The sequence below is a fragment of the Oenanthe melanoleuca genome, chromosome 20, assembly GCF_029582105.1.
Source record: "Oenanthe melanoleuca isolate GR-GAL-2019-014 chromosome 20, OMel1.0, whole genome shotgun sequence".
Classification (NCBI taxonomy): domain Eukaryota; kingdom Metazoa; phylum Chordata; class Aves; order Passeriformes; family Muscicapidae; genus Oenanthe; species Oenanthe melanoleuca.
Genome location: NC_079353.1, coordinates 1900395 through 2011371, shown reverse-complemented (window position 1 = coordinate 2011371; position 110977 = coordinate 1900395). Strand labels below are relative to the sequence as shown.

Below are 110977 nucleotides of genomic sequence, written 5' to 3'. Positions count from 1 at the left end.
CTCCCGGAACATCCCGCACCGCTCCTGGAACATCCCGCACCGCCCCTCGGAACATCCCGCACCGCTCCTGGAACAACCCGTACCGCTCCTGGAACATCCCGCACCGCCCCTCGGAACATCCCGCACCGCCCCTCGGAACAACCCGTACCGCTCCTGGAACAACCAGCACCGCCCCGGAACATCCCGCACCGCCCCTCGGAACATCCCGCATCTCCCGCACCGCTCCTGGAACAACCCGCATCTCCCGCACCGCTCCTGGAACAACCCGCACCGCTCCTGGAACATCCCGCACCGCCCCTCGGAACAACCCGCATCTCCCGCACCGCTCCTGGAACAACCCGCACCGCCCCTGGAACATCCCGCACCGCCCCTGGAACAACCCGCACCGCTCCTGGAACAACCCGCACCGCTCCTGGAACATCCCGCACCGCTCCTGGAACAACCCGCACCGCTCCTGGAACATCCCGCACCGCCCCGGAACAACCCGCACCGCCCCTGGAACATCCCGCACCGCTCCTGGAACAACCCGCACCGCTCCGGAACATCCCGCACCGCCCCTCGGAACAACCCGCACCGCCCCCTGGAACATCCCGCACCGCCCCTCGGAACATCCCGCACCGCCCCTCGGAACAACCCGTACCGGTCCTGGAACAACCAGCACCGCCCCGGAACATCCCGCACCGCCCCTGGAACAACCCGCATCTCCCGCACCGCCCCTGGAACAACCCGTACCGGTCCTGGAACAACCAGCACCGCCCCTGAACATCCCGCACAGCCCCTGGAACATCCCGCACCGCTCCTGGAACATCCCGCACCGCCCCTGGAACAACCCGCACCGCCCCGGAACATCCCGCACCGCCCCTCGGAACAACCCGCATCTCTCCGCACCGCTCCTGGAACAACCCTTATCTCCCCTCAGAGCCCCTCTGAGCGTCCTGCGCCGCTCTGGGAGTGACCCACACCGCCCCTCTGAGCACCGTGCATCGCCCCGCATCGCCCCGGGAGTGACCGCATCTCCCGCAGCGCCCCTCGGACCGATCCGCACCTCCCCGCACCGCGCCCCGAGCGCCCCGGGCCGCGCTGAGCTGTCACAGCCCCGTCCCCACCCCCTGTGCGACCCCCGCCCGCTCCATCCCCGCATCGAACCCTCCAGCCGAGAGCAAGGCGGCTTTCCCAGAAAGCTTCGGATGCCTGAAATTCAGGCAGCATTCCCAGGAATCTCCTGCGAAGGACGAGGTTCGGGTAACCCGAGCTGACCTGGCCGTGCCTCTGGCCGGGAAATGTCACAGGAGCCCGCCGTGGGATTTTTAGGGCAAGGACAGACCTTGCCTGGCACCGGGCCCTGCGGGTGCCTCCTGTGGCTCCAGGCTCTCCAGGAATGTGCAAACACTGCCAAGTACTCAGAGGCAGCTCTGGTGGCTCCACACGGGTTACCTGCAGTGCTGTGATATAAATACCGTGTCCTGGAAAAGGGGCTGCTCATCTCTGCTTTTAATAGAGTCACCAGTGCAGGCAGCCCAGGGAGGTCAGCCAGACACGGGACTTCGACTTTGGGAATTGTCCTGGCATGGAGATTGCAAATGGGAGTGATGGCTCAAGTTGGAGCTTTCATATTTCCCATTTTCTGTCCTGCATTAGGATGTAACTCTCAATTTCACATAAAGTGTTCCAAGCTCTCCCAGCTCAGTCACACAGAACAATCCTTGTCCAGCCCAGAGCCAAGGACACGCTGCAGCTCCAGCCCCAAAAAGTGCAAATGAGAGAATCTGGGAGGGTGGGGCTGCAGAGCCTGGAGCTGGGGCTGGACAATGAACCCAAGGTGGGAATGGAGCCAAACTGATCCAAGGGTGAAACTCCTGACCCATTGTCCATCCTGGGCCATCCTGGGTGTAACCTCAGCCAGGCTCCTGCACTGCCCGGGGTGAATCCTCTGAAGGGTTTTTAATAAATCCCTGCTTTGTTCTGGAACTGCCCAGCCCTGCTCCAGGAACCAGGACAGTGAAAATGGCAGAGCAGGAATCAGCTCTGAGCACAGCAGGGAGAGCAGCTCAGCTCAGCTCAGGGCTCTGGGGAAGAGATGCTCATATTTATTTAGATCACAGAATCAAAGAATCATTTCTGTTGGAAAAGATTATGGAGGTTAAATCCACCTCTGATGAAAGTGGCCCCAGCCAGGTTGGGATGAGTGGCTCCTGGAGTGATGTGGGGGCAGCGTGGTGCTTGCAGCTCCTGCTTGAAGAGGTGATCATGCTTTGGGAAATATTAATTGATGGAGTGGATTGTGGAGGGCTCTCCAGCTGAAGGGCTGGTTCACTGAGGATAGAGGAGGAAAATCTGCAGTCCTCACTTTGGGGTTTTACACTCCCTGCTCCTTTTCACAGAGCTTTTTTACAGAATGCATAAAATAAAACAGGAACAGCAGAACCTTCCATCCCCTGCACCAAAGCACACCAGAAATTAGAGAAATATTCTGAAATAAATCTGGAGTATGACCTTGAGGCCAGCAGGTTATCAGAGGGATGGAGCATCTCTCCTCTAAGGAAATGCTGAGAGAACTGGGATTGTTCACCTGGAGAGGAGAAGATTTGGGGTGAGCTCAGTGTGACCTCCCAGCGCCTGGAGGAGCTGCAGGAAACATGGAGAGAGAGGATTCACAAAGGATGGAGTGACAGGACACAGGGGATGGCTTCAAACTGGCAGGGAGGAGGTTTGGGTGGGATATTGGGCAGGAATTCCTCCCTGGCAATGTCCCAGAGCAGGCTGGAGCAGCCTGGGGCATGGAAGGTGACCCTGCCACGGCAGGGATGGAGCAGGATCAGCTTTAGGATCCCCCCAGCCCAAACCATTCCATGAAATCCACACACAGCAGCTGCATGTGGCAAAGCCCAGGCTGCAGAATTACCAAGAAATGCACTTTTGTTCACCACAAGCGAGTTCAGGATTAAAAAAAAAAATAACAAAACCACAAAATAATAATAAACAAACCCAGAGAGGCTTGGTTGGGTTTCAAAGACATTTGGAAGAAATGCCAGAGCCACTTTAGGTGGCTTTTCAGCAAGTTTAGACATTTTTTTTCTAATCCCTGGCAGATCCCTGCAGGTAAACACATTCCTGAGAGCTTGGCTAAGTCAAGGTGGATTTAAGCCTGTGCTCATTCTTTGATGAATTAGAATATTAGAGGCCACTTACATCTCCCTTTGAAGGGCAGAAATCCCTTGCACACGCCAGGGTTCAAAGAGAAAACGCTCTTTAATTCCCATGTGGGCAATACATCCCGAGAATGTGCCAGAAAATCTCATTGTTCAGGCTTTCCACTCGGTGCTACCTCCAGGAAAAAACTGGTTTCCAACTTTTTAATATGGAAATGTGGGTTTGGAATCCTTTCCTTTCCCTGGGGTCTGCTGACCATTAGCCCTCACCACGAGGAAATGCAGCACTTATTTATCTTTAGCACATTCCAAACTGTCAAAAACCTCTTTCAAAAGCTGCCACTGAAATTCTTTTCCTTTTAATGCCGATTTTATTGCTATTATTTCTCAGGAAGATAAGAGCCAAGGGTCACTTTGGAGCACCAGCCTGTTGTTAATAATTTAAGTGGATTATTGTTATATTTTAATCTCATCAAAACTCTCATTGTGCTGCCCTACAATGAACTTGCTGCTTTTAGCCCCCTGCAAACACAAATCACAAATTGTAACTCAGTTTTCCCCAAAATGCCATCCTGAAATTTGGAAAGTTTCTTATTTATCTGCAGCACAAGACCCTTGGCTCTTCCTAAGAAATAACAATAATACTGGTATTAAAAGGAAAAGAATTAAAGAATTTCTGGATGTTATTTCATCACAGCTGAAATCTGCCAAACATCTCTGGGACTTCCCAAATTAAAGGATAAAAAATTGCTTATTTTCAGGAAGCTGTATTTACCATGGAAGTTATTTCCTGGGACTAGTCAAGCATTTCCTGATTAAAAAAAAAAAAAAAAAAAAAAAAAAAAAAAAATTTAAAAAAAAGTTTCTCATTTGATCACCCTGAAATGATTTTCTGGAATTCTATAACAAATGTCTATATTTTTTAATTAAATGCTTCTCTATCATTTTTCCTGCATAAGGTCAAGATGCCAACCTTTTTTCTGCTTTTATTTGGATTTTCCAGAGGAGTTTGGATGTGATCACATCACCAGGAGCTGTGCTGATTTTTCAAGTGCTGGAGTTACTGGAATGCAACATTTCAACTGCAGGATCTCCATGCAAAGCTCTTGGGCATTCCAGTGTCTAATTTTGCTGTGGTGTGAGGTACAATTTTGGACATTTCCTCCTGATTTTTGCAGTGGGAATTGTGAATTTGGACGAGTTCTAGCCGTGAGGAAATAGAACAGATAATGAGTAAAATAAGAAACTCCAATTCTTTATAAAAATTGATGTTTTTTTCTCATGTTACTGCAGCCTAGAAATCCCTTATTCTCCTTTTGCAAAGTGCTGCCTTGGATCATTTAATTTTGGAGGAAGATTTAAAAAAAAAAAAAGAGTTTATCCTGAATTTCTTTCTTTCAGAGCACAGATTTGGTTAATTTTGCTCATAACTGTGGCTTGTTCTCCTCTGGTGCAAATGCTGCATCCAGAGCATCAAACTGCTCAGAAATTCCTTCCCCAGTTTTTTGGTGCTAATTAATTGGGAGTGAATGAGTTCTGCTGAAATGAAGATTCCTCAGGGACTTTTCCCTCCTGCTCCATCTCCCCCTGCACAAATTTCTTTCACACCATCCACAATCTGGTTCTGAGGCAATGTCCAGGGTCAGGCTCCAGGCTGAGGAGTTGTGTGGTCACTGAATTTAGGAAACATCCATAAAATTGGGCAGAAATTCGAGCATTCCCCAGTGAAGTGAGGGCAGAGGGAGGGAAGGGGGTGGGGTTTAGGGCAGGAAAGCCCCTTCCTTTTACAAAGCTTTATATTCTATTTCTATCTATTTCTATTTCTATTTCTATTTCTATTTCTATTTCTATTTCTATTTCTATTTCTATTTCTATTTATATTTATATTTATATTTATATTTATATTTATATTTATATTTATATTTATATTTATATTATTTCTATTTCTATTTCTATTTTTTCTATTTCTATTATTTCTGTTATTTTTATTATTTCTATTATTTCTATTTCTATTTCTATTTCTATTTCTATTTCTATTTCTATTTCTATTTCTATTTCTATTTCTATTATTTCTATTTCTATTTCTATTTCTATTTCTATTTCTATTTCTATTTCTATTATTTCTGTTATTTTTATTATTTCTATTTCTATTTCTATTATTTCTATTATTTCTATTATTTCTATTATTTCTATTATTTCTATTTATATTATATTTATATTATTATTTATATTTCTATTATTATTTCTATTATTATTTCTATTATTATTTCTATTTTTTTTTTTATTTATAGGAAATATCAGAATGCACTGTGTTAAACTTAGCAATACAGAGAAACTTAGTTCATTAGTCAGCAAGGGCTATTGTATATAAATATATATATTGTGCACATATCAAATATACATATTGTGTGTTTATATTTGATATATATATTGTGCACATATCAAATATACATATTGTGTGTTTATATTTGACATGTATATTATGTACATATTAAATATACATATTGTGTGTTTATATATTTGATATATATATTGTGCACATATCAAACATACATGTGTGTGTTTATATTTGACATGTATATATCAATTTTTCTCTCTTTAAATATGTTTATATATTTTTTCACTGATTCTCATGGGACAGATTCCTTGTTTATGCAGGTGCAAACTTTTTCAATATATTTTATTTCTATGTATATAATTCTATATATTCTGTATATTTTTTTTCTGTATTATTCTGTTGGTTTTACTTTGCTGACTCTTTTTTTGGAGTTAATGCTGCAGCTGAGCAGGAGCATGGGCTCAGCCAAAAGGAAGATTTTCCTTTCACCCCACAGGTGGCAGAGGATGAGCAATGGTGCCAGCAGAGGTGCACAAGGATCATGTCACAGTGGATAATGTGAAACCACGAGGTGCTGCCACCTCCTTTGGATGGATTTGCTGATGGATATTTATCAGGAACCCAGAATCCGCCTTTTGGGCCGGAGCTGATCCTGCTGTGGCTGTCACAGAGCAGGATGTGGCTGAGATCTGGTCCAGCAGCTCCGGGGCGCTGCAGAGAGCAGAGAACAGAACCCTGCAACCCCCCGGGGCAGTGGGAGAGCTGAAAACCACCGGGGAAACAGAGGAGGGGCAGAGGGACTCGTTCTGTGCTCAGATAATGAATTGGCTTCGAAGAATGGAGTGGAGCTGTTGTCTTAGTAACCCAGTCCGGGAGACAAAATCTTGTGGGAAGTTGGGAGCAGCTGGAACATCTGCACAGCCAGGCTGGCAGGTCCAGGTTCTCTGGCAATACCTGGCAGGGATTGTGTTGGAATTCAGCAAATGCTGAATTGAACAGAACAAGTGAAGTTTTTTTTTTATGCCTCTATGGCACTCATTTCCCATCCCCACAAAAAAAAAAAAAAAAAAAAAAAAAAGAAAAAGAAAAGAAAAAATAAAACTGGCAGGTCAGCTCAGGACACGCCTCACTGGGATGTTTTTGGGGTTTTAAATAAATGTAAGACCCTCCTCATGCCCCAAAGTGCCACTCAGTCAATAAAACTCACTGGTGACCAGAGTTGTGCAGGGGAGAGCATTTCTTGTAATCCTGTTTGAAAGGATTTTCAGTGTTGTGCATTTGGAGCTACAAAAAAGGAGAGTTATCAAAATAGGAGCTGAAATCAGAAAGTGTGTTCAGGCACTGAACTGTGCATGAGCTCCCTGCCATGGAAACTCGTGCTGCAATCTCAATTTGTTAAAAATACATCATTGCCTCGGGCTGAGCCATCTGCAGGGATTGAAGTCACCTTTGTGGACTAGCCAGGATGCTATTGGTTAAAAAAAATTTGTATTAAATTTGTATTAAATTTGTATTAAATTTGTATTAAAAACGGTGTGGGCAGCAGGAGCAGGGCAGGGATTGTCCCTGGGCACTGGGGAGGTGACAGTGTCCAGTTCTCACTGCAGGAGGGGGCTGGAGAGTGTCCAGGGCAGGGAATGGAGCTGGGAAGGGGCTGGAGAATCCCTGAGGAGTTGGGAAAGGGATGGAGAATTCCTGAGGAGCTGGGAAGGGGCTGGAGAATTCCTGAGGAGTTGGGAAAGGGGCTGGAGAATTCCTGAGGGAGCTGGGAAAGGGGCTGGAGAATTCCTGAGGAGCTGGGAAAGGGGCTGGAGAATTCCTGAGGAGCTGGGAAAGGGCTGGAGAATCCCTGAGGAGCTGGGAAAGGGCTGGAGAATCCCTGAGGAGCTGGGAAGGGGCTGGAGAATTACTGAGGAGTTGGGAAGGGGCTCAGCTTGGAGAAAAGGGGGATCAGGGGGAATTTCTGGCTCTGCACAGCTCCCTGCCAGGAGGGGACACTGGGGGGATTTGGGACCTGGGAACAGGAACAGGGACAGGAGCAGAGGGAACAGCCCCAGGGGTGGAATCAGCAGGAATTTCCCATGGAAAGGGGCTCAGGGGTTGGAACTGCCCAGGGAGGGTTGGATCCCCATCCCTGGAGGTGTCCCAGGAATTCTGGAGGTGGCACTCAGAGCTCTGGGCTGGGGACAGGGCGGGCATCAGGCAAAAGTCACAAGATTCTGTGATTTAAAAAAACCCTCCAATCCAAAACTCAATCTTCAGAAACCAAGCTCTCCTTTTCCAACCCCCACTGTTATTGTAAAAGAACAATTACTGTGGCAAATAGAAAGATTTAACTGAGTGCCTGAAATGATCTCTGCTGGACAATATTTCATAAACACATCCAGATTTCACAGGTTTGCTCTGCAAACAGCAGAGAACTCTGCAAGTCACACAACAAGCAATCTTTTGATTTTTGAGTGATCTGAAGTGAGGGTCTAAGAGCCAATAAAGCATTTCAGGTCATCTGGGATCCCTTGCTGGAATTTTAAATGTGTTCCCCAAAGGAGAGAGTGGTGCTCCTGAGCCTGGAGTTCAATTGGCTTCAGTGGTTTAAATGCAAAATAAAGTTAATTAGTCATAAAAAAAAAAAATGCTCCACGATAAACATGGCAGCCCAATTTGTATTCAAATATAACTTTTCTGGTCTAAACTAGAAAGCAAAGCAATTAGCCTGCAAAGGCATTAACTGCTGGGTTATTCAGTGGGTAATGAGCAAATGCAGCCACCTCCCTCTGCAATGCTGTTTTTCACTGCCTGTAATGCATTCCCAGCATTAGGGCTTGGTTACCATCGTGGTGATTAACAGCAGGAGCACACCCTGCTCTCAGCTGCCTTACAAGACCAGAAAATTTATTGCAGGAGCAGCACTTGGCCCACTGCTCTGCCTGGATTCCATCACAGCTCCGATCTGAGAGCTGAAGAGCCTCTTCAAAGGGTGCAGAAAGTGCTGAGAGTTTGACTTGGTGCCTTTTAAAATGTAAATAAGAAATTATCAGAGATCTTCAGCTCAGGGGATGCATGGAAATCACAATGTTTTCACCGAGGGAAATGCAGCAGTGATGGGATGGCCCAGGGCAGAGCTGGGGAGTGCAGGGCAGGACAAGGACACCTCAAATAACCCCTGGACCTCCCAAACAGGCAGAGATCCACTGGAAATGGACACCCCACGTGCAGAGTGACACCTTCAGCAGGCACCTGAGAGATTCAGAGTGAGGAATCCCAAAGCTGAACTCGAGTGATTTCACCTGATTTGAATTGCATCACTTTTCTTCTCCCTCTCGGAATATTAATTGGGATTTTTGTCAGATCAGTTTGCTGTCAGTGAGATGAGAGATAAGCCTGTCAGCCAATGTTTACCAGGCAGTCTTCAAGCTGAGAGAGAAAATTAAAACCATTACCATGCCAAACTTCATATCACACCAAATCTTTTGCAATTAAGCTGAATTAGAAGAAATGAAGGGGAGAATCCTTCACCTTGGCTGGAATTGGATCCCAGGGAGGAATAGTTTATTTGGATCCCAGTGAGGAATGGTTTATGTGGATCCCAGTAAGGAATGGTTTATTTGGATCCCAGTGAGGAATAGTTTGGTTTATTTGGATCCCAGTGAGGAATGGTTTATGTGGATCCCAGTGAGGAATGGTTTGGTTTATGTGGATCCCAGTGAGGAATGGTTTATGTGGATCCCAGTGAGGAATGGTTTATGTGGATCCCAGTGAGGAATGGTTTGGTTTATGTGGATCCCAGTAAGGAATGGTTTATGTGGAGCCCAGTGAGGAATAGTTTGGTTTATGTGGATCCCAGTGAGGAATAGTTTGGTTTATGTGGATCCCAGTGAGGAATAGTTTGGTTTATGTGGGTCCCAGTAAGGAATGGTTTATGTGGATCCCAGTAAGGAATGGTTTGGTTTATGTGGATCCCAGTGAGGAATGGTTTGGTTTATGTGGATCCCAGTGAGGAATAGTTTGGTTTATGTGGATCCCAGTAAGGAATGGTTTATGTGGATCCCAGTGAGGAATGGTTTGGTTTATTTGGATCCCAGTGAGGAATGGTTTGGTTTATTTGGATCCCAGTGAGGAATGGTTTATGTGGATCCCAGTGAGGAATGATTTGGTTTATGTGGATCCCAGTGAGGAATGGTTTGGTTTATGTGGATCCCAGTGAGGAATGGTTTATTCCTGGTGCTGGGGAATCACTGGGTGACACAGGAGAAGCCCCAGGCACTTCCCCAGGCCCATCTGAAGCACTGAGGCAAAATAAAAGGGATTTTCAGCCCTGGTTGATCTTTCCAGCAGTGCACATCAGCTCTGGATTTGTCAGCAGTGAGTCAGTGCTCCCTGCCAGGAACAAAGGTCGATGTTTTCCCCTCCTTGAGCAGAGGAAACTGAGGCTGCTGACTCAAAATCAGATTTCCAATCACTGGCTTGGCTGATTAATCCTCAGTTTTGTCCCAGCTTTAGCATGAAAACCTGGAGCTGTTGGGAAGAGTGAATTTTGGGTTTCAAATGCTCCCCAAAATGAGTATTTGGTGTCTATTTAAAAGCATTCAGAGTAAATGGGAAGGGCAGCACTGAAGGAAGGAGGAGGAGGAAGAGAAATCTGGTGGAGATTTAGCTTAGAAAAAAATCCTGGAATCACAGAAAGTTTGGGTTGGAAGGGACCTTAAAGACCATCCAGTTCCAACCCCTGCCATGGGGACACCTTCCACCAGAATATTTTGTGTTTGGTTGCTGGCTGGAATCACATTTAACCAGCTCCTGTTCCTCCTTCTCCCACACAGAACAGCCTTGCTAACATTTCCTGGGCTCTGTTGCCATAGATCTCAGCAGATTCACATTTTGATTGCCACAAAACTTCCCAAACTTAAAAACAAAGATAAAATGCCAGCCTTGGTTTGTTTGGATGAGCTTCCCAAAAAGCACTGCTCTGCTTCTGGGCAGCCCAGGGGTGGCAATGAACCTTATTTTGAAATGAAAGAGCAATCCTGCCCAAAGAATAAACAAAGAGAGGTGTCAGAAAGGAATTTCTGAGCAATTTCCTGACAACTGCAGAGTGAGAGGGGAGACCTTGGAGTTTGCTGGGTGGGGAGAATTTGAGGCTGTTGTGTTCTCACCTCCTCCTGTTCATTTCCTGCTGGTTTGAATCCCAACAAATTCATTTCCTGCTGGTTTGAATCCCAACAAGTTGCTGAGTGTCCCAGCTCTGTGTCCACAGCAATATCCCAAATATCCTGCTTGTCCCAAAAAAAGCAACACCTGGAGATGTGCAAGTGCTCAAGACAAAAATCTTTCCATTTGTTCTGCAGGCCCAGAATTTCCCTGATGTTCTATAAGTCCTGGTACAGCTTCTGTCAGAACTGGGATCCTCCAGAGCTGTTTTATTGCATCCAGAGGTTAAAAAAATTCCAACCAAAAATTCCCACCAAAATCCTTAGGGCTGGATCATCCAGCAGTGAAATAAGGAGCTCAGTTCTCAGGGCCAACTGAAAGGCCACATAATTAGATAGAAACAAATTATGATTCTATTGAATTATTTTAATGAAACATTCATTCCAGCAGCAGAGAGGGTGCATGAAGGTGTCAGAAATGTAAATGGCTAAAAAGCACAATGGGACATGTGGGAAAAAGCACATTATCCTGGTGTCACATTATCCTTCAGAAGTGCAACCAGCTCCAAGGGGAGAACAGATCCCTTCACCAAATTTACATTGGAACTGTCAGAATTAAGATCTCTGAAGGATAGTGTATTTTATCACCACTTTCTCAGTCAATATTTGACTAAAAGGCTGTTTCCCCCACAGTTTCTCCATGAAGTCAGACTCCTTCTCCTGGTCTGTTGTTTCCCAGTGCAGAGGAGGCCTGTGCACACCAGGAGAGGGGAATTTGATAAAGGGATGATAAATCCCAACCCTGCCCTGCCTTTTCTGGGGATTCACCTGGTGCAATATTGCAGCCAGCTTTGATTATTGCCAGAAAACCAGAGCAGGGCAAAGCCCACCCCACCCCACCTCACACAATAAATCTCTTTCCTCTCTGTTTTTGATCCCTCCACTTGGGCTTCACTGAAGAAATAAATGTTCTCCTCCAGCACTTGCAGGGCTGGGGATTCTTAGCAATGAGCAAAGTCTGACAGGAGCCCCATGAGCAATCCTGGGGCCCAGGCAGCCTGGCCTGCTGAAATTTAAAAAGTTGTTTCTTTCTCCCAAGGATCTCAAGCAGTGAGAAAAAGCCTGAAAGAAGAATTTAGCTGACAATTCAGCTGCATGAGCCTTTTTTCTGCCCCCAACAGCTCCACTTTGGGTCCCAGCTGTGTTTACTGCCGTGGCAGAAAGCATTCTTTGACTTGTAAGCTGATTAAATTTGACCCAGAAGTTAGAGAAAAAAAAATGAATGTAGCGTTCTGTTAATCCAATTTTTTTTTTGCTAACCATCCAGCATCTCACACACAGCAAGCTGAACAAGTGAGAAGGGTTTAAGGACATATTGCAGCTTGCATTTAATTCTGTCAGGACTGCTCCTCCAAGGGGACAATGGCATCAAACCCACAGCACGTGGCAGAACTGGAATTGCAGGGATTGCAGGAATTGCAGGGATTGCAGGGATTGCAGAAGCACCAAAGGGAAAGAGGCAGAGGTGAGGGATGAGCTGGTTGGGGTGTCTGTGCTGGTTTATCCCCCCCAGCCCCACAAACATCTCATTTCATTTCCATTTCATTTCCCTCGTTCATTTTTTGGGATTTTGGAGTGGGAAATGCCGCCCTGGGGATGGGGCAGTGTTTAACCCTCTCTTTTCCAGCAGGGCCATCCTAAACAGCATTTCTGGGGCTGCAAAGGAGTTTTTCAAACTGAGGGGGCCACTCAATGGAAATTGCATTTTTGGCAGCAAGACCTTTAGTGACCCCTCTGGATCTGGAGGGATGAAAGAGGCCAGGTGTCCTGTATTAATTAATGAGCTGTTTAATTAACAGGCACCTGCATTAATTAATAAGCAGTTTAATTAACAACTGAGTTTTCAGTGCACAAGGAAATGGAAGAAGGGAGTCTTGGCACAAAGGCTCCAGGGGGTTTATTTTGGAAATAAAGCTGAGCCTTAAGTTCTTGCTGCTAAACCAAGTTCCCAACACCTAAACTCCATCTCTTCATTGCTTCCTTCACCTCATTTTGAAGACCCAACTTTGTAAAATGCCATCCCACGAGGCTTCCAGCCTGGAGAAGCTGGAAGAAGAGAAATCCCCTCCTTGAGGCTGGAATTCCTGCATGAACCCAGGGGAATATTCAACCCCCAGCTCTGATTTTGCATTTCTTGATCAGCAGCTGGCTCAGAGAATTAACCCAGCTGTTCTTGGGGAAATGAGGGCTGCTGAAAAGTTGTTTAGCCTTGGCAGTAAATTCATCCAGACTGCAACTTGTCCTTCCTTTGCTGCTTCTCCTCATCAGATCACAACTGGAATATTCCAGGTGTCAAGAGCCTCCCTAATGGCTTTTAAAAGTGAGGGATTGCTCAGATCCAAAGTGTTAACCAGCTGAGTAATTCCTGTGCCCTGTTTTTCAAGTGTCTGAAAGTGATTTCCCTGTCAGACAAGCAATAGGCAGAGAGGTTCACTGGTTTAATTGTGGTTTTTGAAGATAAATGCAGGAAAATGGGAAATAGAAGAACATGGAATAAAGCAATCCTGAACATTAACCTCAATCCCTTCAGGAATTACTCAGTGCTGTAAATCCATGTCATTGTCCTGTGTAAGTCTCTATTTCTTGACCTTTCAGAGTTGTGACCTGCAGAATTTTACCTGCTCTTGATTTTAAACACTTCAATTGCACTCATGATTTCCCAGACCCAGCAGAGATATAAAGCTGAAAATCTCTTACAGGACCTGCTTCACTGCCTATTTATTTCCTTTGGTTGAAATATCTGAAATACTGTCAGGATCATTTAAAAATATCCCATTGCTCCCCATATAAAAATGCTTCAGATGATGATTAACTGTTAGAAATGAGATTGATACCACTTGATTGCTGTGCAACTTCAGATATTTAAAATTCCCCAGATTTGTGCATGCAAATGCTCAGCCCTGCAGCTTTATTAGGAGCAAACAGGATTTGTTATGTGAGCTGTCAGCTCCTGTGATCTGTGCATTCACTCAAATGCTCTTTGCATTTCAGGCAAGTGCAATTACACGTGTAAAGTGCAGAGGAAAATGGATTAAACAGGTTTGGAACCTCTCAGGAAAAATTACCCCATGTACATTCTAAGCCACACTTTTCAGAGCAGCTAAAATAAATTCTGTTTTATTTTAGAAGTACATTACAGTTGCCAAAAATCCACTCCAAAATTATCAGGGGTAGGGATTATGTTATATTGGTGATTTTGGGAACTGAGGCATCTCAACACAACCAGGATCAGCCTCTAGAAACTCTGTCAGCAACTCCTTACGAAAAATTAAATTTTTGTTGCTTAATTTATTTATTTTTTGCAAGGCCCTACAAAGATTTCCTGTCCACCTGCAGCAAAGTTTATTGAAAGTCGGGCTGGAAAACTATAATTAAACCCAAAATGAAGGGAGATAGTCGGAGTGTGGCAGTGAGTTGAGGTGTTCATGGGGAGGATCTCAGCATTTTTCCCAACCCAAACAAAGCCCAAATCCATCAGTGCCACCAGGGCATGGGGATCAGCTCGTGCACAGGTAGTTCTGCAGCTAATGACCTGGAGATGGGTAATTAAAGCTTCACTTTGCACAGCTCTGATCCACTCCCCTGTGCTCTGTTCATTAAACCTGCACCCCTCATTAACTCATTAGCAGCTGCAGGATGCAAAGGGGGGACCAGAGGCAAGTTAATGGCTCGTGGTTGTGTTCAGAGCTGGGCTGATCATTTTTTACAATTAGCAGAGTGGTTCTGTCAATGAATAAAAAAATATTAAAAAGAAAAGAAAGCCAACAGGAATTAATATTCCCCTGTTAAATAGCCAGCAAATTGCTGTTCTGACAGGTACAGCTCACAGTGCTGCTGGCTCTAATTCCCTGAACCAAACCTGCCCTTTTCTCATACAGGAAAAACCCCAGTGTCTCCTCCCCAGGGTTGTACCACCCTGAACATGGACAGAAAAACCTGTGGAAAACCTGGAATGGTTTATGGATTGATGCCCAGTTATGAGCTGCACACAGTGCTGAGTGTCAGAGGGATTTGTCCCCAGCTCTGCATCCTGCTTGGGCCAGAGGAGAAGTTAAAGAGGAATCCTGATGGTATCAATCTCATTTCTAACAGTTAATAATCATCAGCATTTTTATATGGGGAGCAATGGGATATTTTTAAATGATCCTGACAGTATTTCAGATATTTCAACCAAGGAAATAAATAGCACTGAAGCAGGTCCTGTAAGAGATTTTCAGCTTTATATCTCTGCTGGCTCTGGGAAATCATGAGTGCAATTGGAGTGAAGTGTTTAAAATCAGGAGCAGGTAAAATTCTGCAGGTAAAACTTCCACATTCTCCAGATCAGAGCAGTGCCCTTTCCCGGGCACTTCAGCTACCTTTAAAAAATGACTCCACTTTTAGAAGTACCAGAGCAAAGGAGTTAATTAACAGGGCACTTAGTCACATTTCCTGGCACCAATACATCAGCTACAGGTGTCATTTCCATTAACATCCTCCAATATTTATATTTTCCAGGACTCTGTAGAAGTGCTGTTAATGGAGCTGAGAAGAAGAGATCATTTTCTTGCTGCAGCCAGTCTGTGATTAAGCACTCAGGCTCTGGTAACAAATGAATGCAACAACCTTTAAATCCTTTCCATGCAGACAAATTAATGCATTTTTCATAATAATATTCCAGGCAGGCCAGTGCATCTTTGTGACTTTCCCTGCATGAGTCACCGCTGCACTGGGGGGAAAAAATAAGAGAAAGGCTGGGATGACAAGTTGATAAACAAGTTAAAATAATATAAAAATATATAAAATATATAAATATATATTTTAATTGTATATATTATATATAAATATATAATATAATATATATATAAAATAATATAATTTGCACTGTGCCGTTGGTATGTTGTTAGCACACACAAAATTCCAGGAATTACTGAGGATAAATCCATTCCAGGGGGTCCTGATGCTTCCTCCCTGTGGGGAATTTTTAGGGCAGAGCCACCCAGCCCTGCCCTGCAAGATGAAAGTCACTGTCCTGCTCCAGCACTGCTGCCACTGAAATTGGATGTCAGTGTTAGTCTCATCCTAATTTCCAAATCCATTCTGCTAATAGTGCTTAAGCCTTAATTGCACATTGAATCATCAGAATTACTGAGTGGCTCAAAGAAGCTGGATGGGAAAAATGCAAAGGGACCAGAGGAAATCAAACAGCAGAGGGAGAGGAGAGGAGTCATTTTCTGGTTTGCAGAAAATGTTAAACATGTTTTTCAGCCCAATGGTGAAATGAGATCCTGGAAATATCAGCTTGGTGCTGCTGAATGCTCTGTGCTTACTGGAACTAATTATCTACAAATTTATCTGTTTACCTACAGTCTTAAGGACATGCTGCCATCAACTAAAGCACTAAAAACAAAAAATTGAGCTCTGGACTTGGATTTTTCTGTATCTGGCTGAGTCTTTTAGAGCTCTGCATACCAAATACCCACCCCACACAAAAGTGTTCTGTGTTTGAAGGAAAAGATTTTTAACTTGATAATTAAAATACTTGACTGCAAACAGAAAATCCATCCTCCTTACAGGTTCTCTGAACCCTGTCTCAATGAACTTGCTAAATCACTTCAGTCACCAAGGTGACACAATTGGTGAAATAATGAACTGAAACTGGGAGCTGGGATGTTGATGCTGAGATGTCAGAACTGCAATTCCCATCTCAGTACCTGATCTCCTGCAGCACAATTATTTTGAGAAAAGTCAAAATCAGATTTTAAAACAGTCCACAGACAATAGAACAATTCTTACTCCAGGTAACCATTTGTTACTGACACTTCTTCCTCCAGTAGAAGTCTTTTGGTGGCTGGGTAATGTCTGAAAAATGAAACTCTGACTTCATAACTGAGCTGCCAGCTCCAATCACTTTGTTAGAACTGGGCAAAAATACATCTCCCCTCTTCAGAAAAAGTTCTCCTTTTCTCACTGGAAAGTAATTTGTTCAGCAAAACTTTAAAAGCTTTTTCTAAATAATCCAAAGGTATGAAGCTGTCCGGAGGCTGCCCAGAAAAGAGGATGAAGGACACAATCCAGCCCTGTGTCTGACAGTGGGAATGGCTTTGCTTTTGTATCCAGCTGAATTCTGCACTCTACACCCAGAAAATCAATTCCTCCTCTGGTCTAACTGCCACCAACCCCAGACTGATACTGCAGGGGAAAACCTGGGTGATGGATGAGGATGGGTTTGGCCTTTTGGCTGCAATCTGTGCTATGGCAGGGATGAGCAGCTCTGCATCACCCCAGTCCAGCTGGGAATGGCATTCCTGCTTTCCCTGGACCCCAGGGACTCCTGGGACTCTGTCCTGGGGATTTTCAGAGCTCTGCTGTGTACCAGCCAGGAGCTGCTGCTCATCCCAACCCCAGCAGAAATTCCTGTTGGGAATTCCCAGCTCTGTTACCATCACCTGCCTGAGGTTGTGCTGCTCCTTTTCCTTGAGGATTTTCCTGCCCCTGCCCTGCTGACATTTCCCCTCTTCCAGTTCACCAAACACCACCAGGTTTGGGAATCTAAACTTGCACTGCACATACAGCAACCCAGGGAAGCTCTGGAACCATCCTCGTGGTTTCAGCTCCCTGGAATCCTGATGTGCTTTAAAATGATTTAAAGGAAAGTTTCTTCCTCTTGAATGCACTGGGTGTTGAGCAGATGAAATCTCTCCTGAGCCCTATGAATTACCAGTAGCAAATCTGTGCCTTCTTGTACAGAAAATCAGGTAAAGTATCCACTTTGCAACCTTTAATTTCATCTACAGACTGATACCATATTGCTCCAAGCCTTCTGTCTCAAAAAGAAGCCATGGGAGATGGACAGGCTGTGCTAATGGTATCTGACAGCTCTTTGTCCAAGAGAACAGCCTGCAATGATGTATTTCCAAACAGCAGAGATTTCCCTGGCTGACATTTGCTGTGAGTTCAAATGACTAATGACAGGCTGGGGTACAAAATGACAGGGATAAAAGCCTCTGATCCCAGGTTTAGCATGAGCACAAAGCCTCTCAAATCGAGCTCATAAGCAGCTTCATGAATTTTTTTTTTTTTTTGGTGTGTGTATGTTCTTGTTTTGGTGGGGCACTGATCAGCAAACCAGTGGAAAAACTGGCAGAGAGAAGGTTTGGACGGGATATTGTGAATAATTTCCTCCCTCTGAGGGTGAGGAGGCTGCCCAGAGGAGCCTGTGGTGGTTTTTCATAATTTATAAATATTTTGTAGCTTTAACTGTTGCTTGGCTTGGCTTAGGCACAGACCAGGTTTGATTTGGGAGTTAAAGCAGCTGAGAGCTGCATGCAGAGCCCTGACCCCAGCCCAGCCTTTCCCTATTGACTCTTCCTCAGTCTGGGCTCAGCTGGGCCCTCAGGAGCTGCAGGTAGATCAGGCAGCCAGGGCTCAGTGTGAATTCTTGTTGGGACATAAAAACCCTGATAAAACACAGCCCAAGCTCCCCAGGCAGTGAGGATCCCACACTCTGCACCTTGGGGTTTGCAGTCACTACATGGAAATGCAAAATTGCATTTATATATTTAGAAATGTATCTTCAACTGTAGAGCTGTCAAATTAAATAAATTTAGGAGTGAAAGAAATTCTGCAGTTGATTTTTCTACCACTTGTCTAAAATCAAATATTGTGCCTGCAATGTGTCATTAGGACCCAAATTATTCTACAGTATCTATCCCTTTAGATCAAAGTAGTGAATTTTAATATTTCTATTTTTAAATTGTAATTTTTAATATTTCTATTTGTCTGCACACATGTGCAGCAGCATTTTCTGCCAAGTCAAAGTCAACTCCTATAAATGCCATTCTGAACATCTCCAGCTCACCCATGACTCTTCAAGAGCTGAAATGATCACTGAAATTATTTGTTTTAGGTAGCACACACATAAAAACAGCTGAACACATCTCCAACCCCTACAAACAGGGAAAAGATTTAGTTTTAAAACCTTTCCCAGAGGCTGTTTGATCCCTGGTAAGTTCAACATTGGTGCTGGGAAACATTTTCAGAAACAATTATTTTCCCCTCAAGTGTTAATAAAAAGCAGTGTTGGTATTACCAGCAGTCCCTGGCCATGGGTGTTGGGATTAATAATTTTTCTCTGAGTTGATGGTACCCAAAGGCACCAGGTTTTATCTTGTAAATAAATAAATATTTGTGTGCTGTAGGCTGTTGGTCAAAGGCCAGGCCTTACCCAGGAGCTTGGTTAAACTCAGACTTATCCCAGAGAGACAACAGAGATTTAAACTCTAAATAGAATTTTTAAAAACCCCAAAGCTGTGCATTTTAAGTCTGGTGTGCACAGCCCTGTTTGCTACAGAAAAGGCAGGAAAAGAACCCAAATGTGGTGACTTGATGGAATTCTGGATTGTGCTTGAAGGGCAAATTTGGCAGATTCAAAAACTCCACTGAAGGTTTTTCCTCACTTTGCTGGGCTGTGCTGAGAAATCCAACAGGAATTTTTCCTTAAGGAATGGCTGGGAGCAGCCTGAGCCCAACACTGAGCACATCCTGGTGTTCTCCTCACATTTATAACTTTTGATTCCATTTTTATTCCATCTTTTATCAGCTGGATGAAATTCCCCCTAATGCAAACCTGTTCCATCTCCTGCTGGAGGAATCCTGTGTTTGGTGTTCTGTGCAGCCCCAGTTTAATTACAAAATAATTTGGTTTTCTGTGTGACTCATGCAATCTAAATAAAGACAAAGTTGGTTGTAAATAATTTCTGTCAGGCCTTATTATATATATTAATATTTTTTTCTCTCTAGTGAATCAGACTATTAGAATAACATTAGATAAATTATCTGAACCACTGACTCATGCAAACCAAACTGCTCAGTTCTGTTGTTCCTGCAGAAAATGTGGCTTCAGGATTCAGAATTCAGTCTCTTTTTGCCCTTGGATGGGATTTCATTATCACAAAATTATCAGTGCTTCAGCTACACACAATTTCCTGCAATTACTGAATAATTATGCACCACATTTGTCTTGTGGAGTGGAAAGGGATCCCAGATCTGCTCTACAAACTGGGGATTAACAAAGGTTCCACTGGAGATCATCCTGTGAGGAACATTTGTGTGTCAGAGATACAGAATCACAAACAAGGCCTGGAAATACCTTGAGTACAGGAATTGAGTCCCACTGTGTCTGACAGAGGTTTTACCAAGATTTGAAAAATCTCCTTGACAGCAGGCACTAAAATGAGCTGAATTTTACCTGTATTTTACTGCTGTAATTGCTGCAGCCCAGTGAAAAACCAGCCATGGGTGACTCTGTGACTTGCAGAATAAAACCTGTACAGAAATTGTATTTTAAGGCAAAAATGAAGCTGAATAAATGATTCCATCAGTAAGGGATCCTTGGCCCAGCACTCTAAAAGCTCTGGGATTAAAGAGCAGCACTTGGGGACACATTTCATCCTCCAGGTGCCTTACAAATGTCATCCCTTACCAATACAGAGAATGACAATAAACTCCTGGCATTGTGACCAGGATGTTTAAACATTCCTATTGCCAAGTGCACCTAAAATAATTCAGGAGGTGTTCAGGGTTTGATTCATGGGCTTCTAAGACAGTTCTCTTGTTCAGGTAAAAAAACATTATTAGAGATAACATATTCCAATCCACCAAAAATAAAAAGTCCTTAGAACATGAGGTGCTGAACAGAGGAAGTGCCAACTCAAAAACAATTGCAAATCTTCATGACAGAAAGGTTATGAAAAGGCAAAACCAGGATGCTGTCAAATACTTCCAAGCAGCTGATGCACCATCTGCAAAGTCACTTCTACAGTGACAACTCCAGAATGAAAAAAAAAAAAAATGTTCCCTGCACGTTCTGCTTTACACATCTAAAAATACCAAATGATGGCTTGGCACAGGAGCTCTGCAAATGACAAAAATTTAGAGGCTGAGCTGAAAAATTCTGAGGTGGAATGATCTGCAAACACAATTGTCCAGAGCATACAGGTGCAAAATGCCCTCACATTTTTGTAGGAAGGACTAAGCCAACAGGAAAAAATAATCACACATATAAAACTCTGAAGGGAGAGAAAAGAAGAGGAAAATCAGATTTGTGGCTCTGAACACTCCTCCCTGAACACCAGCACTGTATTTATGGCCAAGCCCAATTTTAGGGAAGCTCTCCACACCCTGCTGTGGCAGGAGGGGTGGAAATAAATCATCTTTAAGGTCTCCTCCAACCCAAAGCCCTTTTTATCTCCCCACAATGACACCCTGTGGCCTAGCTGGAAGTGGCAATCATTTGAGATCCCTGCAGAGCTGTGAAATGCTCAGCACAGCAGTGACTTTGTTGTCACCACCCAGTCCAAGCCCCAGGATCTCTGCAGCCAAAGCTGCTCCTCCAGCAGTGGCACTGCCAGCCTGCTGTGGGCTTGTCCAAAATTGGCATTCCCAGATTTCTGATGCCACCTGCTGGCTGCTCCTCGTTAGGGATCAAACTCCAGCAGTTTGCACCTGGAAAAAAACACCCCTCTTGTATTTTCTTTGGTTATTAAGACAATTAAGACACTTAAAAATGACATTCAGCTCCTCCTAGTGATGGAGGCACAGATTAGGGTTGATGCTGACACTGTAACAAAACCTATGAACAACTGTGACATCAATTTCCTAAATAAACATGGGTTTAGGAACTGCTCAGGAAAATTAGAAATTAAGATTCACCACTGTGACTTGCAGCATTTTTTGGGATTCCCAAATACAAAGCAGTAAATGAGTGAATATGGGGGCTCCAAAAGCTTTTCCTCACTGCCAAAGTGAGCTTTAAAGGGCTCTTGTCTGTCCTCTGGCAAAATTCCTGACAGCTGAGGTAAAGCACAGAGAAATTTTAAAAAAACCTGAACAGCATCACTCCCTCATCATGTCCTGTATCACACAGCTTTTATCCAAAATTTTATTCCAAAATTCCCTCTTTCCATCTGTTTGAAACCTTTTCATGAGCAGAAAACAAGACCTAGGACACTCCAATACATGCCTGGCTTTATTGCCTTAATAAACAATGTAAATATTCCAATTTTGATATTTTACCAACAATGTGAAATCAGTGTTTTCCTGAATAAATAAATAACTGCAATAACCAAAATATGAAAGTTCTTATTAAATATATAGAACTTTACAGGAAAGTAAAAAATAAAAAAAAAAAATCTAACCAAGAAAAAGAAAGGAATGGATTTTCTTTTCTCAAATGTAATTGCAGCACTGTTATCAAAACATTTAATAACCGAAGAAAAGCTGGGTGTTGTGTTTAGAAAAGCTTTAACTGTCCTCAGCCTCCAGATTTATGTTATTCCCAAACTTTGCATAGAGCTGAACTTTGAGGTCAGACAGCACCCTCTGGATCGACTCCACTCGGGATTCCAACCCTTCAATTTCCTCTTGTAAACTCCTCTGAAAAAGACAAAATAAATAAAAATCAACCAATTCTGTACAACAAACCCTGCCAGGTTTGTCAGCAACACAGAACCAAGAGAGGTGCCTCTTTTCCAGCTCATTCCCAGGTCTGGCTGCAGGATTTATTGCTGGAGTGCCTTTGGAGAGACTCACATCCCAAATCCAACAGCAATTTTAGCCTGTGGAGGCTCCAAGGATGCCCAGATCATCCCCTGGCAGTGCCAACACAGAGCAGTCCAGCAGCTCCAGACAAACCTTTGCCTCCTCCAGCATCTCCTGTGTCTCCTCCAGGGAATGGCTGATGAAGACATCCCCAATCTGGTAGGGGATCAGCTGGGAATCAGCATCATCCAGCAGCATGATGTCCTCACAGGCATCCTCCAGGTTCTGCAGCTGCTTCTGTTCGCCAGGACACAGAAAAGAATTTTTCAAAAATTCCAAATCCTTTGTAAAGCATTTCAGTGGGCACACAGCTGGATAAGGAACTCAGGATGGATTTTGGGAACAAATCCCACCCACCCCCAGGATATCTCATGGAGCAGCTCCAGAGCTGGAATTTTGCAGCAGTGTTAAGTTCAAGGTAACTTCACCACTAGAAATTCCTGGTTAATAATCACTATATCTCATTAACACAATAATTAACTGCTTAAGCAGTGAAATACAGCTCACTAATATCTGATATACTTTTACCATTCCCTATTTCCAAAGTACCAGAACCCAAAAATTTCCTCAACTCACAGTAACTCACTGCTGCTAATTTTCTATATTCCAGCTGAAAATTAATTCAGGCCAACCAACAGTTAATGAGACCTGAAGCAAATATACCTTTTTCTCTTCTATTTCTTCTTTCAGCTCTGTGATCCTGCTGGTATTTCTTGCAAACTTGTTAATTTTCTGTTGATCTTCAAAGGTGACATTGACATCTTCTGCAGCCTGCAAGGAGCAGAGGTGAAAATTATTTCAGTTCTTACATCAACTTGAGTCTCACTGCATGGATATTCCTATGAAGGGTCTGGAAAATAATCTGACAGCCACCACATCCTGCTTATGCACCTGACTGCTCCAAGTGCCTCTTCAAGGACACCAGAAATATCAATTTTTAGCTGGGTAACATCCAATTAAAACCCTGGGCAGCCACAGCATCCTAAAGCCAAAGGTTTCCTTGACACTGAGAGGAATTGGACACTTTTCTCTGGAGAGAGAATGTTAACAGTTAGTTAATGTGGGATAGATGTGGATATAGAGCAGGCTGCAATGGTGAAATTGTGAGGTTGCTTTGGACTAATATGAGCTATTTGGGAAGAATGGGGGTAGAAATGAAAGAAAATCTGCCCCCTTTCCCTCAGATTGCAAAAGAATTTAAAAAATTCTCATCAGAGGATTTGCCATATCAATAATTAGGAGCTGTCTCATTAAGATCTTTGTTGGAAAAGATTCTTTTTCTTCAGCCTCCATCCCCTCTGCAATGCTGGTGCAAGAAGGGCAGACACAAGGACCTGCATTCCACAATAAATCACCAAATATTGGGGATGTCACAGCACTGCCACCTCCTTCACCACAGCAAGCAGGAAACATTCCTGTGGCTTTTGCTCAGTGTGATCCAGGCTGAACCTGGAAAAGAGTTAGAGCAGTGACAGAATGGCTTCAAACCGGTGACAGAATGGCTTCAAACTGGTGACAGAATGGTTTCAAACCAGTAACAGAATGGTTTCAAGGTGCCCGAGCGGAGGCTTGGCTGGGATATCGGGCAGGAACTCCGGCTGAGGGAGGTGAGAATCCCCAGAGGAGCTGCGGTCGCCCTGCATCCCTGCAGGGCCCGAGGGGACAGTGCAAGGTGTCCCTGCCCAGGGACGGAACCAGGTGAATTTTAAGCTCGTTCCCAAGCCACGTCACGATGATGATGCCATAATTCCATAGTTAACCACCCTCTCAGAGAGTATTTTCTCCTCACATGCAGCCTGGTGTTGTTTGCCGGGAGCCGAAGCGGCAGAGCCCGCGCGGGCCCGAGCCCGGAGCGATCCCAACGCCCTCAGCCCCACGGCCGGAGCCGGGCCGGCCTCAGCTCCCTGCCCGCGAGAGCAGCCCAGGAGCTGAAACCCCCTCGGGAGGGACCGAACTCCGCCGATAAAGCACCAAATCCTATAAAAAAGAACCGAAAATCCCCGGGCCCGTCCCGCACTCACCGCCTTCTTCATGGTGGCGGCCATGTTGCCGCCGAACCATCCGCTCTCCGGGCAGAGGGGGAGCGGCGAGCACGGGAAAAAGAAAAAAAAAATAGGGAAAACTGCAAGAAACGGCCACATCTCTGTGAAAATCGGGGATTGTCTCTCCTCTCAGCGCTGTCAGCGCGGCGGGATGGCCCGAGAGGCCTCCGGGCACGGAGTGAAAGTGGAGGCGCCCCCGTGTAATTTGGTACGGTCCGGGAGAGGCGGGTCGGGGCGATGGTCCGCCAGGGGGCGCTGTGTGCCGGGAATGGGATGGGATAAAGGGATAATGGGATAATGGGATAAAGGGATGGATGGGATGGGATGGGATGGGATGGGATAAAGGGATGGGATGGGATGGGATGGGATAAAGGGATGGGATGGGATGGGATGGGATGGGATGGGATGGGATGGGATGGGATGGGATGGGATGGGATAGGATAGGATAGGATAGGATAGGATAGGATAGGATAGGATAGGATAGGATAGGATAGGATAGGATAGGATAGGATAGGATAGGATAGGATAGGATAGGATAGGATAGGATAGGATAGGATAGGATAGGATAGGATAGGATAGGATAGGATAGGATAGGATAGGATAGGATAGGATAGGATAGGATAAAGGGATGGGATAAAGGGATGGGATCCATGGGATGGGATAAATGGGATGGGATGGGATGGGATGGGATGATGGATGGGATGGGATGGGATGGGATGGGATGGGATGGGATAATGGGATGGGATGGGATGGGATGGGATGGGATAATGGGATGGGATAATGGGATGGGATAAAGGGATGGGATGGGATGGGATCAATGGGATAATGGGATGGGATAATGGGATGGGATAATGGGATGGGATCAATGGGATAATGGGATGGGATAATGGGATGGGATGGGATGGGATTGGATGGGATGGGATGGGATAATGGGATGGGATCAATGGGATGGGATGGGATAACAGGATGGGATAACAGGATACTTAATTCTATGACATTGCCCAAAATATAATTATTTAAGTTTAGTTTTTTTTCTTTTTTTTTTTTTTTTTTTTTAGTTTTTTTTTTTTCTGTTCTGAATGACTGCTCAGATCAAAACCCCTTTCCAAAAGGAAAGACAGAATAATAAAAGATATTTTTGTGGCCCTCAGGCTGATGTTACATTTTATTTTGCTGCATCATCCCACTGAGGGGAAAAGTTAATCACCAAATTCCTCCCTGGAGAACAAACATAATCCCAGCTCTAAACCTCTGTTTTCCTCAGAAAACCAGCTCTCATCTCTGTGGCCTGGGGATCCTGCTAGGAAAGGACACAGCCTGAGCCTGGCTGGATTAACAGAGCAATTTCCCTCAAGAGAAAAGGAGTGGATTTCACAAGAACCCCATGACTTTGAAATCCTTCTCCCACATGCTGGGGCAAGCTGTGTGGGGTGAGCACTGCCAAGAGCAGCTGCCTGCAGACCTCTCTCATGTAAATAAAAGTGAAAACAGCGCAGGAGTGCAGAGTGGAGAAAGAGAAACCCGCTGAACCCAGCGCCCTCCTCTCCCCAGTTGCATAAAGGACTTGCTGCTTCTTGCTCTGCTGCTGCTGGGATCCTTTCCATGCCTCCAGCTCACATCTCTGGGCTCTTTCACACCTTTCCTGCTCTTTCACACCTTTCCTGCTCTTTCACACCTTTCCTGCTTTTTCTTTCACACCTTTCCTGCTCTTTCACACCTTTCCTGCTTTTTCTTTCACACCTTTCCTGCTTTTTCTTTCACACCTTTCCTGCTCTTTCACACCTTTCCTGCTCTTTCTTTCACACCTTTCCTGCTTTTTCTTTCACACCTTTCCTGCTCTTCCCCCCTTTTCCCTGAAGTCCCTCGGCGGCCTCGGAACCCCCGCACATCAATGTTTTATAAATTCAATTTGGGCAGGATGCAGTGGTTGGTTTTCCAGGTTCAGCCTGGATCACACTGAGCAAAAGCCACAGGAATGTTTCCTGCTTGCTGTGGTGAAGGAGGTGGCAGTGCTGTGACATTCCCAATATTTGGTGATTTACTGTGGAATGCAGGTCCTTGTGTCTGCCCTTCTTGCACCAGCACTGCAGGGGGGATGGAGACTGAAGAAAAAGAATCTTTTCTAAGGGTGTTCATCTTTTCCAAAAAAGATCTGAGTGAGACAGCTCCTAATTATTGATATGGCAAATCCTCTGATGAGAATTTTTAAATTCTTTTGCAATCTGAGGGAAGTTGGGCAGATTTTCTCACCTTCCTACCCCCATTCTTTCAAAATGCCTCATATTAGTCCAAAGCAACCTCACCATTCCACCCTCCTCTATATCCACATCTACCCTCATTAATTATTAAATTTCATCAGGTTCTTTCTGCAAAGCATCCCAATAAATTTTATCCCTGGTGAGGGGAAGTTGTCCCTGCCCTGCCCAGGTTCTGCTGCCCCAGATGGAGCTGGAGATTCCCCTCTGCTGGGAAATCCCTGGGGCTGAGCACATCCAAGGGCCTTTAACCCCAGCAGCAGAATAAACACAGAGTTTTATAATCCCTCTGCTGGTTTTATTCCAAACAAAAGGGAAACTCTGCCTCTGCCACCCTGCCCTTCCTCAGCAGCACTTGGCTTTTTTATCAACAGGGAATATTCCAGACTCTCAAATATTAAAATTTGCATTTTCCTTACTCCACAATATTGTTCAATAAATATTTCTAGGGGTGGAACATTTCCATTTTCCAGAAACTTTTTGTGGCCTGTACTGGAAATCTCTCTATGAGGCCTGAAGCTGCAGCATCATTTTTGCCTTTTTTTAACTTTTGTGCCTCACCTTCAATGAAAACTGCTCCCAAACTGTCACAGCCATGCAGGTAAAAATTATTTCCTTCCTAAGAGCAGCACTGGCAGTGCTGCAGATTGAAAAATCAGTTTGTATTCCTTGAAAAATTCACATGAGGAGAAGCAGTGTCCCCTGAACAACCATCACCCTGCTGGGTTTCCTCACCTTAGAGCACAACAGATTTTTTTTTTTTTACTATTGAATCTGAAGGTTCTGAACTCTCAGAGGTCTCTCATTAATATGTCCTGTCTGTGCTGTTACTCAGCATTTTTTAACATGTAGAAATCTGCATTTTTCCTCTTTTAACTTTTTTTTTTTTTTCCTTTGGATGGGGAAGGTGTTGGCTGACCCACAAGAGTGTGGAAGAAGACTTTTCCTCAGGGACACACCAGAGGAGTTCTTTTGCTGCTTCATCAACCAGAGCAACAAACACAAAAAAAAAAAAAACTGAAAAAAACAAACCAAACAAAGAAACAAAAAAAAAAAAAAAAACCATTTTCCCAAGGGCAGAGCTGCACTCAGAGACCTGAAGCCAAACCCTTTTCAGGTGAGAGCTGAGCTGAAATCAGGGCAGATTTTATCTGCTGAAGCAGCTCCCATCCCTCCAGAAGCAGGAGCAGCAGGAACCAGGCCCAGAGGGGATTGGGTTCAGCCCAGCCCTGACTCATGGCAAGGCAGAGCCTGGAGATTCATGGTGTTTTTATATATCTATTAAAGATTTCAGCAGAAAATATCCCAAAGCTACAGGCAGAGCTGTTCCACCCTCCCTGTGCCCTGGCATCCAACAGAAGTGCTCCTTAATAGTAAAAAATGTGAAGAATGTCCAGCTGATTTGCTGGTTTTGGGAAATTAGAGAGCAGGTATTAATATTCAATAATGTTAATATTAATTATTATATATTAATATATTAATATAATATATTATTATAATATACTGTTATATTAATTATTATTAATATTAGTTATTCATTAATAATAACAATTCAGAATGAAAATCCACTCCTAACATAAAAAACTAATTCAGAATGAAAATCCACTCCAACATAAAAACCCAATTCAGAATGAAAATCCACTCCAACATAAAAACTCAATTCAAAATGAAAATCACTCCAACATAAAAACCCAACTCAGAATGAAAATCCACTCCAACATGAAGCTGTTCCCACTGAGGAGTTACTTTGGTGATATTTGATGTATTTGAAGTGATCTTCACAAAATCACTCAGATCACTTTTCATGAGGTCCAAGGTTTGATCTGGAAGTTCAGATGTTTTTAATGAGCTTCCCAAGCACACCTTAAATCCAGGGGAGGAGCTCTGAGTTTTATAGGATTTCCAAGCTTTGTTCAGATATGTTACTTTTTTTTTTTTTTTTTTTTTTTTTTTTTTTTTTTTTTTTTTTTTTTTCCCAAAAGATAGGACTAGAAATTGAATCTGCTCAGAAAGCACCTTTAAAACTTGGATTAATTAAATATTTAGTGTGAAAAATTCAGCTGTGTGTACCTGTACAGATCTTCCACAGAAGCATCCCACTGGTTTTTCAAGGAATATTCTCCCCTGCAATCAAACCAAGAGCAGCATAGAAAAATCAGCTCTTTAGCTTTGATCTTCAGCTGTTTCCTGGTCCTTCACCTCAAAATCCTCCTTGCTATAGAGGAGAAGTGAAAAGGGTTTTTCATTTTCCACTCCCAGCTGGCATTTGCTGTTATACTGGAAAATATTGGGAATTCTTGTGGAGGGAACAGTGGTGACACCTTCACAGGTCCAGGTGCCTCAGTGGAGAGTACACCCAAAACTCAGCTCAAGAGCACTGAACTGGTTTTGCTTTTCTCTTGAGAGTGCTCTAAAGTGTGCTCTAAAGGTCACAAATGAAAATTCAAGCTCGGGTTTGAGATCTCTTGAAAAGGAAGGAAGAAGAGGAGGCTGCAAACAGCCCTGGACCTGCCCTTGAGCAGGAATTGAGGAATTATTGGCTGTCCCAGCTCCAGGCTCCCAGCACATCAAATTCCCTGCCAGGGACTTACACCACAGGAGTTAAACACAACCTTTTCCATTCTGTCATTTAAAAACAGCTCCAGAGAGAGAAGATTTCATATTAACAGAGTGGTTTCCTCCCTGGAGCTGTGAAGAACATGGAAAAACTGACCTGTGCCCAGTTTAGTCTTGACTTGCCTGCTCCAGACCCTTCACAGCCATGGTTTCACAGGCACGGAGCTGTGACCCTTCAAATGAGTTCATTTCCATCCCTTAAATAGGCAGAGTGCACAAATTGTCTCTTCTTGCCTGGTTTCTCAGAACTTATCAATGAATGGAGCCTGAACTGCCTGCAAGGACAGTGGGATGAGTTCCAGTAGCACGGCTTCAAAGCAAACAAATCACAGAATGTCAGCTTGGGGTGTCCCCTCCTCAAAAAAAAATATAAACCTTTGAACCAACTTGAACTTTAAAGCCTGTATGGGAAGTGCTCTGACCTTGTGGCCCACAGAGGATGATCCCATTGCAGAAAATCACTTGGGAAGGACATATAAAACTCCCAGGAAAATTCTGCAGTGCACATTTTCTTTTCTTTTGTACATTTTCTCTCTGCTGATCACTGCTGCCTTGGTCTCCTTCTTGTTGCTAATTTGACTTTGAGACTTGTGCCTTTGTGTGTCAAATCCATTTTCTGATCATGTGCTCTGTCCAGCACACTCACTGTCTGCACACTCAGCTTCTGACAAGAAGCAAAAGGGGATTAGAGCTGAGTCACAAAAGGCACTTGGGAAAGAAAAGTAGCGTGGGGTGATCTGACAGGTTGAAAGCCAAACTGTCTTTCCTGGAAATCCTCTGGATTATAGGTAGCTCTGCCTTGCAGCAGGATCAAACTTTCCCTTCCCTTCCCTTCCCTTCCCTTCCCTTCCCTTCCCTTCCCTTCCCTTCCCTTCCCTTCCCTTCCCTTCCCTTCCCTTCCCTTCCCTTCCCTTCCCTTCCCTTCCCTTCCCTTCCCTTCCCTTCCCTTCCCTTCCCTTCCCTTCCCTTCCCTTCCCTTCCCTTCCCTTCCCTTCCCTTCCCTTCCCTTCCCTTCCCTTCCCTTCCCTTCCCTTCCCTTCCCTTCCCTTCCCTTCCCTTCCCTTCCCTTCCCTTCCCTTCCCTTCCCTTCCCTTCCCTTCCCTTCCCTTCCCTTCCCTTCCCTTCCCTTCCCTTCCCTTCCCTTCCCTTCCCTTCCCTTCCCTTCCCTTCCCTTCCCTTCCCTTCCCTTCCCTTCCCTTCCCTTCCCTCCTTTACCTCTTCCTGCTCCTCTCCCTCTCTCAGCCTCAGACTTTGACCATTTCTGAGCAGTTTCTGATGAAAAGACGGTGATTCACCCGTTATTGTCGGGATTTAGTGGCTAACAACACTCACAGTGTTAGGGAAGGGAATTCTGCCTCTCCGATGATGCCCACATGACCTTTTCTGGTTACTCAACCAGAGATTAAGGACAATTCACACCCCACAGCTCGTTATTCCGCAGCTCCTCGCATTTTTTTTTTTATTCCGTCTTTTTAAAGTGCAAATGCTTCGGGAAAACTGAGCGGCTCTGCCACCTGCGCTCTGCGGGATGGACACCACAGCCCCTCCACGCCGGTGCTCGGACTCCAAAAATACCAATTAAGGGAAAAAAAAAAGAGAGAGAGAGAGAGAGAGGGGGAGAGAGAGAGAGAGAGAGAGAAAGAGCTACGAGACCTCTCGCACGAACTCCAGGCAAGGAGCGGAGCCGCTGCCACCGCTGCGTCCCTTCCTCCTGGGGACCGGAGCCGGAGCATCCCTGGATCCCAGCGTGTCCCATCCCGGATCCCAGTGGGTCCCATCCCCGCATCCCCGCGTGTCCCATCCCCGATGCCATCATGTCCCATCCCCGCATCCCCGCGTGTCCCATCCCCGATCCCAGCGTGTCCCATCCGCTCACCCCAGCGTGTCCCATCCCCGGATACTAGCCTGTCCCATCCCCGCATCCCCAGATCCCAGCGTTTCCCATCCCGGATCCCAGCGGGTCCCATCCCCGCATCCCCGCGTGTCCCATCCCCGATGCCATCATGTCCCATCCCCGCATCCCCGCGTGTCCATCCCGGATCCCAGCGTGTCCCATCCCCGATCCCAACGTGTCCCATCCCCAATCCCAGCGTGTCCCATCCCCGGATCCCAGCGTGTCCCATCCGCTCATCCCCGATCCCAGCGTTTCCCATCCCCGATCCCAGGGTGTCCCATCCCCGCATCCCTCTATCCCAGCGTGTCCCATCCGCTCATCCCGAATCCCCGCGTGTCCCATCCCCGATCTCAGCGTATCCCCTCCCCGCATCCCCGCGTGTCCCATCCCCGGATCCCCGCGTGTCCCATCCGCTCATCCCGAATCCTCGCGTGTCCCATCCCCGATCCCAGCGTGTCCCATCCCGCATCCCAGCGTGTCCCATCCCGCATCCCCGCGTGTCCCATCCCCGATCTCAGCGTATCCCCTCCCCGCATCCCCGCGTGTCCCCTCCCCGCATCCCCGCGTGTCCCATCCCGCATCCCCGCGTGTCCCATCCCCGATCTCAGCGTATCCCCTCCCCGCATCCCCGCGTGTCCCATCCAGGATCCCCGCGTGTCCCATCCCGCATCCCCGCGTGTCCCATCCCCGATCTCAGCGTATCCCCTCCCCGCATCCCCGCGTGTCCCATCCAGGATCCCCGCGTGTCCCATCCCGCATCCCCGCGTGTCCCATCCCCGATCTCAGCGTATCCCCTCCCCGCATCCCCGCGTGTCCCATCCTGGATCCCCGCGTGTCCCATCCCCGCATCCCCGCGTGTCCCATCCCCGATCCCCGCGTGTCCCCTCCCGCATCTCCGCGTGTCCCATCCCCGATCCCCGCGTGTCCCCTCCCGCATCCCTGCGTGTCCCATCCCGGATCCCCGCGTGTCCCATCCCCGATCCCCGCGTGTCCCATCCCGGATCCCCGCGTGTCCCATCCCCGATCCCCGCGTGTCCCATCCCGGTTCCCAGCTGGCGCGGTGCCTCCCCCGCCTCTCCCGAACCCTCCCATGACCCGCCCGCCCCGCGGGCTCCGCGGGCAGGGCCGGGGCAGCCGCCCCACCTCACCCCACCCAGGGCTGCCATTGGCGCGGATGAAAGTCCAGCACCTCGGGCTGCTATAAATGCTGCTCGGCTGGCCCGGGGCCGGCACCGCGGCCATGGGCGGCTGCAGCATCCTCGCCGTCCTGCCCCGCCGGCTCCCCGGGCGCACCTGCGGCCGCGCCGCCTCCTCGCTGAGCGCCCTGCGCCCGGCGGAGGCGCTGCCCGGGCCGCCCAGCTGGCCGCTCATGGGCAGCCTGCCCGACGTGCTCTGGAAAGGGGGGCTCAAGAGGCAGCACGAGACGCTGGTGAGGCGGCGGGGATGGGGAGGGAGTCGGGAATGGCGTGGGGATGGAGTGGGATGAGGATGGGGTGGGGTGGGATGAGGATGCTGCGCCGGGGAGCGCCCCGCACTCACCTCGTTGGTTTGTTTTTTTTTTTTTTTTTTTTTTTTTTTTTTTTTTAATTTTTTTTGTTTGTTTTTTTGTTTGTTTGTTTGTTTGTTTTCCCTGCTCCCCAGGCTCAGTACCACCGGAGGTTCGGGAAGATTTTCCGCATGAAGCTGGGCGCGTTCGACTCGGTGCACATCGCGGCTCCGTGCCTGCTGGAGGCTCTGTACCGCCGCGAGAGCGCCTGCCCGCAGCGCCTCGAGATCAAGCCCTGGAAAGCCTATCGCGACTATCGCGACGAGGGATACGGGCTGCTCATCCTGTGAGTGGTACCCGCAGCATCCCGGCTGCCGGCAGCGGGTGCGGGGGGTTCCGGAGCCCGCGGGATGCGGCAGCGCCCAGCCCGGTCCAGGGGGCCCGGGGAACCCCAGGTTGAGCCCCCGAGAGTGTTGGGGGCTTATCCCCCTCCCCGAGGATTCCCCTGAGGGTATTTGGGGCTCATCCCCCTCCCCGAGGATTCCCCTGAGGGTATTTGGGGCTCATCCCGCTCCCCCGAGAGTCCTCCGAAGGTTTTCGAGGCTCATCCCCCTCCCCGAAGATCCCGCCCCGAGGGTTTTTGGGGCTCATCCCCCTCTCCCGAGCATCCCCTTGAGGGTTTTTGGGGCTCATCCCCCTCTCCCGAGGATCCCCCCGAAGGTTTTTGGGGCTCATCCCCCTGCCCCGATGATCCCTCCGAGGGTTTTTGGGGCTCATCCCGCTCCCCTGAGGGTCCCCCGCGGGTGTTTAGGGTTCATCCCCATCCCCGAGGATCTCCCCGAGGGTTTTTGGGGCTCATCCCGCTCCCCCGAGGATCCTCCCCGAGGGTTTTTGGGGCTGATCCCCGTCGGTGCGATGGAGCACCAGCAGCGCGCACGCTGCGTTTTGGGTTTTTTTTGGTTTGGGTTTTTTCTCTTTTCGTTCCCCTTTGAGCTTTTCTCTCCCCGACCTCGCTGTTGCTGTTTCAACGCAGGGAGGGCAAGGACTGGCAGAGGGTGAGAAGCGCCTTTCAGAAGAAATTAATGAAGCCCAAGGAGGTTGTGAAACTGGATACGGCGATCAATGAGGTACCGTGCCCGGAGCGATCCCCTCTCCCCAGGGGAATTAAAGCCGGTCCGCTTTATCTGCATGGCTTTATTTACTCCACAGCGATAAAATCACGACTCCAGACCCAGATCATTCAGGGAATAACTAATACAAACTGATTGCCAGGGTCTGAGACAGCACAGAAAGCTGGAGCTGAGACTCCACAGAAAAACAGGATTATCCCACAAGGCTCCTGCTAACAGCTTTTCCCTGCTTTTCCTGCACTCAGTGTTTTGTTTTTTTTTTGCCTTTACCCCTTCATTCTTGTGCTGTCCCCTCAGGGAACAGCTCTGTCCTTAACCTCTGAGCTGCTGAGGGAGTTCGAGGAGCTCCTGTGATAAACACCTTAATCCTCAGTTGTGAAACCCTGAAGGATTGCATCCCTGGGGGGGAAGCACAGAGTTCATCGAAGCACAGAGTCGTGTCAAATCCAAACCTTTGTTCACACAGGGGGAAGTTGAATCTTGTTCAAAGAACAGGGAACAAAAGGATTCCTCTCGTGCAAGATTGTTATCAGTTTAGGAGGCAGCTGAAATGCTGAATTACACCAGGTTATCAGCTGATGTCATTTTATTCCCTTCTTTTCTCTCTCTTCTCTCCACTATTTAGGTCCTGGAGGACTTTATGCACAGAATAGATGAAATTTGTGACCACAATGGACAGATGGAAGATGTCTATTCAGAATTCAACAAATGGTCTTTTGAAAGTGAGTTGGATTTTGCCTGAGTGTGCTGCACCTGCCAGGGCATTGCAGCTAAAATATGATCAGGGATGAATGTGTTGGCTGATTATTTCCAAACTCTCAGCTGTGATATCATGGAAAAAGAGTTGCAGAACAGCCAGGGACTGTCAGTGCAAAATTCATCAGCACAAATATAAATTTCTGCATGGCTTGTAAAAATTCAAATATTCCACTGATTTATAAATAAAAAAATTGGGGGGATTGTGGTTCATTTATCTAGAGTGGGATCAGATTACACACAGCCTTTTTTGTCCATCTGATATTTAATTATCAGCAGTGCAGGATCAATGAAATATTCCAATAACAGAGTGCTGGCTGTGGGCAAAGATTGGAAAATCCCATTTCCAGTGTTTACATTGGGATTGGGAAAGATTTACCAAGACAGAGCCTCATCCTCAGAAACCTTTCAGAGCACACTGAGGAATCTGCCAGGAGTGACACACAAAGTGGCTCAGTGATTCCCAAAAATAAAAAGGATGAAGCAGCTCTGCCAGACCTCTCTTGGCTGGCTCCTCTCAGTGGATGAACTCCTCAAAGTGATTTTTTTTTTCCACTTTCAGTGGTGATGGCTGCTTTTAGAAAGGGAGAAATAGGAAGTGACAGCTTGAAAAGAAAGAGGGGAAACAAGACAAGAGGTGGAGCGTGGGATGCTGCCAGTGTTTGTGAGTGCTCTGTGCTGTGGAAAGCTCTTCAAGCCCATTTCTCCTGCCACTCAATTTTCTTCAGTAAAATCACCAAATATGCAGCTCTGCTGCTCGTGAGGGGAGCAGTGGCAATGCTGATTTGTGCAGAAATTTTGCTGTCAGGGCCCCTGAGCTGTCAACCCTGCTGGGGCCAGGGCAGAGCTGCTCTGTATCAAGAACATTTTCAGAAAGCTCATCCAAGCCTTGCCAATTAATAATGCATCCCACACACCCTTTGGTGTATAAATTTAATTACAATATTGCCTAACAACAGGTATCTGCCTGGTGCTGTATGGAAAGAGGTTTGGCCTCCTGCAGCAGGACGTGGAGGAGGAAAGTCTGAACTTCATCAAGGCTGTAAAAACGGTATGGGAGGGTCTCTCCTGGGGCTCTGGGGATTTTTTTTTAATCTCTGTTGTTAATAAGAGGCAGAATTTAAAGGGAAAAAGCAGCTCAGGCTTCTGTGCTGCCAAAAACCACCTTGTGCCACTCCCAGCAGCTGCCTAAAACAAACAGGATGCATTCCCTACTGAGGAAGCTCCTAAAATCCCTAATTTTCACCTCACCTGTCCAGGATGGGAAATCCAGCAGAATTTTGCCTTCCTGAGAATCTCCCCCTGCTTTCCAGGCTGGTGTTGCTCAGGGGTTGGATGGATGAAGGGATTACCCAGAGGTTTCCCCTCCTCTTTCCCCCACAGATGATGGCCACTTTTGGGATGATGATGGTGACCCCCGTGGAGCTGCACAAGGGGCTCAACACCAAAGTCTGGCAAGCTCACACCAAGGCATGGGATGATATATTTAAAACAGGTCATTATTTAACCCCAATTTATCTCCTTGCTCTTTATCACTGTCTTTTCCCTGCTGGAATTGATTTTTTTTTTTTTAACACTTGCTGTTAATCCTTGCCTTCAGCACAGATTAAAAGTCCTTTGCTGTACCTGACCCTGGATTTGTTCCCATGTGGGAGCAGTTTTTAGTGACTAACACCCAGTTTGTGGGGCAATATCCCAATCCCAGGGAAATTCCAGGATTCTCCACTTTAATCTGTCATTAAAATAAATTAGAATGTATAATGTGAGAGTATAAATGAAAAGGGACTTCCCTCACGTTTTCTTGAGAAACAAGAATTGTGCATGCAGCAAAAACCTGCTTGCTAAAAAAAAAAAAAAATAAATAAAATAATTAAAGCTTTTCTGAGCAACCTGCAACACAGGTGTCAATCATAAAACCAGAAGTAATTTAAATAATAAGATGCAGTTTGGCTTTTGGACAACATTTTTTGACTATTTCAAATGAGTTTGCCTTCCAAGCTTAAAAATTACTCAAATTCCAGATGTGAATTTAAGTTTGTATTTTTAATAGTTTTAAAATTTCATTAATTTGAACAGTGAGAGCCATAACTAAAGGTTAAGAAAACTTTTGGAAAGTTGTAACACTGAGATATTTCCCTTGGGCATTTGAGTCCCAAGGCTTTTTATCCTGCCAGCCACACACTCACTAATTTTATTGCTGGTTAGTTTATGGGCTTTAGGAAAGACACTTTCAACCAGTTTTGCTCAGAAAAACCAGTTTGACACCTTCACTTAAAATGAATAATTCCTTACAGGAACTGGTTTTAACAGCTGGGATATTCATGAGCAAAATCTGTTTATTTTTATTTAAAAAAAAACCAACCCAGCATGTCGAAATTTGGCATCTCTTTGTGCCTTCCCTGGTAAACCCAAGGATTACATTTCCCCTCAGGGGTTCTGGGTGCTAAATCCCTTTGATTTTTTTAACACCTTGATCCCCTTTGAATAAGTTTTCCACACTCATGTTTCTGTTTGCTGAATATTTCCCTCAACGTGTCACTGAATTCCTCCTCTAATTTAAGGGAGAAAAATTCCTGAGAGTTTGCAGAATCTCCTCTGTTGAAAAGTGATTTTTGGGACTGAGTTTTTTTTATATTAAAAGTGAAAACACCATCTTTATTCACTATAACTCCACTCACTCTTTACCCACTGCTGCAAGCAGAGCCCAGCTTGGCTCCTATAAAACCCCATGTGGGTTTGCTGTTGTTTTTATGGGATTTTGAGGGATTTTCCTTTGCTCCAGCCAAGCACTCCATCGACTGCAGGCTGCAGAAGCACTCAGGGAAGCCCCAGGAGGATTTTCTGTGTGACATCTACTCGGGGGGACACCTGTCCAGGAAGGAGCTGTACGCTGCCATTGCAGAGCTGCAGATCGCGGGCGTGGAGACGGTACAGAGGGTTTTACAAAGTTCTGGTTCCTCCCAGTTCCCTCCCAATTCTCTCCTGAGCTGCAGAGCACCTGGGTGGAGACGGTACAGAGGGTTTTACAAAGTTCTGGTTCCTCCCAGTTCCCTCCTGAGCTGCAGAGCACCTGGGTGGAGACGGTACAGAGGGTTTTACAAAGTTCTAGTTCCTCCCAATTCCCTCCTGAGCTGCAGATTGCCAGTGTGGAGATAATAAGGAGGGTTTTACAAAGTTCTAGTTCCTCCCAGTTCCCTGCCAGCTCCTTCCTGAGCTGCAGAGCACCTGGGTGGAGACGGTAAAGAGGATTTTACAAAGTTTTAATTCCTCCCAATTCCCTCCTGAGCTGCAGAGCACCTGGGTGGAGACGGTAAAGAGGATTTTACAAAGTTCTAGTTCCTCCCAGTTCCCTCCCAGCTCCCTCCTGAGCTGCAGAGCACCTGGGTGGAGATGGTAAAGAGGATTTTACAAAGTTCTAATTCCTCCCAATTCCCTTCCTAGCTGCAGATCACCAGGATGGAGATGGTAAAGATGATTTTCCAAAAGTTTCAAATCATTCCACTTCCCTCCTTGCCTGCAGATCACCAGAGTGCAGATGATAAGACTGATTTTCCAAGGGTTTAATTCCTCCCAATTCCCTCCTGAGCTGCAGATCACTGGGTGGAAATTGTAAAGATGGTTTTCCAAAGGTTTCAATGTATTCCATTTCCCTCCTGAGCTGCAGAGCACCTGGGTGGAAATGGTAAATCTGATTTTCCAAGGGTTTCAAATCATTCCAGTTCCCTCCTTGCCTGCAGATCACCACAGTGCAGATGATAAAACCGATTTTCCAAGGGTTGTAATTCCTCCCAATTCCCTCCCTAGCTGCAGATCACCAGTGTGGAGATGATAAAACTGATTTTATGAAGTTTTAATTCCTCCCAATTCCCTCCTGAGATGCAGAGCACCAGGGTGCTGATGTAAATCTGATTTTCCAAAAGCTTCAGGTCATTCCAGTTCCCTCCTTGCCTGCAGATCACCAGAGTGCAGATGATAAAACTGATTTTCCAAGGGTTTAATTCCTCCCAATTCCCTCCTGAGATGCAGAGCACCTGGGTGGAGATGATAAAACTGATTTTACAAAGTTTTAATTCCTCCCAATTCCCTCCTGAGATGTAGAGCACCAGGGTGCTGATGTAAATCTGATTTTCCAAAAGTTTCAAATCATTCCAGCTCCCTCCTTAGCTGCAGATTGCCAGTGTGGAGATGGTAAAGATGATTTTTCTAAAGGTTTAATTCCTCCCAATTCCCTCCTGAGCTGCAGATCACTGGGTGGAAATGGTAAAGCTGATTTTCCAAGGGTTTCAATGTCTTCCATTTCCTTCCTGAGATGCAGATCACCACAGTGGAGGTGGTAAAGATGATTTTCCAAGGGTTTCAAATCATTCCAGTTCCCTCCTTACCTGCAGATCACCAAAGAGCAGATGATAAAACTGATTTTCCAAAGGTTTCAATTCCTCCCATTTCCCTCTCTACCTGCAGATTGCTGAGGTGGAGATGGAAAAACTGATTTTCCAAGGGTTTCAAATCATTCCAGCTCCCTCCTGAACTGCAGATCACCAGTGTGGAGATCATAAAACCGATTTTCCAAAGGTTTAAATTCCTCCCAATTCCCTCCCTAGTTGCAGATCACTGGGGTGCTGATGCAAAGCTGATTTTCCAAAGGTTTAAATTCCCCCCAATTCCCTTCTGAGCTGCAGATCACCAGGATGGAGATGGTAAATCTGATTTTCCAAAAGTTTCAAATCATCCCAGTTTCCCCCAGTTCTCAGTGACCCAAGTGCAAATGGATTTTTACCAGAAATCCCAGGATTTTTTACCAGAAACCCCAGAAATCCCTTTATTTATTTTATCCAGAAATCCCTTTATTTATTTTATCCAGAAATCCCTTTATTTATTTTTCCCAGAAACCCCTATATTTTTCCCAGAAACCCCTATATTTTTCCCAGAAATCCCTATATTTTCCCCAGAAACCCCTATATTTTTCCCAGAAATCCTTGTATTTTTACCTGAAATCCCTGCATTTTTAATTCTGGAGGACAATGGGACTGCTCATAACCCCTCAGGCTGTCAAAATCCCATCAAGCTGTGCCCAGCCATAAACATTTCTTTGAACTTTGTGCAACTTTTTCCTTCTGTCCCTAAAAAATGAAGACTTCACCTTTCTTTTTGCTTTTTCCAGACAGCCAACAGTTTGCTGTGGGCTCTGTACAACCTTTCCCGTAATCCACACGTCCAGGAGAAGCTTTTCCAGGAAATCCAGAGAGTTTTGGCTGCCCAGGAGAGCCCAAGTGCTGAGAGCCTGAGGAATATGCCTTACCTAAAAGCCTGCCTGAAAGAATCCATGAGGTGAAATTCCCAAATCATTTTTAAAGAAAAAAACAAGTTTTTTCAAAAAAATCACCAATTTTTTTTTTTTTTTTTTTTTTTACCAGCTTTGCACAAGGGAGAGAGAATTTTCCAGCACACAGAATTTGGTTCATCTTGCTGTCTGAGGGAAAATATGAGGGATTAAAGGAGGGAAATTGCAGGGAATTTAACCCATTGTTGTCTTTCCCTGCAGATTAACCCCTTCAGTGCCTTTCACCACTCGCACCATCGACACAGAAATGGTTCTGGGAAATTACCTGCTGCCCAAAGGGGTAAGTCAATTCATTGGGATGTTTTGCCATTTATTAATTGCCCTTTGAACCACAGAAATTGTTCATATTCCAGTTTCAAGCTGGCTTTGCCAAAGTACCAGCCCCAGGATGAGGAAGGAAGGATTCACCCCAAGGATTCCCAAAAACACAAACCCACACCTGCCTGCACTGCTGTCAGATTTAGCCAGAAATATTGGCCTGAAATACTTCTCATGTGCCATTCCAACATTTTTTAAATTTTTTATTCAACTTTCCCCAGGGTTCTCTGAGGAAACCACGACCTCTTCTACATTCTAATGATTTTTTTTTGGGAATGACAACAGCCCTGCTGAGTTTTTCCACCCCTCAGCCTCTTCCCTCGGGGCTGGTTTGTGACGTGGTTTGTTGGGAAAGAAATAGAAAAATCTCATGAGTGCTTAGCAAGTAATTTTGAAGCAATAGATGAAATAGAGATGTTGGCATATTTTGACATAGAGGCTGAAAAAGTTATTTTAAGGTTTGAGGCCTCTTCTTTTGTTTAGATGATGCCACAAATACCAAAGAACCAACAAACATTTTGTCCCAAGCCTGGCAGGAAAGGTTTGAAGATAAGGGTTACAGATAAGAAAGCCATAAAACATGGTAATTTAGTAGTTCTTATAGATTGCATGCAAATATTAGGAAATTGTATTAGATTGGTTAATGGAAATTAAAATATTCATTATAAAAAATACTTATTGTATTGCAAACAGGAAATTACTTTCTCTTACCTCTTGCTTTTTACCTTATTCCTCTTATCTCACTCTTTTATTTTTCTCCATGCTCTACACTTTCTTTTACACACACACCCTTATAATAAACCACAAATAATAGAGAGTTGCTGAGTCTGTCCAACCAACAACATGTCAAAAGAGAAAAGAGCTTTATAAAAAAATACATTCCGGCAAACAAAAACTCATAACCTGTTTTAAAATGTTTGTTTTTCCTTTTAAAAAAATTCTTTTCCTTGTAATAATGGCATTCAAGATCCTACGACATTTAATTTTCAAGGCCGTTAATAGTTATCATTCCTTCTACCTCTGTGGTCAACCACATAAAAATGAAAAACATAAAACCATCTAATTCTCCCTCCAGTTATCAACGGTGAGCAAAACCACAATTCAAATCAAAATAAATTAAATAAATAAATAAATAGATAGATAAATAGAGAGATAAAATAAATAAATAAATAGATAAAAGAAATAAATAGATAAAATAAATAAATAAATAGATAAATAGATAGATAGATAAATAAATAGATAGATAAAATAAATAGATACATAGATGAATAGATAAATAAATAAATAGATAGATAAAACAGATAAATAGATAGATAAAACAGATAAATAGATAGATAAAATAAATAGATACATAGATAGATGAATAGATAAATAAATAAATAGATAAAACAGATAAATAGATAGATAAAATAAATAGATACATAGATAGATAGATGAATAGATAAATAAATAAATAGATAAAACAGATAAATAGATAGATAAAATAAATAGATACATAGATAGATAGATGAATAGATAAATAAATAAATAAATGAAATAGATAAATAGATAGATAAAATAAATAGATACATAGATAGATAGATGAATAGATAAATAAATAAATAGATAGATAAAATAAATATATAGATAGATAAATAAATAAATAGATAAATAAAAGAAATGAATAAATAGATAAAATAAATAAATATATAAAATAAATAAATAGATAAAATAAATAAATAAATAAGATAGATGGATAGATAGATAGATAGATAAAATAAATAAATAAATAAAATTTAAAAAGAAAAAAAAAACCCGGGGAGCTGTTGTAACCCAAAACCAGGGGTAGAAGGAATGCTATAACTCTTTCTAGGGTCCTATCTCATTGGCAGGAAAGCCATAATGGCCTCTGTCCTCCCTGATCTCCCTGTTACCCCAACTCCGTGTCCACATCCTATTGGCTTCTTCCTCTTCCCTAGAAAACTCCGTTAGCTGGGACCCCAACCCTGCAATAAACGAGATCCCTGAGCAAGGCAAAGCTCCTCTTTGGATCCCTTCCTTTACCTAACACTCTACGCGAATCGCTGGGATGGAGCCACAGGGTTACCCGTCCCCACAGCCATTCTCTGTCTCCCTTTGCCGCAGACGGTGCTGATGATCAACAGCCACGCCCTGGGCTGCAGCGAGGAGAATTTCAGGGGCTGGGCAGAGTTCCGGCCCGAGCGCTGGCTGACCAGGGGCTCCGTCCATCCCTTCGCCCACGCGCCCTTCGGCCTCGGCAGGAGGATGTGCGTGGGGCAGCGCCTGGCCGAGCTGCAGCTGCGCCTGGGGCTCTGCTGGGTAACCAAAAATGGGAATTTGGGGGGTTTATTTCTTCAGGTGATGGGATGCACAGCCCAGGGTGCTGATGGGTAACCCAAAAAATGGGAATTTGGGGGTATTGTCTCTTCAGGTGATGGGAGGAATAACCCAGGTGCTGATGGGGTGCGTGGGGCAGCGCCTGGCCGAGCTGCAGCTGCGCCTGGGCCTCTGCTGGGTAACCAAAAATGGGAATTTGGGGGTTTTATTTCTTCAGGTGATGGGATGCACAGCCCAGGGTGCTGATGGGTAACCCAAAAAATGGGAATTTGGGGGGTTTATTTCTTCAGGTGATGGGATGAATAACCCAGGGTGCTGATGGGGTGCGTGGGGCAGCGCCTGGCCGAGCTGCAGCTGCGCCTGGGCCTCTGCTGGGTAACCAAAAATAGGAATTTGGGGTTTGTTCCTGCAGGTGATGGGATGAATAACCCAGGGTGCTGATGGGGTGTTGTATTCCAGCTGGTCCATAAATATGGAATTGTGGATGCAGACAGGGAAATGGGTAAACCCCAAAAATGGGAATTTGGGGGTTTGTTCCTGCAGGTGATGGGATACACAGCCCAGGGTGCTGATGGGGTGCGTGGGGCAGCGCCTGGCCGAGCTGCAGCTGCGCCTGGGCCTCTGCTGGGTAACCCAAAAAATGGGAATTTGGGGTTTGTTCCTGCAGGTGATGGGATGAATAACCCAGGGTGCTGATGGGTGTTGTATTCCAGCTGGGTCATAAATATCGAATCGTGGATGCAGATAGGGAGAAGGGTAAATCCCAAAAAATGGAAATTTTGGGGTGTTTTGTCTCTTCAGCTGATGGGATGCAGAGCCCAGGGTGCTGATGGGTGTTGTATTCCAGCTGGGCCATAAATATCCAATTGTGGATGCAGATAGGATTTACCCATCTCCCCAACAAATGGGAATTTTAGGGGGTTTTGCTCCTCCAACTGATCAGACCCAGAGCCCAGCACGCTCTTCTATTCCAGCTGGGCCATAAATATCGAATTGTGGATGCAGACAGGGAAATGGGTAAACCCCAAAAAATGAGAATTTGGGGGGTTTGTTTCTCCAGCTGATGGGACCCAGAGCCCAGCATGCTCCTCTATTCCAGCTGGGCTATAAATAAGTACTGTATTATGGCCATGAATAGGGAGATGGGTAAACCCCAACAAATGGAAATTTTGGGGTGTTTTGCTCCTGTAGATAATGGGATGCAGAGCCCAGTGTGCTGATGGGGTGTTGTATTCCAGCTGGGCCATAAATATCGAATCGTGGATGCAGATAGGGAGATGGGTAAACCCCAAAAAATGGGAATTTGGGGGTTTGTCTCTTCAGGTGATGGGATGAATAACCCAGGGTGCTGATGGGGTGTTGTATTCCAGCTGGTCCATGAATATCGAAGCGTGGATGCAGACAGGGAAATGGGTAAACCCCAACAAATGGGAATTTGGGAGGTTTGTTTCTCCAGCTGATGGGACCCAGAGCCCAGCATGCTCTTCTATTCCAGCTGGTCCATAAATAAATACTGTATTATGGCCGTGAATAGGGAGATGGGTAAACCCCAACAAAAGGGAATTTGGGGGTATTGTCTCTTCAGGTGATGGGATGCACAGCCCAGGGTGCTGATGGGTGTTGTATTCCAGCTGGTCCATAAATATGGAATTGTGGATGCAGATAGGGAGCTGGGTAAACCCCAACAAATGGGAATTTTAGGGGGTTTTGCTCCTCCAACTGATCAGACCCAGAGCCCAGCACGCTCTTCTATTCCAGCTGGTCCATAAATATCGAAGCGTGGATGCAGACAGGGAAATGGGTAAACCCCAAAAAATGGGAATTTGGGGGGTTTGTTCTTGCAGCTGATGGGATGCACAGCCCAGGGTGCTGATGGGTGTTGTATTCCAGCTGGGCCATAAATATGGAATTGTGGATGCAGATAGGGAGATGGATAAACCCCAACAAATGGGAATTTTAGGGGGTTTTGTCCCTCCAGCTGATGGGATCCAAAGCCCAGCTGCTGACAGGGATGTTTTATTCCAGCTGCTCCGCAAGTACAGAGTTGTGGCCACGGACAGGGAGCTGGGTCAATACCCCAAAAATGGGAATTTTGGAGGTTTTTGTCTCCTCCAGCTGCTCAGACCCAAAGCCCAGCTGCTGACAGGGATGTTTTATTCCAGCTGCTCCGCAAGTACAGAGTTGTGGCCACGGACAGGGAGATGGGTAAACACCCCAAAAATGGGAATTTTGGAGGGTTTTTCTCCTCCAGCTGATGGGACCCAAAGCCCAGCTGCTGACAGGGATGTTTTATTCCAGCTGCTCTGTAAATACCATTTGATCACAGAAGGGAGCTGGGTAAATACCCCAAAAATGGGAATTTTGGGGGTTTTGCTCCTCCAGCTGCTCAGACCCAAAGCCCAGCTGCTGACAGGGATGTTTTATTCCAGCTGCTCCGCAAGTACAGAGTTGTGGCCACGGACAGGGAGCCGGTGGAGACGCTGCACTCGGGGATCCTCGTCCCCAGCCGGGCGCTGCCCGTCGCCTTCCAGCCACGAGCAGGTGGGTGCAGCTCCCCTGGCACCTGACCTGGGGTTTTATTGTGAAATGGGAGTGTAACCAGCTTGTCTGCTCTTCGTTCTCCAGTGCCAGAGCCATCCTGATTCTTTATTTAACAAGTTGTCAGTATTTCAACAGGAGATATTCAGTATTTTGCACAGCCCGTGGATCTGGAGTTAATTTTATACCCACGTTTTCATGCATGATGCAGACAAAAAAAGAGGGAAATCAACAGCAGGAAATACCAGCCAGTGTGTTGTTAGAACTTCTCCACTGCATTCCCAGCAGATGGAAAAGAGCATTTGACCTTGAGCATCAATTTGCAGATTAAAAAGAAGAAGCCTTAGAGAAGGAATGCTCACTGCAGAGTTCAGATAACAAAACTTCATTTGAGGCAGAAGGACAAAGGAAAATCGATTTGTGAACAGTCATGCAGTGTAGCAACTTATTTTGAATGTAGGGTTTTCTCTCTCACAAGTTTATACAAATAAGCAAACTTACCTGTGCAATAACCTAAATTGATAAAATAAGTCTCTGATCTAGAATTAAATCCTCCAAATAGAAGGATTTCAATCCTTTCAATAATGGTGAAGATTTTTTTTTTTTTTTTTTTTGCCAGCCAACACCACTGGAAAAAAAAAATCTCAGAGTATAATCTGAATATTCACTCCTTTAACTGAAGTTTTTTCAGTGCTGTTTGCTTTGACATAATCACTATAAAGATTTTTTTTTTTTTTTTTGTTCAATGCAGGTTGCAAAAAATAAAGGACAGCCCTGGTGCTGCCTCCTCTTAAGAGAGAGACATCAGCTGTGGAAGTCAAGCTCTGGAGGCTGCAGAAGAAGAACTGGAAGAAGAAGGGAAGAACTTTTGCAGAAGAAGAAGGGAAGAACTTCTGCAGAAGGGAAGAACTGAACCCTTGAACAGCTGCTGAGCCAGGAATAGCACCAGGAAAAGCTCCCAGCCTGATCTATTGGGGAAAATGTGTTTAAAAGGAGAGAAAAACACCAAAAATGTGGAAATCCAGGGGTTTAGTGCAGCTGGGGAACTGTGCAGGGCGAGGAGCCCTGGGAGGGTTTTTAACAGCCCAGTTTGGGGAGAGCTGCCCCAGTTTGGGACCAGTCACAGCTGAACTGGCCCTGGCAGCTCAGTCCTGCTCAGTGCCATGAGGAGGGAGCTGGGAGTCTGGAAAAAAAGCTAAAACAGGGCTGGAAAAATGGGAAAATTAAAAAAATAAATTTCTTTGGCGTTCTGCACTGCCTGGGTAGGAGGGAAATAGGGACAAATGCACCTGACAGGATTTAGTGTTTGCTTTCAGCAGTTGCAGTCTCTGCTCCTCCCCGTGGATTTCCATCCCTCCAGCTCCTGCACAACCCATTTCATCCCACCTTAACTGGAAAAAAAAAAATCTTAGTGGTCTTAACTGGAAAAAAATCTTAGTGGTCTCTCAGTGCATGAGAAGGCCTGATCCAGAAATGGAACCACTGGAATCCTATGGGTTCTGCCTCTGAGGAGGGATGGTTATCCTAACAGGATATTACATGAGATTAATGACAGGAAATTGTGCTCCCAACAGCAATTCCACGGGAAATCAGGACCCTAAACGTTTCCAAGGGGTTTATTTCTCGTGGACACTGCAATATCCAAAGGTTCCAATTGTCACTGCCCTGAATGCAATATTGGATTTTGGCTGTTATGGTCACTGCTTTTACACTTTTGCAGTTACTTTATCTGAATTTTTTTTATTTTTTTTTTTTACATGCTGATATGATGCAAGATTTTAGTATTTGTTGGTTTGTCTTGTTTTTCATTTGTTTGTTCTGTTATGCTCAGATGTGTAAATGTACCCCCACAACAATGTATAAAACAATTTGTGCATTACCTGAATATTTCTAGGCTGTTTTGTAAGAAAATAAAGAGTTCTATTTTTTTTCCTCTAGAATTCTTCTATTACTTATTTTAAAGTCGTTGCAGATTTTAAAAAGTTTCTGCATCTTTCAACAGTCTGAACACTTTCTACCTGGTATGGAGGTCCTGGGGTGGGACTGGGACATTTCTCTGATATAAAATCCATACAAAGTTCTGAGGAAGGATGAAAATAGCTCGAATTTTTGCAGAATCAGAAGAAATGATGCATATTTTTAAAATGCCATCCCTCAGCACCATTCCTGTCAGGGTGAGAGCAAAGAGGATGGGAAATCAATCCCATCTGTATGGGAGATCTCCCAAAATCCTGGGATAAAAACCCACACAAAACCTCTTTTTTTTATCATTATCAATTAATATTTCTGAGTTAGGATTTTTGTTTTTTAGATCAGTGGACCCACAGATGCTGGTGCTGCTGCCAGGGAGTTCTGGCTGATTCTGCACCAGCTCAGGAACAAACCTGGGCTCTCTGCTGGGTGACCAACAGTCCAACAACCACCCAGCTGGAAAATGGAGTTCAGGAATCTTGGGAGGTTTTCAGGTTCCTGAAGTTTGCACAGAACTTCATTAATCTCCCAGTGAACGTCCAAAGCAATTTGCTTAGGAAATAGATAATTATCAAACTGCACAGATAATGAATGACCAAGCCAGACTTCCACATTCAGAGCTTTTTTTTTTTCCCCTCCTGTTTCCGGAGCAGAAACCCAGCAGGATGCCCTGAGATTAATAAATACCTGAGAAACCTTTCAGCCAGCAGGATAAATGCATTTTGCTGCTGTGGCAGGAGTCCCTCATTCAGAATTTCCATTCCACTTCCCTGTGATCATTCCTGCAGTCACTCCTGGAGGAATGTTGGGTCATTAATGGAATTAATTGGTCTCCACACTCCCTGTCTCAACAGGGAATTGAGGGAGGTTTACCTGCCCAAAAAAGAAGAGAATTCTGTTCAGCCTTTGGGCATGTTGGAATTGAAAAGGCAAAGTTGGAGCCAATAATCTGTGTTTTTGTTACAGGATGAGAGTGCCAGTCTTCAGGCCTGAATCTGGAATTTGTGATGCTCCTGACAAGCTCTGAGTCAGCCCCTGCAGTGGGATTTTTAAACTTTCCCTCTCCCCTCAGTGACAATGCTCAGGTTTGTCCCCTCCAGCCTGACAAGGACCTTTGTGCTAACAGTGAGGCAGAATCCACATCCCTGTCAACACTTTAATTAATGGTGCAAAATAACCCAAAATCTAAAAAAAAAAAAAAAAAAATTTAATTCTGTGAATTGTTCACAGCTGAAGTTCATTCCAGGACAAATGTTCAGAAAATTCATCCCATGCCTCATTTTAAAGATGTGAAACTTCATTTTTAATTCAGTGGCACTGCACTGGGTGGGTGGGTTTTTAATGAATTATCACTTAGAAAAGGAGAAAGTTGGACAATTTTCATCTTGAAAATTCATGGAAGAGTTGTAGCTTTAGCAGAAAAAGCTGATTTTGGCTTCAGATAATTGAAACAAGAGGTTTATTGAGATTGAAGCTAGCAGCAGCTCATTAATCCCTTACCCTGAATGTGTGAATTCCTCTGAGAATTTGAGCATTGATAGATCAAGGTGTGGGTGGCTGCATTCAATTTTTTTTTTTTTTAATGAACTCCTTTCAGGCCAGGCTTGGAGAAAAGTGTGACTATTATATTATATTATGAAATTGAGCATTGTGTTTATTCACTTTTATTTATTCTTGGGTATTTTTGAGTATCAGAGTTGAAGAGAGTGAAAACCAGAGAGTTTTTCTTTCTTGTCTGTCTGTTCTCCTGGAATTTCATTAATGCTTCATACAACCTCTGTATGGATTTTTATCTCTTATATTCCCACATCCTTTGCTAGCAGAGGATGGATTATATTGAATTTCAACTCTTATCCAAGGTTTTTATCTCAGTTCTGTGATCTTTGAGGCTTTGGAACAACTCAACAAGTTAAACTTCAGCTGTAGGACTTGGATACAGAAGGAATTTTAGAGAATTTTACATTGTAGAGTTTGGATGGAGCTGAACACTTATGGAGCAATAATTCCTGAGAGGAAAAGCAACAACCAGGCCTCTCCATAAAAGAAAATATTTTTCTCTGAGGGACAATGTCAAAACAAGTGTGGAATGGAATGTGTTTAATAATCAGGGAAAATAATCCTGTGCTTTCTTGGGCATGTTCTTCTCAACAAGTTCAAACTCTTTGCCTCTAATTTTGCATGTGCTGAGTGAACTCCAGGCTGTGGGAAGGGGAAGAACTGGAGTCAGCTGCTGGCAGGGACAGCAGCAGGGCAAAAAAGGGGAGCCAGGAGTACAAAAATCAGCTCAGGTGTCCCCAAGGTGGAGCTGCTGGAATCCACAGCAGGAATGTGGCACCAGTTTGTGTCTGGGGATGAGACCTTGGAGCTGGAAAGGGCAAAACCTGCCCCATGTGCAGCCAAAGGAACCAGAACATCCCAAGGTCTCTCCTAAGAAAACTTCAGGTGCTGAATCATTTCATTTGAGATCCCTCAAGTTCTTAAATATCAAAGTGAAATGAAGCCACTTAAAACCAGCAGGATTTTATTTTTTTTTCTCTTCTAAACACTAAAATTTCACTTTAGATACTCAAGAACCTCTCAGGCACTTCCCTTCTGGCTCAAAGGAGAAAAGAACTAATTGCAAAATATGTTTTTGCTGCTGAACAGTGGCAAAACAACTTCCCAGCAGAGGGAAGCCTGGCCAGGAAGGAGGGGAAGGTGTGCCCCAGGACAATTCCCAGACAGGACAGAAGCTCCAAGTGCAGTTGATTCATAACTCTTGCAAAGTTCTTCTTGCCCAAAGGCAGGAACAGAAAGGGAAACTCATTGCTTAGAGAATCAGAGCCAGCTGAGAGCCAACAGATAAGCACTGCACAGGGGGAAGTGGATCCAAATCATGGAATAAAGGTTTAAAAATAGCACCTGGTGCTGCCTGCAGGAGCTGCTGCCAAATGTTTGATCTGTGCTTGGATCCAGCAGCAGTGCCCTCAGAAACACAGAGGGGATTTTGGAATATTCAACATCCCCTGGAGAAGCTGCTGCTTCCTCCCAGCCCCTCTGGGGCTGTGCTTGGCACCCAAAGCGCTGCCAGACTGGAAAACATTTGTTTTTTGTCAAAACATTTGTCAAGGAAACATTTGTGATGTTTCTATTTATAGAAGTCAATGGCATCCAGGAAAAAAAAAAAATAAAAAACAGCAGGAGCAACTGGAATTTTGGGGGGGAATAAAAGCAATCAGAGATGGGGAAATTCCATTTTCCTGAGGAAGGTTAAAGCAGGGGGGGTCACACAGTGTCAGAGAAACCAGGTTTGGGAAGAGAAAACCAATCTCAGGGAACCAGGTTTGCCATTTTTCTACACAATCCTGAAATTAAAAATTCTCCTGATTGAAGCCAAGGTGGATTTTTAAACAAGGTTTGGGAGAGAGAAAACACACCAGCCTGATGCAAATCTTATGGGAAGGAATCTTTTGGAAAACTTGGAGTTGTTTTTAAGATTAGCTGGGCTGTTACAGGAGCTTCCTCCAGGGCAAAGATTTTCCTCCCAGTCAAGCTCCAAACCTGTAGTTTTTGACATTATTATATCAACAGTTCTTCATTTTCATTTTGAAGGGGCATTTCATGAAAACCGCCTCAGTCTCATGGCATGTTTTGATTTTCAGAAAGCAGCTCCACCCAAACACCTTCAGGCACAGCATCATCAGCTGCATTAAATGGTGTGAACACCTTGGACAAGCTCAGTCTGGGCAGGAAATCCTCACTTCTGCCAAAAGCTGAACCTTTTTGGTGTGTGGGTAGCACTTAAATTTTCAGAAATATGCAGCCATTTCTAGCCTGCTGCTCTTGTCTGTGCAGACAGAATTATTTCCAGTTGTTAATTCAGAGCTTTGCAGGAGAGCCAGACTGGGATTAGGTGGGTCAGACCTGGGGAAACCTCCCCTGAGCCACTCCTGCAGTCTGTGCAGGGCTTCCCCATCCTCTCAGAAATCATAAACACAGCATTGATAGTAAAGTTCCAAAAGCTCAGGGAACAGCACACAACTCAAGGTTAATTCTGGCATTACCAAAAGCTCCTCTGTGAGTTTCTTCTCACAGTTCTCTCATTTCCTGCTGCACTTTCCAGATTTTCCTGGTACCATTGGTTAGGAATTGAGGATCCATCGATTCTCAGGGTCATCTCATCCCTTCCCTCCTGGAATCCCCAGTTTCTGACATTCCCTGGGCTGTTTCCTCACCTCAGCCTGCCCCAGCTCCTGCTTTGGACAGGAGCAGTAACACCTGAGCTCACGTCCATCCCCAGCCCATCCTGGATTAGAGTTAATAAAATACATTGAAACATCCTTGGGCACCTCATCAGCTGAAAAGTTAGGGAAAAAAAAAATATTAATTTGGAAATACAGCCAAAAGAGGTATTGTAAATATAACAGATGATGGTTTTTAAACTCATTTGCTCCGTGAGGAATTCGGACGTGAGTGTCAGGGGTCAGTTGGTTAGTATAGTATGTGGAGTTTTTTTACTAAAAATAGTTAAAGTTTCATCAGGGTTGGACTTTTGTGTGCCTATTTTTGGCATCCCTTGGTAGGAGAATGCACTGGCTGAACCTGCACTCCCACCCTGTGCTCTGCTATTAATAGCAGGGGGTTTAATGAGTAACCAGTGCCAGGGGGTGAGGAGGAACCTTCACCCAGAGCCCTTCCCAGCACAAAAACCAGCGCAGGGCACGGGGGACACGGGGCTGGCAGCTCCTGAGGGAGGGAAATGTCCCCAGCCTGAGTGCCAGAGCTGCTGCTGGCACTGGCAGCCCCCAGCTGGGAGGGAGGGTGGGAAATGGGGCTCTTCATCCTGGAGAAGGTGAAGGAAGAGATGGAAAGAGAAAGGAAAGATGGAGAGACAATTTATAGGGATGGAGGGGCAAAAATCAGGTGGGTTCAGGCTCAGGTTTGGTCCAGGCTCAGGTGGGTTCAGGCTCAGGTTTGGTCCAGGCTCAGGTTTGGTCCAGGCTCAGGTTTGTCTCAGTGGTCAGGTTTGATTCAGGCTCAGGTTTGGTCCAGGCTCAGGTGTGGTTCAGGCTCAGGTTTGGTCCAGGCTCAGGTGGGTTCAGGCTCAGGTTTGGTTCAGGCTCAGGTGGGTTCAGGCTCAGAAGGGATGCAGGCTCAGGAGGGGCTCAGGCTCAGATTTGGTTCAGGCTCAGGTTTGGTCCAGGCTCAGGTTTGGTCCAGGCTCAGGTGGGTTCAGGCTCAGGTTTGGTCCAGGCTCAGGTGGGTCCAGGCTCAGGTTTGGCTCAGGCTCAGGTGGGTCCAGGCTCAGGTTTGGTCCAGGCTCAGGTTTGGCTCAGGCTCAGGTTTGGTTCAGGCTCAGGTTTGGTCCAGGCTCAGGTTTGGTTCAGGCTCAGGTTTGGTTCAGGCTCAGGTGGGTTCAGGCTCAGGTGGGTTCAGGCTCAGGTTTGGTCCAGGCTCAGGTTTGGTCCAGGCTCAGGTGGGTTCAGGCTCAGGTGGGATGCAGCCTCACAGTCTCAGCTGCACCTTCTCCCAGATTTCCCAAATATTACCACACTAGGAACAGCTCTGAGTCTGAAAAGCAGGGCAGGATGATGGTGCCAGAAGTAATAAAAGATCATTTATGATACTCTGTAAAGATAATGAGGGTCAGGATGGGACCCAAAAATGCCTCCAGGGTGCAGGAGGAGGCAGCCAGTGTGTGAGGGAGGGCAAGCAGCACACTGCAGCCCTGTGAGCTCAGGCAGAGCAGGAAAAGCAGCAGGAACAGCAGGAGAGCTGCAGAGCAGTGGCTGAACCCCTCTGACTAATGGGACTCTTACTTGGAAGGTTCAGGAGGAAGCAGAGCAGAGCGCTCGTGGCTCTGTTCCAAGGATAATATTTGAGCTAATGCAGCAGCTTTGATCATCCCACTACACATCATGTTTATTGGTGACAAGTGCCAGAGCTTTTCTAAGCTCATGTGGATTTCCCCTTTTTGATCTCACAGCACCCTCAGCTTTCCTGTAAGGCCAGAAGGATTAATCCATATTTATGATAACATGAGAAATAAAGTGTTCTTTGTTTTTACATTTTCCAAACTGGACAGGGTTGAGACAAATAACAAAACCAACCTGGTTGTTCTTCCCTGCTGTCACAAGTTGAAGGTTCTTTGCCATGGGCACATTCAGAGCAGGATTTCCACCAGGTCTTTGCAGGTCAGAGCACAGCAATATTCCCTGCTTGGGCAGAGATGGTTCAAATGGTGGAACAATGGCTGGCTGTGCTGGAAATGACATTTCCATTTTTTAGAGAGATCATTAAAGCTCCATTAGCCTTTACCTCAAGCAGTTGTCCTAGCAAGGAGCTGTCATTAAATTTGTGTGTTAATTGCTGTTTGTTTTTCAATCAGAACTGAAAATAAGGAAAATTGTGGACATTTTGTCCAGCAGGGTTTGAGCAAGACCACTCTGTTTGCACAGAGTATATAAAAAATATTCAGAGATGTCAAAGTCTTTGCAGCCATTGTTTTTTCTTTGCCATGAAAATATTTAGAGAAATTTCTCCCAAACCCATTTCTTCTCTACAATTTCATGGAAAATGTTCAGCTGGAGCTGCTTCTGTGTTGAATTTCTTTCTCTTTTACTTTCCCTCTCTGTCTCAGCCAGAGCAGAAGCATCCCAAATCCCACACCCTGAACCCTGAGTTTTCTTTTGCCCTCTCAGTTATTCCCCCACCCACCCACCCCATCTCCACATTGCACAAACTTTCAAGCCTGGCTTTGTTGCTACCAACAAAAACATTGGGTAGTCAGTGGTGTGAAAAAAAAAAATCTCACTCAATTTTATTTCATATTCTTGGGCAACCTGGTAGGAAAAAAAGTAAAGGATGATTGGCTGGGAGGAACATATTGCAAAAGGTTGTTCCTGCTTCTCACCAGCAATGAACTGTGTGATCTGGGCTGGAATAAATTCCTCTTGGAGAAGGGATGAGTGAGTTTGCTGGGATTATCAGGCTTGCCCATGAGTAAGGGCACTGCCCTGGCTTTCAGAAACTGCTGAGCTGATGGAAAACAGCTCCCATCTTTTATCTTTTATTGGATGCTATTACAGGTGGGAAAAACCCCCATTGGAATTTGAGGTCTCTGAGCTACTTCCTCGGTAGCAGCTGGGTGATCCACCAGAGCTGCAGAAAGTTCACAAGGAAGTAAAAATAAATCTATTTTATCATGGTGTGGGTCTCCAGACAGCATTTTCAGCAGAGTTCCCTGCGGGAGCAGCTCTGGGGGAACACAGACCCAGCCATGCAGAGCAAACCCAGCTCACCCCAGCAGCAGAGCAAAGCTGCAGCAGGAATCCTCCTGAGATAAGGGAGAGGCCAAGGGGTGCAGCCCATCCCAGCCCTGCAGGGTCCCCACTCTGAATCCTGGGTTCAAACACCCCTGCCCTGCTCCTGGCAGCACCTCCAGCAAAACTGCATTTATCATGTTTCCCCTCAACTGGAAATTTGGAGAGGAATATATATAATAATGTGGTTTTTTTTCTCCTCTGAGTGGCCTCAAACTGTGTAAACTTTCAGGTTAAGTGCTCAATTAAAAGGTCAAATTATCCAAATAGAAAACTGAAGTGTCAGGCAATAATTGTCTACTGGACTCAGTTACCTGGGGAGTTCATTGCACACTGACCCCCATCACCTATTACCCAAACCAGAGGTGAGTTTGCACTTCCTGGCAGTTATTTATAACTCCTGCACAGCCAGAGCTAGGGAAGCACCCTTTGGAAATGGGAAATTTGCAGCATACACAAATACAATACAGATGCTTTTAGAATTCCCAATTTTTTTCCTGGGGAAAGAAAAAAAAAAGATCAGTCCCTATTTCTCACCAGCATTGCAAAAATTGACATTTAAGTCACAGAATATTTGAGCTGTTACTCATACTTGCTGCAGAAGTCTCATTTTATGGAATGTGCCCACAGTTTTCCTTTGGGGTTTCTGCTCTGACTCAACACCTCAAGCTCGTTATTTTTGACCCAAAGCTCAGCTCCTGTTGGTGCCTCCAGCAGGGGACAGGGACATCTGGAAATCATCCCCTCTGTGGTGCCTGCTCAGCACCACTGGGGAGGAATTCCTCTGGAGGGTGAGAAGGGCTGGGATGGAATTCCCAGGGCAGCTGTGGCTGCCCCATCCCTGGGAGTGTCCCAGGCCAGGCTGGAGCAACCTGGGCAGTGAAAGGTGTCCCTGGGCAGGGGAAGGTGTCCCTGGGCAGGGGAAGGCGTCCCTGGGCAGTGAAAGGTGTCCCTGGGCAGTGAAAGGTGTCCCTGGGCAGTGAGAGGTGTCCCTGGGCAATGGAAGGTGTCCCTGGGCAGTGAAAAGTGTCCCTGGGCAATGGAAGGTGTCCCTGGGCAGTGAGAGGTGTCCCTGGGCAGTGAGAGGTGTCCCTGGGCAGTGAAAGGTGTCCCTGGGCAGGGGAAGGTGTCCCTGGGCAGTGAGAGGTGTCCCTGGGCACAGGGAGGTGTCCCTGGGCAGTGAGAGGTGTCCCTGGGCAGGGGAAGGTGTCCCTGGGCAGTGAGAGGTGTCCCTGGGCAGTGAGAGGTGTCCCTGGGCAATGGAAGGTGTCCCTGGGCACAGGGAGGTGTCCCTGGGCAGGGGATGGTGTCCCTGGGCAGTGAGAGGTGTCCCTGGGCAGTGAGAGGTGTCCCTGGGCAATGGAAGGTGTCCCTGGGCACAGGGAGGTGTCCCTGGGCAGTGAGAGGTGTCCCTGGGCAATGGAAGGTGTCCCTGGGCACAGGGAGGTGTCCCTGGGCAGGGGAAGGTGTCCCTGGGCAGGGAAAGGTGTCCCTGGACAATGGAAGGTGTCCCTGGGCACAGGGAGGTGTCCCTGCACAGGGAAAGTGTCCCTGCACAGGGAAAGTGTCCCTGCACAGGGAAAGTGTCCCTGCACAGGGAAAGTGTCCCTGGACATGTCCCTGCCATGGCTGTGAGATTCTGACCTCTGGTGCTCTAAGGCACCAACTCTGGAGTTTTTAGCTCCTACTTTGTCAGGTTATCTTAAATAAGCAGAGCAGCTAATAGTTAAAAAGGCGATTTATTACAAAGCACATCAGTCTCAACAGACAAGCAATGGCAAAGCAGCAGCAATAAGCAAATGGCAAAAGCCACAAGGGCTAAAAGCACCAACTCTCCCAATACAAACTCTGATATAGAATTTTTCAACAAGCTAAGATGCAAACTCAGACCAGCACTCCTTAACCTGTTAGAATTCCAGTTTCTTAGCACACCAGGTTACATATAAAACCAGGTTACATACATTCTCATACAATCTGTCTTGTTCTGTGTGAAAAATGTCAGCAATATTCTCATAGCTCTGTTATGTCTAAGTCCTGCCTACAGCTGTGGGCCTGGAGCTTCCACTGAAGATATCAGTGTGTTCCAACCTTCACTAGAACTCACACTGCTACTCTGGCATTTGAAACTTTTCACTCACTAAATGCATTAGAACTCACTCTAAAATTACTGACTGACTAACTTAAATATCTACTTTATGTGTGAGTGGCTTAATGCACTTCAATCCACCCACAGGCTTTAATCCAACCCCTGCACTCTGATTTCTCTGAAGGATTCAGAGACCCCTGACTCAGACTCCAGCACATGGCAGGGGTGATGGACAGTTTAATGTCCCTGCCAGCCCTGGAGCTGTGACTGTGCTCCCCTCTCCTCATAATCCCTTTTTCACTAGAGGTGCTTTCCAGAGCTGAGTGACACGGGAGGGATCCTTTCCCTGCCTTTGGAGTGCTCAGAGGGTCTGGGCTGGTTCTGCCTCTCGCACTCAGCCACCCCCAGGTGCCACATGATGCAGAGATCCCCTTCCCTTGTCCCTCCTGTCCCCTCTGGGAGCCACATTCCAGCTGCAGAAACATTAACCACGGTGTCCTCTGTCAACCCAGCCCTGCAGCAGCTGCAGGAGCCCAGAACCTGCTGCTTTCTGAGATACTAGATCCCTGGTAAGGGCTGTGATCCCCTCTCAGAGCTACAAATTGACAGTAGGAACGCCAAAAAAAAAAAAAAAAAAAAAAAAAAAAGCTGCTAAAATATCTATTATTCCTCTTCTAGAATTCTGTGAGCACACATCATCTCAACACAATGGTAAAAATCCTTCCTGAGTCACTGCTGGGTTTGTTGTGAGGCCTGAGTGAGTGAGCCCTGACATATGAGTCACCTTCAATCATTAACCACACCTGAAAACACCAGCACGGACTCTCTGACCCCAGGGGACAAATTTAACAACACCAAAACTTGATCTGAGGAGAGAAAAAAAAAAAAAAAATAAAAAAAATTGAAGCTAACTTTAGAATGAGGCTGGTTTGGAGCAAACAGTGGCAGTGGTGTGGCTGACACAGCCTGAGTCATGGGCTGGAATTCACCTCCCCCCATCTCCAGAGGGTTTTCCATGCCTAAATTGGGTTTTTTGTACAAAATGGGAACAATGGGATGAAGCTGGAGTAGGAGTCAATCATAACAGCTGGTTTTCTTTAAAGAGAGAAATTTGATAGTTAAAGAAATGTTTAAGTTGCCCCCAATAACACAAATATCAACGTTCAAATCAACTTCTCTTGGTTGCATTTCTTTCTTTAAAAGACAATCACAATGATAACCAAAGTTTTTAAAGGATGTGTGAGTCTGTCCTTGACCTGTTGACACCCACGTGTTATTTTCACAGCTGGGACTTAGGATTTTACTCCAGATGCTAAAAACAAACCTGCCCAGAGTCTGTCATGACCAGAAGGGTTGGAAGGCACAAGGCTGCTTGAGATCACCTCGTTTGAGTCCCAAAATGCTCAGAAATTTAGAATTGAGGTCGATTATCTTAGCACACCTTCTACCAGGGAAAAAAAAAAAGGGTCAGAAACTTAAAAGTGGGGTTGATTAATTTGTGGCAGCTTCTGCCAGGGAGGAAAAGGCAAGGCAGGAGGCAGGGAGTGTTTTCCAGCCCTGGAAGCTGCAGGACAGAAAATCGAGTTGTGCAAATAATCTTTCCCAGAAATTGGGAAAGGAAAAAAGGGAAGGGAAAGGAAAAAGGGAAAGGAAAAAGGGAAAGGAAAAAGGGAAAGGAAAAAGGGAAAGGGAAAAGGGAAAGGGAAAAGGGAAAGGGAAAAGGGAAAGGGAAAAGGGAAAGGGAAAAGGGAAAGGGAAAAGGGAAAGGGAAAAGGGAAAGGGAAAAGGGAAAGGGAAAAGGGAAAGGGAAGGAAAAAGGGAAAGGGAAAAGGGAAAGGTAAGGAAAAAGGGAAAGGGAAAGGGAAAGGAAAGGAATTCCCGTTTTGCGATAAAAGGCTGGGCTCAGTGAGCGCACGGAGCATCCCCTCGCTGAGCGCGGCTTAACGCCGCCACCTGCTGACACTGCCGGGCACCCCGGAGCATCCCAGAATTTCTCTGAGTTTCACAGAACTCCCACGAGCATTCCTGAGAATCCTGGATGCGATGAATTAAAATTAATTATTTTAGCTCCTTACCTTCTGCTTTTTAGGATTTAACTTTTAAATATTTAATGGAGTCACAAACTTCCTACTTGGCAATATTATCCCCTTCAAAACTGTAGAGCATTGCTGGGTTTGGGTACCATTGATTTTACTGCCAGTGAGTTAAGTTAGGCTGTAGATCCCCAAACTGCACTATGAATTCTGAATATTTGATAAATCCTCTTTGCCTCTTTTTGCAATATCGACAATTTTCTCACCCTGATAATTATTTTTTTAAACCCAGACCTATCAAAACTGTTCTAGATACACTCAAAGCCAGGCACCACTGAATCACTAAAACAACAAAATCCATAGTGTAGCTTTTGTTGGTTTTTTTTTTTGTTTTTGTTTTTGTTTTTTTTTTTTTGTTTTTTTGTTTTTTTTTTGTTTTGTTTTGTTTTTTTTTTTTTTTGTTTTTTTGTTTGTTTGTGGTTTTTTTTTGTTTTTTTTTTTTTTTTTTTTGTTTTTTTTTTTGTTTTTTTGGTTTGTTTTTTTTTTTTTTTTTTGTTGGCATAAGGTTTTTTTTCTTGTTTTTGTTTTGTTTTGTTTTTAAATTAAGCAAGTGGTTTTGTGCTGCTGTAATGTCACTGCCTGCCAGGGAGCTGTGCTGGAGGACAGGGCTGCTCAGGAAACCCTGGAATTCTCCTGGAATAAAGCTTTGGCTTCAGCAATTGCTGAGTAATCCAGCAGAGCTCAGAAAGGGGAAGGGACAGAGCTGGCACAGATCCTGACTCATATTCCAGTGGCAGCAATAAAATGATATCAAATTCTTATCCCTCACTCACATTAATGTTTCCTCCTGGAGTTTAAATCTTTTATCCCTTCAGAGGGCTGGATCAGGAATGTCCATCCTTGCCTTGCCACTCTGCAGAAGTTTAGCAAATCAGATTTTTCCAGGGAGAAAAACTGGCTCCTATTGCCCTAATTGGCCAATTTCCAGGGCAAACAATTGGCTCCTAACGATTGCCCTAATCCTGCAGTGAAGAGGAGCTTTCACCCCGAGCTCCAGGACAGCTGCAGGAATTCCCAGCTGGAATTGCAGGACATTCCTCCCAGGTGATCCCAGTGAGCAGGAAGCACCAGGACAAGGTGCCTGAGCCCACTGATGCCTTTTCTTGGGAGAAGTCCTATGAAAATTGAAGAAAATTTGGGTTTTTCCCTCAGCCCAAAGCCACAAGGTGGGGAAACAAGGGTTTCAAAGCAGCACCTGCAGCAGGGCAGGAGTGTGGGATGGATTCACTGTGCCCTGCTGGCAGCAGGGGTGTGCCAGGACAAACCTCTGCTGCTCACACCCCATCAGGACAGGCTCAGCCTCGAGCCTGGCTCCTCCTCAGGACACCAGAGCATCCTAGACCTGCCCACATTGATCAAACACCCCCCAAAAATCAACATCCTCTTCCCCTGCTGCAGGCCCATGCTCATGGACAAGGGCAAGAATTAAATACAGAGTTTACAGGAAAACTTTTTTCACTTCTTTTCCTTTTTAGTAGCTGCAGCTCCTCTATTTTTCCATATTTTAGGCTTGGCAAGGGTGAAGCACTGGCAGGGGAAGGCAGAGCCAGGGGTTCAAAGCAAACCCAGCTGGGGAATGCTGTGAGCCAGGCTGTGCAGGAGCTGCATGAAGGAAGTGAATATTTGACATAGTATTGTTATCATTGTGCATATTTGATAGAGACTTAAAGTGCTCCTACAGGAGAATAATTGTGGTTCAAATGCCTGTCCCACCCACTGAGGCACCACATCTACAATAACTCTCTGTCTCAGTCCTGACACAGGAACCTTTTATCTGTTCTAGAAGCTCCCACATGGAGAAATAGCTGGTGTAGAGTCTGTAATTCTCCCTCTTTAAAAGCAGAATAGTGGCAGCAGGAACCTGGGGGCTTTTGTGATGGGGGAAGAAGAGACAACCAGATCAGCAGCTCCCTTCCTACATCAACACTGACTCACAGTCTGCTCAAACTCGAGGCTGAAATGTCATTTAAAAACTGCTCAGGCATCTCTGGGAGGCAGAATGAGGGGATGTTTCCCATTGGGCTCCAGCTGTGAGCCAGAGCTGATCCCACCCAGCCGGGACCTGCAGGGATCCTCTGGGTTTGCTGGAGCTGCTGCACAGCCAGACCACAGGATGGCAATAATTAGAGATAAAGCTGCTTCCCCAGAGCTCCTCTCTGCAGCAAGCATCCTCTCCTTTCATTCCCCAGCAGAGCACGCTGGTGAAACACGAGACAGATCCAGCTGTGACTGGGAGCTCTGTAAGAGACAGGGGAAACCTCCTGCTGAAAGCATCACTGGGGCAATCCCCAGGAACCACCAGCTGCAGAGGAGCCACATCCAACAAAGCTCAGAACTTCAGCAGAACTTTAGCAGAAACAGTTTTCCCTGGAGCTCCAAGCCAGGCTTTTCAGGTTTGAAGGAACACGAGTTCCTTTCCCAGCTCAAAGCTGCACCTGCTCCCCCAAACAGGAGGATTTGTGGTGCTGGGGTGATGGGGATTGACTTTACCCCTGCATCAGCTCATGGCTGTGCCAAGGATGATGGATTTTGTGTGGATATCAGGAATTCAGGAGTGCCAGCACCTTATTTTGGGGTCTGTCAGCTGTAGAAGTGTTGTTGGATACTGCTGGGAAAAAGCAACCTTGAAACTTTGGGTTTCTCAGCCTGCTCAAGGACAAGAAATTATAACAATGATTAAACTCCTGCTGGAGATGTGGTGTTTTGCAGAAAGCATGTTTTCAAAGAGGTGTTGCCTTCTTGGACCAATGTTTTGCATGCACTACCCTGTATAAGTGCAGTGTTTCTTTAAATAAAGCTCTCTTTGCTTCTCCATTACATGAAGAACTGTGCTGCATTATCCTTTTCCTGCTCTCCCATAACCAAAATGCAACACAGAAGCCTCAGCTGTAACAGCATCAGTCACTGCACTGCCTCAGATGTTCTGGACCTGCTCTAAGCAGGTGGAACTGACAGTGTGACCCTCAGAGAGTTTTGGGAGTGCAGGCTCTGTGTGAAAAACCAAACCCTGTGGCTCTCAGAGGCCCAGGGATCAGGTGCCTTCACAGCTCTCCCTGCCCATCAATCTGAATCCATGATTCCCTCCATCCATCCTCTTCAGAGTGAGACATCAAAGCCGAGTCAAAACCCCATTAACATTTTGTCATAAACTGTCAGAATTCTGCTTTTTGCTCAGCTGCTCTCCTGCAGGCTCCTTCTGTCCCCAATTTCTCGTGCTGCCAGGGGGGTTGTGCTGCTCATCCCTCTGTGAACAAACCTGGAGAGCAGCAGCCAGGTGGGAACCTCCCCTTCCATCCACACTCCAGACCAAAAGCAGATGTAAATCCACACCAGGAATCATCTGCCCCTCGACTGTCAATATTTGAAAGCTCTTGGCTCTCGCTCTGGACAGCAATAAAAGAAGCTGGTTAATCATTGATAATTGCTGGGAGCTCTGTGCTGTTAATGAACAGGAAGTTTGATGCAGCTGTCAGATGCACCAGCTGAGCATTTCCTGCAGGGGAGGAAGATTTATTTGGTGACAGCTTCGTTGGAGATTTTTAGGAAGAAAAAATAGCATTTTGAGTGCTGGAAAGTCATGCAAGCAGCATGGTTTCCTCTGTTTTGCAGATGATTTTCTGTGGCTGCCACTCAGCTAAATAATTCCCAATTTGGCAAAACAAAACTCACTGTGTGCCCCTCTGGTCTGTCCTTGATGAAAATATGGGATGGCTTTGAAATATTGGAAAAGAATATTAAAGAGTTGAAAGACACCTCAGAGAATGGATGGTTCATTGTCCACACAACTGGGAAAAATTAATCAGGATAAAGCTCATGTGATGGCTCAGTTCAAGAAAAGCCTTTTTTGAGGAACAGGAGCACTGTTATTCTTATATTCACAGGTGAAGGACATGATAATCCAAATTACTTCCTTCATGATAAATATTAAAGTTTTAAGGCTGAATTTGAAGACATTTTAGGAGCAAATGGAAGGCAAAATATGGAGCAAACTTGCAGTGAATTTAATGACCTTCTCTTATAGAAATGAAGCATTTCAGAATTAAATATTTACATTTTGTATTTCGAAATCATGATAATATTTTAGCCAGGGGAGAAAGACTGAAAACAGAGAATTACTGAAAACAGAACAAAAAGCTCTCCCTGCTGCAGACACCCCCAGTGTGAGTGTGGGCTCTGTGACTCACCTGGGGAGCAGCAAATCCTGACAATGGCCTGGAAATATCAGCACTTAGTCAGTGTGCACAGTGCAGGGGGATTAGCAGCAAATTGACAGCAGCAAACAGTCCTGCCAGCAAAACAACTTCGGGTTTTTCCTGCATTTTGGGGAAAGTCTGTGTTGGGAAGGGGTTTGTGGGTGTCCAGCACAATGTCAGCATTCCCAGATCAGTGTGGTGAGGGGCTGCCCCAGAGCCAGGGGTCCAGAAGTGCCCTGGAGCAGGTTGGGGTGGCCAGAGAACAGAAAATACCTGGAGCGGGCTGGGGAGGGGCACGGGGCTGCTCCACCCTGGCTGTGTTTGCAGCCAGTGTTTGTGAGCACTCCCTGGGCTGATTGTGGGGCAGAGCAGGGACAGGAGAGTGAAAGGGACAGACACAGGGACAGGACAGACACAGGGACAGGGACAGGACACCCTGCTGGGTGAGCAGCTCCTCACCTGGACCAGCTCCAGCTCCCAGAGGCTGTCCCAGCCCCTCTCCTCCAGGTAACTCCTCCATATCTCCATATCCTTCATGTTCTCCATATCCTTCATGTTCTCCATATCCTTCCTTCCCTGCTGTGCAGCTCTGCTGCTGCTGCTTTGGCTTTTCCTGGGTTTTGCTTTTGCAAAAGCATTTTTTGCATTTGCTTTTGGCTGCTCTGCCCCAGCTGTCCTGCCTGTGCTCTCCTGCTCGAGGATCTGGGGAGCTCCTGTAAATTTTATTTTCTCAGTTTGGGCTTTGCAGCTCCTGCTGTGCCTTTGGGCTTTTCCTGAGGGAGGACAGCAGAAAGGAAAGAGTTCTGGGGCAGAGCCTTGTCCCCAGCCAGACTGGCATTGATTGCTCACCTGGTGCCACTGTGGAGCTGTCCCCTCCCTGGGAGCCCAGGGCGTGAATGTTTGAACTATTTTCCTTCTCCCACTTGAGTGGCTGCAAGAATTGTACAAGGGAGTCCCAGGAGGCTGGAGGGCTGTGCTGCCAGCTGGACTCGAGGTGCTCCTGGGTGTTCCTTGTTTGCTGTGGGTGACTCATCCCTCCCTGCCCTGTCCCTGCTGCTGTCCCCTGTGTGCCACTGCTGTCCCCATCCCCAGCACGTGGCACCAGCCTCTCCTCCCTGCAGGGCTGCGCTCAAGGTAAGCACAATTCCCCAGCTCTGTCCCTTTATCGGCCCTTTCTCTGCTCCACATCAATCACACCTGAAATTCTGCTTTTCCACCCGCCCTCGACCTCCAAGGGCAGGAAAAGTGATTGTTTTCTGTGATGTTTTAATGATGGTTAAATGCAACATATGGTAAGTTTTAGTGAGGAGTTAACTGTGGATTTTTGGCATTAATAGACACGGGTGATTGCAATATTCCAGGCTGGTCAATGCATCAGGAAGGTGAGGCTTGGCTGCCTTTAGATTGTGCTGTAATTTTCTCTCATATTTTCAAAGCTTTTACCATTCTGCCAGGATCAAACCAATGATTTCTGAGAGAGATTGAGAGAGTGAAAAAGGAGGATTTTCCCAAGCCTTGAACTTGGCACACTGCGGTTCACATAACATTAAAAGCAATTAAAAATACATTTATTTTCCTTTTGATTTATTTTCTGCATTACAATGGAAGCAGTGAAGCATAATTTGGGAAAGGGATTGTTTCAGAATCTGGTAGTTCATGTTCCTTTTGGAGCCAGCTGGGCTGGATTCCAGCTGGCCTGGGGGAGTCCCCACAAGGACAATATCCTTGGTGGAAAACCTGCACCTAGAGAGGAAGCCCAAGGGTAGGAATTATCCAGCTCCTCCTGACTTTTAAGGGTTTTCCTCTCTTTTTGAAGAATGTTTTTGTATTAGAATCATCTTTCTCTCTCTCAGTCCTCAGTTTGTCTTCTATAAAAGTTGTCACAATTTTCTCTCACAATGTGAGGAAGAATTTCTTCCCACAGAGCCCTGGAGCAGCTCCAGGGAGGGCGTGGATCTCCTGTCTGGAGACATCCCAAAGCCACCTGGATGTGCTCCTGTGTCACCTGCTCCAGGTGGCCCTGCCTGGGTGAGCTCCAGAGGGCCCTTCCAACCAAATTCTGCAATTCTGTGATTATCTAATTCACAAACACACCTGAGAGCTCCTTTAATTTCCAGAAAACCTCTCTGCCTTAACTTCAGCTTCAAGACATGGTTTATCAAATGAGAGAAAAATGGATGTGGCCATTCAAACAGAGGCCTGAGCCCTCTGGGAATAGCAATTCCATGGGAACAGCTGGAGCTGTTTGCAGGGCTCTGGAGCCCCCCACGGGCACAGCCAGCTGTGCAGGGCTGTGACATCACCTGCTCAGCTCCATCCCATCCCCTGTGCTTGCAGCAGCGCTGCTGCTCTGCTCACATCTGTCCATAGGTGGCAGTGACCTGTCATTTTTCTTTAAAGCACACACGGATATTTTCTGTGTCGTAGAGTGGTTTGGGGTGGAAGGGACCTTAAAGCCCAGCCTGTCCCACCCCTGCCACTGCTCCAAATTCCATCCAGCCTGGCCTGGGACACTGCCAGGGAGGGAGCAGCCACAGCAGAGAGCAGTTTTGGGATCACATCTAGGATTGTGTAGCAAATTTTCTCATTCTTAGCAAAAAAAAAGTGTTTTAAATTGAAGAGAAGAGAAGAGAAGAGAAGAGAAGAGAAGAGAAGAGAAGAGAAGAGAAGAGAAGAGAAGAGAAGAGAAGAGAAGAGAAGAGAAGAGAAGAAGCCCCAAATGTATTTGAATTTAAGAGGAAAAGACAAACAAAACAAACCCCCAGAAGATTTCTGTGAATTTTGCATCAGTTCAGGATTTCCATGTGTGAGGCCTTTCCATGCTGCCTCTTTCCCTTCTCTCTGCCTTTTATTCAATAAAACCCAAACAAAACCACACAAGCTGCTGTAATTTATGTAATTTCTGCACCTTTTAGGTTTTCCTGCTGCTGACCCCACGCTGCTCTCCCCTGAGGAATGCTGCAGGTGTGACTGCAGCCAGTTTGCCTCCACAAACAAGAGAAGTTTGTTGCTTTGTGCCATTTTGGGGAGCAGCTGTGAGCCCTGAGCACGATGGGTTTGGGTCAGGCTGGTTGGGGCAGGTGGGATTTTAGGGATTAAACAGCCTGGCCCCACTGGCTGTCTCTGAGCTGGAATTAGGCACTGAATTCATACCAATGGCACAAAAAGGTGATTTGGGGTTTTTCCCTCCCAGGAGCTATGGGGAACACCCCGGGTGTGCCAGGGGAAGCTGAGGATGACAACACCTGCAGGGTGAAGAGCTACCAGGTGAGCAGCCCCATCCCACCTCCCCTGGCTGCTGCCAGCGCCATTTCCACCCCCCTGATGCCCTAAAAACTCAGTTCTTTGCTCTTTCAGCCTCTCCCCGAGGCTCCTGACAGGGTTCAAAACGGGTCTGTGGTGTGTGCTCAGAGCCCTCCCCCGGCAGTGAACGAAGGTAAGCACTGGGAGGGGGTGGAATGCCCCGGGGAGGTTTGTACTGAAGGAAAAATGAATATTAATTAATGGCTTTGAATTAGGGGGTGTGCCCGTATTTCAGCTCTTACTTGTAACTGAGCTTCTGCAGAAGGTGGGAAATTTAAACACAACAAAAAGAAAAAATAAGGAATTGTCTCCAAAGTTCTCTGGTTGATAGTTCTGGGGGTTTGGTTCTGCCCTGGCCCCCAAAAAGTGGATTTTGTGTGGAGCACCAGGCAGGGGTGGTTTGCTGCTGGTCCCTGCCAGGTTTGTGACAAACTCTGCCCAGGCTCTGGTGGGATCTGTGTCCCCAGCAAGCCTTGGGGGAATTGCTGCTGTAAGGAGTTCTGATCTTTTCAGCAGAAATTTCCAACAACTGAAAATGTAGAAATGCCTTATTCATGATGGAATCCTTATCCAACTGAACCTTTCCATCTTATTCTCTCTTTTCTGGTTCTGTGTTCTTAAGCAGGGGCATTGTTTTGACTTGAAACATACTGAGCATATTAAATATATATAAATATATTTAATACATGTTTATAAAATATATAAAATATATAAAATGTAAACTATATAGTAGATATATTATTATATATTATATAAAATATAATATTTAATATATAGTAGATATTATATTATATATTATATATTATATATTATATATTATATATTATATGTTATATGTTATATGTTATATGTTATATGTTATATATTATATATGTGTGTAATATATTTTATATATATATATATATATATATATATATATATATATATATATATATATATATATATATATATATATAATATATTTATATCCATGTCACTGCAGTTTCTTTTCTTTTCAGAATAAATAAAACCCAACAATTCCTCTTCAATCTTACAAGGAAAGAAAATACTTTATAATTCAATGCTGAGAAAAATACTTTATGATTTTGTTGTTAAACCTGCTCAGTCTGTCACAGGCAGTTGAAAAATCTAAATTTAGGTTAAAATAACCAAAAGCTGGTGTGGGGATATGCAGAGGGTTCTGATAACAGCTCAGAATTTCTGGTCCATGGCCCAAATTTCAGAGCCATCCCACCATAAGTCACTTTAAGCAGTTACTTACCAGCAAAACCTCTCTCTGTGTGTTTTTTTTCTGGTGTAAATCAGCAGAGTTCTGAGGAGGAAATAAAAGCCAGATGATTTACACTGCCTGGAGACCTAGAAAATACATGTACATTTTATTCCTCACATGTAAAATGAAGCATATGGGACTGCTTTAGTTAAATGGATTAACTAATTAATGTAATTGCTAAATCAGTTTAAGTAGCAAGTTGAAAAATTAAACATTTCTGTGTCTATGTTTCTTGGATTTTAACTTTTTTTCCTGTTGGAAAAGCAGTTTAAATCATTGAGACACAATTGAAATCTCCATGTTTGTGCAATGTAATCAAGGTTTTGGAGAAATAAAAGTGATAGAAGTTATTGCTACGGAAAACATATAGTAGTATTTCTAAAATTAAATGCTGCATATTGGGGTATAAAGTGAGGATTTTGGGGGAGCCAGAGCTGAAAAAATGGAACTTTTTTGTAATTTCAGTAATAAAAGCACTTGATGAGCAACAGGTGAAGGGGAGAAGGGCAGAATTGGAGTTTTCTGTCTCTAATTTGCACTAAACAGAACAGAAATGCATCAGGAAAACAAAACAGGAACAATTCTGTGGGGTTTGGATGGTAATTCCATGCAGACTGAAACAATAATCTGCCCCTAAAAAGAATTACAAAGGAGTTTAAAAGATTACAAAGAGGAAAAGTTTAGTGAAGATGCAGCTCCTTTGTCCCAGAGGATGAATCCCCTTCAGCAAATGCTGCTGGCAGCCAGAACCCAACAGAAATCCTGATTGCAGCAGCTCCTGCAAGGCATAAATGGAAATGAATTTATTTTCAGAGAATGATCTTGCTATTCTTGCTGTCCTCTCCCCCATCTCCATTAATTCCTGGAAATCTGGAGGTAAATAACAACTCAAGTTAAATTAGTGACACAAGATGAATCTTGGAGCAAAAATAATTATTTGCATGAATAGTAGTGGAAGATGGCAAAAGGACATTAGTGTGTTCTTTATTTATTTTTTTTTTTTAAAGCAGGGGCAATGCTTTATTTTGGATTAATATTTGCTGCAATAATTCATTCAGGGCTGTTGTACCCTGTGCTGGCCTGCACTGCTGGAATTCCTGGTGCCAAATTTTGTCTTGTAGCTCTTAGTGGTTTCTTCATGGCCATTAAAATATTTTCTCCCCAATTATCAGAACATCAGGGGAGAAAAAAGTGATGTGTGGCTCTAATTCCATGGCTGAGCAAAATATTTGTCAATTTGTTTGTGGCTGGCTTGTACTCAAAACAGAGGAGTGAGATGAGCTTCCAACCCAAACCATTCCATGATTCTCTGATATTTCACTAACTCTGGATCTTCTCTATTTTTTTCTTAAGTCAAGGAAAAAATGTTGGTCCAATTTGCCAAATTCCAGAAAAAAAATCACCTTGATGTGCTCTTGCAGAAGGACTTTGTGCAGCCACAAAATTTCCTTTTTAACACACCCTGATGAGGAGAGAGAGACAAATCTTCTGGAGTGTGGCTGCCTTTTGTGAAAGAGTTGAAAGGGAAATGCCTGAGCAGGAGCAGCCTGAAATGCAGTCTGTGAATTGTGTATTGATTTTCATTTCAGGGCAGCTTTTCATCTCAGTCACAACCAGCAGCTTTGATCTGCTCAAATTTGGCCTAGAATTTGGGGGGGTTTGCTTATCTTTGCAATTCTGCCTCTGGATTGAGGAATAAATCTGGGAAAAAATGGCACTTGTATGTGCCCAAAAATTGGAATTTCAAGGATTTCTGCCTTGGTTTCTGTGCCTGCTCAGCACTGGTGGATCTGCTCTGAGTCTGTGGCTCAGATTTTCCTTGGAGCAGCTGGAGCTGACACAACACACTCACACAGAGCCATGGCAGTGACATTTCCCAGGGCTTCCATTCCTTCCATGATCCTCAGAGATAAAAGGGGCTCCATAGGTTCATGAGCTGCTGAGCTTTTCTTAATGCTGAGCCTATATCCCCATTTTTCTGCTGAAGCTGCTTTTCCTGTGGTGCATTTGTTATCTGTTACATAAAGCAGAAGTTCAGCATCTCTTACAATTCTTTTCCAGTGGATATTGTTTCTCCTTTTTTTAGCAGGGGAAGGGTTTTTGATTTTGCTTCCTTCCAAGTTTCCAGCTATAATTAGAAGTTATTTTTCAAACATTACTACAGGAGGCTCAGGAAACTACAAGTGATCCTTAGTGGCTGCAGCTGAGTATCTCACTAGGTGCTGGAGTAGCTGTAATTTGTACTTTTGCTGTGCCTGTCAGGACATTGAAACTGAAACTGGTGCTCATGAAATATCCCAGGAGGGTTTTGCTCCCTTACAGGAACAGCAGAAGAAGAATCCAGGAAATAAAATTTCTATGGATGGCCAGAAACAGGAAATCTCTTTGCCTGCCACAGCAGGTTGTGCTCAGGAGCTCTGGTGCCCAAAACATGAAGAGAGAGCAAAAGGCAAATTAAAAATGATCCAAGGGGAGGAGTTGGGAGCCAGGTCCTGGCAGCTGTGGGGTGCTGTGGCAGATGTTTGGTGAAATCCCACGGCAGCCCCAGCACAGGGAGAGCTGGAGCTGCTGCAGGGAGCCTAGAGGAGGCTCCAGGGTGATCCCAGGGATGGAGGAAAGACTGGCACAGCTGGGATTGTTCCCCTGGACAGGAGATTTGGGGTGAGCTCAGGGTCTGAAGGAGCTGCAGGGAAGATGGAAAGAGAGGATTTATAAGGGATGGAGGGACAGGACACAGGGAATGGCTTCAAACTGACAGAGAATGGGTTTAGATTGGATTGTAGGAAAAAATCCTGTTTTCCTAAAGGGTGCCCAGAGCAGCTGTGGCTGCCCCTGGTTCCCTGGCAGTGCCCAAGGCCAGGCTGGACATTGGGATTGGAGCAGCCTGGGACAGTGAGAGGGGTTTCTGGGATGGGGTGGGATGGGATAATGGGATGGGATGGGATGGGATGGGATGGCCCCAAGGTCCCTCCCAGCCCAAACCATTCCATGATCCTGGTTTATGGAAAATCCCACTTCCTGCTCATCAGGACTGTGCTGCAGGGTGCAGTGGGGACACTCAGCCCTGGAATTAAGGCTCTGGAAAAAGGAATCTCCTGGCTGTCCCCAGGGATGTGCCACAGGAGGACAGAATGTGATGGATACAGAGCCATCAGCCCAGCACCTGCTGATGTTTTGTAGGATTATCCAGAATCCCTGGGGAGGGGGGAAGCTGGGGATGTTTTGCTGTGAAAAGCCAAAGGGTAGCTTTGAAAGCTGGGAGCTAAAATTGTTCTGTTTTCCTAATCTCAAAGAATTTCAAATTGAAGTTCTCTGCTGTGTAGAAGACATGTTTCAGTCAGGATTTTTGGTATCTGGGGTTTTCTTTCTCTTAAAGGAAAATGTGAAAGGCATAATATTGACTAGACTATTACGATTATAATTTGAAATCATTTCAATTTTGCATTGAAACTGACAATTTTCCTGTTCAAATTCAGCAAGTCAGTTGGAGCCTGTCAGTTTTTTACAGTTATAATTAAATAGATCTAAATTCATCCTTGAAATGTGGTGATGGCTGACAGGGAAATCAGATCCATATTCCAGCCCAAGTAGGGAGGAGAAGCTGAAGCTCAGGGGGAGCTGTTAAGATTTACCTCTGACAAGACCCTTTTTTATTGGGGTTTCACACCACATCATCTGTGGTTCTGCCTCCCAGCCACAAAACAGATCCAAGCAAGATTATTTTCCTTTTGTCTCTTGTTTCTTTTGTCTTGTGTAAAGCAGGAGCTGCCTTTTCCTGTCTGGGAATCCCATACCAGGGATTTGCAACTCAACTGTGTTATCAAAGCACCATTGTTTTATAAAATCATAAAATGCACTTTTAAATCAAAAGGGTTTTTGCATCTAAGGTGTGATGGCCACATGTGTACACATGGAATGATTTGTGTGCATTCTGGGGAAGGAAATGTAATTCTGAGCCACAGTTTGTGGGTAAAGAGAAATGTAAGGATAAAAATCCTGACTCGGGTGTGATTTATCAGAACTCAAATCAGGCTTAAAATAACCTGCAGGCAAAGGGAGAAGTGCAGGTAGGGGCTGCCCTGAGGAGAGCAGGCAGCAAGGTGAGGAAAAATGAACAAAATCAGTTCTGACTGCAGAGAGTTTGGTGAGCCAGGGAATGGGATCAGTCCTGGAGCTCTCTGTTCTTTTTGTTCCTTTAGCTCTGGCAGAGGACAGGGTGATAAATTGATAGATAACCACCTCGACTTTACTGGGGTGGGTTTATGGCATCTCACTAATTTTAATTTGCTGGTAGCTGACTTTGACACTGAGAGGGGATTGTGCAGGGGGTAAAACTTGCACTGATTTCAGGGTGGGGGTGGCAGGGGAGCAAAAATCAACTCTGGGGGATGAGCAGAGGAAATTGACACTGACTTCAGTGAGGGGTAGAAGAGGAACAAAAATCAACTCTGGGGGATGAGCATAGGGAATTGGTGCTGATTTCAGGGTGCAGGAGACCAAAAATCATGTCTGGGGGATAAGCAGCATCACTGGGGTCCCAAGTGAGCTCTTCCCCATCTCAGAAGCAGCTCAGCACAGCCTGAGTGGCTGTGGCTGCTGGTGCCCCATGGCTGGGGGATAACTCCTGTACCCCATGGCTGGGGATAACTCCTGTACCCCATGGCTGGGGGATAACTCCTGTACCCCATGGCTGGGGGATAACTCCCGTACCCCATGGCTGGGGGATAACTCCTGTACCCCATGGCTGGGGGATAACTCCCGTGCCCCATGGCTGGGGGATAACTCCTGTGCCCCATGGCTGGGGGATAACTCCTGTGCCCCATGGCTGGGGGATAACTCCTGTACCCCATGGCTGGGGGATAACTCCTGTACCCCATGGCTGGGGGATAACTCCTGTACCCCATGGCTGGGGGATAACTCCTGTACCCCATGGCTGGGGGATAACTCCTGTACCCCATGGCTGGGGGATAACTCCTGTGCCCCATGGCTGGGGGATAACTCCCGTGCCCCATGGCTGGGGGATAACTCCCGTGCCCCATGGCTGGGGGATAACTCCTGTGCCCCATGGCTGGGGGATAACTCCCGTGCCCCATGGCTGGGGGATAACTCCCGTGCCCCATGGCTGGGGGATAACTCCTGTGCCCCATGGCTGGGGGATAACTCCTGTACCCCATGGCTGGGGATAACTCCTGTACCCCATGGCTGGGGGATAACTCCTGTACCCCATGGCTGGGGGATAACTCCTGTACCCCATGGCTGGGGATAACTCCTGTACCCCATGGCTGGGGGATAACTCCTGTACCCCATTCCTGGGGGATAACTCCTGTACCCCATTCCTGGGGGATAACTCCTGTACCCCATTCCTGGGGGATAACTCCTGTACCCCATGGCTGGGGGATAACTCCTGTACCCCATGGCTGGGGATAACTCCTGTACCCCATGGCTGGGGATAACTCCTGTACCCCATGGCTGGGGATAACTCCTGTACCCCATGGCTGGGGATAACTCCTGTACCCCATTCCTGGGGGATAACTCCTGTACCCCATTCCTGGGGGATAACTCCTTGTACTGATTGTTAGGGAATAACTCCCATACCCCATTCCTGAGTGATAACTGCTGTACCATGTTACTAGAGAATAACTCCTGTACCCCATTATTAGGGGATAACTGTTGTATCCCATTCCTGGGGATAACCCCTGTACTCCATTTTTAGGGGATAACCCCTGTACCCATTATTAGGGGATAGCCCCCATACCCAATTCCTGGGGATAACCCCCATACCCCATTATTAGGGGAAAGCCCCTATACCCCATTATTAGGGGATAACCCCTGTACCCATTATTAGGGGATAGCCTCCATACCCATTACTAGGGGATAACCCCTGTACCCATTACTAGGGGATAACCCCCATACCCAATTCCTGGGGATAACCCCTGTACCCATTATTAGGGGATAGCCTCCATACCCATTACTAGGGGATAACCCCCGTACCCATTACTAGGGGATATTCCCCGTACCCATTCCTGGGGATATTCCCCGTACCCATTCCCGGGGATATTCCCCGTACCCATTCCTGGGGATATTCCCCGTACCCATTCCTGGGGATATTCCCCGTACCCATTACTAGGGGATATTCCCCATACCCAATTCCTGGGGATAACCCCCGTACTCATTACTAGGGGATAACCCCCATACCCATTCCTGGGGATATTCCCCGTACCCATTACTAGGGGATATTCCCCATACCCAATTCCTGGGGATATTCCCCATACCCATTCCCGGGGATATTCCCCGTACCCATTCCCGGTGCTCACCGCCGTCTCTCTGTTGCAGCGGATGCCCGGGCGGCCGCAGGCCGGGATAATGGGGCCGTGTCTGCGGCAGAGCCGAGCGCTGGGAGCGCTGCCAGGAGGGCTCCGGCAGCTGCCAGGCCCCGCTCGCTGCTGGCCGTGCCCTGGGCTGTGCCAGGCCGTGCCGAGGGAGCAGCAGCAGCCCGGGCAGAGCCCTCAGAGCCCTCAGAGCCCTCAGAGCCCTCAGTGCTCCCTCAGAGCCCTCAGAGCCCTCAGTGCCCGCTGCCGGTGCTGCCGGTGCCGCCGGGCCGGACGACGCCCCGAGCGCGGGACCCGCGGCCCAGCAGGGCGGCCGCACAGCCCCGGCGCAGGACACCGCGCTCACAGGGACACCTGGGGGACAGCATGTGGCCGCCCCGCAGGCCAGGGCAGTGACGCTGCTGGACAGGATCTTCAGGCTGGAGAAGGGCACGGCCAGGACACGAGGGGAGGCCCGGCAGGCGAGGCCGGGCTCGGACGGGCCCGACGGGAGCATCGCGCCCAACGCCGTCAAGGCAAGTGCAGCCAGAGGGTCAAATAAATTAAATATCAATTAATGATTTCATTGATGGAACCTCTTGGGAGTGTTGGCAGGGGGGTGGGAATGAATTGCTGTGGCCCTTGCGGTGACCACAGGTGTGGAAGATGAACCTGTGGTCAAAGAGCGAAGCTCTGTCCCATGACTGAATCCTCATCTCCAGTTTAATTTAATTTGTAATTCCCTGAAAGGTTTGGGCAACACAGCTCCAGCTGCAAATGAAAACAAAAATACCTGAAATAATACCTGAAACTAAACCAGTGCCTTGTGCTTTACAACCTTGGAGTTTGACATTGGATGGTTTTCTAAAAGTTCTTTGGTGTGTTTGATGCCATTTCAAAAATGATCCTGCTTCTCAAGCAATGGGTGCTGAATACCCCATCCATCAAAATAAGGAGCATTATGCAGCAATGATTGTTGTGCTCCAGTTTATTGTGATGTTTTGGTCCAGGAAAAGTGGTTCATTAGAAATGATTTTACAAGATGAGAATGTGATATCAGAAATTATGGATCGTAACTGAATGAGCACTCTGGCCAAAGGAGTTGAAAGTTAATATGAGTTTAGATTTTCACTTCCTGCTGAGTCTGATGTCAGCAAGGTGTTATAAAATTAATTTTCAGGTTATTAACTGCAGAAAAAGCCCATCCTCTGGAAGGGGATAATGGTGTAACTCTGAGTTCTGCTGGAGAGGTGGAATACAGGAATTGAAACCCTGTCTAATGTCAGGAACAGGAGGGAAGACCCAGTGTGTACATAATGTAATAACTGCTTTTATTGGCCAATTCAGGCTTACAAATAAGATGGTGATCATTGATCCTTTGGGTAGTGTTGAACTTAACTCATGAGATACTCATTCCTTACACCACCAGCACTGCAAGTTGCCCCAAAATTCTTTTATTTTTTTTCTTCTCTGAGACCTTTTCAAATTCAAAGATCACATTTCTTGTTTAAATTTACATGTAATATTTTTCTGAGGGTTCATTTTTAAGAAAAAAGTTGCATTTATCAACCCTGCCCTGCTCCCATCACTGGTGTTTCAGACAGCTCAGGATTCACATTTAAACAATCCATGAAGGCATTCAGCACCTGAGCAGAACAGGGTGGATAATTTGGAATTAATCCTCTGTCCAGGACACACTGGCCCTTCTGTGTTCAGCCTCTTAGGATGAAGCTTTTCAACACCCCCAATTCCTGCAGATATTTTTGACAATCACAACAACAAGTCTTCCCCATGACTTGCAGGAATTGTCTCTTTTCCCACTAAATGCCAAATTCTCATTTTTTATTTTGCTGTCACTGCAGTGACCCTGCTTTCATGTGCAGAGTGGGGAAGGTCACAGCTGGTGCTGCTGCAGGAATGGTGTGGAAGTCTCAGGAAAGAGCAGTTTGGAGCAGTTTTAACTAAAATTCAGAATTAAGCATTGCTGGGACAAGCTGTGCTGTAGGAAACTCAGGCAGAGCTGCATGAGCATCATCAGGGACAGAACAGAATCTAAATCATTCTCAGCTCAAACAGGGAAGCACTGCTCATGCAGATCAAGCTTTATTATATCAATTACTGGATTTATTACTAATTCTTAATTGATTTATAGTTCTGCCCCAGTCCCCTTGTACCCATCCAGTCCTGGAGGTCCCTGGTGGGAATAACCTGGAAATCCCTGAGCCTGGCTGGGGTTGGGTCTGTCTGGGAGTGTCTGCAGCAGCTTTTTGGAACCCAGGAACATTCCTGAGGGCAGGTCTGGTTATCAGAAATGCCTCCACATCTCTTAGGTGTGTGCCTAAAGCTGCACCATAAAAATCTTTGAGGAGTCACAAAATCTAAATAAATAACTGACAGATCTGCATCACAGGGGGAGGAATTTTCACCTTATGCTTGAATTTTTTGGACTATAATTTTGTCTTTGGTTCTTCAGATATGAAAAGGAATATATAGTGGGGGCTGAGAAGAGTTAAACACCTTTTCTGGGGAAAATGCATCAGCTAAACACTGCAAGTGTTGCCAAATTTAACTCAATCCCTAAAACAAAGGCTGTGGCTCTGCCTTGCAGCACAGTTGCCTTCTGTTCCCTCTGAAGTTCCAATTCTCCTGCTGGAGGAGAGAATGACCAAGCCTAATTTAATTACTGTTACTGTAGTAACTACAAACTGTTACCAAATAATCATACTAAAAATCAAGATATCGCTGCCAACAGCTCCTCTTTTTTCCCTTTCTCTCTCTCTCTTTTTTTTTTTCTTTGTGGATTATGACTTGTAGTATCTGTAAATGCTAAAAGCAAAGTTTCCCTGCACTGAGTGCCAAGACAAAACAAACAGCATTGCTGGTGAGTAAGAGAGAGGCTCCACAGTTGTAGCTTAAGAGCTGCACAAACATTCTGTGTTTGCTGAGCCACTCTTTATTTTTGTGGTCTACAAAACTACATTCAGAGAGCAGCATAATTAAAACAAGGGCAGAATTCATGAATTCATGAAGCATTTACTATGTAAGCCAAAGAAAAGATAAATTATATGCCTGAAATGTTTCACTGAGCCATGATTCATGCAAACAAAAGTGCTGGCAGGAATACATTCTTTTGATATGTTTGGGTTTTTTTTTTTTCCTGATGACTGAACTGAAACTACAGTATATTTAAGGTGTTTATTACCCCCAAATTTAGCTTTTCAAAGGCATGAATTGAACATTTACATAGCATCTATTAACTCCTAATACTGATCTTCTGTTATTCCCGGGGTCTCTTTCATTATTTACCCCCAGGGCTGCGAGCAGGGAGCTGCCACGGAGGCTTTTGTGGTGATTTTGTGTGATTCTGTGGGGCTGTGCATTCTGTGTGCCTGATTTCTGTGCTGATGGCCCCAGCCTGTGCTCTTCCTGCAGGGATATTCCCATGGGAGCACAGGATGGAGCACAGCCCCTCTCCAAGGATTCAGTGATTCTCTGTACCCAAGGGCAGTTTCAGCTTGGGAATCACAGAGAGGGATCCTCAAGCAGGGCAGGGTCATTTTTAATGGGAAAAATCAGAATAAAAACACTTTAAACGATCTTTCCCTGTGCTGGGTGATTAAAATAGCACAATAATTGTATAATATGGATTTCTTTATGCCACCACTGAAAGGAATAGACTTTAAATGGTTTCAAACTTCAGAGGGATCAGGACAGCTGGGCATGGGGTGGGCAGTGCTCACAGGACACAGGGAGTTGAAGTGTCCATTGGAATGGACATCAAATGGGGCACATCTCACTGGGAGGCTGGAGTTCAGGGATTTTGGGATGCCCCAATTCTCAGGATCTGCAGGGGCTTTCTCTTCAGTGTGACTTTGGCAGGGAGATGTCCTGGATCAGCCAGAGGTGCTGGGAACAGCTGGGTGCAGCTCTCTCCTGAAATGCACCCCAAAGCCAGGCCTTGGGCTCATCTAGAATTCAAAGTAGTTTTTAAATCTGCTTATTTTTCTCAATAGCAGCCAGCACTAAAGAGTTTGATGGCACCAAGCACCGGGCTGGTGCTGTTTAGCACCACATCAGCCTCCTCCTTGCCCTGCCTCAGCTGTCCCTTGACCAGTGGAGCAGAGCCAGCACTTTCCATGGCACCAGAGCTCTGTGGATGCCACCCTGGGCTGGCATGGCCACGTGTGTCCTGCATGGGACACATTGTTCCTGGGGCCACTGTGGGGCTGGCAGCTGCACAAAGTGCTGTGAGAGACCCTTCAGCCTGCTGGGCATTCCAGCAGTGCTCTGCTGCTTCCTGGGCCAGCTGGGGAACTTGGTGGGTGGGGGTTGCACAAAGTCCCTGCTGGCATTCCAATGGACACTTCAACTCCCTGTGTCCCGTGGGCACTGCCCACCCCATGCCCAGCTGTCCTGATCCCTCTGAAGTTTTAAAGCATTTAGTGTCTATTCTTCCATATAGACATATAGAAATCCATATTGTACAATTGTTGTGCTGTTTTAATCACCCAGCACAGGGAAAGTTCTTTAGAATGCTTTTATTCTCATTTTTCCCACAAAAAAAGCACTCAGCTATAATTAGCTGGTTAGGGAAGAAACTCCTGATGTCACTTAGAAACTCTGATGTCACTCTCTCCTGCACAACAATTTTGTTGAGTTTACCTGTGCAGACAAAGGCCAAAATGGAAGGTAAATTCAGTGTGAGAGGTGCCAAACTCTCCAAAACTGGTTCACGAACTGGTTTTTTTAGAACCAGAAACAGAAAACAAGTCCCTTAATATTACCTGTGAGCACTGGAAAACTTTCTGAGGCTCTGGGAACTGTAATTCCATGAAGAGAAGAGGCAGCTCCATCTGGCTAAGGAGAATTACTTTGATTTATTGCCTTCTTCCTTCTTCTAATGTGTGTCATGTTTGTGTTTGATAGATAAAAATGATTGCTGGTATGGCAAACTAGAGAACCAGAAACCAGCTTTGTGTGCCACGGAGCTGGCAGAGCCCAAAATCGAAACATTTACTCTCATTTTTCACAAGTTCAGCCTTGAAAAGAGAAAAGTGGAGTTTGGGACTCGCCCTGTGCTTGTTGTGGCTGAGAACAACATTCCCCCAGGCAGCAGCAAGTGCTGAGTGCCTGAGGAGCAGGGGAAGGACAGGGATAAATGCTGGATTGTTCTGAGCCGTGGGCTGGGCAGGAATGGTTGGAATTGCTGTTGTGACTCCCAGCAAGTCACAAAAGTCACTTCTGCATTCCACTGGCAATCAGGCACCGAGCAATCTGTGCCCCCTTGTATTTTTTAGGAGATAGATGAGTGCACCCAAAAGGAGCTCGGGCAGGACTCTGCAGGTGAGGAGGGCCCAGCTGCTGCAGCACCTGGCAGGGCACAGCTAGAGCAGGACAGTGCCCAGGCAGCTGCAGCACAGGGCTCAGTCATGAGCTTCCTCAAAACACTGGTGAGTTCTGCTTCCTTTCCTTTCCTTTCCTTTCCTTTCCTTTCCTTTCCTTTCCTTTCCTTTCCTTTCCTTTCCTTTCCTTTCCTTTCCTTTCCTTTCCTTTCCTTTCCTTTCCTTTCCTTTCCTTTCCTTTCCTTTCCTTTCCTTTCCTTTCCTTTCCTTTCCTTTCCTTTCCTTTCCTTTCCTTTCCTTTCCCATCCCTTCCCATCCCTTCCCATCCCTTCCCATCCCTTCCCATCCCTTCCCATCCCTTCCCATCCCTTCCCATCCCTTCCCATTATTTATTTATAAGATGTTCTCTGTTGTGGGCACTGGATGAGGTGAAGAATGTGGAACAGTGACATGATCAAGATCACCTGCTCTGCAAACTTCAATTCTGCACAGGTGCTCACACATCTTTAACAGTCTCAAAGACTTTCTGCTTGATATTCCTTCTGTACCACCTCTAAAAGTTCATTTTTATTAATTGATTCTAAGCCTGAATATTCAATATTAGTGAATATAAGTAAATATTCAATCCAGGTGATTTTTATTTTAGCCATTACGTTGTTCTCAAGGAATATTTGCATTATAAATTTTCCCCCTGGAGAGAAGTAATATTTGTGTTTTCCCTTTGTGCAAATGAAACCTGCTGATTTCAAACTTATCTTTTGGATCCTTTGAAAGGCTGGGTTGATTGACTCTTTTTTTCTCAAATTGTTTTAAGGTCTCCCCAAGCAAAGCTGAAGCCAAAAGTGATTCTGAAGACAAGGTAGGCAGTTCCTGGATCATTAGGTATTTTTCACACAGGGATTTTTCTCTTAATTTTCTTTGGTTTATTCCCCAACTGATGTCATAATTTAAAGTAATTTCAAATATTTTTCCCCTGGATAAATTGAAAAGGAAGAGACTAAACTGTGCAATTCTTAATATCATCTGTTACAATCAAAATCTGTCATGTTTTCTGCAAGCTTGGTGATGATTTGTGGCTTTTGGTTATTTCTCTGACTTGTCCTTGATCTAAAATTTCAATGAAAACTTTGAGTTCACAAAAAAATTCTGTTTGCTCATAGAAAAGATTTCCTTATGCCTTGAAAAAAAAACTTTATTAGGAAACAAGGGATAAAAACCTAAAAATGGAAGTGTTCTTTCCATGCAGATATTTGCCAAAATCACATTTTTGGGTTTTCTCCTATTTTTTTATTCTTTTGTCCTATTCAATGATCAGTCCTTGCAGCACTCTTGGTGAGTACATGGGGGATTTAATTCTAAATAGATCTGAAAATAGTTCTTAATAATTCTGAATAACTGAAAATGGGGTGTCAGGGAGACTTGAGCTCTTCTCAGAGGTGGAGAACAATCTGGTTTGGATGGGAATAATCTGGTTTGGATGGGAATAATCCAGTTTGGATGGAAACAACTCCATTTCCATCCCTGACTCTGTCACCTGCCCCTGTGCCAGATGCTGCTGGAATTGGGACAGGAATATTCTGGGTGGGTTTGGTTTACTGGCACACCTGGCAGGGCAAACAAATCCAGGTGACTTGCAGGATGTGCAAACTCCTTCCAGGAGATTAAGTGGGAGTTCTCTTTCCTGGGAATTCCTTTATCTGATAAGGCATTTGTACTTCCATAAAGAGGAAATAGGTTTAGGATGTTGATTTATCAGCTTCCAGGTAGAAAAGCTGCAGATGGTTTTGCTGATAGGAAATGGTGGTTGGGGTCTTTTCCTCAAAAAACAACTGAAGTGTGTTAAAGGTAAAGCTTTGCCATGTGAAGTTTCCCCAAGTTCCCAATTTTGCTGTGAGAATTAGAAGGAAGAATCCTTCATCCTCCTCCATGCAGGTAATCAAAAGCATCTTCCTGCTTTAAAGCCTGAGACATTGAACAATTAATTAATTAATTTCAAGGACATTAATGCAAGCTTGAAATATTTTAGGCAGTGTATAGCATGAATATTCACACTGCCCTTTTCCTAAATAATGCATTATATAAAAGGTTTTAAAGTCCCTATTATGCTGCAATAAAAAGACTGAAGGTTCCTCCAAAGATTTATATATTTGCCTGCTTTAAAATGATAAATTCTAATTGCTTCTTCATGACTTGAAAAGACAGAAGTTTGTGGGATTTAGGTTTCAGTTTAGTGGAGATTTTAGAGGGAAAGTTGTGGTTTAATTTGGAATCAGGTGGATTGCCTTGGCTTTTATTTTGCTGCTCTGAGGAGTGCTGAGAAATCACTCAGGAAAAAAAAAAGCCACAATTTATCCAGGGCTAAGAGGGAATATTTTCCTTTAATGCCACGTGTGTGAGTGATGGAGTCATGTCTTTGATAACACAAATGTGTTGTGCACAAGGGCTCCAAGGCAGAGAAGGGCCCTGGGGGACAGCCTGGCCCGAAGGCAGCAGCAGAATCCCCCTCCAAAGGAGGCAAGAAAAAGAAGGCAGAGAGCCCCAAGCTGGGCCACAGCACCTTTAGCAAACTCTTTAGGCACAAGGTATGGAGCTCCAGGAGGAGCAGAACCCTGAGAAACCACAGCTGGTCCTGGCTGAGAGAGAGGGCACTCGCTGCCAACATCTGGCCAGATGTGCAGAGCTCTGGAGATCCCTGGGGAGCATTTCTGTGCCAGGGGGGATGGAAACCATCCTGAGCTGCAGTGCTCCTCTTGTTGGGCCCTCTGTGAGCTCAGGGTTCTGCAGCAATTCCTGGAAAAATTCCTGCCCCAGTTCCTGCCACAACTCCTGCCCCAACTCTTGGAAAAATTCCTGCCACAAATTCCTGCCACAACTCCTGCACCAATTCCTGCCCCAATTCTTGGAAAAATTCCTGCCACAAATTCCTGCCACAAATTCCTGCCACCAACTCCTGCCACCAATTCTTGGAAAAATTCCTGCCACAATTCCTGCCACCAACTCCTGCCACCAATTCTTGGAAAAATTCCTGCCACCAATTCCTGCCCCAGTTCCTGCCACCAATTCCTGCCCCAGTTCCTGCCCAATTCCTGGAAAAATTCCTGCCCCAACTCCTGCCACCAATTCTTGGAAAAATTCCTGCCACCAATTCCTGCCACCAATTCCTGCCCCTGTTACTAACACAGACTATACCCCCCCAGCCACTAAAAACCAAAATAAAATCAGAGGTGCTGACAAACAATGAATTGTGTAGAGGTGAGCAGAGCCTGACAGCAGAGAGGTTTGGGAGCTCAGCCCAGCCACAGTTCAGGTTTGATGTCATTAATGTACCAGAACTTGTCCAAAATTGGCATTTTGGGGCATTGATACAGCACAGAGGAGGTTGGAACATGGAATTTCCTGCAGAACTAGAGGTTTCTTTCTGCAAACAAGAAAATTAATTTATTTTTGTTCTATTTTTGTTTGAAGTAGGAAAAATCTGGGTTTGATAGGTACTTTAAAGTGCTTAAATAGAAAGGCAAGCAAATAGCTGTTTCAGAGGACATGAGCTTTTATGTTAAAACCCAAAATTCACCAAAACCTTTTGTCTCAAGCTCTATATTTGGGGATTTCTGCACTCTCTGAAGATAATCATGGCAGGGAAGCAGAGAATTGCAGCTTTTTAGCCCAGAGAATGCAGAAGCAAAGACCCTTCCAGTGGGGGAGGAACATAATTAATCTTTAATTCTCCCTCCAGACACCCACGTGGAATTTCTGGTGAGTAGGGGGCTTTATAATCAAGGGCATAGGCCACTCTTTAATACATTTTAAAACCAAAAATGTTCTTTCCACTACCTCATTTTTGAGGAAAAAAATGCCATCTGCATATTACTGAAGGAATAATAATATTCCAAATGAATTAAAGTGTGCAGTTCTTGCCAAAGATTTAAATCTGAGGTCTCAGCTTCATTTCTTAATAAAATTAAAATATTGATTACCTGTTCATAATGAGTTAAGGCTTCCTGGTAAAAACCAAACCTGGCTGGCCATTTTTAAAATTCAGTTCCAACAATTAATCTTGCAATAAGTTGTAGTGAGAAAATTCCCTGGAATATTTACTGGAAGTTTAAAGAGATTTTTTGTCTGGAATGACAACACTTGAAGGAATTTACACCAGTAAAATCCTTCTTATAAAATATCAGTTTTAAAATAGTTTTTTTCTTGTTTCTATGTTTATATTCACAATTTTCTTTCCACATCCAAAATACAGAAGCAGGAATTGAGATATCATTTATGGCCTAATAGGAAACAAGGAGAGGGATTAAAATAGTTCCAACAATTTGTTTGTAAGGCTTATTAAAAGTGGGAATTTAACTCAGAGCAGGGATGTGACAGGCAGGCCCTGGAGTTACCACTTCTAATTAAAAAAAAATTAAAATATAATTTATATCTTTAAATTTGCAATGCTTTCTGTGCTGTATGAATTGGATGAATAGATAACCAATTCCTTTATTTGAAATGATCATTTTAATAGATATATTTGTGTTTAAACACTTCACTGTCTCTTCTGGCAGTGCTTTCTCTGCAAAATACACTTCTTACCTAAATCCAGCTTAGATTGGCTGGGAGTTGACAGAAACATTGTTTTTCAGGCTCCTGGGTTATTTGCCCTTCATTCCATGCTAATTTTGCACTGTAACTCTGCTGACTGATGGAATTTTCCTTGGGACAGAGGGTGAATCCCTCCCTCCCAGCACTAATGCTGCAGCCAGCCCATGGCATCCTCACCTTGTTCTCACCTCCTCTTCTGGATGTTGTTTATCAGAAAAAAAGTTCTTGGCTCCTGCAGAATATCTCACCTGTTCTGTCAAAACTCCCCCCAGTCTGTGCCAGGATGATGGTTTTTGTTCAGCTCAGGTAATTCCTCAGTGTGAGCTCTGCTGGGTAAGAGGTGCAGGGTAACACCCCTGCCCAAGGAGGGATTTAACAGGATCCTCCTGGTTTGTGTGCTCTGCTGAAATCAGGAGCCCAATCACTGGATGTTGTTACAGAAGGAAATCCCACCTCATGCCCAGAAGCAGGAAGGGAGGGGTGGAACCAAACTCCAGCAGCTGCAGAGCTGCAGCTCCTGCCCCAGTTGCTGCTCTGTGCCCTGGGATTCCAGGATTCCATGTGCTGCCCGTGTTTTGGATCCCAGAAATCCAGGCCTCCTGCTGGCAGGTGATGGGAGCACATCCCAGATGATGTGAGATTCCCATGGAAAAACCAGCTCTGGTGTCTGTGAGCACAGCAGGCTGCAGACACAGAAAAATCTATTAATACCTTTAAATACTCTGTGATGATTGACCTGAGCTGAATGGGAATGTGAATATGAGAACTCATAAATAAATATATATTTGTAAAGAGCAAGTTGAGCACTACAAGCACAAAGAATGCAGCACCAGGCTGCTGCAGGTACAGGGATGGCAGCTGGCATTCCCTCCAGCAGCCTCCACTCTCCCAAGGATCAGTTTCCATGGCTGCAGGAGCCAGGACTTGCACTCACATTCACTAAAAATGAAATAATTGGTGACACAGACAATTCCTGGCCTGTGGAACTGCAGTGCTGCCCTTGCCTCAGACAGACTCATCTTTGTGTTTTGTTTCCCTTCAGGCTGTGAAAGAAACCCAGCAGACAACCAACACCAAAGTGAGTGGCAGGGGTTGGGTTATCTGTGCAATGCAGGAAAAGGGCAATTCTGGCTGGATGTTTCAGTCTAAGTGTTTTAATTTCTGTATCTGGGTTTTGGGTTTGCTGTGTCTTTTGCTTCCTCTGCTCAGGGAAGGGCAGGGATGGAAGGGCAGGGATGCAGCTGGGTGGGGAGAGGTGGTGCTCACCTGCCCCAGGTGATGCCTGGGCCTGCTGCATTTGTTCTCCACAATATCCATGTTTATTTTAATGTCATTTTTATTGCCAGAGCCCTGAGCAGCCTCCTGTCACCTGTGTGAAAGCAGACAGGAATGTCCCTCCCTCCCAGGAGCCACCAGCCAAGCAGAACCCAAAAGCACCAGAGGCTGTGACCCCTGTGCAGGCAGTGGCCACTGAAACCCCCCGGGAGGCCACCAAGGACAAGGGCTCAGCCACTCCCCTGCCCCTGAGCAAGCTCTTCTGGAAAAAGGTACTGGGGCTGGAGCTGGGCACCCCCACAGGGCTGCAGTGACTCCAGGATGCAGCAAAGCAGCCAAACCCACCAGGGGCAGCATCAGTGTTCAACACCAGCAGCATTCATTTCTGTTCTCTTATATCACCCTCAGCTCTGTATGTCAGAGGATTGAAAGTTTTGTAGGGAATTCTCTACCACTCCAAGCAGATTTTGTTGCATCAAAAAATATTAGGGGCTGGTAAAAGCATTTACACAAATGTACTGAGTTACAATAGGCTGTGAAATCTGAACTTTGTCAAATGAGCTCCTCTCTGCTCACTTAGAACTTCTTGGGTCTGAGATCATGCTGAGACCAGCACAAATTCCCTCCAGAGAACAGCAGGAGAAAACTGAATTTGGTCCTAAGAATACCTCTGCCTGTTTGAGCATTGAACCCTTTACCTGTAAAAGGCTGATGCTGCTTTACTGAGTTTTCTTAGCAGAGAATGATATTTTATATTTCCTTTGGTGAAAGACCCCAATGACCCAGTCAGCTTGAAACTAAATAAAATGAGGAGAGATGTATAAAAACACAAAAGGCAACAGGTTGGCCTCAAACTCAGCTTTTTGAAGATTCTGTGGGGTGTTCTGCAATGAATTTGTCTAATTCACTGTCCTTCTGCTAGGACAGAGAATCCAAGCTCAAATAGGTGAGAATTCAGAGTCAGGAGAAGCTTTGCTTCTGAACTCACAAACAGCACCCACAACACTCACTGATCCAGGATTCAGCTCCAGCTTCTCTTTCCAGGCAGAATCTTAAACATCCATCTTCTGATGAGCTCTCACTTCAAAGTGCAGCTAATGAAGTGCCTGTCAACACGTGGCAGTTAATGCTGCTGCTCTGCCTGCAGATGAATAAATATGGGGAGGGAAAATGAAAAATTCCTTATTCAGCTTCTCAGCTGGGAGCCACTTTGTATTTGCCCCATTTCCTGATCAGTCTTCAGGAGAATTTTCACAACAGTTGCTCAAATATTTGCTGTGCCAGCATTTTTTCTTTTTTTTTTTTTTTCAGAAGGAATACTAATAGGGAATTACAGTGGGCAATTTCCAATATTTGTGTTGGAAAGCTGCTTTCAAGGCCTCCTAGATATCTGATCAGGGCAGAGAAACATGATGCTTCACATTTATCTGATCAAAGCAGGCCAGGCCAGGGTGGAAGGTGATCAAGGCAGTGTTATTTAAACTGCTCTGGGGTCTGTCTGTAAAAGCAGATGTGTTTGCTAAAATAACTTGAATTTTAAGCAACTCTTGCCATGCAACTGCAGGAAAATCAGGCTCTTTTTACTGATGTGCAAACAGCAAACTGGTTAATTACTGGGTGAAGGAGAATCCCAGACTGGTTTGGGCTGGAGGGACCTTAGAGCCCAGCCAGTGCCACCCCTGCCAAGGCAGGGACACCTCCCACTGTCCCAGTGTCCAGCCTGGCCTTGGGCACTGCCAGGGATTCCAGCCACAGCTGCTCTGGAAAACTGTGCCAGGCCCTCAGCACCTTCACAGGGAGGAATTCCCTCTGTACATCCAACCCAAATTTCCCTTCTTTCAGTGTGAAGCCATTCCCCCTCATCCTGCAGAAGACTTTCCTGAAGAAATGTGTAAAAAATCCCTGATGCTTTAAACAACTCAATCTCTGAATAGCTGACTAGCCCTAAATTAAGTGGGCAGTGCTTTTTGGAGGTGCCAGGGTGCTTTTGTTGGTTGTGCCACCAATTCCAGTGCAGAGCCAAAACTGCTTTGGGATGCAGCAGTGTGATCCCAACCTGTCCCCTGGGAGGGCTGAGATCCCAAAGCTGAGCTCTGCTTGACTGAGCCACTGTCTCCCCTCTGCTCTGAACCATTTCCTTCCAGCAAATAGATGGGCAATTGATGATATGGATGTGTGAATAGGCAGAGATCCAGAGTGAAATTATTATAGATTGATTATCTCAAAGCTGTTCATAAATATAAATTAAATCTACAATTCCACTGGGAAGGGGGATGTGCTGCAGCCATCTCAGGCAGCAGGGGATAAGAAATATTTATTCCCTCATCATTCTTCTCCCCTCTGCCCCACCCCCAAAATGTTGTTTCTTCCACAAAAGAGGAGTCAGGAACAAAGCAAAATCTCTCCTGCTGCTGTAGGAGTCCATGGTGAGTCCCCTTCTTGGATATGGAACTCCCTGCAACTTAAAAATATGACAGAACTAAAAGGTGTAATACAATACCTAGTAAATACATTGGATGGCTTCTGTATGAAGAACTAAATAAATTGGGATTTTATTTGCTCAGAAAGGGAGATGACAACAGCACACAGAAAATCTGCTGTAAAGGGGAACAGGAAATATCCTTGTTCACAATAAAAGTGGCAAAGTCCAAGTAAAAGAATGTGGTCACAAACAAGTGACAGGACAGGGGAATGGCTTCAGAGTGACTCAGAGGAGGTTTAGCTGGGATATGGGAAGGAATTCTTCCCTGTGAGGGAGATGAGGTCTTGACAGATTCCCAGGGAAGCTGTGGCTGCCCCATCTCTGGAAATGTCCAAGGCCAGGTTTCAGCAACTAATAGTGTCCATAATGTGTTTTAAATAATCTTAATTCTGCTTTGGAGTGCAAATTCCTGAGTATGATTTTACACATATTTACTGGATTTACTTTAGCCTCATCTGCTCAGGACATGCATTGCTGTGTGCAATTTCATTTTAATTCTTTTTACATTGCAATCAAAGCTGGATTCTTGTGACTGGGAACCAGCAACTGAAGAGAGGTTATTCTTTTAATTTATAGAAACTGGTGATATTTTAACACTTTTTTACTTCTTTTCAATTGGCATTAATCAAAGGAGAGAACAGTGAAGCTGAAGATGCTTTTATGCCCAGTTTGATTGTAAAATTTTTTAAAATCAACCAGCTCCTCACGGATTGAGCCTGAGTGTTTTCTCCACTGTTTCCCACCCCAGAACTCCTCAGAAGAAGCAGAGGCTGTGAGCAATGAGAAGGCAGAGGTGGCTCTGGAGGTGGTGGCTGTGGACAGGGACGAGAGCAAGAGCGCGGAGAGCGCCGAGCTGAGAGCGCGAGGGGCCGAGAGCAAAACGCCCAAGGCAAACCTGAGGAGGTTCTTCAAGCTGGTGAGGGCAGCCTTCCCTTCAGAAACTCGGGGTGGGGGGGTGAGGCTGGGAAACACTGTGCCTTTGTGTGGGACGGGCAGGGGTGCTCAGGGATGTGCAGGGGTACTCAGAGATATGCAGGGGTGCACAGGGATGTGCAGGGGTACTCAGGGATGCTCAGGGGTGCTCAGGGATGTGTAGAGATGCTCAGGGATGTGCAGAGATGCACAGGGATGCTCAGGGATGTGCAGGGGTGTGCAGGGATGCTCAGGGATGTGTAAGGATGCTCAGGGATGCTCAAGGATGCTCAGGGATGTGTAGAGATGCACAGGGATGTGCAGGGGTGTGCAGGGATGCACAGGGATGTGCAGGGGTGCTCAGGGATGTGCAGAGATGCACAGGGATGCTCAGGGATGTGCAGGGGTGTGCAGGGATGCTCAAGGATGCTCAGGGATGTGCAGAGGTGTTCAGGGATGCACAGGGGTGCTCAGGGATGTTTATGGATGCACAGGGATGCTCAGGGATTTGCAGAGATGTTTAGGGATGCTCAGGGATGTTTAGGGATGCTCAGGGATGTGCAGAGATGCTCATGGATGCCCAGGGAGGCTCAGGGATGCTCAGGGATGTTTAGAGATACTCAGGGATGTTTAGGGATGCTCAGGGGTTCACAGGGATGCTCAGGGATTCACAGGGATGCTCAGGGATTCACAGGGATGCTCAGGGATACTCCGGTATGTTTAGGGATGCTCAGGGTTGTGCAGGGATGCTCAGGGATACACAGAGATGCTGAGGGATACACAGAGATGCTGAGGGATGCTCAGAGTTTGCCCTGGGCAGGCTCAGGGATGCGCAGCTGGCATTTCTCCCGCATCCCCCCGCGCATTCCCCGTCCTGCATCTCCCTCTCGCGGCTCCTCCCGGAACGTCCCCAGGGCTCTGGTGGCCCTTTCCCAGCCCAGGGAGCCCCAGGGGTGGTGACACCGAGGATGCTCCTCTTCCCAAGCCGCACCCCCGGTGGGATGTTCCTGGAGGAGCCCATCCCCAAACCCGCCTCCAAACCCATCTCCCGCTGGCCGCAGCCCTGACAGCGCTCCGTGTGTGTGTCCTGCTCTGGCTCTGCGGAGTTGTGTTTTTAGTGGCACAACCTTTTCTGGCATTTTTATGTGGGTTGGGTAAACTGGCACGTGAAAGGAAAGGAGGCAGTCACTCCTGCAAAGGTCCAGCAGGTGGGAAAAAGGAAAGGCAGGAAGTGGAATCTCATCCTGCTTCCCAGAGGAAAAGAGTTCCCAAATCACCTGCAGCCCCTGTGCTGCTCTACTTCCCCACATAATCAAACTTCTAGGCAATACAGAGCATTTAGAATCGAGAATAACTGGTTTATGCTGTCACAAATGCAGCTGTCCCCTGATTGATGCAGAAAACTTTTTGGGAAGCCTTGGCCAGCAGCAAGCCCAAGTGAGCAGAGACAAGGACAAGAGGTCAGCAGTGCTCTGGAGAGAAATCCTTGGGATTGTTTCATCCTTGTCTGCCTGGCAGCAAGAGGGAGCTTTGTCTAGACCTCAAGGTCTTTACTCTGTTATTTTTGGTTAAAAATAATCATAATAAAAACGTGAGATGGATTAGAGAGGCTAAAACAGGGCTATTTTTATCTGGGTTTGGGGTGTTTATAGAGGAAAAACGTGACACAGATTGCTGGTAGAGCAGATTTTTTTTTTTTTTTTTTTTTTTTTTCTAAAAGCTTTTGAGGAGTTGCTAAAACACAAATGCAGAGGAGATCTTATCACAGCCCATCTTGTGTGCTCTGGAGCGGGTTTGTCCCCAGCACAGCCCACGCTGAGCTTCCTCCCCTGCATCTGCAGCTCCTGCCCAGGCAGAGCACAAGCACACAGGCTCAGCAGTGCCACCTTCCAGCCACAGCATCTTCCCCACAAAAGCCATGAGTGCCCATGGAGTGGTTTCATTCTCTCTCCAGGTATTGATTTTTGTGGTTGTGCAGGAAAATCAGGGGCTGAGGTGCCTGTGCCCCTCTGTGGGATCAGGCTGCTGCTGCTGTGCCTCACCTTACAAATGTAGAGCAGCAGCAAACCACAATTCCGCCCCAGATAAATTTAGAACAAAAGTCACATCCTTTCATTGTTTTCATTGAACTTCTGCAATGAAAAATGACATTTAAATTTGGGCTCTCTGAAATCCTGGAGTTTATTTTATGCTTTGCTGCTGAGCTCTGTGGTTTCTGTGGCACCCAGGAGAGCACATTGAACCCTCCAACACATTTTTAAACCCAAATTCTCATTCCTGTTGTCCCTTTTGTAGCATTAATTGTAAATTAACCCAATTGTAATATTTACTCAGTTTGGTCAAACTGGGGTTTCTCACTTTTCAATCTAGATGGAAGCAGGGGATTTTACCTTAAAAAGATATTTCAGAGTCAAGGTTTGCTCTGTGTGACCTTCCAGTGCTGCAGCCTCAGGCTCTGCTTGGATTGTCCTGGTTGGGAGGTGTGGGAACCAGGAGAATTATTTTTTAGAGATTTAAGGACTGCAGGAATAAACTGGAAAGCAAAAATCAGGATTAAATGGATGTTGATGACAAAATATAAAAACACCTCTCTAAAGCTGAGTGGGCTTTAATTATTCACAGCACATGCACTTAGTGGGGTGGATAAATAGAGAGCAAGTCCCACCAGGTCTTGCAGGACAGATTTGGATTTGAAAATCAAGGAAAAGCTCTTTCCTAGAAAATTCCAGCAGCAGGGCTGTCAGCAGGTTCTTGTTTAGTGGCTGAAATGATTCCTGCTCAGGCCTTGATGGGAAACCTGAAAAAGAACCAGCAAAATCCTCCTGGAGATGGGGATATTTCCAAATCCAGCCTTGAGTTTTCATCCTGCCTCAAACAGAACCTTTGTTATTTTAGTCAGTCAAGGGTGCTGGAGGGACCCCCAGTTCAGAGGAGGGAGATGCTCCCAGCCCCAGACACCACCATGTAAGTGGAATTTTTATTTTTGGCCTGGATTTTCCATCCTCTGGTGATGGGTTCTTGTCACCTCCCTGCACACAGCTCTTCCTCTTGAAATGCAAAAATCCCTGAGAGGAAAGTGCTACACTCACTGAGCTTCATATGTTTACACATAACTTCACCTGTTTCTTATATCTATTCATATTAAACAAGATTTTAAAGAGTCAACATCATATTTTTTTAAAAAAAGCTTTTTCCAGGTGTGTTCCTTTTCTTAAAATGATTAGTGGGTTTATGTTTGGTCTTCTTCCTCTCTCTTGCTGCTTTTTGACTTTCTGCAAGTACCTTGGCTCAGGCACTTGAACTAAATACACACAGAATTATTTTTACTGTGTTGATTTACTTGTCTTCTGAGGGAAGAATCGTTCAGGTGGAAACTCTACAAAAGAGAACTGAAAGTGAGAATGAAAACTGGTCACTGCAATGTAACAAAAGCCATGAAAATGTTTCTTGTTCTGTTTTTGTTTCTTTCCTTCTGTGTTTATAAAATCTAAACCCAACCTTTGGGTGTGCTGTTTGCATTCTATTCTTCATGGCTTTCAAAATGCTTCAGAAAAATCATGTTTTCATCAGAAATACAAATTCTGTTAATTTGAGAGCCAAACCCTTATCTGCTGCAAGGGAAGATATTCAGAATTCATCTCTCAGTAATGAGAGATAAAACAAGGTTCTGTGTATAGACAGTTTCCTTCAAGAGTAAACTGAAGTTACACTCAAAACTGACATTTCAGAATTTCCTTTTTTAAATAACTGCAAAATTATTTCTCTCTCTTCCTATTTTCACAATGTCTGATGACACCAAGGTTATTTTTTATGAATTATATCTCTAAAAACATCCTAAATATAGAAAGGCCTTGTCTTGTGACACTTAATCCTTATTTCATACAAGAGTTTTGTGAAGTGATCTGGCTGAGACACCCAAAGTTCCAGCCCTGGATTTATTTTATTATTTTAATGAGCAGCCAGCTTCATTCCATTTTTGTAAATCAGTTTATTGTTCTTCCTCCTCCTCTCCCTTGCCCTGCTGTAAAGTAGAACAGTTTTATTCCACAGAGGAGCCCAAGGTAAACTGGATCTGCTGCTGACTTTTCCTTTTTTGGGGATTTCTTTGAAAGGATTTCCTTAAATTCTGCTGTAGTGTCTCTGGAATGCTGTGATTCTTCTCCCCTTGCCATCCCTGCCCCCTGCCCTCCAGAAATTTCAGCACCTCTCCTAGGCTCAAAAAATCAGCTTTGGACCAAGGCCTCCTGCAAGATAACAGGGAAAATACTGTCCAATTTTCCTTTTTATAAATTTTATTTTATTTTATTTTAGGCAAAGCAAACTGCCAGGAATAAGGAGCTTTAACATCTTTCCTTCTGCATTTCCTGAGCTGCTCCCATCAATATCAAATATGCCAATTTCCTGCCTTTCAAGGTTAATATGAAACACCTCAAAGAGATTATCTGATAGGGTTTGAGATGGATTTTTTTTTTTTGCCTGGAAAATGTATTATGGATATTTTTTAACAAGTGTTTTGTCTGACATCAAAGGCCCCACCTGCCCTCAGCCATGGGGATGTTCTGCTCTGGCTGCAGTGCTGTCTCAGCATGTGTGGGGAGGAAAACTCTGATTTTACACCCCCAGAGCAAAGGCACAGATTTCTCAGGGTGTGTCTGAGGGTTCCAGCCTCCTCTGCCCCTCTGAACTCAGTCCCAGAGCTGTGCTTGTTGCTGCAGTGAACATTTGCAATTTCACCAGAAAATCATCTCAAAGGTAAGCTGAGGCAAATTCCAGTGAGAAAGAGACAATATTAAATTCACTTTGTGTCCATCCTTGTGTGGGAGAGCTCCTGCATCCCTGGGCACTGAAAATGTCATTTTGCAGCTGAGGTGAGCAGGACACAGTGGGGTGAATCTGCTTTGCTGAGCTATAAATAAATAACTCATCCCCTCCTTCCCCTTCTCCTGCACAAAGATAAGCTGCTGACTGGATTTTTTTTATAAGTCTAAGAGCAGAAAAATCCAGGTGTGAGGAAATATTTACCCACAAATTGGAAAAAGAAATAATTCCAAAAGCTCACATTTAGTGGAGTTGAGTCTCCTGGTCAAGCCTGAATGTATTAAATGGGTTCTGTGATTTAAACACAGAACTTTTTTTAAGAAAAAAGGTGAATTGGGTGAAAAAGGCAGGCAGTAGGATTGTTGACCCCTCTCATTCTTGTTCCCCCCAAATTAGACAGGCTTAAACATTTTTTATTTTTAAATACAAGAGGTGTATTTGCATTCTGTTTCTCTAGAGTTTCTGCTTTCAGGGTTTTCTCTGAAATCTAAAAATGTTTTTGTTTTGAATGAAAGCTAAGCCTGGCATGTGAGCACATAACCCCAGGCCTTCAGAAAACACCAAATATTTCAAGACTAATGGTAAAATTCCCAAAGCTGGAAAAATACACAGCATTAAGTTCAGGCCATGGCCTGAGGGCAGATGTGAGATTTCCAGCTTTTCAACATGGCAAATTTGTGCTGTTTTAATGATGGTCATAAATAAAGCCATATGGGGGTTTTGGACTTTTTCTGCATAAGAAAAAAAGAAAATCCTATTTGCAAACAGATTTCCTGGCAAAACCAGCCTCATTTACTGCTTTCCAAACAGTGACAGTTTCATTGTCTGATCCTTTGTGTGCCAGATCTGATTTTTCATTGTGTGAACTTCAAATATACCCTGAACTTCTCTGAGCTCCAGAATCTTTCCCTTTACTCAAGACAGGTGCTTTGTGACTGTGATTTTTTTAGATTTCCTGTCTCTTCTTTTGCACTTGAACATGAAATTTTCTATGATACTCTGGCCTTCCACAGCCAAACCCTGTGGTGTGAATTTTTGGAGTGTTGCTCCAATCACAGGGAATTTGTTTTCGTCCTTTGCTTTATGGGATCTTTTGATTGTTGTTGTCTCTCAGATATTTTCCTTGCACTTTTTGGGTGCTTTCCCAGTTCGGGGTGCAACCACTGGGGTATTTCAGTGTGCAGGGGCTCTCTGTGCATGGTCACTCCCTGTGCACACACATCAGTGGAGTTGCTCCATGCATGGTTTGATCTCTCGTGGAATTCCAGCAGCTCCCTGGGAGCCCTGCAGGAGTTCATCCCAACCTCTGCAAATTAAAACCTGCAGGATTCTTCCCTGCCAGGTGGCCTTTCATTTTTTAATATTTTCTCCCCTCTAACATATTTATGGATCTCCTGATCTCTCCCTATTCCCCACTAAAATTAACCCCGTTTGGAACCACCGCAGACCCTGAACGCCACGGAGAAGCCTCTTGCCCCATCTGACAGCGACCCTGGGGGCCAGAGGAGCAAAGAGGGCTCCAGGGACAAGAAGTCCACGCTGGAGCTGGGCAAGCAGAAGGGCAGGGAGCAGCCAGAGCCCCGGGAGGGAGCAGCAGCCGAGCCCGACTCCGTCCAGAACGGCGGCGACGCCAAGGAGCCCCCCTGCAAGAGGACAGAGAAGAGGCAGTCCCTGGGAGGGTTCTTCAAAGGCCTTGTATGTTCACTTCTCTTCTTTTTGCCATTTTCCAGCTGCATGCGGGCTCTGATTCATGGGGGGTTTGTGCATTGATTTCACAGAAGGACTTGGGCCAAAGAGCAGCAAGGTTTTGGGAAAGGAAGGAAAATTCAGACCTCGAGGTGCTGATGGAGGGAGAGCTGGAGTTGTTGCCACAGCCTTGGCTATGGGGATGACTCTGTTCCTACAAATTACAGGGTGTTAATTCAGGGAAAGTGGAGCTGGGGCTGGTTTACCTGCTAGGAGGTGGGACATCCTGCCAAACAAAATCCCTGCCAAACAAATCCCTGCAAAACAAAATCCCTGCGAGGTCAAAATCAAGGGAGGTGATCAAAATCAAAGCTCCTTGTGGAGTTGAGCAAAAGAGACAAATTTAGAATTCTTCCAGAAAGGGAGAACTGAAGGAGTGAGGAAACATCTTCATGAAAGACACAGAGGTGGCTCAGATTGAAAGGGCAAGAAAAGCTTTTAGATCAAGGGAGGAGACTGTGAGAGGTAAAAGTTTGAGGAATTAAACAGAATCAATGTGGAGGAAGTAGAGATGTTCTGTAGGATTTCTTTTTCTTCTGCTTGCCTTAGTTTGGCTGTGCAGTCCCTTCTGCAATTACAGAGAGTGCTCCTGCAGCTTCTCTCTCCCATTAACTCTTAAAAAAAGATATTTTTGACAGCAGTAAAGTTGATTTGGTCAGTTTATTGTGCTCCAGAGTGACAGCAAACCACATAACAATGAGGTCTGCATATGGGAAAACTCTCATGGAAAATTATTACCTGTCTTTGAATGTCCCCAAGATTACCAAGAGCTAGGAAACTCATTCTGCAATGCTAAAAACATTAATCTGCTCATCTCCTAGGTGATCAGAGGTGTAATCATTGATCTAAAAGTATTGGATCACACACACCAACCCATGCCAGCATTGCCAGTTCAAGATAACAGCTCAATTGTCTGGGAAGAACTCAGCAGAAAAATTCAGCTTTTTGTTGATAAAATGGGAGCAGGAGATATTGGAGAGAGGATCAAGCCTGGGTCACTGAGCAGCTCCTATTCTGTATTTTAGCACCACCCTCCCCTGGATGCTGGTTCCCCTGGGAATGGCCCAGAGCAGGAGGATGTCACACTGCAGGAATGCAGATTAGAACTGCAGCTCCAGCCTCTGCTCCCAGCTGGGTTAAAAATGCTGCAATTTTGGCTACAAATCCTGACATTTTGGCTACAACTGGAGCCATTTATGCAAGCAAACAGCATCACTGCCCAGCTGCAGGGCTTGAGCACAGATAAGGGTGTTCCTATGGTAAAAGAGATTAATTTACAAGCTGTAGCAAATGTATTTCGGGAGTCTTTGAAAGATTAGATTAGAAGGAAAAGAAAGGGGGAAAAAAAAATTAATAACATTGTTTCCTGAGCTGGAATAACTCATAGTCCAGTTGTCAGGAGCTGGGAGTGCTCAGCATGTGGAAAGTATTCGGATTTATTCTGATCAGAGTGTTTGCTGTACTGAGCCAGGCTTCTCCTGAGCAAAATCTGGGAAAAAAAATACCCCAGCACCACGAATTTGCTGTGTGTGCACTTTAAAATGCTCTGCCCAAAGCAGCACGTTCCAGCTTCCCTGTCACAGAGCCCTGAGCTGGTGGTACCTGAGCTCCTGAATCCAAAACCAAATCCTGAATCCCAGGGCAGAGCTGGAATTTGTCCGTTAAAAAAGGCAGAACAAAGTTCTTTCATTCCCACTTGGAAATTCCAGTTCAACAAGAACCACCAGCCAGCCTGATCTTCCTGCTTTAATCAGCAACCACCTTGAAAATGGGAGCAGCAGGAGAGTGCAGTGAGCAAACAGCAGCAACCTCTGCAAAATGAGTGCTAAAGGAGGCAAAATGGGGATTGTCTCCTCTCCTGCCTGCTGCCTCCACCCTTCTATGGGAAGAAAGGCAAATTCCATCACCTTATTCCCTTGATCAGTTTAGAAGTGACTTCATAGTGCTCAGACAGGAGCTGGAGCTGGCAGAGCCCACCACTCCTGTGATGTGGAGATCTTTACCTCATGTGGAGGTTTTTGGGGTTTCTGGGTGAATTTGCAGTGAGAAGCTCATTTAGTATTGATTGATGGATAAAGGATGCATTTGCTGCTACCTTTTATTCTGCTCTAGAGCATCCTCCAAACTCTGCATCAGGGGAAGCAGAAGCAAAACCACTGCAGCCAGCTGAGCTGCACGAGCTTACAGTCAGTTTTAGATGGGATTTTTTGGACCACTGTAATTTTTTGGCTGCTCTTTTTCACACTTAGATCCTCCAAGGTGAAACATTAAAAGAAGATCAGTGAGGTGGAGCCCTATCAGTGCAAAAACCTTGCTGGTTTTACTTCCCTGAAGGGGATGAGGAACTGGAGACCTTTCACTCTCTGTGTGTAACACAGAATCCTCCAGAAGTAGCAACTCAGGTTTCCAGGAAAGGACAATTCACGCATTATTCTGCCCAGTTCCTATCCTAGGGAAAGCACAGGGTCACCTTTAGCTTTGTCATGCTGGATTTTCTGCTTAGCAAGGCATGATTTGGGCTACAAACAGCACAGCCACCCCACAGTGGCAACACTGACCTCAAACACTGTTTGTGGGTCCGTGTTGTTGAAGTTCTGGCAGCTTCAAGGCCAGCAAAATTAGGCCAAGCACCTTAAACCAGAGCCAAGTTGTTATCAGTTAGTGAAAAATGTAGTTGGTATAGTTAGAGCTATACATTTCCTCCATCTAAGCTGGATTAGTGTCTTGGAGCAGTTCCAAACCCAGAATTAGGTTTGCAGTGTAAAAAAAGCTTTATCACTCAAACATTGTCGAATACCTGTCATGCATAAAAGTATTTAATGTTCCTTTAACCTGGAGCAGAGCAGGGCTGGCTATAATACACCATTCATCATGCTCCAAGGACTCTTAGCAGGGTTGCAGTGAAGCGTTTAGGGCAGGGAAATTTAGAGAAAGTCATGCCAAAACTCCAGTACTACAGGCACACAGCAGCCTGGCTCTGGTGTGTGAGCCCAGCTCCTGAAAACAATTGTTTCCATGCCAGTTGAGACAATTATATTAAAATAACCCCCACATTTAGGCAGAGTCACAGGCAGGAATTCTGTGTGGTTCTCATGCTGCAGATGGTGCTCATATATTCGTGCATATTAAATAAGGGGTAAATGAAGAGAGGCAGGGAGATTAAGTCAGTGGGAAATATTTAAATGAGTGGGAAATATTTAAATGAGTGGGAAATAACTGGTAGCAAAAGTCTGAGGCACAACTCCAGACCTGACAATTGTGAAACACTTGGGGATGTCTCTAAAGGTGTCTCTTGTTCCTCAGGGCTCCAAAAGGATGTCGGATGCAGAAGTGCAGACAGACCCCGTGTCCATCCTCCCTGCTGGCAAATCCAAGTAGTGCCCAGCCCTGGCTGCTGAGGGGAGGCTCAGCAGCTCTCTGGGAGCTCCTGGCAGCAGAAATGACTCAGAAATGACTCCTTTTCCTCCCTTGGCTGTCAGCAAACCCTGGGGCTGAAGCAAACACCGGGGTGTCATTGCAGGTTGTCACAGGTTTGTTCTTCACCTGTAGGGAGCAGCTCTAAAGATCCCCAAGAAATGTGTTTGAAGGAAGGTGGTGTGGATGGTTTGAGGTGTGGAGAGGGGAGAATAAGTCAGGGATGAGGGTGGCAGAGAATTCAATAAATGGCAGAAAAACACAGCACGTGCAAAGGAGGGCAGCGAGGCAGCTTGAAAGGAGAGCTTGAAAGCAGCCAGGAAAGCCAGAGATCCCCTGGTTTCATCCAGGGCATACATTTAATTTAATTTAATCCCCCTGGATGACTGTTCTGCTTCAATGCCAAAACAGCCGAGTCACTTCTGGTGGGGTTTCGACAGAGCTGAAATCCGAGCTGAGCCCTTCAGCCCCAGCCCGCGGTGCCCAGCCCCTGCTTCTCTTGGTTATTAATGGAAATTAAAACGCTAAAATGCAAAGGCTTGTCGTGACTGGGCAGCCCCTCTCTCGGCCCGGCGGGGTGGGATAACAGATTAAAAACTATTTAAGGTTCTAACAGGACACAAGAGGGCACCACGTCCCCTGACGCCGGGCTGTGCTGCCAGCCGGGAGTTAATGTTCTTAGATCGTAGGAAACTTAGTTCTTCATCCTGATACTTGTTTATATCCCTACTTGTCATTAATCCTAATAAAAACCAAAATCAAAGCTGCCCGGGCAGCTCCCTGCTTCACAAGGCTCCTGTAATAACTGTAGGTAATGAATTTTACAGAAAATGAAGATTTCTGTTTGGTCAGTCCTAGCCTGTACAGGGAACCAGGGGCCTGACATTTTAATCCACACTGATATTAATGATACAATACTGTATATTTTGACACCCTTATCTTTAAATAAACTAATACTTATCCTTTGGAAAAAAAAAAAAAAATCCGTTGCTGCTTCAATTTTCAAACAAAGTTTGTTATTTGCATCCCTGTGCTCTGGTTGTTGATGGGACATTAAGGCATAAATCAGACAAACCTTGCCTGTGCAGGGAATAATTGTTGTTTTCTCTTTATTTCTCACCTGGAAAGCAAGGGAGAATTCTGTAAATTCTGCAGAATTATGTTTCTAACTAATCAGAGAGGACAGAGGTGAAAAGCCCCTGCAGTTCTGTGGGATTTTTACTCTGGGTTCTGCAAACCTGCAGGTTTGGGGTGCCCAACCCAAACTTGCTGCTCATTCTGTTCACAGAGAGCACAGACCAAGTGTTCTTTAAAATTACAGTTCCTTAAAGTTAAAATTGCATTTTCTGCTCCTCTCCCTGGCACTTTCATGCCACATAAAGGGACATTCATGCCATGGGAATTGCTCACAGGTCTCCAGCCTGACCCACAGCCCCTCCTTGCCCATCTGGGCAGGACCAGTGACTCCTGTGCATCCCCAGTGGGAAAGGACTGGGGTTGTTATACCCAGCTTTGCTCACAAAAAATAAATAAATTAAAATAAAATTTGTCTACATGAGACCAGATTGAGCTGAATAAAGCACATTCAGGGAGATGCCCCCTGTGGTTACACAGGGGTGTGAGACAGGGGCTGTCATCAGAGCACATGGAATGAATGATGGGACCACTGACTTCATACTGCTGTGATTACCTCAGGAAGAGTATTGAAGAAATTTTCAGATAGAAATTATGGTCTGGCTGCTCAATTATATTAGTATCATAGAGGTTTTGGGTTGGAAGGGACACTTTCCACTACCCCAGGTGCTCCAAGCCTGACAGAAGATCAGCAGAGGGCTGAGGCTGTGCTGGGGGAATAGCTCTGAATTCTGTACAGCCACACACTCTTTGAGAATATCAGTGAAGAATCTGGATTTGTTATAGGCTCCACCTCTTCTGGATAACACACCCTGGGCTTTACTGGCAACTTGAGCAGCTCAGCAGTTCTGAGAACACAAAAACAGGAAATTCTGCAGCAGCTGAAGATGCAGAAGGATTCCTTCAAGAAGTGTCATTTTCTGAAAACAAATTATCAAAAGCCTCGAGGAAGAATAAACCTCTTATCAGCACTCTTTGCTTTGCCTTCATCATTTCCCATGAAACCTGTCACCTGCTGAAGGGCAGAGGAAAGAACCCCCTGCACAGGAAGCACCAGAGATTGGACTTTAAACCGGAAAGGGACAAAATCCAAATTCCTCCTTTATCAGAGCCCAGAGTGAGCAGGTGATGCAGAACCAGCAATGCCCTTCACCCACTCTGCACACAGCAAGCTCCTTTATTCTTATCACAGGGCAAGGACAGACCCTGAGCACCACATTTAAGCCACAATTAGAATTCTGCAGACTCATCTTTGTTCACCAATTTCAGGGATGTTTGTGATTACTTCATTGGAGTTGGTTGGAAAATACAAGGGAAGTGGGGATTAAGCTGCAGAGTTTTCATTTTTTTTTTGCTGTCAGCAGTTTCAAGCCCATTGGAGAAATAGATTCTGAGCTGGTAGAGGCTGAAATTTTATTATTTCAGTAAATGAAACTGAAGTAGCCCAGAATGTTGGGACTTTGTCAAGTGTTTTCTCTGCAGCTTTTGAGCCCTGGCAATGGCTGCCATGAGTGAAGGAACAGAATTGCTGGTGAAAGAATTGCTTGTAAAATTGAGCTGAAGGAGCGTTTTTTCTATTTTTTATTATTATTTTTAACCAGGGCTTCACATATTGAGAAGGCACATAATTATCAAATGCCCTGTTCAGGAGCCCTTCATCAAATCCAGTAATCAGGGCTAGATAACTTTATTACTCCCTGTTTATTGCCACAAAATGCTGTATCAATATTCAGAACCTCAGTCACAGAGCAGAACCAGTCTCAGATATTATAGAAAAAATTCTCTTTACCCAGGATTGAGCCACACCAGAAGAATTTTGGTGCTTCCAGCAATGAGTGGAGCAGCACTGCCACAAACTTAATTCCAGTGAGAAGAAATCCATGCCATTTTATTGCCATTGTGACTACACTTGAAAATTATTTTTTGGCTCTCTTCTCCCACTTTGTTGCCTCCACACAGTAAAACTGCCAAGGAAAAATGAGGTTTTACCTGTGCCATTCTGCTGAGGGGTTGTGCAGGGCCCAGAAGGGTTAATTTGGCTCAGCCCAGTGGGGTTCATTTGGGAGTGATGGGAAGTTTCACCCAGGGGACGGGATGGGGAGGGGGCAGAGCTGCAGGAGCTGCTGCAGGAGGGGCTGAGATTCACAGCAGCAGGTAAGAGCTGTGCCCCAGCAGCCCTGGGGGGTTTGTGTGTTTGGGAATTCCCAGCCTTTGGGAATGGTCCAGCTCCCTCTGGAGTTTGTGGGGTGTTCCTCTGGGGTTTGTGGATGAATCCTCTGGAGTTTGTGGGGTGGTTCTGTTGTTTGTGGGGTGAATCCTCTGTGCTTTGTGGGATGATTCTCCTTGATTTTGTGGGATGATTCCTCTGGATTTTGTGGGTGGTTCCCCTGGAGTTTGTGGGATGATTCCTCTGTGGTTCATGAGATGTTTCCCCTGGAGCTTGTAGGGTGATTGCCCTGTGGTTTGTGGGGTGAATCCTCTGGATTTTGTGGGATGATTCCCCAGGATTTTGTGGGTTGATTGCCCTGGATTTTGTGGGTGGTTGCCCTAGATTTTGTGGGGTGGTTCACCTGGATTTTGTGAGATGATTCCCCAGGATTTTGTGGGATGATTGCCCCAGATTTTGTGGGGTGATTCCCCTGTGGTTTTGGGGTGATTCCCCTGGATTTCGTGGGATGATTCCTCTGGATTTTGTGGGGTGGTTCCCCAGGATTTTGTGGGTTGGTTACCCTGGATTTTGTGGGGTGGTTCCCCTGTGGTTTTGGGGTAGATCCCCAGGATTTTGTGGGGTGGTTCCCCAGGATTTTGTGGGGTGGATCCCCTGGCAGTTCTGTGCAGTCCCTTGGCTCCATCCCCACCAAACCCCCCTTTGGGAAGTGCTGCCCACCTGAACCCCAGCACATCCCTCTGCTCTCCCACCTTTTTGCTGGAAGCCAAAATGTGGCCTTGGCCACCTAATTCAACCCTGAAAACAAAAATAACTCTGACCTCCTTAAATATCTATTTAAAGGTGAATGGCAGTGCTAAAATGTGAATTTTAGTACAGAGGAACATTTATCACAGAAATAACAAGTTTCTAAAGTTGCCTTTCCCTCTAAAACGTGCTGGGAAGGAGGGGATGTGACACTAAAGCCTCTGAGACACCCAAACAAGGCTGGTATTGAGAGTTTTGATGTGAAAAAATGATGGATTTTGGTGCATCAGCATCAGAAAAGCTTTCTTGGTGAAGGAAATTGTGAAATTATCTTTCTTGGGTTAATCATGGTGAGGGGGTGTCTCTATTTTATTAACTCTCAACAGACAAAATTACCAACATCTCTTAAGTTTGTGGCTGCCTTGATTAGTGCAAAGAAATGAAGAAATGATGCAAAATAAATCTGAATTCTGCATTCAGAGCACACAGGGCTGTGGCAAGGCGAGGGTTAAGGGAAATCTCCTTTTTCCCGGGGCTGTGAGTCAGTCACAGAGCTGACCCGCAGTGATGTAACACAATATGGACGTGGAGGCTTTTCCACACGTCACTTTGAAACAAAGCATGTGCTTTTGGAGAAAGTTGTTTGTTTTAACTGAGCCCAAAATCAAGCATTCATCATCTTGTCTCCTGTACAGCACATTGTTCTAGCTTGGAAAAAAACAGAAACTTAAACCATATGCTGAAAGGAGAAGAAATCAGAAAAATTTCCTCACTTTCCATCCAGTCTGTGCCTCGTTTTTTTTGAGCTTCAAGGAGGGTGGGGGGAATGTAATTGCTGTAGACAGGGTAAAGATGGTAGTTGCTATTCCCAGTCCTTTACACAGAGTAGGTGCTTTCAAGAACTTGGAAACAAACATTGCACTAAAATTACTGCTGGTTCCTGGCAGAATTGCTTGTAAATGTCTGTGTTGGAGGCTGGAAATAGAATGGAGGGGTTTGCAGAACGTGTTCCTCAGGCTTGTTGTTCACAGATGTAGCTTTGTTCTTACGGGCACGCGGCTGCCAAGAATTCCCTAAGCAACTGCTGATTATGCAGCCTTCAAATTTGGGGGTTCTGCTTGGGATTTCTCCAAGAAGTGAATATTTTATAAATGCTGGTTCTTTAGTGTGGTGGAGGTCACCCCAAATTGATGTTGTTAGCTCGTTTTCAACTTCTCCTTTGCCTTGAATTTACTCCTAATTGGCTCTTCATAGGATTGTACTGTTAGTTCCTACAAAAGGTGAAAAATGTGATTTAGGTTGGAGCTGGATTTGGAAGTTTGGGGACAAATCATTGTTTTTGTGGAATGTTGTCTGTTTTCAATTTGTTGTTGGACACCACATATCAACCACATTTATCTAAGTACTTTTGTATATCTGACTTCTTAATACATTCAGCTGATCTCTGCCCTGCCAACAAGAGAACACAAAGTGCTCCTGAAAGATCTCAATTTGCAATCTGAGATAGTTCAAACTAACGTTGCAGCCTGGTTGTTATCACCAACAGCCGTCTCAGATATTTAAAGATTTTTTACTCCAGTTTTCAGTCTGAATTTAGAGTTTGCTGTTAACTGTCTATAGAAAAAAATTAAAATTAATCAGCAGTTTTTGCAAGTTAATGGAGTGTTGATTTCAAATCAGACACCTCCAGGAGGAGAATGCTTTATTCTTCTTACACTTGTTTATCCTTCTTGGATGTCTTGGTGCTTTTTTGCATTCAAGGCAGAGATATTTAGACAATAAGGGAGCTACATGCATTGTTTAATTCCCTTTTCCCAGTGTTTGTTACACCTGAGCTGTAAGCCAGGGTTGGTACAGAGCCCTGATTCCCCGTGGCCATTCAGGTGAGAGATGCCCACACTTAGGCAAGACAGGCTTTTCCTTTTTTAGCTTTTCCTTTATTTATTTTCCTTGTTGCACATTTAACTTCCATCCTCAGAAGCTGTTTGTGATTCAATATCAGGAATTCTGTGTGATTCTCACCAATTCCAGCCTAACAAATGCAAAATACAGTTGTCTTCTTTTTTATTTATTTTTTTTTTTTTCTTTTTCCCCATTAAAAAGTCTAATGCATGAACCTGGGCTCACACAAAGTCCTGCCACTGTTTCAGTGCATGGCAGGATAATTTAGACATCAAAAAGTGCTTTGTTTTTACTGTCATTAAATGGGTGTACACCAGGATTCCCCAAACGGAGTCCAGCAGAATCAGAGTGCAGAGCTGCAAATGGATAAAACGCTGCAGACACTTCCTGAATTAGTGATATGACAATTCTGGGGGTGATGCTGGGCAGGGCAGGGAGGACAGTCCCAGTCCCTGAGCAGGGCAGCTCCTCCCAGCACAATTGTCACTTCCCGGGCACTCCCCCTGCTCCTTTGTGCTCGACTCTTCGGGCTCCATCCTGGCCACGAGCTCTGAAAAACATCTCTGGGAAATTATCCCCCCAGAATTTTATATATTTATAAATTTTTAACCCCCATTTTATTAAAGTTTGCTGCTTGTTTTATTTTTTTTTTTTTTTTTTTCATCATAGCCCTGCAGTTAATCTATAATAATGTTATTTTGGTTGAAGTTTTGTGAAGGCAGTGAGAGCACCATGTGGATTACTGAGCTCAATAAAATCTCAGTTCCCTGCAATTCTGTCTGACACAGAACTTCTTCATCCTGCAAACTCAATCTCAGCACTAAAATCATTCCTGCTTTCCTAGCAGGGCAGGAATGGGTTGTTCTGTGCAGAAATGTCTGCCTGAAACAGATTTTCCATGAAGTGTTTGGTCAGTGTGTGCACACTCTCCCCATCCCGGATTCCTGGGACCTCAGGGATTAAATTCCCATAAGCACAGATGATATAATTTCTTCCAGGACCACATTTATGTTGTAATGTCATTGTTACACAACTCAGCTTTAAAATAACGACATGAAATGCTAAATAATCAAAAATATTTCTTCTTCCTTGTGTCCACCACTATTTTTTCAGATGAGAAATTGAAAAGGTGAAAATATTTTTTTTTTTAATGCAAAAAAATAGAGTGATATTCTGTCCTAACACAGACATGACAACCAGTTTCACACCCCACCCGGCCCTGCTCTCGCACATTAAAATATTCTTTAATATGTTCTTATTCCTGAGCTTTGGAGCAGCAGCCCAGCCCTTCCCAGCCCTGCTGGCTGATCAGTTTCCAGCATCCCCACGTTACTGAGCTTCCTTTGAATATTGCCTCACATCCCTTCCCTCCTCCCTTTCCCCTCCCCAGCCCCATCTCGCTCTCCCGTGCCAGCAGAGGGCACTTGGATTTAATTTCTTGCATGGTTCAGGCTCTGAAACTATCCCAGCAGTTCCACTTACAGTTGTTTTTTTTTTTTTGGTTTATTGTCCTGTCATCCCATTCATAGAAACGTGGAGGGAAAACCCAAACCCCAAGCAAGCCAATAATCCCAAAATGTGTGATCCCAGTTTAGGATCAGGATCCCTTGGGGAGCCCAGGGAGGAGCAGGGCTCACCCCAGCTGAGAGAATTCCAACTCCTCTGTTTTCCTGAGGAGGATCTTCCTCACCCTGGGGGAGGATAATGAAAGGCTCCTCCGAGATGTTTTCAGAGCAATTTCTGCACAGCTCTGGGTAAATAAACTTCTGCAGCCTCAGCAAAACCAGGGCTTGTCCAGCTCAGCACCCCCAAACTTCCCTGTTCACCCTCTGTTTGCTCTTTTGGGATGTTCTGATGTTTTCCAGCGTTTACAGCTCGTGTTTGGGAATCTCTGTTGGGGTTTCCTGTTCATCCTCCCCTCCCTGATGAAGAATAAAGCAAATTAGGGTGGTTTGATCCCAATTCCTGCCCAGAGAGCTCCTGTTTGGCATTGGTGGGGCCTCACTGGGTTTCCTTTGGTGCCTTTGTAGGATCCCAGTGGATAAAAGCTGATGTGGGGCAAACAAAAGCCAAGGAGTGCTGGGAAAGGGGTGATGGTAAAGGGGAAATGAGAGACTGATCTGCTTGGGGCAGAAAAAAATAATAATGCAACCAAAACTAAAAATGTAACTGCACAGTGTGGGAGAATGCCAAGCAAGCACCAGAGAAGTGGTTTTAAATTAAAAAGAGAGAGGATAAATGAGAGTAAGTGCCTGATGTATATGAAAAGATATATTCCCTGCTCCATTCTCCTTTTATCTTCCAAATGCAGAAGAAACAAAAAGGTCAGGAGAGGTTTGGTCACACCACAACAGGGAAGTGACTTTTTGTGCTGCTGTGAATGTGCTGTGGTTGTTCTCTCACTGTCCCGTTCAGAGTCAGAATGAAATGAGAACAATGCTGTGATGGGAGGGACAAAGGCTGTGGTGGAGAGGAAATGTGCTTACCTGAGAACCTCAGCACTGCTTTGAGGAGAAACTGCCCAGGAACCTGCAACCTGCCTGAGCCCTGCAGTCTCTGGGATTTTTAAGATTCCCTCCAGGAAACCTGGAACCCCTTGGAGATGACTGAAGGGTGTTTCATCCAAACCAGAAATCGTGGTGGTGGCTGAGAATGGTACAGGGTGAAGCAAAGGCAGCTATTTGTGATTTAAATGTGATTTACAGCCATAAATGTATTTATTTCCACTTGTACAGTCAGGTGTGCTTTCAGCTCAGGCAGCAGTCAGGGACCTGCATGGGAGATCCATAACTGCCTGGCTGTGGCCATGATTAATTAGGAATTGGTTCAGTCATAGAATCAATCATGGTTCAATCATGTCATTAGAGTTATTGATGTGAGTACACTGGGATAACTGGGATCCTTGGGTTATTAATGTGGGGGAACTGGGATCCTGAGTTATTAATGAAAAGCAAACTGGGATAACTGGGATCCTGAGTTATTAATGTGGGGGAACTGGGATCCTGAGTTATTAATGAAAAGTACACTGGGGTAACTGGGATCCTTGAGTTATTGATGTGGGGAAACTGGGATCCTTGATATATTAATGAACAGTACATTGGGATAACTGGGATCCTTGAGTTATTAATGAAAAGCAAACTGGGATCACTGGGATCCTTGAGTTATTAATGAAAAGCAAACTGGGATAACTGGGATCCTTGAGTTATTAATGAAAAGCAAACTGGGATAACTGGAATCCTTGAGTTATTAATGAAAAGCAAACTGGGATCACTGGGATCCTTGGGTTATTGATGTGGGTACAATGGGGTCCTTAACTTGTGTGTAACCTCAGCAGAATAACTCAGATGGAATCACTGGTTTTTAAAAGAAGTTTCCTTCTCCTTCAGGCTGCACTGAAGTCCATAGTCCCACCCTAAACTGCAGCTGAGAGATCATTTCCCAGCATTTTTCCCCGTGCAAACTCACCTGGGTTTGAGAAGAACACTCTGCATCTGCTTCCAGCAAAAAGCAAAACTCATCTCCCACACTTGCCATAAATTGGAGAAGGAATTTCTTTCTAAAATATCTTTTACCCTAAGATATTCTAAAACATCTTAATCTCTTATCTAAAATATCTTTTCACACATCAGGGTTGTAGTTTGAGGCTGTGGTTTGGAGGATCTCTGGAATTTCGTGAGATTGGAAATGGTGAAACACTTCCGAACCTAATTTATATTTCAGTTTATTAATGGAAAAAGTGTATTTGGAACTGTCCCTTTAGAGGAGAGGGATGTTCCTACTCCACTGCTGCCTGGAGTTCCTGGTACCAGTGTCAGCATTCTGGTTCAGGCAGGGATGAGTCAGGGATCCAGAACAAATTTTGTGTAAATGAGGCAAATCTGCAGGTCCTTTACTGGTTCTGACAGGCACATCACTGCTCTGAGATTTCTCTGGTGCCAAGAATAAGAGGCTCAAAACTTTGCTCTTCCTCCCTTGAAATCTCACTCAGTGTGTCTCACTTTACCCTTTAATACTTAAATCAGTTGCACTTGGGCACTGGGTAGTTTAGATGAAAAATAATAAAGCACTTAGAATTGACCTTAGCCATCATGAATAATCTAATTTAACCCTCTTTTCATTTAAAATCACCTGATTCAAAGTGATTTATTCACAATTACTTATCAAACAGTTTGTGCAAAGGAGCCCTGTGATTTCAGGAGCAGCTTCACATTGTTCAGTTTTTTATCACATGATCAGCCACGAGTCACATTCTGTTATTTCTGTTTCCTGTTTGATGCAGAAATAAGAGATTTGCAGGTCTGGCATATTATCTGCTCCATTATGCAAATGAAGCCCAGCTTCTGAGAACTGACCCAAGACTTTCTCTGCTGCCTGTTCCACCCAAAATCAGTTTGGCTTCAGGAGCTGCTGCTGGAGCTGCTTTCCCTCAGTGTCCTGGAGAGCAGCACTGCACAAATCTTCCTTTTTTTCATTTAAAGCTCCATCTGAGCAGCTGTTTATTGGATTTATCATGTTTATTTCGTGTATCATGGGCCAGGTTCTTTTGTGCAAAAGCAGTTTGAGGATTCCCTGGGGAGCAGCTCCATCTGCATTTGGGGATGTGCTGCCACTAAATTCACACACAGTGGAATCGTGGAATGGCTGGGAAGGGACTTTAAAGATCTTCTTATCCCACCTGTGAAAATCATTATATTAATTATTATTATTTATATATACATTTATATTATTAATTATTATATAATTTCTATATGTAAATTATTATCTTATTTATTGTATTATTTATATACAATATATTTATATATTAATTTATCATTATATTAATTATTAATTATTTATACATGAAAATCAACTCCTGGAAACGATTTATTTAATAATTCAGCTGGAATAGCTCCTCCTTTGGAGTGAGTGGCAGCAGCAGCAGAGCCTGCAGTGGATTTCACAGGGCTTGGATCATTTCTGCATTTCAGGACCAAAGCTGTGCTGGGATAAGATCTTTGTGGTGAAGCTGGGTCTGTGTTGGGTTTGGGTTTTGTTCTCTTTATTCTCTCCCTCTTTGGAGTGAGCTGGCTGCACTTTGAGAGCAGAAGGAACTCTCAGCACCTCCCTCACCTCCTGCTGGAGACACTTGAGGGAACTTTTGGGGGTTGTTGTGTTACCTTATTCATCCTGTGCCAGTCTCTAAACCTTACACACACCAAATATTTCAGGTTGTTGTCATATCCTCCCTTAGTCATAATCACACTCATCCAACCTTTCTCTTGCTGTCTTCTTTTTGCTTTTTAATAGCTTAATTTACTTAATTTACTTTCTATTCCCTGAATTAGCAATAGAGCTCTGTAAACAGGCATTAAGAAGGAGGAAGGAGCAATTTTAAAAATCAAATTGAGTTCATATTAAAAGTATTTTTAATTGAAAGTATTAAGACTGGAGTCTTTTAAATTCTGTCTAAAAATTGCAGCAGTTGTGCAAATTAATCCTGGGGGTGTTTTAAGTGTGATTTTGTTTGTTTTGTGTTTTTTTAGCAATCCTCTCCCTGCCAGTTCAGACTTCTGAATGGTTCTAAAATTAGTCAGTGACTTATGCTAATTTTTTCCCTGGGCTCTCTGATGGTGATTTAATTCAAGCACACTTATGATTTATGTGAGACAATAAATTGTCCCTTTCAAACAATAGCCTGGCTTTGGGAGAGGACCTGGGACTGGCAGGTGATTTCCAGGGGGAAATTCAGTTTTCCAGAGGGAAATGCAGTTTTCCAGGGGGTGAATGCAGTTTTCCAGGGGATAGATGCAGTTTTATAGGGTGGAAATGCAGTTTTCCAGGGGATAAATGCAGTTTTTCAGGGGGTAAATGCAGTTTTCCAGGGATAAATGCAGTTTTCCAGGGGGGAAATGCAGTTTTCCAGGGGATAAAAGCAGTTTTCCAGGGGGAAATGCAGTTTTCCAGGGATAAATGCAGTTTTCCAGGGGGGAAATGCAGTTTTCTAGGGGGAATTGCAGTTTTTCAGGGGGTAAATGCAGTTTTCCAGGGAGGAAATGCAGTTTTCCAGGGAGGAAATGCAGTTTTCCAGGGAGGAAATGCAGTTTTCCAGGGGGTAGATGTACTTTTATGCACTTTTCCAGGGGGATATAAGATGCAAACTTTACAGACGGGGGAAGGGAGCAACAACAAAGCACTTTATTCTTCCCTTTCCCCTCCCCCAGGAGAGGGAGGAAGCAGAGGAGTGGTGGCAGAAGTGGGGAAGAAGAAAGGAATCAAAAAGCAAAGCAAACTCGAAAGTGGAGTGAGGAAAGGAATTTAAAGGGGAACTGCAGGGTTTGGAATTCCGGGAGATAATGACAGCTCTGAGTTGAGCGAGTCAATTTGATTTTAATTGATTGATTTTACTGTGCTGCTGATACCAGCTTGGCTCCTGGGGTTGATGGGGAGTGAAGGTGTGGCCAGAAGGGCTGGGATGAAGCAGAGGGGACATCCCCCTGTGTGACATCCCCCTGTGTGACATCCCCCTGTGACATCCCCCCTGTGACATCCCCCCTGTGACATCCCCCCTGTGACATCCCCCGTGTGACATCCCCCTGTGACATCCCCCCTGTGACATCCCCCCTGTGACATCCCCCTGTGACATCCCCCTGTGACATCCCCCCTGTGACATCCCCCCTGTGACATCCCCCCTGTCACACACCAGGCTCAGCTCACAGGGATTTTTCCCAGCCCTGAGCTGGGTGTGTGCTGACTCTGGGTGCTCAGAACCAGCCTGGCTCTGTGTGCTGGGGCAGGTTTTGGGGATTAACCCAACCACCTGTCACTAAACCAGGAAACTCAACAGCAAGACAACGCTCAGCCTTGGCAGAGGCACCTTGGGGGGAAGGATGGAGGGAATGACTTTGTAAAGCAGCAAAGCTTTTTTTTCTCAGAGTGAAACCTCCCCCAGCTGCCAGCTCT

The 110977-nt window shown here is 45.3% G+C and overlaps 3 protein-coding genes across 3 annotated transcripts; 2 read left to right on the top strand and 1 right to left on the bottom strand.

The window, feature by feature from the left end:
* Positions 1-21684: 21684 nt before the first annotated feature.
* PFDN4 (prefoldin subunit 4) lies at positions 21685-24523 on the bottom strand. The gene is made up of 4 exons (XM_056507118.1): positions 24296-24523; positions 22938-23045; positions 22368-22511; positions 21685-22109 (listed from the first exon to the last, which is right to left on the bottom strand). Exons 1-4 carry the CDS (start codon positions 24413-24415, stop codon positions 21978-21980), a joined length of 504 nt encoding a protein of 167 aa, XP_056363093.1. The 5' UTR covers positions 24416-24523; the 3' UTR covers positions 21685-21977.
* A 7795-nt stretch (positions 24524-32318) lies between these two features.
* Positions 32319-46923, top strand: LOC130261171 (1,25-dihydroxyvitamin D(3) 24-hydroxylase, mitochondrial). The gene is made up of 12 exons (XM_056507116.1): positions 32319-32510; positions 32723-32913; positions 33601-33694; positions 34323-34419; positions 35413-35504; positions 35837-35948; positions 37236-37381; positions 39615-39781; positions 39996-40074; positions 42237-42431; positions 44879-44990; positions 45739-46923. The coding sequence occupies exons 1-12, from the start codon at positions 32322-32324 to the stop codon at positions 45750-45752; spliced, it is 1488 nt and encodes a 495-aa protein (XP_056363091.1). The 5' UTR covers positions 32319-32321; the 3' UTR covers positions 45753-46923.
* A 16059-nt stretch (positions 46924-62982) lies between these two features.
* Positions 62983-98879, top strand: BCAS1 (brain enriched myelin associated protein 1). The gene is made up of 14 exons (XM_056507119.1): positions 62983-63138; positions 65825-65898; positions 65989-66067; positions 73538-73686; positions 73755-74048; positions 78810-78962; positions 79669-79713; positions 81296-81436; positions 84484-84519; positions 84788-84988; positions 87947-88114; positions 91006-91074; positions 94375-94623; positions 97978-98879. Exons 2-14 carry the CDS (start codon positions 65830-65832, stop codon positions 98050-98052), a joined length of 1728 nt encoding a protein of 575 aa, XP_056363094.1. The 5' UTR covers positions 62983-63138; positions 65825-65829; the 3' UTR covers positions 98053-98879.
* Positions 98880-110977: the final 12098 nt, after the last annotated feature.

Excerpts from the sequence above, each read along its gene's own strand:
- LOC130261171 (XM_056507116.1), top strand. The coding sequence starts at position 32,322 with ATGGGCGGCTGCAGCATCCTCGCCGTCCTGCCCCGCCGGCTCCCCGGG. Across the intron at positions 32,511-32,722 it reads AGAGGCAGCACGAGACGCTG|GCTCAGTACCACCGGAGGTT; the intron begins GTGAGGCGGCGG and ends CCTGCTCCCCAG. Across the intron at positions 37,382-39,614 it reads AGATCGCGGGCGTGGAGACG|ACAGCCAACAGTTTGCTGTG; the intron begins GTACAGAGGGTT and ends TGCTTTTTCCAG.
- PFDN4 (XM_056507118.1), bottom strand. The coding sequence starts at position 24,415 with ATGTGGCCGTTTCTTGCAGTTTTCCCTATTTTTTTTTTCTTTTTCCCG. Across the intron at positions 23,046-24,295 it reads CCGCCACCATGAAGAAGGCG|GCTGCAGAAGATGTCAATGT; the intron begins GTGAGTGCGGGA and ends TGCTCCTTGCAG. Across the intron at positions 22,512-22,937 it reads AAGAAATAGAAGAGAAAAAG|AAGCAGCTGCAGAACCTGGA; the intron begins GTATATTTGCTT and ends CCTGGCGAACAG.
- BCAS1 (XM_056507119.1), top strand. The coding sequence starts at position 65,830 with ATGGGGAACACCCCGGGTGTGCCAGGGGAAGCTGAGGATGACAACACC. Across the intron at positions 91,075-94,374 it reads CCAGCCCCAGACACCACCAT|ACCCTGAACGCCACGGAGAA; the intron begins GTAAGTGGAATT and ends GAACCACCGCAG. Across the intron at positions 94,624-97,977 it reads GAGGGTTCTTCAAAGGCCTT|GGCTCCAAAAGGATGTCGGA; the intron begins GTATGTTCACTT and ends CTTGTTCCTCAG.